The sequence below is a fragment of the Paramisgurnus dabryanus genome, chromosome 18 (genome assembly GCF_030506205.2).
Source record: "Paramisgurnus dabryanus chromosome 18, PD_genome_1.1, whole genome shotgun sequence".
Lineage (NCBI taxonomy): Eukaryota > Metazoa > Chordata > Actinopteri > Cypriniformes > Cobitidae > Paramisgurnus > Paramisgurnus dabryanus.
The window spans coordinates 559,892-704,070 of NC_133354.1; the positions used below are offsets into that span (position 1 = coordinate 559,892).

At 38.5% G+C, this 144,179-nt stretch overlaps 3 protein-coding genes across 10 annotated transcripts in view; 2 read left to right on the forward strand and 1 right to left on the reverse strand.

Moving 5' to 3' along the window:
- Window positions 1-19,172: 19,172 nt before the first annotated feature.
- LOC135721608 (probable E3 ubiquitin-protein ligase HERC1) lies at window positions 19,173-109,284 on the reverse strand. Of its 8 annotated transcripts, none has more exons than XM_065243969.1 (78): window positions 108,972-109,284; window positions 95,204-96,181; window positions 92,202-92,297; window positions 91,824-92,009; window positions 91,388-91,699; window positions 87,930-88,026; window positions 87,541-87,684; window positions 87,327-87,454; window positions 87,069-87,213; window positions 84,660-84,831; window positions 84,128-84,262; window positions 80,634-80,799; window positions 78,149-78,274; window positions 77,575-77,796; window positions 77,314-77,466; window positions 76,991-77,123; window positions 76,308-76,499; window positions 76,012-76,224; window positions 75,765-75,938; window positions 75,505-75,616; window positions 72,595-72,721; window positions 72,291-72,447; window positions 71,378-71,675; window positions 71,210-71,288; window positions 71,078-71,126; window positions 70,677-70,915; window positions 69,255-69,452; window positions 69,049-69,169; window positions 68,717-68,957; window positions 68,461-68,615; window positions 68,126-68,379; window positions 67,947-68,045; window positions 67,680-67,844; window positions 65,752-65,991; window positions 65,313-65,396; window positions 65,000-65,219; window positions 64,553-64,859; window positions 62,454-63,202; window positions 60,010-60,211; window positions 58,047-58,204; window positions 55,218-55,301; window positions 53,415-53,622; window positions 51,346-51,473; window positions 51,057-51,265; window positions 50,712-50,980; window positions 50,575-50,627; window positions 50,223-50,420; window positions 49,180-49,354; window positions 48,724-48,973; window positions 48,351-48,567; window positions 47,755-48,017; window positions 46,073-46,200; window positions 43,819-43,943; window positions 43,501-43,716; window positions 43,203-43,330; window positions 41,726-41,925; window positions 40,839-40,953; window positions 40,520-40,651; window positions 40,334-40,435; window positions 40,078-40,251; window positions 36,482-36,784; window positions 35,725-35,790; window positions 33,689-33,814; window positions 33,433-33,571; window positions 31,950-32,131; window positions 31,499-31,654; window positions 30,858-30,980; window positions 30,674-30,776; window positions 30,355-30,524; window positions 30,107-30,245; window positions 27,851-28,017; window positions 27,454-27,623; window positions 27,206-27,371; window positions 27,045-27,121; window positions 26,689-26,941; window positions 24,332-24,484; window positions 23,856-24,161; window positions 19,173-20,669 (listed from the first exon to the last, which is right to left on the reverse strand). In XM_065243969.1, exons 2-78 carry the CDS (start codon window positions 96,143-96,145, stop codon window positions 20,484-20,486), a joined length of 14,349 nt encoding a protein of 4,782 aa, XP_065100041.1. In that variant the 5' UTR covers window positions 96,146-96,181; window positions 108,972-109,284; the 3' UTR covers window positions 19,173-20,483. The 8 variants fall into 8 exon arrangements, with proteins under 8 accessions (XP_065100041.1, XP_065100042.1, XP_065100040.1 ...); XM_065243970.1 differs by having other exon boundaries at window positions 62,454-63,178; window positions 72,276-72,447; XM_065243968.1 differs by having other exon boundaries at window positions 48,724-48,970; window positions 72,276-72,447.
- Window positions 109,285-110,984: 1,700 nt separating this feature from the next.
- On the forward strand, window positions 110,985-113,845 carry esm1 (endothelial cell-specific molecule 1). Its single transcript, XM_065244273.2, has 3 exons — window positions 110,985-111,568; window positions 112,529-112,672; window positions 113,111-113,845. Exons 1-3 carry the CDS (start codon window positions 111,262-111,264, stop codon window positions 113,191-113,193), a joined length of 534 nt encoding a protein of 177 aa, XP_065100345.1. The 5' UTR covers window positions 110,985-111,261; the 3' UTR covers window positions 113,194-113,845.
- Window positions 113,846-132,201: 18,356 nt separating this feature from the next.
- arhgap24 (Rho GTPase activating protein 24) overlaps window positions 132,202-144,179 on the forward strand; it is a 128,716-nt gene continuing 116,738 nt past the window's right edge. Inside the window, exon 1 of the mRNA XM_065243963.2 lies at window positions 132,202-132,656. The gene's annotated coding sequence lies outside the window, so the exon portion shown is untranslated. The remainder of the gene's footprint in view (window positions 132,657-144,179) is intronic.

The following is a 144,179-nucleotide window of genomic DNA, read 5'->3' on the forward strand; positions in this document are numbered from 1 at the left end:
CAACCACCATTTTTGATATTTTCCCCAAATCCAACTACCGATTTTAGTATTTTCCCACCATCCAACTGCCCATTTTGATATTTCCTACCATCCAACCACCCGTTTTTGTGTTTCCCCACCATTCAACCACCAGTTTCTATATTTCCCAACATCCAACCGCCCATTTTGGCATTTCCCCACCACCCAACCACCAGTTTTGGTATTTCCTAACCACCAGTTTCGATATTTCCCAACCACACGTTGCGGTATTTCCCCACCACCCAACTACCGATTTTGCGGTTTCACCACCATCCAACTACTGATTTTTATATTTCCTCAGCATCCAACTGCCCAGTTTCAATATTTCCCCAAACGACCCCCCCCCCCCCAAACACACACACCATCCAAACTGCCCATTTCTATATCTTTTGATATTCCCTGCCATCCAACTGCCCATTTTGGTATTGTCCCACCATCCAACTGCCCATTTCGATGTCTTTTGATATTTCCTGCCATCCAAACGTCCATTTTGGTATTGTCCCACCATCCAACTGCCAATTTTGATATTTCCTGCCATCCAACCACCCATTTTGGTTATGTCCTATCCAACTGCCCATTTTGATATTTCCTGCCATCAAACCACCCATTTTGGTATCGTCCCACCATTCAACTGCCCATTTCGATATTTCCTGCCATCAAACCGCCCATTTTGGTATTATCCCACCAACCAACTGCCCTTTTCGATATTTCCTGCCATCCAACCGCCCATTTTGGTATTTCCCCACCATTCAACCACCAGTTTCGATATTTCCTGCTATCCAACCACCCCATTTTGGTATTATCCTACCATCCAACTGCACATTTTGATATTTCCTGCCATCAAACCGCCCATTTTGGTATTATCCCACCATCCAACTGCACATTTCGATATTTCCTGCCATCCAACTGCCCATTTTGGTATTTTCCCACAATCCAACCACCAGTTTCGATAGTTCCTGCCATCCAACCACCCCATTTCGGTATTGTCCCACAATCCAATTGCCCATTTCGATATTTCCTGCCATCCAACCACCCATTTTGGTTATGTCCTACCCAACTGCCCATTTTGATATTTCCTGCCATCAAACCACCCATTTTGGTATCGTCCCACCATCCAACTGCCCTTTTCGATATTTCCTGCCATCCAACCGCCCATTTTGGTATTTCCCCATCATCCAACCACCAGTTTCGATAGTTCCTGCCATCCAACCACTCCATTTCGGAATTGTCCCACCATCCAATTGCCCATTTTGATATTTCCTGCTATCCAACCACCCCATTTTGGTATTATCCCACCATCCAACTACACATTTCGATATTTCCTGCCATCAAACCGCCCATTTTGGTATTATCCCACCATCCAACTGCACATTTCGATATTTCCTGCCATCCAACTGCCCATTTTGGTATTTCCCCACCATCCAACCACCAGTTTCGATAGTTCCTGCCATCCAACCACCCCATTTCGGTATTGTCCCACAATCCTATTGCCCATTTTGATATTTCCTGCCATCAACCACCCATTTTGGTTATGTCCTACCCAACTACCCATTTTGATATTTCCTGCCATCAAACCACCCATTTTGGTATCGTCCCACCACCCAACTGCCAATTTCGATATTCCCTGCCATCCAACCACCCATTTTGTTATTTTTCCAACATCCAACTACTCATTTCAATTAGTGATATTTGGTTCTTGAATGAAGCGTTCTTTTGAGTCTCAGTTAGTAACCGGTCCAGCCGGTTGACAAATCTAATTAAATTGAACTTTAGTTCTGTGTTGATGACTTAAAACAGACAGCTGTAATAGCACGTCGGACACGTCGAAGTTTGCCAAGGATTACAGAGGATTCTGATGAAGGAGTTGATGACAATGCGTGTGTATCACCAAGGATTTGAACGAGCCTGATGGGCAAAAGTTTCTTTATAACAAACAAAACGTAGGATACGTAGGTTTTATTAAAAAAATTTTTTTTTAATTTTAGTATAATTAAAGTTTCAAAGCGACTTTATTTAAATGTTTCATTGATACAAGTAGTTAGAAAATAAATGCTTAGTGACGTTATTTCTTGATTTTTGGAGGAATTTTTTTAAATGAATCAGACTTTGCATTACTAATTTCAATATTTCCCCACCCCCTTCCCCCTTTCAATATTTTCCCACAAGCCAACCCCTAATACTGTAGCTCATACCTCAACCATGGATTTTAAATATTTCTCACATACCAACATTTTTTACACTTCTCAGACCTAAACCAAATATTTTAAACTATATATTTTCTATCCTCCAACCACAAATTTTAAATATTTCCCACATTCCCACACACAGATTGACATTTTTCAATTCCTTATCATGTCACTTTCTGAGAGTTTTTAAAGTCTCTCAGTAACCTGTAACACCTGTCATTTACTAATAAACCACACCCACATGGTTTAGCTTATTAATGTTAGTTTATTTAAAGGGCGAGAGAAAGAGAGAGACACAGAGGACTTACAATGCAAAGATGTATTTCATTAGTGATTTCTTAACATACAGGATCTAACAAATCTTTAGAGACATTGTAGGTTTTGAAAAAAAAGAAGATCAATATTAATCACTAAGATGTCTCATTTGTAACACTCAGGGCTTTATCAGACAAAGGATCAGTTTGATCAAAGGCTCTGTGAATCCAGATGTCGCAAGCACACACCAGACAAAAAGGTTTTCAGAACAAATCTGTGTTGATATTAACAGCAATCAAAGAAATTGTGATGAAGGAAAGCTGAAGCTGAAGTTGAGGAGATCTGTGTCTGGATCTTCAATCGTTTTTACTTCGATATCTCAGTTTGCATTTTCCCTCTGGAGTAGACAGGATGAGTCATTTTCTATTGTATTTATAGCTCTGCTACTTGTTCAGCAACGTGTTTTTCCTCAGTTGAGTAAGTACATATGTAAATCACATAACAAATGAAATTAGGTCCACGCTGCACAATCTGTGCTTGGGTTCTCATGCGATTACTTAAGAACATCTTCAACATTTTTATATGTTAATTGAATAACTTCATACATTGAAAAATATCCAGATGTGTTGGCAAACCCGTATACTTTCAGCATTTTAAAGAGCCATTTAGGTACCTGAATCATAGTGGAGGACTGTATGTCAAATCATAGTAACTTAATGTCCTGCATCCTCCACAACCAAGCACTTAAACCTATACAAAATTGAAAACTGCACCATGCAAAAAAAAATATTTTTAGTGTTTATTTTTTCCTAAATGATTGTAACAAAAATGACAAAATGCAAATAGAGGAAACTATACACAATCACAATATGAATTTCAATAAATGTTTAGGTTTTAGTTTTCTGTCAGTTGAAGAAGCAACTCTGTGTTTCATGATGGATGACTGCTGTCTTTGGAGAGAATATTATGCAAATGTAGGTCACAGACAAAATCTGTTATTGCTAAAGTTGCTGAAATTTACTACTTTCTTTCTTTAGACAAGTTTTACTTAACATTAGACCAGTGATACCAGTGACTGTTTTTTACTACTGTAAACTACACTGTCAGGAAACAAATGGTGCCAAGTTGTCACTGAGTACCCTTTTACAAAAGTCCTATTATGTAGCATTTATTTAGGGACAGATGTGTATACTTTTGATACTGGCTGCATTGATCTTGGACCTCAGAAAATACAGTGGACCAACACAAGCAGATGACATGGCACCCCAAACCATCTCTGACTTTGGAAACTTTACACTGGACCTCAAGTAACGTGGATTGTATGCGCCTCTCAGTTTTCCTTCCAGACTCTAAAACTCAAAATTTACTTTCATCAGAGAACATAACTTTGGAACATTCAGCAGAAGTTCAAGAGTGGTTTGACACAAGGAATGCGACCGCTGAAACCCATGTCTTGCATACATCTGTGGAAGTGGTTCTTGAAGCACTGACTCCAGCTGCAGTACTCTCTTTGTGAATCTCCCCCACATTTTTGAATGGGTTTTGTCTCACAATCCTCTCCAGGGTGTGGTTATTCCTATTGCTTGGACACTTTTTGCTACCACATCTTTGTCTTCCCTTCGCCTCTCTATTATTGTGCTTGGACATGGCAGATATTCAAAAATTGTATAGGTTCAAATGTGTACAGTGACAGATAATTCACATAAAAAATCAGTAGATTGAATCTCATTTGAAATCGTTCAAATTAGGCAGACTATTCTTTGTATTACTTGATTTTAGTTTCAGTGTCTTTCTAATACAGTTAGAGTTACTCTGTCAAGTTCTGTTACACAATAAAAGCTGAGTTTTTTTTTTCGCTCAGTCATGGTTGCAATTTATTTTATTGGTCGAGACATGTGCATGTTATTGCTCTGAGAAATAGCATTGCGGTTAATGCGTCCAAGTTTGAGAGAAAATGGACTAAAAGCTAACAACAAAGGAATACAGCAAAATATTTTCTGAATATTGAAATCAAACCAAATCCTCTCTTCTTTTATCTTTATTTGAAACGTGAAAGTAATTTCTTTGTAATACAACTGCATGGTTTTCTGTGAGAGAAATAAGAAAGTGCCACTGCCAATTTCATTCACTGCATCAGTATGGCAGCCATTCGATACCATAGTAATGCCACCTATTGCCAGCACTGTACCATGTTACTGTGGCAGTACCTTAAAAAAACTCTATAGAGTCTCAAAGTTGGACATAATTTTAACAGAAGAGCAAGCATATACTTTAAAGACAAGTGTAAGACAAGTAAAATTTGTGAATTCTTTACTAATGCTCAACATTAACCAAAAACACACATCTGTCTTTCCCTTCAGATTTTCTTTCTCTTTCACTTTGCCATTGTAATATTTGGCCTGTCTGTACGTTCTGTGGTAAATTTTGATTTGTGTTTGACTGTGGTGTGAAGTTTTAGCAGGACTGATGTAACAGATTAGACTCAAAGAGACATAAAAAAGATAACATAGCGTTTGGCAAAACGTCAGCGTTATATAATCACAGAAACGGAGGAAATAAGAAACCCGGCAGCTCTGAACTTCAGCGTTTTTTTTAACCACCTTCCAACATCAAAGGATTTGTCGTATTACGTGAGCTTTGATTAAATCTGAGTGTTCTTCAAAATTTCATAAGGAAACATGAAGCGTGTCTGCATTGACTACGTGATTACATGTGAGCTAACTACATGAGAGAGTTTGGTATTTATTTTCTCTTTTACTCTGGTCTTATCTAAGATTTACCCGTTCATGATATTCTAGTAAACAAAAAATCTTTATAATCTTTCATCAAGATAACTTCTGAAACAAGACTTCGGATGACATCATCAAACCTGTCTCTTATTGAGGGTCGTATTTACATAGATCAAAATCTACAACACGTCAAATGCAAAGGTATCTATATTCATTTCTATCTATTTACGCCTGAAAAATGCCATGCGTGAGAACATATGAGCGCACTGTAGGGTGTATCCACACAAAGCTATGTATGAAAATAAATGCAACAAGGTGTGATTTCCTGTTTTTCTGTTAATTGGCTTTTGTAGGCTGATGTATTCTTTTAATACATTTATACTTTCTGTTCTGCTGTTTCATACATTTATTATTGGTCAAATATATTATTTATCATCGTTCTGAAAGGCGCAGTGTCTACCAATTGGCCAGCTAACCGGAACGTTGTAATTTGCCTGAATACCTTTGACGTCAGCCGGAAATGTGACACTCCTTACCATGTTTGGAACAATATATCCTTCAACCCATACGATTGCTTTGGTTGTTTGTCCATTTCACCAAATACAAGCAAAAGATGCATTTACTAAATAAGCGCCTTAAGCAGGGAAACTTAATATATTATGGTATAAAATTATATTGTGGGGTATCATTTTGCTATGATGACATGTACAGGGATAAGATTTTCAATTTTTATCCGCCAGGATTAATTGCATTTTATTACACATTACATTATTCAGGCATTTAGAGCAAATAACGTACCCATTTATTTATTATATGATAAACACATCATACAAAACAGTCACAACTTTTTTTTTAAATATACTTAAAAATATTCCAAGTGTACCGAGGTCAAACGATCGATTTATTTGAAGAAAAGACGCTAAAGTGATGACAATCCGCTGTTAAAATCAGATCGGTTCTAGGCTGATTCAAAAACTGCCACCAAATTAGGCAATGATACGTCATCTATGATTGTGAAAAGACATTGGCTCTCATGTGTCTCGTGACCGATTGCATCGTTACGTCATCTAAGAATGTGAAGCGCTATTAGGTGTGTTCGACTTCATGCGGCGCTGCGCAGACCGATCGGCGGCTGACTTGAAGCAGTGCATTCCGGTTAGTATTTTTGTCCGACTTCAGCTGGCGCTGCAGGCACGTGACTGTGTCATATGGTTTTTAAGTACCGCAAGAGCGTTTCGAAAGTAGCCGGCTAGTTCAGCCGGTGCAGCTTCTCCAGAGCGGCTGCACGGAGTTGTGATGACGTAACAGCTTTACGTGATTGGTCGCCTCATTGATGACAACGATCACGTGCGTTGCAAGTTTAATCCAACCTTTAGTTCCACTTATAAACATTATAAATTCATGTTTTAAAACAGGAAAAAACACTTTAATATGCTTAAATATGTTATATTGTGTCGTGTAATAAAATAAAAATGAAAATAAAAAACTCTATTGGTATTTTAATAATATAGGCTTGTTTCCCGTTATTTTCGGGTATACAGTATAAGCAGCAATTAAAATATTCGATATAAAATGTTTCTGGTTGCAGCTTTTTATTAAAAGGTTTGTTTTTATCAAATTCAGCTTTTAATTCACTTCATTTGCGATTAAAAACAAGGAAACACGGCGCACACGGCACTACGGCAAGCAGCAGGTGTCCGGCTTGACGGCTCCGTCTTCAGTTCCTCCCTCGACTGCAAGCGGCAAACCTCGCCGATCGGTCTGCGCAGCGCCGGATGATCTCGAACACACCTACTGGCTCTTGTGACCAACTACGTCATGCTGGTTTATGTTTGAATGAGATCTGACTGTGCGTTCTTAATATAAAGTTAAATATTTATTTTATTTGATAAATTTTTGGGCTATAGTTAAATTTAATTTTCACTGACAGGCCAAATTTTTTTTAGCCTGGACATCTGGGAAACACTAACTAAGTAAAGACTAAGTTCCTTTTAAAACAAGATAATTTATAAATGTTACTTTTTGATTGTTTTTTGTCAGATTCAACTTCTGGGAATAACACAGTGTGACTAAAAGCAATGGACACAATGTGCATGAAGATCTAAAGTTAAATCTAAAGTGACGCTGAAGTATTAATGAGTTCAAAATGTTCTTTCCATCAGTATGTGTTACCGTTTCACAGCACACGCGAACCCTTAAATAAATAAGAACACACTAACACCTATAACACAAAAAACTTTTTTAGCAGGTGGATCTGATAAAACAAAAAACTATGGAGTTTTGAGAGAGAGAGACACTGGGGACGTGGAGAAAAAAATGACAACAAAGAACAACAGAGACAAAACAGTACAGCGAGTGAGTATGTGAGGAAACTAAAGAAATCAAAGCTTTCATGGCAGATATTCAAATAAAGCTCGACAGCAAAGGGAATTAGAAAGCAATCTCACCCATCGCATTAAACTGTAATGCAAGAAACATCAGCTGCTGGAGGTCGCTTCATCACAATCATCAATCGACAGTGAGAAACGATTTGGTTTGAAGCGCATCTGCTGCACAGAGCTGGAGTCTCATGAAGGTGATTTTTTTAACAGTGTGTTCTCATTCCTACTAATTTCATTACGCCGAGAGAGAAAATATTCAAAGACTGCAGGCACAACAACACAAGAGTGAACTGTGGAAAAAAATGTGATAGCAAATAAATGTTATAAAGAGAAACCTGACGAGTGTGGGTAACACAGTTTTCACATACTAAAAGTCTGGGAACCATGGCCACTTTGAATGGCCAAGAACCGCCCAACAGGCCATATGACTGACACGTAAAGCAATCAATCAGGTCGCTTTGTGACGCCTTATGTTTAAGGGCGAAGAAATGTCTTCACAACACACCGGAGTGCAACCAGGAAATCATTCATTAGTGAATGTCTCTACCACAAACAGGTTAAAATATCTCTCTTAGATTCCACTAATTGTGTCAAGTGAAACACTTGCATGTCTTTTAAAGACTTTATACCACAAACTTCGCAAGCTTGGGTTTGTGTTGTTTCCAGGCGGACCGTTAAAAAACGCGGCAAACGTCTCCTGGAAATCCTGTATAATTCAACCAATCAAAGGACGCAGGGCCGGCGTCAAGGGGGGGCATTCGCGGGCAGTGCCCCCCCGAACAGGTTGTTGTGCCCCCCTACAAAGTTTTTAATTACTTTAATATATATCAATAATAATTAAAATAAATTAAACATTGAATGTTTCATAACTTATTATGTAATCAAATGAGGAAAATATAGTTGATTCTTTAATTAAAATAGACCAGTTTCTCTGATTGGATGTATTGCCGCGTCTGACCCGTCTTACGTCTTTAGCATATTTGTGACTTGATACTAGCAACGTGTTTTTTCGCGGCATTTTATGGATTGTGTAAAATATGGATATTAGAACATTTAGAACGAACCAGCACCACCTGCTTCATCTTCATGCAAACACAGACTGGCTCAAACTCAGAGATTGAGGTGGAATTTACAAATCTACAGGACACTGTTTTAAGGAAGTTTAATGTTCTTACACGCCGTCTTCAGCTATTTCAAAGGTAAGTTAGCGTTGTTTTAAATTACGTAAGCTTAAATGTGAAGTGTAGACCGTTAACAGCATTACGACGTGATTATGGTAAAGCGGCTTTTTTAAAGCTAGGATGCGTGCTCATTTCAATGGCTTGCGCTGCGCGAGGGCGGTTTGTTGTTGCGTCGAGCGCGAGCGCAGCGGAGCTCAATTTGCGCTCACGCCGCGGTCGAAGTTCAATAGTTTTGCGCATAGTTTGTGGTCTTTTGCACTTTATACGGGAAATGAGCTGACAGTCTGTACCAGTTATTTGAGTGTGTGCTTGCACTGTATTTGTTGTTTTAATGTCTTGTTTTTGCAAGTTATTGTTGCTATTGCGTGCCCCCCGTTGGAAGCCGAGTGCCCCCCTGTTAGTTATGGTCTGGCGCCGGCTCTGAAAGGACGACTTTCGAAGCTGCTGAAGTATCCAGAAAAGTGTGCCGTATGCATCAGACATTCAGCCTATGGTTTGAGGCTGAGACTAGGTAACACGTGACCAAATCAGAAGAGTCTATGACCCTGTCCCAAATGGCACCCTAAACAGTCCACAAGTTCCTACAAGTCGGGAAGAAGTCTTCAGCCTGGGGAAAGTGCACATCAAAGTGACTTTGATTCAAGCATGACAATGTATTTAAGCTATGCATGTTTTCCATCAGCATGTATATTTCTGGAAAAACACACCCGCAACCTTTTGAGTTGCTCATGCAATTGTCCACCAACTGAGCTACTGGTACACAAAAAAAGTGAAAGTGACAAGCTTGTCAAGTATGCAACACATACTCGAAATGTGACCCTCTGCATTTAACCCATCCCAGTAAGTAGTGTACACAAGCACTGTAAGTTGTGAACACACAAACATACCCGGAGCAGTGGGCAGCTATCCCAGCGCCCGGGGAGCAATTAGGGTAAGGTGTCTTGCTCAAGGGCACCACAGTTGCAACCCGCTGGCCGTGAGACTTGAAACAGCAACTCTCGGGTTTCAATCAGTTCATAAGACCAATGAGGAAAAAATATGCCACAATTGCTATACACTGGAACTTAAAATCACACTTAGGGGCTGTTTACACCTGGTATTAAGATGTGTTTTCATCAATCGGATCACAAGTGGACGAGAGAGACACAATACGTTTACACCTGGTATTTAAATCCGTCTCTTTTGTCCACTTTCGAACGCTTCTGTCCTGAATACTGTGAGGGGGCGGTCTGTGAGACGGTGGGCGAGTCTCTCTGCTGTCATTCAAACGCGAGCGGGAGTAATTATGAGTTTATATGGACGCAAACTAATATTATGTCGAAGTCCGCTGCTTGTTTAGCAAGCAAACCTGCTGCACAGTGTTTTGTACGTTTATATGTTGGAGCTTTCTCTGAATTTTCAGCGCAATTGATGAAATAGGATTGCGCAACTTTCACGCTTTCAAAACGAAACTACGGAGAACACACGCAGTAGTTTTATCAATGAAAGGCTAAAAATAGCGCTGTTCACCGTATGTTCACGCCAGAAGTCAAAAAAAGACGTAAAACTTGTGTTTACTACCTCAGATTAGATAAATGGGCGGAGAGAAGGCGGTCGCGTGTGGCTGTTCGAACACATTCAACCACATTGCGTTCCGCAGCTCCAAAGCGATCCGATCGAAAGTGGTTTCGACTACCTCTGGATGTGGTTGAAAGTGGTCGAAAGTGGACGCGTTCAAAACGTTTTGAACACCGTTTACACCTGGCATTAACGTCGTCCACTTGTGATCCGATCGACGAAAACGCATGTTAATGCCAAGTGTAAACAGCCTCTTACTTATGGCTTCTCTAGTACAGTATATAAGTACATATACCATCAAAGCAACCTCAATACACAATGCCTTAAGCTGTATTTCAGACACATCCGAGTCAACCAGACAGGAGAGTCAAGCGTTTGACTGGGATTAATGTGTTCAATTTTCAACTGAACAGAGAGTGACCGTCATCTGCGATCTTGGATCAGACCCACAGGCTTCAAAACTTTGTCATCCGTGTACCGACAGCACCGTCACACTCCAAAACACTCTAGACAACTAAAGCTCACATACACACACTAAAACAATCTTAAAACCACTGAGTGCTAGATGAAACGTCTGAGGTTATCTGCTTTTTTGGGAGACAACAGACCACCCAACATAATCTCGAGGGCCGACTCTCTTTTCCAAAGCATTTTTCAGATATTGTGCACTCTGCCTTTAAATCTAGAACACACCAATATATATGCCAATATCAACCCCAGAAAACCTGTTCTTTCTCTCGCTCGCTCTCTCCATCACATATGTAATTGTAATTCAGTGACCTTTTCAGAATTCAGTTCAGTGCCTCTATTCCACACTTTCCAACAGAAAGTAACGCTGCAGATCAAAGAGATGCAAACTGAACCAGAGGTGGAAATAAAACCCTCTGACTCCATCTTTAACACAGTCATGTGATCTGTGGCTGACCATGAGGGTTGCTGAGGTCAGAGTCATGGGCAGGAATTCTAATGACATCACAGGAAGTGACTCAGACCCCATAGAGTGATGCAAAAGAATGAGATAGAGATGGAAAAAGTGAGAGTGATGAAGAAAACAAATGAGAGAAAAAAATGAAATAAACTTCCTGCTTTGATCCCATGGGAAATTAATGCTTTGGGAATTAATTAGACTAAAAGTATCACATCAGAGATCGAGCACACCCAAATAAAACAAATCTTTACAACCTTTCCCAAAAGGGAATTCACGGAAAACTGACACAAGCAGATGGAAAGTAAATATAGAAATGATCACGTTACAGAGAGGACATACAAACGAAATTGAAATTCTGATTACAAAAGTCATTGCAAATGCTGTCCTGTAGCACAAATTCGAATTTTGTCAAATAATTCCCTAGCAAAGCCCCCCACCCCCCGCCCCATCTTTATATGGTAGCTGTGATTTTCACAAAGAAAGATGTGATCTTGGATTTCTTGGTCCTGGATCAACGTTTTAATCAAATAAACCCCAAGTTACCCAACTCAAATTTCTTTTTGCATGAATTTTTTTCATGTAGTGTTTTCATTTTAATTGAATTTAGGGGACCCCCCTAATTTATATTTTTGTGGTTTATAGGGGGTCCCTTAATGCTTAAATAGGAGGTCCGGGTCCACCCCAGCCCCCCTCAATTTGAGCACTGCACAAAGGGATTTGACTGGCATCATGTAAACATACATTATTATTAACATACTGACATACTTTCTTATCAGTACACAAAAATCTCTAAGGAATATGTGTAACAGGACTTGTAAACTAAGAAAATGATTTACAAGCCCACACGTGGATGCCAGCAGCAGTCAAGAGATAACAGGAAGAGTCATTAGTCAACATCAAGAGAATGACAAACGGAAACACAGAGCTGTGAGAAGTCCGTAAGCACCTGTCAATCACTGCATTAATGAAAGAGGAAGTGAAGGGAGGGAGGGGCTAAAGATACTGGAGCATTTGTGTGACATCATAAACACACACAAGACACATTTGACTGAAATGTTTTTCTATTATCTTAAAAAAACTGTGTTCGGTTAACAGTCATACAGTAAACACCTATAGGTGAGTAAATTATGGGCTATTTTAGGGTGACCATACGTGCCATTCTTCCCGGACGCATCCCGTCCAGGATTTCGGTGCGTCTTCCGGAAGTCGTATTTGTTGACCGCATACGCCATTCAGTTAAAAACATAAGCTATACAATCATAGTTTCATTCTTACCTTAAAATGTAATGGTTGCTTTTCTGTAATAATGATAATAATCCTCTATGCGGTCGACAAATACGACTTCCGGAAGACGAACACAAAATCCCGGAAGGGATGCGTCCGGGAAGAATGGCACGTATGGTCACCCTATCTAATTTTCATTTCTGGATGAACTATTCCTGGCTGTATGCAAAGATGTTTTAAAAGTCAATAAATACAGTTGTTAATGCTAATCTGCTATATATTAATTCACATCAAAATATGGCAAATCGTCCAAACTCAATGGTCCTGGTTCAAAAGTGCATCAATCAAGAAGAAACATTTCAGTGATATGAAGTAAAATATGGCTGAATCCAACATAAAGCACTGACGTGTGTTGCTTTGATAACCGGAAGGATATATGACGCTGGGACTATAAACAAATAAATTGTCAAGCACTGAAATAAATATACCATAACATACAGGTACAAGGTCTATTTCCAGCCCTCTGTGCATTCTCAGCGCACCGGCTCTATAAATAAGATAAGAAGATCATTATGTATTCTGTGGGTATATAATTCTCACAGGGAAACTAGCAGAAGTTGTAAATCTGCTCTGATCTGAGACCCTGCGAGCTAGGAAAAAAAAACATGGCCAGAGAGCCACTGTGAAGGCCCATTAAAAACACATTGCCATGTAGTGGACACAGAATTTTACAGAAAAATGAGTGAATGAATCAAACGCTTTCTTGAAAAGGAAAGAGGAAATAAAGAGCCCTTTTGTTTGTATGAAAGCAGCCGTGATCTACATCTGAATTTGTTTGAAAGTGGCAGGCTGGGTTCATGGGGTTCAGGTGAACTCATGTTAAGATTCATAACTGGTAAGCAACCAAGGCGCACTTACAGGAGTGAAGCACTAATAATGATGCATAATTTTTCTCTCATACAGTCATTTCAAGCATTTATAATTGCTAAAATGGCCTTCGGTGAAAAGATTGCATTCATTTGAGACTTGCATGGAAGTAAAAACAAAGGGATATAACAAAGTATCTAGCTTCCTTCTCAACAAACTGGTGCAAAAGAAATATAATGCTGTTACATGCAAAAGCTGTCATGGTTTTTGAAAAATGCTTTGGATAAGGAAGTCAGCCTGACTACCAAAACACACTTGCAGCCAATCAGCAGTAAGGTGCATGTCTACTAACCGATATCATTGCCTGGGTTGTGTATGTGTGGGGCGGGTCTATCAAAAGAAGGTCCAGATTCTATTGGGGTAGGGGCGTGCGTGTTTAGGTGATTTCAAATGTCAACATTTTCTTTCAGAGATCATGCACCCCGCCTTTAAGCACCACCTCCATCAATGAGCGTTCTTAGGACATTTTATAAGTTTATCAAATACTTTCACTTCAAATGTCGGATTTCAAATGTTGAGCTGCAAGATTTTTTTTTACCTGGGTAAAGGATGTTTACAGAATATTTCATGATATTAACTGGATTTTTGAGCTTTATAAAAAACTTAGGGGTACCTTGTGAGTACTTGGCTCTGAAAACAACACACATGTGGCAGTCACATGGATCACAGCACCCTCTAATGTGTGCTTCAAATTCTTTATTTTTTCCATTTTCAATGTTTCTAGTTGCATCTTTAGTGAATTTGCAGCTGTTTACGATGTCTTATAGAAGTGTATTTTTTAGAAGTGGAGGTTTTTGCCAAAAAGCTTGCATGCACTTGGAGGGTTTTGCAGGTAAAGACAGGCAAATTTGTTAAATGGGTCAGTCACAAAAACGGTTTGGCAAGATTAGAAATTCAAAAATCTTAAAAAAAAAAGGTTTTAAAAGCACACATCAGGTTTATTTCAATGCACATAGTGTATTTATGTAAATTTTATGCAATACAAAATTACATTTTCACCATTTTATGAAAGTTAAGACTGAATGGACCTGAAAATGTCAAATGGTGAAACCGCCAATTGCGCAAAAGAAAGAGAAATATTAAATATTTTATCCACCTTGATGGCATGTAAGCATAATAATTATAAAAAAAAAAATTAAATAATATTTTATTAGTTATTTCTAAATGTACAATTTAAAGCGTTTTGTCCTGATATACCCTGAAAACAGCTCTGTTTTCTTAATAATCTTTGAAAAATGATGTAAAAATGTATATAAAAAATTCATATTACACTAGACGATTATATTTTATGCCACATTTTTTATGAATATATTTATATTTTCATTTAAAAAAATACTAGTTACACCAACTGACACAGACCGGTTGTACGACACTGACATTTTTGCAATTATCCCCCAAATATTCTTTCAAAATAAAATAAAACCAGAAATTTTAGACTTGGTCCTCAAAAAAGATAATGTATGCAAGTAATCTGCAATTTATTTAGAAATGTTAACCCTTTTTACAATTAATTGCACCATACGGACACAAAAAAATTAACGTCACATCATTGACCCAAATACCAAACTGAAATTTGGGAAAACAATGCATTTCAATTACCAATAACCTTTTTAGCGCCATTAAAGTGAGTCATTTACAAGAAAACATGTCAGATACACTTTGAGGGTTTTGCATCTGAACTCTTCATATTATGTTATGAATAGGAAATATCATAATGCTAAAAATGTCATTTAACAGTGAAATCCAATCGCCTATTTGCTTACAAGTTGCACAAAGAAACCATGATCTTTGCCCATTCAAGTAGATAGAAGTTACATGACTGGAAATGGAAGTGTCTGTGATACACCATTATGCTTGAAGACATTACGTGCCTTGAGGGACTTTACAAAGATGAGTCAAAAGACGGTTCAGAAGCCGTGAAAGACATGAGCAATGAAATCCAACTTTCTTTGCACCAAGTGTGAAAACAAAGAACTCCGAAATGACTTTAAGATAAACTAATGATGTGACATGAATAACAGTATATTAAACCTTATTTCCAGACTAACTTGTCTGGATGACAGTGGATTTTGTGGTGGTTGCTGACTCATACATAGCTATTCTTGTAGCTCATACAGTATCTGCTGCTGTTGTGCTTGGATCTATAAGCGGATGATTCACCGCTTCACATTCCTACAGATAATACTGACATGCACGTATATTAACCGTGCATACTCACATGTTGTGAGCATCGTCTCTGTGTGTGACAGAGACGACAATGCAGCTTGTAAACATTAGATTATGTGACCAGAGACAGTATCAAATCACCTGCGTCACAGCCAACCCTGTTGCCTTGGAAACAATGACAATGATGTCACAAGGACATCACAGTTTACAGGTCTGACCCCTCAAAGCATCGTCCACTTGTGTTCTGTTTTCTAATCAAATCTGGATTGATGGAGCTTGATTTTGAGAATGCATGCAATCCTAAATACCCACATAAACCCTTTAAAACTGCACCAATCAAATACAATACAATTCCAAACAGTTAGGGAGTGGTTTAGCATCATGTACAGGGTAAGACTTATGGGATATAAACGTCAAATGTATTTTTGCAAAACAACATCTGGTGGTATGAGTGACTTTTTATATGCTGGGGGTCATTTTTTTACTCTGTATAAATGGGAACCCACACACTTACAATTGCCCATGTGATATCAGAGTTTTGTTATTGGTGTTATTTACTGTGATTTTTGTATAACTTTACCTTTTGATGCTAACAGGTTTGCTGTTTAAGGATTAGATACAGGTATTCAAATTAAGCATTAAGCCATGTCAATACTGCATATTACTGTTCAAAAGTCAAAGGTGCAAAATCTATTGTACATTGAAAATATTTGCAATAATACCATGCATGCTTTATTTTTTATAATTTTCTTTTTTTTCAATTTTCGACGCTATCTCATGGAAATTTGTTCATTTGGTCAATTTGTATTAATTCGTACGACCACATATGTACATTTTGTATGATTTTCTTTCACCCCGTTGGGCTCAGGGCCAGGATTTCTTAATGATTTACTTCGTACAAATTCATACAAATTAGCCAACTCGTCAAATACAAATAAATTCTCGTGAGACAAGGCTGTATTTTCCTTATCTCTCTACTGCCTGTACTAACATGTAGTTACTGTAAGTTGCATTGCAATGCAAAATTGTGAAAAGCGCTTAAAAAAAAAAAAAGAAATATTTCAGGTTGCCATACATTAAGGTTGTCTTTTTCTCTTTATGTAAGCCCACCTGTGGGTTCACACCAGCCGCGTTTGAGGCCCAAAAACTTTGCGTCTACCGTGTCTAGTTTGCAGCTTGAACATTAACCTTGGGTTTACACCAGATGCAAGTTCAGCGATTTGCACAAGTAGATTACATACAAAGTCAATGCAAAGATGCAATCAGACATGTCCTCGCATGGGACAATGCGAATGAAGTGATATGGGCGGCGCGTCTACCATGAAAACATGCGCTATTCGCCTCAAACGAATCTTCGCCCAAGTTGAAAATATGAAACTCTAGCAAAAAAATTTGTATCCCGCGAGTAATCAAGAGAGAGTAATGCGATGCCCCGCGTTTGGTGTGGACGTAGCATTAGAGTTTACTAGCTTCATTCACACATGAAATTCTAGTCATCGAGTCACTCACGCGGAAATTCCCATCATGGGAGGGGCTTTTGTGACTCCGCTCGCTTCCTGTAATCATTTTTACCCCCAAAGTTCAAATTTTCCAACTCATGCGTTTCCCGCAGCAACGCTCAATTCGCACAAACTAGACGCACGAATGAGGTGGAATAGCGTCTACTGCGGCGCGCTTAACGCCTCATTTGCGCCGTGACACCTCCAGACGCACGTCAACACGTCTTCACCTTGACTTGAAATCATTTGCGCTTGACGCTTCTACCGCGGCTGGTGTGAACGCAACACTAGACTAACAAAAATATAAATGTCTGAAAATCTATGATGTGATGTTTAATACTAACACAAAAGAACGAAAATATACTAAACATAAAAAAAAACATCTAATGTGCATCTGCACAGTCCTATATATTAAACTTGTATACTATACTTCTTTGTCTTTTAATGCACTTTGAGCTCAGCAGTAATATTTTGGTTTGACATTCTCCAATGGCCTTTCTAAATCTGTGCACCATGCCCGTGATAGATGAATGACCCCAAAAAACAGCACAGAGCTGACGATTTCACCGTCCCTGTACCAGCTGCAAGGCTGCTGACTGCTGCGGGAATCTTACACAGGTACGGTGCGTGCATTAAACAGATGCCTAATAAGGTCAGCCGGCAGTATGTTTCCCCTTCACAGACAAACATGCCTGAGAAACGGGCTTCATGGATGCTGATTTAGCAAACGTCTCATACGGTACGTCACAGTCATGGTGCAATTAAGAGCGGTGTGGGAACACCAATATAACAACGGCAACTAAACTTAACTCTGTGAAGATGGCCACTTGCATTGCTGGATGTAATGCTAAATTATTTCATCTATCTCATTTAAACGTTCAGGTCTTTGCAAATACATAGCATTAATTTTGTATAAAGTATAGCTTATTCTGGACAAACCTCTCACTTTAACTGAAAGAAATTGATGAACTGACATGGAATACATCCTTGTTGCACTTAAATTTTTAAGGTAAATCAACTTAAAATTATAATTCTTTTCAACTTTCTTGACTAGTGAGGAGTTATAATGTAAATTATAAAAATAAAGAATATATAAAATAAAAAGTATGAAAAATAAAAAATAACTTAAGCTACTTCAACTTAATTTGTTAAAATCTCTGCACTCCTCAAGTTGAAATTAATTGAAATTTTAAGTTGATTAAACTTGAAAATTTAAGTGCAACAAGAATTTTTTACAGTGAATGGCTTGGGTTTGTCCCTTTTTGACCCAACGCTGTGATCCAAGGTCACATTTAAATGGATTCTGGTATTTACTCATTCCCATTTTTTTACTATTTTTTTTTTTTTTTTTTTGAAAAGTTGCCCCCCGGCTTTTTTGTGATTTTCACAAAAGTATCACAAAATGCCTTTCAGGAAAAATGTTCTTCTAAAAATATATAAACATACAAATATATCAAATGAAAGAACAGACCCTCTGCTTTTAAACAAACAGCAAAATGTTAAAAAAAAGTTTCACCCTATCTATATTTTTTCTCTGCTTATAAACTCTTAAATATGAGTATTTTTATCCAAAATAAAAATTTTTTAGCAAAAAGCTAAAATAATTGCATTTTTGTGAAGGCATTTTGTTAGAGATCAGATTTAAAACATTTATAAAAACATACATGTAGTTTAAGATGAATAATACATTTTTTGCTTCTGTTTTTTATAAACTGGGTTATTTTTATGGATAATCGCAGTATTACAGATAACCGTAAACATTCACCAGGAACACGTTTTTCATGCAAATATTTTTCTTAATTGACTTGAGATAACTCGTCAATGGCGGGGAAAGAGTTAATGCCGATTATTGTAATATTTTTCTTTTTTGTTATGCCACTTCATTTTAGTGGCATTATTGTGGCACTACTGAACGATTTCAACTTTCAAATAATTTCTAAATCTCAATTTTAAAAAACTGACCCTTATCCCACATTTGAATAGATTCAGAAATTATTCTGAAAAGGGCATGGATTTCTATTTTTGTCTGTAGAGTTTGATAACACTTGGAAAGCTGGCAAAATGATGCAATGTGTAGATCATGGCAAGATGAATGAAATGAAAAGGACCGAGCAAGTCAACAAGTCTCAACACAAAGTTTAATTTACAGTACAGTACTTCCATTTGAAGGGCCATCAAACGTCATACAGTTCATACAGTTGATGAAACTTCTTAAACCGTTCCTGTTTTTTATGGCTTAGTCTGAAATTAAAGCATTTGTAAACACTTTTATATTTAATAATCTTATTAAATAGCACTATCACAGCCTATTCATTTCAAAATTTCCTACATTTTTTCATTGTCAGACAAATTTTTGAGTATTTTGAAAATGAGCCAAGATGATTACGTCTAAAGTTCGTGTTCTGAGTTTGAGTATCTGTAAATACTGCAGCGAGTAAGAGTTTTTTCTTGCCAAAGCGCAATGCACACAGTGTCATTAACAAATGGAGTTTATCTCTCTTTCAACACAAAAAGCTCACTCGGATAAATAATCCAAAAATAACTAACAATAATTTAGCAATACTGTAAACCACTGCATACATATATCATCAAATCTTCTACAGTAAAGTAGAAGGGGCTTTCACAATTTTACCACACGAGTACAAACAATCAAAACGTGTGGCATACAAGCCCAAAAAAGACACACATACACACAAAAAATGTATCGGCATAACAAACCAGCGTTCTCCGAGTGTAAAGAACGCCCGACACAAAATCACCAAATCCATCCACACATTTCTTCACAGTTGCAAAAAGGCTAAAATTCATTAAATCCTATTTAATGTACAGCGAACCATGTTTGGCAAATAAAAGTACTTTCGAGTGCACACATGCGCACGGCATTAGCAAGTATACATTCATTTAAGATACAAGCCTCATTTATCGACACAAACGCACCACTCCCAAATATCGTGATTGCTCTACGGTGCGTTCTTTATATTACTAACAGCACTTTTGTTATTTACTCATTTGATTACGTACAGTACCATAGTTTAAAAGCCTTTGGCATGAACTGGGACGCAAGGAAGCTAGCTGCCAAGTGCTCACGGCGACAAATCAAGCCGAACTTCCCTTCACTAACTAAGCAACCTTGTGACTTTTTTAGGCACAAGTATTATTATTATTTTTTCATTTTTAGGAAGTATCCTGGAACGTTCAAGGACATGAATACAGTGTATAAAAATGAATAAATAAATTGTCCTGGTGGTAGAACTGGCTGCTGCAGTGCATTCTGGGTACTGTATGTACAGCACATGACACTTCATGATTGAGAACTGTATTGCATGTTTGAATAAAAACACCAACCAAAGGTATACAGTACAGTATAAGATATGACAGAAGGGTTATTTTGTGGTTGTTTTGTGTGCATTGAGAGTAACAACCAGCAGCGTTTCAGTATTCTGTATCAGACCCGTCGGCCGGGTCCGTGTTGCGAGACAGCATATAGTTGTCCATGTCTATAGATGGACAGTTGTGAATGGAATAGCGTAGGCGCTCGGCTAGTATTGCCTGGCTTGTGTAGGGAGGAAGGCGGAGCTGGAAGAAACAGGTCTGAGCTGTGGGGAGGCCGTTCACAGGCTGTTGAAAGAACAGAAAGAGGAGGATAAAAACAAAACATTTGCATACTGTTGAAAATACTAATATCTCATAAAATTGCTTGACACCAGAGACCTATTTGTATGTAAACATCTCTTGCATAAACAAAAAAATAACCTTTAATAGGTACCCCGACTATGAAGACTTGCACTGCAAAAAAATGATATATAAAAAAAAAATCTTAGTATTTTTGTCTTGTTTTCAGAAAAATATCTAAAAATTCTTATATTAAGATGCTTTTTCTTGATGAGGAAAACACTCCAATAAAATAAGTCTAGTTTTTACACCAAAAATATCAAATTTAAGTGATTTTGTGCAACAACAAAAAACAAGCAAAAAAAAATCTGCAAATGGGGTAAGCAAAAAAATCTTGAAAATTTTTCTTGAACACTAAATTCAAGAAAAATTTTAAGAAAATTTAGCTTACCCCTTTGGCAGATTTTTTTTGCTTGTTTTATGCACAAAGCTTTGATATTTTTGGTCTAAAATTTTGGGTCTTTCTTAAAAATAAATTTTTGCAGTGTGTATACATAATACTTTAAATTTGCCTTCAATTAGAGGTTTTCACGGGTCCACTTAGAGCCAAAAACCCGTGGTCCGACCAGAGTTTCACGTGTGCCTCGGTGACCTTGGTGTCATTGTAGGGTGGCCATTCGTGCCAGTTCCGCCGGACACGTCCCAAACATGTTTTCGAGTTCGTTCTCTGGAAGTCGCGTTGCTCGACCGCATACGTCATCGAGGTTCTCACATTTCAGTTAAAATACATTAGAAAATTAAGATTTATTTCTTTTAAGACATACAATCATTGTAGTTTCATTCTTACCTTGAAATGTAACGGTTGCTTTTCTGAAATTAAACCCGAAATATGAAACCTTGATGATGTATGCGGTCGACCAACGCAACTTCTGGAGAACGAACCCGAAAACATGTTTGGGATGTGCTCGGCGGAACTGGCACGAATGGCCACCCTATGTCATTGTCAGATAACAAGGAAAATAAATGGAGCATCGGCCAAAATTGGTTGGAAGGCCACCAGGGTTTATTTCTGTCTGACTGGTGCATGGGGGGGCTGCAGACTGCACACACTTCGGTGCAGTTGAGTTAAAAAAAAATTACATGTAAAAAATAATTTTGTCGAGTTTGTCTCAGGTAGGGTCTTTCTTTAAAAAAAAAAAATATATATATATATATATATGCACATCGGTCCAGGTAAAAAGTGATTCGGGTCATTTCGGGTCGGGTACAGTTCTTTGGACCCGAAAAGACCTCTACCAGATATTTCTCACTCACATATTCTTACCTCTCAGATTCTGATCTTCTTTCATTAGTATGTTTTCTGAATTATTCTTCATTTTTTTTCTGTATTATTCATATCTCTGTGAAGGGCTGAACAGAAGACCTGATGCTGTATTTTTAATGAAATGTGGACTAAATATCGCCACCTGCTGCCTGTGTGGGTTTATAACTCTCATCTTCTGTTTCACATCATTTTCTAATCTACTGATTGAAGACTTGTTTAGAACGAGTTTTATTGCAACTATTTAACGTCATGTATAGTGATGAAAAACCAAATGGCAGCCTCCCATTTTCTGGAAGGCATTAAACCTTTGTGAAATTCATGAAAAATGCTGGCGCTGGCTGGCAACTTAAAAAAAAAAACACTGGCGAGAAAAGCGCTGTTCCTATCCAGGATGCTACACCTGTTCTAAGAAATGGTTTTGAGTTGTGTAATGTTGAGTTTGCTTAGCTCATTTCACGCCAGCCTTTTATAAAAAAAAGTTGCCCGCCAGCATTTTTTGTGATTTTCACAAAAGTTTCACAAAATGCCTTTCAGGAAAATTTTCTTTTTATAATATATAAACATACAAATATATCAAATAAAAGAACAGACTCTGCTTACAAACAAACAAACAAAACAGAAAAAACATTTCATCCTATCTTCATTTGTTCTCTAACCTCTTAAATATGTGTAGGTTACTTTATTTTCTGAAATAATCTTTATAAAAGGAATTTTGTTAGAGATCAAATTTAAAATGATCAAGTTTAAAATGTAATTTTTTTTATTTTTGCTTCAGTTTTTTATAAATTGAGTAATAACCCCATCTAGTAGATAAGACCGTAAAACTAGTTAGAAAAAAAGCGTCATTGGCAGGGAAATTTGTTCTCTTAATTGACAAAATAACTCGTCAATGGTGGGGAAAAAGTTTAAGTTTTCATTACAGCTTGAGACTAAATTTAATTTCTACTAGGGTAGCACAATATATCAAAACAAAACCATTCATAAGCGTAAATTTTTTAAATATTTGGAGACTTTTTGAGAATCTGGAATCCAAGGGTGCAAAAATTATTGAGAAGATAGAATTTAAAATTGTTCAAATGAGCACATATTACTAATGATAAATATAATGATGAAATATCTTTATGGAAAATGATCTTTACTTAATATCTCAGGGATGCTCCGATCGATCGGCTGCAGACCGGTATCGGCCAATAGCGATATTAAATGACTCGATCGCTTAATTTGCCGACCTCATGAACCGATCTTTCTGTTTAGTTTTGTCATCACAGGGCTCCTGAATGTGGTTGCAATTAATTTTCCTTACTTTTAACAGACATAAGCTTTTTTAAGGGGAATATAAAATTTGTCTTTGCAGAAAAATATTTGTTGTGCTGATTTATTTCATTTTCTATTAAAAGAATAATATACCTAATTACTTCAAGTAATATAACAAAGCAAAATCTGTGGTATTACTTTATCTAGAAAAAAATGTTAACAGTTACAGTCACCAAAGAGCTTGCATCAGCTTGAGGAATCTGTATCGGCATTGGTATCGGCCGATCACAAAGACAACAAATCTGTATCGGTTGCAAAAATCCTGATCGGAGCTTCCCTAATCCTAATGATTTTTGGCATACAAAATATAATTTTGACCCATACAATGTATTTTTGGCTATTGCTACAAATATACTTGTGCTACTGGTTTGGTGGTCCGGGGTTAGTTTTTCTGATGTATGGAAGATCAACAATCAGAAATAATAAATGTAAACGTTGTTTGTTATATAATCTAGATTATGTCCATAAATAAAGTCCATATTAAGTAATAAAAATATAAAAAATTTCCTCAATATCATGCAGCCCCTAATTCCAACACCCAATGATTTTCTTACCCGATCAACTTTTATGATTTGGAACTTCTGCGTGATGTCTGCCGGATTGGACGGCAGCCTGGAACGTCCGGACACGAAGCGCAAGAACAAAACTCTCTCTTCATTGGTGAATTCCTCGAGGCTCTGCCACAGCCAGCCAATGAGCTGGTGGTTGTCGGTGATGTCACGATAACGAACCACCTTTTTTAGCATCTCCACAGAAACCTCGGGCAGGCCACATACCAGCTGCTCCAGCTGTCTCGCCGTGAGCAGGGAAAGCAATGGGACGGGAATGATGGACGACATGCCTTCCCGCACTGCCGCCACCTACAGGAACCCATGCAAATGTTGTACGTCAAAGCTGACAATGCTTTTAGCATATGAATTCAACATGAGAATTTTAGCAGTTGTGTTATTAATAGTAGCACAGGATGCAAAGTTTATGAGAATAGCTCCGTCACAGTCAGTTCTCCAGAGGAGAATCGTGTTATGTGTACCTGTCTGTCCATCTCATGAAGTCTGTAGTTCAGGGCTCTCTCCACATACTCGTTTCTGTTGGAGAAGGTCAGAGGAAGGTTGTGACCTCCAGGAACCACAGGAACCAACGTCCCATTGGCACTGTGGGCCACGAATGAGTACAGAGGAATCATCTATAAACAGAAAAAAAGATGCATTCAGAACCAAACAGTGAAATTTCAAATACTGGCTTTGTAGATACTGTAATGACTGCAGAGATTTCAGTGCATTTGGTAAAAGTGTCTTAATGATATGAATGGATCACCCATGATGCACTCTCACCTCAAGGGATGCACCCCTAGGATTTTAACTAACAACCATTGGTGGATTCCAATATTTGTCACATGCTTATTCGAACATTTGTCATTAACCCTTTCACTCCCATTGACGAGTTATCTCGTCAATTAAGAGAAAAAAATGCATAAAAAACCTGATGAATTTATATGGTAATCTGTAGGGCTGGGTATCGATTCAGATGTTCCAGATCAATTCGATTTCGATTCACAAGCTATCAAATCGATTCGATTCCGATTCTCGATTACATTTTCGATTCCAGTTCTCTGGTAGGTTTTTATATTCGATTCTCGATTCAACTCAATGAATATAGATTTAATACAAATACTATATTAATAAAAAAGAACAGTGACAGCAGTTTACAAGTGGGTAATTAATAAAAAGAAATTAAAAGCCACAAGTCTTGCTTGCGAAATCTAAAATGCTTCCATTCCTCCGTTTACGGAAATAAATATGAAAAAAAAAAAATCGATTCTGCTCTTTGAGAATCGATTTTTTAATCGACCACGTTTTAAAAACCGATTAATCGAAAATTAGTTTTTTTTGCCCAGCCCTAGTAATCTGTAATACGACGATTATCCACTAGATCCAATTTTTTTATCCACTTATAAAAAAACTGAAGCAAAATTTTTTTTACTAATTTTAAACTCTGTGTGTTTGATAATCGTTCTGAATCTGATCTCTAACAAAATTCCTTCACAAAAACGCAATTATTGCAGCTTTTTGAATTTTTTTTTTTAAGAAAAATACCTATATTTAAGAGTTTATAAGCAGAAAAAATAAACGTTTATATATCGCATACAAAATAAAAGTGATTTTTGGCATAATATATGAGTGTGTGCTGTGTGTAATTATTATGTACATATAAATACACACACATTCATGTATGTATTTAAGAAACATTTATATGTGTACATACATTTATTTATATTTTTATATATTCTATATAAATTTAAAAAAATATTAAAAAAATAAATAAAAAAATCTGACATGAATATATGTATGTGTGTGTGGTTAAATATACACAATAATTACACACAGTACACACACATATATTATGCAAAAAATAACTTTTATTTTGTATGCTATTAATCTTTTCGCAGCACTAATGTTTATATATTTTTAGAAGAAAATTTTCATGGAAGGCATTTTGTGACACTTTTGTGATCACAAATCACAAAAAAATGCTGGGGGGCAACTTAAAAAAAAAAAATGCTGGTGAGGAATCAGTTAAAAAAGATCACTGTTTTAAATTAGCAAAGTTCAAAAACACATTCATTAAGGCAGCGGTTTTTAAACTGGGGTCCAGGAAAGCCCAGAAGGATCTAAGGGGTCCCTTTTTTAAATCTACTATATAGCCAATAATTTGAAAACAAAGCTGAATTTCCATGACCTATGTCCGGTATAATTCAGTGTAGTGATTTCATAAAAATAAATATAGACAGCTGTTTAAATTGTAGTTTGCGGATGCTTGGACCCGGAAACGGTATTCCTTACGACACAAGTTACCAAGTGGATTACATTTTGATAAATTAAAACTAAAATTTAAAGCAATAAACAAAAATCCCTGATATTCCATGACTTGGACAAAATAATAAAATTTCCCTGACTTTCAATGTCTGGAATAGACCTTTAAAAATTTTATAATATTCAAGACAATTCCAAGACATGTGGTAACCCTGTATTTATCTAATAACGTTTAAATGTTTTTATCAAAAAAAATATATAAACGGAAATATGATTAAGGACGGGGTCCCTTGAATAAAGTTCATCATATTTGGGGGTCCTTGCAGTCATAAAGTTTAAAAACCCCTGCTTAAAGCCAGGTACATACCACAAGATAATCAGGCTGAATTTGGGCTGATTTTCCCTAAATTTTTTATGACAATCCTAAGTAAAGTCTCGATCGTCTTCGCAGTTGCACCGATTATCTTATCAGATTTTCCTGTTGTGCGCGGTGTGTTGAGCAGCTTAATCTTATCGGGGCCGCTCCGATTGCAAATATTCAACATGTTGAATATTTCGATCAGAAATCTCTACTCACCACTGTGAAGTTCTCTTCATTGATCACACTGTTGTCCAAGTGCAAGATGCCCTGAAGGGAGCGGTACGTGAGCAGATCCACCTCCTCCAGGTCGGCCGCTCCCAGAGGAATACAGCACATCTGTTTCCAAACCCATGGCGCCAGGTGCAGATCCAGGGGCTTTTTTGTTCGAATGGCCACGGCCATCAGAATACCCAAGAAACGAAACTGCACCATATGATCGTCTGAGGCAGCCGCTGGGTTCAGCAAGAATCTGGTCAAACAACAGAGGTTAGCGGAAAAAATCGATTGCATTGCTGTTTAAGGGAAAATGACATTGTGCATGCACAGTGTAAAAATTACCGTATATAACCTACCTGTCCGTGTTGCTACCAACATCTGCGCTGCTGTTTGGAGTGTGAATGAGCAGGTCCACAACACCAGACTGCAACTCCTGAATAAAAAAACAGTACACAGTTTGAAGTTTTGTTGTATGCAGACATCTGAACAAAAAGGATATCCTGTTAGTTGATCAAACCTGGCACATTTCGGTGATGGTGTCGTCGAACACACCCCCTGCATCGTCCGCACCTTCGCCCACCAACTTCACCTTCCATGCTCTGGAGGGCAAACGCAGTTCGGTGGGGTTCAGGTTCACCACTTGCTTGGCGATCTGTACAAAGATGGGCTTGCTAGAGCGCCCCCTGTGAACAGGAGGACAGACTTAGGTACTGTTCTGACGGCATTTCTGTGCTTCTGCAAAATGATTGGTCCACTTAAAAGTACCTAGTAGAGATTCTCTTGACTGTGATCTGCGGGCCGTAGGTCTTTCCTTGGGTCATGGTTCTGCCGATAGTGCGAACGAGAGGAAGGGTGTTGACTTTCGGTGACAGCAGGCCTCGTAGCTGACCCTGCACGATGGCAGCCGTACCTGAGCTATACCGGGAAACGTTCACCTGGAGAGCAGCCAGAAAGAGATGCAGTCAGACGAAGATCTCGCTTGGATATCGACCAACACAAATCAATTTGTTTAGTGATAAAAACATGCTTGCTTAGTAAAAAATAGAAAGAGTTCTTGGCAGGAACTGAGATACCGTTTCGTTTCAGCGAAACATTATGCAGTCGTGTCTACTTTTGGAAGTAGCTGTGAAGCTTAAATGCGTGTGTTATTGATTGAACAAACCTGGCTGCAGGGGTCAAGGTTAAGAAGTCTCCAAGACTTGTACATGAGGTCAGAGAAGTGGTAGAGCACCCGGAGACGGGTGTTTAGCACCTCAGGGCTGCACTCTTTCAGGGCGTTATACTGGGGTGGCACAGCCTGGGGCAGACCCAACTGTATCCCTGAACAACCTGCACAGTACATTAACATTATGCATTTGGCAAATGCTTTTATCCATTACAAGCTCTACATTTTATCAGTATGTGGGATCAAACCCGCTGCTACTGCTGAGCTACAGGAACATTAATACAGTCAGAGTCACTAGGATGACTATTTCAGAAGCACAAGTTTATATGAGCACTGCTTAATATAGGATTTTTTTAAATGGGAAGTTAAAAGGACACTCCACTCTTTTGAAAATAGGCTAATTTTCCAGCTCCACTAGAGTTAAAGGAATAGTCTACTCATTTTCAATATTAAAATATGTTATTACCTTAACTAAGAAGAGTTGATACATCCCTCTATCACCTGTGTGCGTGCACGTAAGCGCTGGAGCGCGCTGCGGCACTTCGATAGCATTTAGCTTAGCCCCATTCATTCAATGGTACCAAACAGAGATAAAGTTATAACTGACCAAACACATCAACGTTTTTCCTATTTAAGACGAGTAGTTATACGAGCAAGTTTGGTGGTACAAAATAAAACGTAGCGCTTTTCTAAGCGGATTTAAAAGAGGAACTATATTGTATGGCGGAACAGCACTTTTGGGAGTACTTCGACTCGGCGCAGTAACACCCTCCCTCTCCCATTATGAGAGGGAGAAGGGGAGCGGATTTTTCAGGCGAGTTGAAGTACTCCCAAAAGTGCTGTTCCGCCATACAATATAGTTCCTCTATTAAATCCGCTTAGAAAAGCGCTACGTTTTATTTTGTACCACCAAACTTGGTCGTATAACTACTCGTCTTAAATAGGAAAAACGTTGATGTGTTTGGTCACTTCTAACTTTATCTCTGTTTGATACCATTGAATGAATGGGGCTAAGCTAAATGCTATCGAAGTGTCGCAGCGCGCTCCAGCGCTTACGTGCACGCACACAGATGATAGAGGGATGTATCAACTCTTCTTAGTTAAGGTAATAACATATTTTAATATTGAAAATGAGTAGACTATTCCTTTAAACATTTTATTCTTACCGTTTTAGAATCCATTTACCCGATCTCTGGGTCTGGCGGTAACAGTTTTAGCATAGCTTAGCACTGGAAAAGCGCTATATAAATGTAACTAATTATTATTATTATTATTTTTATAATCCTTTGAATCTGATTAGACCATTAGCATCGCGCCTACAAAAATAACCAAAGAGTTTTTTTTTCTTATTTAAAACTTGACTCTTATGTAGTTACATCATGTACTAAGACAGACGGAAAATTTAAAGTAGCGATTTTCTAGGCAGATTTTCTAGGCTAGGAACTATACTTTCATTCTGACGTAATAATTAAGGACTTTGCTGCCGTAACATGGCTGCAGGAGGCGCAATGATATTACGTAGTGCCCAAAAATAGTCCCCTGTTATTGAAAGATACTAAGGGGACTATTTTCTGCTGCTGCGTAATATCATTGCGCCTCCTGCAGCCATGTTACGGCAGCAGAGTCCTTTATTATTACGCCAGAATGAGAGTATAGTTCTCCTAGCCATATCTGCCTAGAAAATCGCGACTTTTAATTTTCCGTCAGTCTTAGTACACAATGTAACTGCAGAAGAGTGTTTTAGTTTTAAATAGAAAAATATCAAAATTCGAAACGGTTATTTTTTTGCGCAATGCTAATGGTCTAATCAGATTCAATAGATTATTCTAAGCTACGCTAAAAGTGGTACCGCCAGACCCAGATATCAGCTGAATGAATTCCAAAACAATAAAAATCAAAAAAGTGGAGTGTCCCTTTAACCTGTTCTATTTCTGCAGCTTCAGCAGAGATTATACAAGAGATGTCAAGATGAATCTTAAAGAAAGAAAAAAAAATGCAGATGTGTGCATATTCTGGTCTGAGAGTACATCTGACTTTATTGCCTAAAATTGTTGCTTGGGTAGGCAGCTCACTTATAACATATAAAGGTAGGCAGTAATATTACACTGTTTCGGAAATATTCCAAGGTAATGCTAAATGCATAATTCATCGGCAAGAAAATCCCAGAATGCATTGCCGTGGGCAAAACAAAACTGTAAAATTAAGACTGAGACTTCAGCCTTGATTTTTACAGACAGATTTCTGTGTGTGTACCTGAAGTCCTGGTTGTCACAGCTGGTGTGGTCCAGGCAGCGGTGTGGCATCGTCCAGCAGATATCTGTCTGATGTTTTTGCCTTGTAGAGTAGTAACCAGAGTGGGCTCCTTGACAGGGTTAGAGTGACCCAGACCCAGCTACATAACATAAAAAATGAGATTACAGTACATTTCACGTATTGGTTTACAGTCCATAAATCAAATCACAGGTGAAGAAGGGTCACCATGAGGTTTTAGTTGAGTTTACCTGAGCTTCACAGTTGCAGCCCCATGCGTACACATCTCCAGTGTTGGAAAGAGCCAAGATGTGCTCACAACCAACAGCAATGTCTTCGATGAAAACGCCCTCCAAAGCAGGCATTATCTGTGGACGGTTATGATTCTTCAGCATGGAGTCGGGCAGACCTATCAGACGCTCTGTGAAGAAAAATACACACATACATCAGGGTCGTCTTTTATTTCAAAGGCCACTGGGCAACCATAAGTGATTTCCGACTAAAAACATGCGGGCAGTTTTGCGTTTTTACAAGAAATATCTATCATAAGTAAAATACACTGGGTTCTACCTTGGCCGAATGTGTACACGTGTCCATCTTTAGCCAGAACCACAGAGAAATGAGTTCCACATCCAATCTTTTTGATTCCCTTGTTACAGAGAGCCTCTACTTTCTATTAGCCATAAGAAACACAAGACCATCAGCATATGACAAAATGCTCAGCCAATGAGATTTTGAGAAGTTCGAGACGTACCTGTGGGTAACACTTGACTGTACATGGTCCAATACCGAGTTTACCATAATCACCATCTCCAAATGCCCATACGTTCAAGCCATCCGATGACAGGACCAAAGTATGGTTGATACCACAAGACACCTGAACCAGTTAGAGGAAAATCTTTGTTTAAAGGGGACATATTATGAAAATCTGACTTTTCCATGTTTAACTGCTATAATTGTGTCCCCAGTGCTATCAACCTAGAAAATGTGAAAAAGATTAGTAACTTAGTTTTGGTAAACCATTCTCTGCAAGCATGTGGAAAAATAGGTCATTGTAATTTGGCTCTTATTGTGATGTCAGAATAAGGTAATACCACCCCCTTTATCTGCACTATCCAACCACAGCACTGCCATTTAGTTCAGAGAGAAGAGAGAGAAAAGAAGGACTTGACAGCACAATTGAGTTTCAATTACAACAAACCACCATCATTGCGATCAGTGTTTGCACTTCAGCCGCTCATTTGCATTTTAAATGACACACCCAAAACGGCACACTTTTGCTCGGACCTAGATTAAGACTTAGTTTACATCTTTAAAAAAATCTCATATGTCCCCTTTAATGTATCACAAGACCATCAGTTTTTCAATAAAGTAAAGGTAAAAAAGAAATATTACTTGTCCTATGTGGAAGCCATCCAGTGCTGTAACTCTTTCTGGGACCATCTTGTTTGAAGTTGACCTCTGACCCAAGCGTCCTGAATCGCCGCTGCCAAACGTGAAAAGTTTTCCATCTGATGTCACGACAGCAGAATGTTTAAATCCACAAGCCAGCTGAAAAAGAAAAGTTAAAACTAGTACCTCATATAAACCTCAAAGGTGTGTTTCTTTAAAGGGGTGGTAACATTCGAATATGGGCAAGGAGTGCTTTGTCCATCTTTGCTTTTTAGTAGAGAGAAAGGTCACACCATGACTACCAAAAAAACTTCAGTACGTAGCAAAATACGAAACATCTTCGCACGAGCTTGTGTTTCCGGTCTGAAGCATTTGCATGCGTATGAATAAAAGTCAATGTGAAGTGTAGCATGACCACCCCTTTATATATTTTTCGTTAGCATTTTCCCTGTACCTGCACAACTTCCTCTCCCTGCAGAGCTTCAATTTGTTTGGGTCGCCTTTGCCTTTCACTGTTCCCGTGACCCAGTTTCCCATAATCTCCATCACCCCAGCTGAACACCTCTCCAGTCTCCGTGAGAGCCAGAGAGTGACCATCCGACCCGTATGATGTCACCAGCTGTGTCACGACATAACCTGTTAAACAAACAAAAAGTCCATAAAATAAATATGAAGAGCTCTGATGCAAAACCCGCTAAATGCCACCTTCGTCAAAAATTGTGATATTAAACGAAATGTTGCTTTGTTGGCAGAATCCGTTAAACGCCATGCCGATTATTTCATCCAACAGTAAGTTCACACCAGACACGGAAGAGGTGGCAAAAACGTGCTATTCGCACATGGTTGGACGGTTGAACATTTTGAGTTTACTCGCTGTATTTGCGCATGAAAGCCACACGTGAAATTCTAGTCATTCGAGACATTCATGTGGACATGCACGTCATGGAAGGGGCTTATGCAACTCCTCTCACTTCCTGTAATCACGTCACGATTTTCAGCCAAAGTTCAGATTTTAACTCGCGCATTTCCAGCGGCAACGCTCAATTCACGGGGACTGCTATGCCTATTCGCGCCTTTGCATTGATTTAACATGTAAATCACTTGTGCTTGCCGCCTCTTCTGCGGCTGGTGTGAACGCCACATAAGTGCACAAAAACAGAATGACTAGTGGTGCGTATACTTTAGAGTATTTTATTCAGTTAAAAGAGGTTTATTGAATATATTAACTCTTTCCCCGCCATTGACGAGATATCTCGTCAATCAAGAGAAAACGCTTCCCCGCCAATGACGAGTTTTTCCGTCTTTCTGCAATACCGCTATTATCCACTAGGTGGACTATAACTTTTTAAACCCGGAAGTCTTGCCCTATGGCAAGCGGCTGCATGTCAGTGTCTGTTTTAAAGATCGCTCTGAATGGGATCTCTATGAAAAGTCCGTCACAAAAATGGAATTATCTCTGCTTTTTGATCAAAATGTGGTGTTTTTGCAGAAACCTACCCATATTCAAAACCTGATAACAAAAGAACTACTGAAGGTAGGATGAAACGTTTTTTTTTTTTTTTTTTTTTTGAAAGCAGTATATTGTATTTTTATATATTTGAAGAAAAACATTTTCTGGAAGACATTAAACTTTTGTGAAAATCATGAAAAACGCTGGCGCTGGCTGGCAACTTTTTTTAAAAACGCTGGCGGTGAAAGAGTTAAGACATTGACCACATTTTTTAGCCTTTATTAAAAATAAAGTACAATTTTAGAAGTGGAGATTTAGCACTTAACAGCAATATTTTTAATGTACAAGCTCCATCAATATTACAAGAATATTTCCAAGTTAAATTTTTCCCCAATTTTTAAATTCCAGCAAGCCTCAAATCCTTGAATATCAGTATATACATCCATCTATTATTTGCATGATAACGGTTTGCTGTGATTTGCATTACCTTGTAGAGCTGAGATAATAGTGGGTGCGTAGAGGTCATCTGAATTTCCCTGTCCGAGTCGACCGTAACTGCCTTCCCCTACAGCCAGTACCGTACCATTAGCCTGAACCAAGAACGTGCAGTTCTGGCCACACACGACCTGTGCAAAATAGATGATAAAGCAAATAGATTCATCCTTCCTCTAAATAAATATACAATTGAATGATGAATCAATAATGTATAGTATTTATATGAGATGTTTGTGTCTCAGCTCTACCTGCTGAGTTTGAGAGAGCGAGGATGCAAGGGTGGGCACAGACGCGCTGGTTCCCGCATCTGCCAACTGCCCGTGACGTCCGTTACCCCACAGATATACCTCGCTTTTACCACCCTGCTGCCAGTCCTGGCACCAAAAATGGCAAAATGTGTGAATGCATCTTTATTAGGCTGACAGAAGATATCAGTGATAGTACGCTGTGCAGCTACTTGGTTGTACATGCAAACTGTAGCTCAGCCCTTAAACATTAGATACTCCGATATTGTTATGTGAAAAAAACAGACAGAAAATGGGTGATTCTCGCTAAATTAGACTTATGAGGTGTCATGAAACATTTTGATAAAAAAGTAAATGCAAAGTAAGAGTATCAAAATAAGAAGCATAGTTACAAACATCTCTTCATTTACTATTTTGCACATGATTTCAAATGACATCATACAAATACATATATATATATATATTAGGGGTGGGCCGATCCAATACTTTGGATCGGATATCGGGTCGATCCGGACCTTTTTTGCTGGATCGGATATCGGAATAACGGGGCCGATCCAAATTCGATACTGTGCGTTACTCGTTGTTGTTACTATCATGCTATAGAAAAGTCAGACTATTATAACCATAAACACCACATAAGCACCATAAACAAACACACTATATTCAAAGTCTTCCTAATATATTCAACAGCTTTATGTGAAAAACAATTGCATATATGAAGATATTTAAGGTCACAAAAACTCTGGTTGGTCTGGTGCTCGCAGAGTTAATAAACTGGAGTAGCGGTGAATTAAACGCATCATACGCACACAAGACACATACAAACACAATGACCGTATATATATTTATGTGTGTACACACACACACACACACACACAATTCTAAATGGATCAAGAAAAATACTAGAATTGGATCGGTATCGGTATCGATCGATACTCAGAATTTAGGAATCGAAATCGGATCGGTAATGAAAAAAGTGGATCGGCCCACCCCTAATATATATATATATATATATATATATATATATATATATATTTTTTTTTTTTTAAGGGGAACATTTTCATTACCGCAACGTGTCCATGACTGAATTTGGGTTCTTTGACATGAAAAATTTATAATTAAAAAATCTAAAAAATAAAAAGCTTCAGTGCATGTTATACTATAAACATTTACAGTAAAGAAACATGTCGTATTTGGTGATCATTTGTAAATGTAGAGACAATAATAAGGAATATAAATGTGTCCAAGACCAATTTTCTCATCCTCCGCAACAATTTTCAATCATTGTTTAAGCCCTCAAGGAACTAACATTTAAAAAAAAAATTGTTGGAAGGGACATAATTGACTGTGACACTCAAGATGGCTACCAGGTAAGCAGTTCTTATTTTTTCTCTCCAGATAAAAGTTGAAATTTTGTTTTTCATAATACCTAGACAACTTTTTAGTTCTCATTACTGAAACATGAGTTTGTACATGCATATATTTAATGTAATATCATGTTGCGGTAATGATAATTTTTGAGAATCTAAAAAATTTAAATAATTCTATAATAAATATTTTTTAAATTCTCTAAAAATAATGGTTATAGTAAGTTTAGACCTTAGTCTTATATGTGCAAAAAAATTGGCTTCAAGGGCTTTTAAAAAAATTCTGATGCTGGACAACTTCTAAATCTAGATTTCATGAGAATCACCCAAATGTGTTGATGACACACTCCCCCTTTAACACACAGTAGATATAAAACTTCATTCTGGAAATACTATTGAACAAGGACAATTTCAATTTATACTTCATTCAGGTTTAAAAAAAGTTTGTTTTCAGGGACAGGATTTGTGTGAGTCAGGGTGCAGCTTAAATGCAAAGCAGAGTAAGGATTTGTGTGTTTGTGTGAGGTCATTTATAAACTTTTTAGAATTTTATAACAGATGAATATGAAAAACACATGAAGAGTGATAATAATCTAAACTGCACAAAAATTGCTAAATTTTACACACATTTAAGCATACGTATAGACAATATAGAGACACACAAAGGCTTACTTCAGGCCTGCTGGTAGCCCAGGACATGAGCTGTTCATCCATCATAAAGGTCCATTTACTGTTGTCCTAGACATATCATAAAGCAAAGGTATCACTTTAAATGATCTTTACTTTAAAGAAAATAACATGCTATAAAGTAAGGAACATAACTAAACTTGTAGTGGTATAGTCACAGAATATTTTGCTCATTTATCCGTGTCATTGTCACGGATCTCTGCATTTTTTCGAGTCCACTCCGTACCACAGACTTTTATTTTTCTGTGTCTGTTTCATGTATTGGTTACTCAATTGTTTTTCCTATTTTTAAACCATTGTCGCATGGGTTTGGGGTTAGATTTGGGGTTTTGGTTAATATGTCACTTTAACTATTGGTTTATACTATTATTCCTGGATTTTTAAACAATTGTCGCCTGACGTTAGGGTTAGAGTTGGGTGTCATTTTATGTAGCAGAAAGTCGTTCTAACCTCAAACCCACGTGACAATGGTAAGAAAATAGGAAAAAAAATTGAGTAACCAATATGTGAAACTGACAAGGAAAAGAAAGTCCGTGGTACGGACATGGAACAATGCAGAGATCCGTGACAATGACACGGATAAATTAGCAAAATATTCTGTGACTATAACACAGAAATTCGTGAGATCAGATTCTTTAAATGAATACATACAAAGTTTCCTGGGTACTGAACCTTCAATGCAACAACGCTCTACCAATTAAGCAACAGGATTGCATTGTCGTCTTGCGTTTTAAGATCTCACCAGTGGTTTGGTGAACTCTGTGGTGCTAGCCTGAAGGAACTCGGGTGCAGTGAAGGATTCTGGGAAGGGAGTGCCACGTGCAAAGGCCTCTGCGCTCTTCACTGTGGTGGAGTAGGTAGCGAGCCAGTTCCACTCTGAGGGGCATGAGGTTCCAGGAGGATCTTGATCTGGCCCCGTCACGATATGGTGAGGCGGTTTGGGCTGACGACACAGCAACTGATCCAGGAACAGACCTACGGCCAGTGCAGCCAAACTCTGAAGGAAGGCACTGTGGGTCAGCTGATCTCCCGCCATCACGTGACTCTGAAGAGCAATACAAACACTATTAGAAAAACAGCACTACTATATATAGACATTTAAAATTGTTTACCATATTTTATTATGTTGCAGTTTCAAATTAAAATGATATTATAAAATTTTACACCATTTGAAATGTAAATTACGCCTGGCTAAATCACTGTAATGCACATCCTCTTGTTCCTTTGTTGGAACACTGGCATAAACAGGAAGTTTTAATATACTTTGGCTGTTTTCAAAAGCTCTGATGAAATAAAAAAAACAACGTCTCTTGTTGATCCAGAGAGCAGCATTTCATGTATCAGAGCAGATGCTGAGAACATTTCAAACCGAAAACACTGCAGTGCGAGAGTTTGCCGGGTCTCTGGACAGCAGGAGCTCTTTGCTGTTTATCAGAGTACAGTAATGAGCTGATAATGGAGCAAAACTCTGCAGCAGAACCGGGAGAAGAGCCAATGAACAGAGAGAACAAGCTCAGCACAGTTTCTATGTAGACTGGGTCAGAACTGAGCCAATTATATGCGTGCATGAGTGTGTGTCAGGTTTTCAAATGGATTAAATCAAGAGGCATTGTGCTATTTCTAGTCTTCTAAAGTACTTCGACAGTACACCAAGCAAATTTTTTGCCGTATGGACATTTTAGCCGCACGCAGATTTTAGTAAAAGCTAATTTTTTTGGCATATATATTTATGCATTTGGCAAAAGATAAAACTGGTTTAATCACTGTGGGGCAGTTTCCCGGACAGGGATTAGACTAGTCCTAGACTAAAATAAATGTGAGAGCTCTCCAAACTGAAAACAACTTGCACGGACATATCTTAAAATACATCAGTGCCCTTTGTTTTGCCTCAAAATGCACACAAGTAATGTTTTTAGTAAGGCATGTTTGTTAAAACTTATTATTTCCTAATTAAACTAAGGCTTAGTCCTGGCTTAAGCTAATCCCTGTCCAGGAAAGCACCCCTGTGTGTTCCATGTGATTTAAAACTTAAACCTTAGTGGTGGTTACACAACCCCCTACCAAATGAGCTTCATGAACATATCATGAATATAAAAGCGTAACTAAACCCCTGGTCAGAGCCTGACCCCACCCACTGGCAATATTTGAAAAATGCAAGAAATTGGGCAGATATCAATGGAGATAGAGGGGACGAACTAAGCTCGTACCAAGTGTGTGGTTAGATTGTAACAAGGGCATGGTGAACCTGCTTACGTCACGAGACATTTTTTGGACCCAACATCCAACAGGAAAATTCAACTGCAGTAGCCACCGTTCAACCTGAAGAGGGCATCACTCAGACGTTTTACACCATATATTGTAGTATTGAAACACTTTATATCCAAATGTCAAATAACGTACTAAAATCAATGAACAGCACTAATAAAGCCCCATTCTTACAGATCATTAACTAAAAAAAGTTGGTTTAGTTACTCTTTAAACAGCTAATGAGGAATAAAGAAATAAATAGTCATGAATTATTCTCCATTTCCTGTGGAATATTGTTAACACTTTCTCCACCTGTCATTTTTTGAAAAGTTGCCCGTCAGCATTTTTTGTGATTTTCACAAAAGTTTCACAAAATGCCTTCCAGGAAAATTTTCTTCTAAAAATATATAAACAAACAAATATATCAAATGAAAGATCAGACCCTCTACTTTCAAACAAAAAAATAAACAAACAAAACGGGGGAAAAAAACGTTTAATCCTATCTATATAATTTTTTCTCTGCTTATAAACTCTTAATTATGGGAATATTTCTTTAAAAATAATTTTTTTAGCAAAAAGCTGAAATAATGGCATTTTTGTGAAGGAATGTTGTCAGAGATCAGATTCAGAACTATTATCAAAACATACACAAGAGTAAATAATGTTAGTAAATAATGTTTTGGCTTCAGTTTTTTCATAAATTGGGTAAGTCTAGTGGATAATCTTGGTATTGCAGTTTAACATAAAAGTTAATCAGGAACATGTTTTTTTTATGCAAATGTTTTCTCTTAATTGACAAAATAACTCGTCAATGGTGGGGAAAGAGTTAAGAAATGTGCTATTTATTTATTTAAAGTGATTACATTTACAATGGGGATGGGCTGATTAATGCGAAATCACCCTTTAATGGGAATGGTTGGGGATGGGCAGGGCCAGACAGAATCTGCAGACTTTTTTGCTTTTTCTGTGGAAAATTTTGAAAAAATCTGCGGAATGATTTTAAATAATAAAAAATACAGAACTTAAGCTGTAAATATTACAAAATTGCATCTAAAAATAATTACTTTTAAAGGCTTAAAATGAATACACCAAACCAATGAGCCCTCTGAATTAAGCTGGACCAACATCAGGGTTTCCTGCAGCACATTTCAGTTCGGGTGGCCCACCTAAGCTTGGAAACCCTACCGCCTTAACTAGGTCACCCCCCACCCAAAAAAAAATTGCTGCACAAAAAGCCGTCAAGTGTATTAATAATCTAGTATGTGTTCATTTTCTGTTATAGTTTCTTCAAAATTAAGTTTTATGTGAATGTTTAAAAAAATATTTTAATTTTCATCATGACGCATACGCCCTGCCCCTTTGATTGCCACGCCCCTCGGCCCAGACCAGCAGCCCAACCCTACCACCTTAACTAACAAATTTTCTGCGGGAAACCCTCAAACATGAACCAGATAATATGCATGTCAAGATAGAATTATAGTTTGTATATAAAATTACATATATTATTGTTTATAGTGATATTATAGCAGAATAAAAAAGCTTGTGTTAATACGTTCTCATTATGAATTTAGCACGTATGAAGATAATTAAAAAATTTTTGCAATGCAATGTAAACTTTATATTAAACATAACAACAGCATTTGTCTTGAAAACGGATTTGAAATGATCATGTGCTGACTGTCGCGCGTCACATAGACGACAGAGTCAAGTGAGATCTGCTTAACTCCGTGGTAAGTTTTATTTCATCTCAAATATTAAATGGTTTGTGCTCTTTTTTATTAAAAACGGTCAAAGCAAACAGCACGCGCAGAGTTAATGTACTTGTCAATGACGGTTCACAAAGGTGTGGGATAAGCTATGTATGTGTGCTTGTTGTCAATGACGGTTACTGGTCACAAACACGCTCAAGCGCGGGGTATGTGTGCTTGTCAATAACCTGACTCTTTAGTAAACAAATTTATGAGCCAAAATTGTAAACAATGTGTGCATAATAAGCCTATAAACATAAAACCTGTGGTAAAGTGTCAAACTGTTTTTGAAGCTTTTAGCTTTATGTTTAGGCTTTATTTCAAATTCAAATCACTTGACTACCTTCTCATAGCTGTACTGCTCCTGCAGCAGCGTGGGAAGTCGCTCAAGAAAGACGGCCATGCAGGGAGCACGGTTCAATCCCAGAATGCCATGACTGCGGAAGACAGATCGACAGGATGCCAGAACATGATTCTGAGAGATCCAGTCAGGAGTACAGCGAATTAACAAAACATCCTGAAAGACACAGAAAGAGTTAAGCATAAATAAAACATACAACTTTATGTTGCACATCAGAATTAATATTTTAGTTTGGTACCTTTGATCTACCAGAGCAGGCAGCCACCCCTATGTGTGGTATCCAGGTGGTACAAAGCACTGAGCCCATTCCAGTGACTACAGTCTGCAGGACTGAACCATCCTAAGAAAGAGGGTGTGTTTATTGCCAAAAAGAAGAGATTTGTAAAACTAATAAAACAAACATTTGTAATAACTTGCAACTTACCCGCAAAGACCAGATGTTCAGCACACCTCCAATTCCCCCAGACACAAGAGCAAGTCCACTGGGACAAAATGACAGCGTTTTTACCGCGGTAATGTGCCCACTCAGTCGGAATACACATTTAGCATTACCCCGCTGAAACACACAAACATGTACTGAATTGGCGTAAACAAATTTGAGAGACCATCTTTGTCACAATCTATCTCTTATAAGATAAAGTTAATTAAAAGATAAGAGGATAATCATGTAATAAATAAGAATTTACTATGATTAAATTATTCTCTCAAATTAATAAATAAATAAACAGATAATGAAATCTGACCTTGCTGGCACTGCTCTTGTCTTGGCTGGTAGAAGGGGTGAGGAAATTGGGCACTGATACACTAGTGCCCCCTTGAGGAAGAGTCCACACATACAGGAGGCCATTTTGACATCCACTAAGGAAATCAGCAAAAATGAAAATCTTGATAAAATTACAGATTTTATATTTGTGCACATTCATATGGTATATGAATATCTACATAATAGTATGTCTACAAAGCACATAAAAAAATCCCTTTAACTCTTTCACCGCCAGCATTTTTCATGATTTTCACAAAAGTTTAATGCCTTGCAGAAAATGCTCCTTTTTAAATATATAAACATACAATAAATGAAATAAAAGAACAGACCCTCTGCTTTCAAACAAAAAAATCCGTTTCATCCTACCTTCATGTGTTCTGTTTTTATCACCTTTCAAATATGTGTAGGTTTCATCAAAAACACCAAATTTTGAGCAAAAAGCTGAGATAATTAAATTTTTGTGAAGGACTTTTGATAGAGATCAGATGCAGAGCGATCTTTAAAACATACACGGACATACAGCTGTTTGCCCTAGGGCCCCCTTCTTCAAATCTTACCCTGGAGGTCCGCCGCACTTCATAGTTTAGCTCCAACCCTGATCAAACACACCTGAGCAAGCTAATCAAGGTCTTCATGATCACTAGGAAATCACAGGTGGGTAAGTTTGATTAGGGTTGGAGCTAAACTCTGTAGTGCTCTGGACCTCCAGGGTAAGATTTGAGGAACCCTGCCCTAGGGCAATACTTCCGGTTTTTATAAGTCGCGGAAGAGCGCCACCTAGTGGATAATAGCGGTATTGCAGATTGACGATATATCTCGTCAATGGCGGGGAAAGAGTTAAATATCATTAAAACTTTCCACACTCACACAGCCATCATAAGACGAGGCTCTGCCCCTCGCCCAGGCAGTGGGCACCACTCAGCTGTGTTGACGGTGCCCGCGTGGAAAAGAGAATGAAGGGTCACCCAGGCACCGTTGGCCCGACCCCAAATCTTCACCACGTCGGAACGGCCAACAGAGAGCAGAAGATGACCTGTGGGATCCCACCTGAGCCCACTAACACTCTCCTGTAAAGATAAAGAGAGTCTTTATGCAGGTTCAGATTTTAACTTAAACATTTTGTTAATGTGGGGCTGTGCAGAATTGGAGGTCTGAGTCTTTCAGTTGGTTTATTCAATGAACTGGTTAAAGGTGCAGTGTTTACATTTTAGGAAGATCTCTTGACAGAAATGCAATATAATATACATTACTATATTTTCTAGTGCTGTGTATTGGCAAGAATCGGATGATTCGTATCCCAACACAAGAGTCGCAATACGATGCGATAAACTGTGATATTTCTTATTTTGGGAATAGAATAGGATATATTTTTAGGAAAGCTGTCATCAAGAACACACCATTATATGCAAACCTTATCCAAAAAATATTTAAAATTGTTGTGTGAAACTGTAAGTGAGTTAAAACTGACCCGGACCCATGCAGAACCATTAATGTAATACCGCATGCCATAAATCTAATACCCAAATGCCTATATTTTGATAGCTGGACCAGGTCAGCACATATTACACAGCACATTGCTTTAAATTGTCTTATTTTACACACACTGAAGTAATTAAACTGACCAATTAAAACATGTCCTCTACCTGGGTCCTCCGTAAAAACCTTTACTTCCTGCCACTCTGTAAGTTTAAAAACTGCCATCTAGTGGTTGAGATGTAAACTGAAAACGAAACAATTGCCATGAATCTTATATGGAAAAAAATCTATACTGCGTTTTTGAGAATCGATGCAATATCGGCAAACAAAATATCCCGATACATACCCTAATATTTTCATTGGTGTATACATTATTGATTATTTTAGAATGAGTCATTTTTATCTACATACACCGCAGGTCCCCTTTCATGGAAGTTGCCATTTTGCGCTGCCATGTTTGTACAGTAGCCCTAAATGGACAAACTACTCTTCATAGGGCTTCATAATTATGTTATTTCCGACAATGACATGTTTGTTCTGTGGCGGCTACCGTAGCTACTCTATGTGCTTGGAAAAGCAGAGATAGCCGTTGGACTGAACCATTGGTTACAATTTACAATCTCACCCCTAGATGGTGCTAAAAATCTACACACTGCACCTTTAAACTTTTTTTTATTTTTCACTAAAACGTTTTCTAAAAGCCTCCACATTACATTTTGTTTTATAATGAAATAAATTTTTTACCATTTGTATCACCTTTATTGTTAAACTATATAGAATTGTTTTTTTCTTTATTAGTAATAAGTATTTGCTTTCCAGCAAAGTCTTTTTTGTAACGTAAACACAACATTTTGAGGTCCACACTCACCGGAAATGCAGTCAAAAGAATGGACGACTCAGTTTCGTAGCTTTCTGCCGCTGCTAGGAGAATTTTGCCATCCGGATATCCCACAGCAAAGGGCTTATCTACGCTGTACCAAGCCACACATTGAGGCGCTAATTAAACAGAGAAACAATACAAATATAAAGCTTCCAGTTCAATCACACAACAACTACTATTTAAGGCCCAATCCCATTTCTTTGTCTTAAAATTAAGGGGTAGGGGGTAAGACAGAGAAATGGGATTGGGCCTAAGTATACCATGTGTTGTATTCATCTGCACGCACCCTCTTTTCTGTGGCAGTGCGCGAGTTCAGTGCTCTCCACTTTTAAGTCCTCTGTGACCTCCAACCAGCAGAGGGAGCCATCGAGCCGACCCACCAGCAAACTCTCCGGAGCGTTCGCCTGGCTGCAGGCTTCCTGGCTGAGGAACGGTGTGGACGTCTGGACCCACGATAGCGCCGTGACCCAGGAGGACTGAGCTTCGAGGTGTGCCCGAGAACCTGCGGGAAACATCAACACTAATCATTTCTGAAGTACACTTGCTCAGTTAAACAGATGATTTGTTAGCAGTGTGGTGTGACTGTGTATGTTGATGGTCTGACCATTAATGGTCCAGATGTTGACGAATTTGTTCTGGAAGGCAGCCAGCAGTGTCCCCCTTGCACTCCATGACACAGGGGACAGCAGATGAGACCCCATGGAGCCATCTGAGCACGGAGTATCCTCACTGCAAAGACACACACAGGTTTACATAGCTTCTATAATGAGGACATATGATGAATATCAATTGTTTTATAATGATAAAGCATTTTTATTAGAATTTGCAAAAAAAGAAAGTTATTCATAAATCATTTTCCAAGGGTATGTTCTGTCACATTAACATGTAGCTCACTTCTGGGTACAATGTTGTCCCTAAGGTTTAGCTAAATATATATACAAAAGCATGTGCAATTTTGTCAGTGCACTATGTAGCAGGATACATTTCAATCATATTCTACAGAAAATAAAGTTTCAAAATGACATTACTTGTCATTTCCTACCCATGAAACATTCGGAGTCCCTCATTTCTTATCAAATGTAAAAAAAAAACTGTAAAAAAAAAGATGAATGCCGCGACGCCGCTTTCTTCCATTTGTAATGAAATGAACATAAAATATACAAAGATGGGCACTGACATGTCACGTAAAAACGTCAGTTTGGAGCCAGGGAATGCGCAGAAGGAATCGTCCGAGGAGCCCAGAGGCGGAGCCACGATATAAAACTTCTTGTGCGCCCATTTCAACCACGCCCCTTAAACGCCCCTTGACTGACTTACTAAAATAAGGTAAGTTAAATACAACTAATTTTGTTGGTGTGAAATAACACAAAAAACTAAAATTAATAGTTAATATCTTTAATCTTCCCTTGAAGCTCCGAGAGTCCGCTCAGAGAAGCTGTCAATCACAAATGTCAATCATAACGACCAAAAAAATATTTTGAAACTTTAATTGGAAGTGTAATTAATTTTTCTTATTTTGACCCGAGTCCCATTTTTTGCATGGAGAGGAGGGGTTATGACTTCTACTGCAGCCAGCCACCAGGGGGCGATCAAAGAGCCAGCAGCTTCCCTTTTCATAATGTATGAGGACACCCCCAATCTTCAGTCCAAAATCAGTATATGCATATTGAACAGTACTGTTGAAACTTTGGTATTCAATAACATTATGCAAGAAATACCAGGGTGGTCTACAGCTTATATTGAGAATCCTTATCGTTCATCAGTTGAAAACGTTTCTATCCCATGATACCACTAAAGCTGAGCTGGCAAAACGTCACTAAGCTAGCTGAGTATCTCTTTTAAAGTGTAACTCGACGTTCACACCAGATGCGTAGAGGCGGCAAGCGCAAGTGATTTACATGTTAAGTCAATGCAAAGACGCGAATAGGCATCCTGTGGAGCGGAACACGTGGTGAAGCCCGAGTTGAAAAATCTGAACTTTCGCAGATTTCCGCGCCACGTTAACCAATCAGGACCTTGCTGTAGTAGTGACGTGATTACAGGAAGTGAGTGGAGTCAAAGCGGAGTCGCAGAAGCCCCTGCCATGATGCAAATTTGCACCTGAATGTCTCGAATGACTAGGATTTCACGTGTGAATGAAGCAAATAAACTCAAATTGTTCAAGCGTCCAACTATGTGCGAATATCGCGTTTTTGCCACCTCTAACGCGGCTGGTGTACGCACCATAACGCCGCATTCACACGGGGCGTAAGCGTTGACGCTTCCCATTCACTTTTAATGGGTGACGTCAAGTGTTGGCGAACTGAATTGTGGATCCGTCCGCGCCGCGTCAGTGCCGTTGCTCGCGGCAGAAGTTGAACATTTCTCAACTTTTCAAGCGGCAACGCTTTTCATATCGCCTTGTGCAAATAACCTAGGCAGAGCCAGCCAATTACGTTTATGGAAGACCGGAGCTTGTGTTGCGGCCACAGTGATTGGCTGTTGGCCACGCTTCAGACAAGCCTTCCGTTAAGCGTTAACGCTTACGCCCCGTGTGAATGCGCCGTAAATGATGTAGGTACAAAGAAATGTATTTCTCATGGTTAAACTGTACTTGTTTAACAACACCCAAGTATATTATTGTTGTGATTGTTATTAGTGCATCATAGGTGAACAAAACATACGGGTCACATGACAATGAAAACATGGTGGATATAGTATGAAAAAAGTATGCACTATACAAAACTTACTGTATTATCATGAAAAAGTAAGTACTTAATCCAGTCTAGGCTACTAGTATGCACTGTCACAGTACGTGATTTCGGATACAGGGTGAATGCTTGTAAACAGACTGTTGGCTCAGTGTCTGTTTGTCTCACCTGACGCTGCAGGTTAGTGTGTGCTGCAGTTCTGCTGTGTTTGGTGAGATGTTCCACAGTCGAGCTGTTGCATCCTGTGAGCTGGTGGCCAACAAACCCTGCTCTGCGTTCCAGACACAGCTGCTCACCTACAAACACAACAGCCAATCAGAAACGAGTCCAACTCATACTCACTGACTACCATTTCACATTCTGTGATGCCTGGCTGGGATGAATGAGAACATTCACATACAGAACCAGAGGTAAAGATGGTTTCATCATACGCAAGTGCGATGACGCGAATACGCGTCTGGTCGGAACTTTACTTCCGGATTTTGTTTGTTTAATGGTCTGACTAGTTGCTAAACTGAACTCTGAACTCAAATACCTCATCGAAAATAACAAATGTTTTGGTTTCCTAGGTAATCTACATTCTGTTTAATTTGCTTGTTATATTAATTAACTACTTTTAAAAAGTTGTTATTTATTCTTAGCAGAGTTTACCGAAAGTTACGTGTTTTCCACGAAAGCCGCTTGTTTATATTGTTACTGCTGAAACCGTCTATATCTGTGATAATGATTACATTGGCCATATATAAAGTATGTTCATTTAGCTCAGAGCATTGCTTTAGCAGTGGGTTTGAACCACAGGTTTTGAACATACTGATGTATACATAGACAAAATGTAAGAATGCAAAAAACGCTCAACAAATCACAGCGCACCATTCAACGCATGTAAACCATAATGGCGGCGCTTTGAATACACACAGAATCCTAGTTTCCCTCATCTACTTTGTACTTCGTGATCAACAAACAAACAAAAACAAAATAATACTTTTGATGGCATTGATAAACATGTGGTGGTTTTCTGTGATGGGGAAGAAACGTAAACCATCAAAATCGAATAATTTACAGGAGAGGCACTCGGAAGATAGAAAAATGCCGGTTGTTGCTTGTTCTCACACGACAGCATCAAGCTTCTGTCATGCTAACACATTGACCCCGGGGATCTTATGAAAAACTTTCCGTCATTTTACTCAAAGCTAACGAAAATCGAGCAGGACCAAAACATTTTACAAGTTGTTTGCTGTCAAAAAGTTCAGCGACGACGTCCCAAGGATGACAGCAGCAATGACAGTGTTCTTAATATGACAAAGTAAGTGTTTTGATTAATGCCATTAATGTTTTTTTTTATCGGGGTAAACCACTAGTCAACTAAATTAATATAACATGGCAAAGATTAATGCACATTTATTATTGATTCAATAGATTTATAGCATTTTGAAAAAAACTTGTCATTGCATTTTGTGGAAAAAAATTATCAGTTTTTAAAAATAAATTTTTGAAAATCAAATTATGGATTTGAATTTTTTATTTTATTATAACCTAAAGATGCTATGTGAAAGTTTGTAAAAGAAAATAATAGTTTTCATCTTGTCACTTTCTTGGTATAGAAAATACATTTTTACCCAAATTAGTCAAAATGGATTTATTGCGTTTTGGAACCAAACTCCTCATATTTAAACTTTAATGCACTGTAAATCTTCGTGGATAAAAGTACGCATAAAATGAAAATGTACTGTAAATGTTTTCTTGATAAAAATGCACAACTTGGATTAAGCATCAAAATTATTATACAGTTTTGCATCTAACCAGTCTTTTTGTATGTTTCTCTGTATGTTAGTTAGTATCATCCTCTTTACCCTGTTCTGATGTCCTTCAAGTTTTCTGATGGAGCACTTGCGCAGATCTCCGGCCATGTCACTGTATGTTTGGGGTCTGACGCTGTTGTCTTTCTCAGAGACCGCCAGGGCTTGAACCAGCTGCTGTGCTGCCCATTGGCGGTGTCTGCTGGTCAACCTGGCAGACAGGGCGCAGGCGGCCAATGCATTAGCCAGTTCCAGTGGACCGACCCGCACACCCGCATGAGAGATGGAAGGGCCGGAGGCTGGGGGGCTTCCTCCTTCTGTCCAAAATAACAGAGTTGAGATCATTTTTAGATTTAAGACTTGATTTATGAATGTTTACTCTAAACAACCGAATAATAAGATCTTAGATGTACATCTTATGAACAATTTTATATGCATACTAAACTATGAAATTGACGTTTGGTCTGTACTGCCTGTACTAATATTTATACTGTTGAGATACTTTGCAACCATGCAAATTGTGAAAAGCGCTATAGAAATAAATTTGGACTGAATTTGGAGTAAGATTTTGACCAATGTGACTAAATATAAAAGCATGTGAGTAACAAAATATTTTGTTAGGACAACTAACAGGTTAGTTTGATTTTTACCCTTTAATTCAGTAGATTCGCTTCTTTCTGCGCTGTAACGGTAACGGATACCCTTCTCCGTCAGCAGAGACACCAGACTCTGTGTGACGAGAAAAGTGGGCGGGGTCAGCTCCCTAGGCTCCTGTGCCGCCCCTTTAAGGGCGGAGTTTTTCTTCCTCCTCTGCTGTGGATCAGTAATGGCGCTGACGTTTATTCCTGTAGCTGCGGCCATGAGATCCTAAGAAGAACATGCAGGTGAGGACGAGAAGACAGGATGATTAAACGAGGAGAGAATGAGAAAATGATGAGGACTGTTGCGAACATAATGAGATGAGAAAGATCAGTGAGGCAAAAAGTAGGATGACAGCTCGAGAGAAAAAAAGAGAAAATGTACCTGAGTGCAGATGTCTACCAATTCTCTGTAAGCTGCAGGACTGTGGGATACTAAACTGCCAATGGCTGAGCTGAGGAAGGATAGGAAGGCGGAGCCTGTGTGATCGCTCACACAGCCACGCCCCATCCCCTGCTGGTCCACACCCATGTGAACACGCCCCCCTGCTGCTAGACACATCAGTCGCACTAAGATACGAATGTCTGCCAAACCCAGTGCCTCCAGACCATTGGACTGATTACATCCTGAACTACTGAAAGACACAATAACAGAGACTTAAAAAAATTGTATTAAAAGCCCCAATTTCCAACAACTGTCCTACTGTACCTATACCTATAAGTAAGGTTAATGTGTGACAAATTGCATGTCCAAATGATGCTTAACTTGATGCTAGCCTGTCACTGTGATAGTTATCGTCTGCTAAAGGAGGTCAGGTGTGTGTGTGTGTGTGTGTGTTACCTTGATGAGGTTTGGGAGAGTGCCCTCATCACCATGCTATAGGCCAGCAGGATCTGAGCAGTGGAGGTGACTCTCCTCAAAGCCAGCAGTCTCTCCTGGGGCTCCCGCAGAGACGCTGCCTGCTCTCCAAGACTCAGAGGAACAGAAGAGCTCTTCAGCTCTGTGCTCACCACACCTGCACAAACATCAACAACCATGTGCTGTATAGTATACCAAGAGTCAGAGAGAAGGAATAAAGACAATGGGTCTCATTCACTAAGCATGCGTAAGCCCAGAATTGTCCATACGGATGTTTTCACGAACAAATTGTGATTCAGCAAAAACTTTCGCATCAAAATGTCTTCTAAATGTATGCAAAAATTCAAGAAAACCTAAAACCACTCATACGCAATAATCATGTACGCTACAATCAGTACTAGGCTATAATAATAATAATAATGTGTATAATAATGTTGATATATAAAATTTACATGATTATATTTTATATTATAATATTGTCTGTATTATATATTATTATACATGATCTATATTGTTATTATACATTATTATAGCCTACCTTTTTTTACACATATAACAAAGTTGCACGTATTGACAAATCTTCACGCTTTCCTTCCTCACTTTAAATCTTTATATGAAAGTGTCTGCTTAATGCCTAATGTAAGCGTCATGTAAATGTAAAATCCAAACGTCAATCACTCATAGGTGTCATTTAGACTGGGGACGCTGGGAACATGTCCCCACCACTTTTTGAAATGGCTGATTTTGTCCCTACCACTTTTTGGAAGCATTTGGTTAAAATGTTCTGAAAAATCAAACAATACTTGTGCGACTTACACTGCAAAAATGTCTTTCTTACTTAGTATTTTTGTCTTGTTTTCAGTAGAAATATCTAAAATTTTTAAATAAAGATGATTTTCTTGATGAGCAAAATTACCTAAGAAAATAAGTCTAGTTTTTAGACAAAAAAATATAAACTTTAAGTGAATTTGTGATTAAAACAGGCAAAAATATCTGCCAATGGGGTGTTTTTCCATGTTTAATACCTTTGTAAAGCAGACTGCTGTCCCCTCTTACAGAGCCGCTGGCCAGAGCTCCGAGCGGGTCGTGTTCTGAGAAGGGAATGGGGTCAGGAACTGGCTTCTTCTCACTCAGACCCAGAGGTCGCAAAAGAGTCCCAAAATCCTCCAAACCCGTCAGCCTGTCCGAGTCCAAATCCTCCTGGTTACCTGGATCCCACTCATCTAACATACAAACAGACTGAAATCATTACACATTTGTACTCATAATTCTCATTTTTTATTTAATTACTAAGAACAGCACACATAGGGAACATCTGCATTCACTTTAATACAAAGAATTTGTTTAGGTAAATTTAACAGCTAAAGACAAACATACCATCTGATGTACTGTCCAGCTGACCAATCAGATCAGACACCAAACCCCTTCCCCTGAAAAAACACCACATGCGTTGTCATAAGTGATGTAGCCATTACACACATTCTCATCTATACCATATTCGATCACATCCTCACCTGTCCTGTTTAGAGCTCATCCCGCCCAGGTTGGCGGACAGATACTTTTCCCTGCATATGCTGCACAAGAGATAGTACGGGCTGCCCGATCCGCATTCACCACCAAACCATCCGTCCACGTAAGCCCCATTGCTGCGGTAACCTCGGCGACCAGCGCTTTGACCGCATCCGGGGTGATGTCTCTTCATGTGGTTGTTGAACTGCAGGGTGAGTGTGTTGCAGAGTTCACACTCCACCATCTCATGAGCTTCTGGGTGTTCCTCTCGTCCCTAAGAGCATAAGAAAGACTTCATACAAAACTGACAGAGTATACCGAAGGTGAAATTACAATAGCAATTAAGGTACCTCTGCCATCCAAAGTGTGTCCCTCTCAGAGGTGATGAACTCCGGGGTGAGAAGCTCCTCGTAGGGTTCTTCATGATAAGGGTCATCCATGTAGCCCAGCTCGGATTCCTCTTCGGCCGCAAACGGGTGCGTTTCAGCCCGTTCGGGCCACTCTGACACACCTGCGTCTTGTCTGTACAGTGTTGGCACAGGACTGGGAGAAGGGGAATCTGAAACCAGCACAACATATGAGTGTTTGATTTTAAACTGTATTCTCATTGGATCACCAATCACGGTGGTTGAGTCTAACCTGCTCTCCTAAACGAAGTCCTCTGGCTCACTCCAGATCTCTGTCTGCGTGCGGGTGGAGGTCTGTTTCTGGTCAAGTGAACATCTAAAAAGTTCTCTCTCTCCACTAGGTCCAAACCAGCTAACAGACTGGTAAAATAAAACCATAGATCAGAATACAAGCAAACAATAAGTGCTGATACTGCTGCAACAAACACAAATGTTTATACTTCTACACACCAAAATTATAGTTATTGCTAAATGATGACATATTTGCAGATTGTTCATGTATTTTCTGGTTTGTTATATAATGTTTCTGTGTTAAAGTTTCAGTTTAACTCTTTCCACGCCATTGACAAGTTATCTCGTCAGTTAAGAAAAAAAACATTTGCATAAAAAAATGTGTTATAAAAACGCAATTATCCACTAGATAAGACCCAATTTATATAAAAACTGAAGCAAAAAAAAAAAAAAAAATGATTTACTAATTTTAAACTCTGTGTATGTTTTGATAATCGTTCTGAATCTGATCTCTATCAAAATTACTTCACAAAAATGCAATTATTTCAGCTTTAATTTTTTAAGAAAAATACCCATATTTAGGAGTTTATTGGCAGAGAAAAAATTATAGATAGGATGAAATTTTTTTTCCCGTTTTGTTTGTTTGAAAGCAGAGGGTCTGTTCTTTCATTTTATATATTTGTATGTTTATTTATTTTTAAAAGAAAAGTTTCTTGAAAGGAATTTTGTGAAACTTTTATGAAAATCACAAAAAATGCTGGCGGGCAACTTTTCAAAAAATGGCTGGGGGGAATGAATTAAATGGCTAACAAAAATTGCATGCAAGTATCCAGCAAACATAGAAACACATGAAATGGTTGTATTACTTATTGCCTGCATAGCAAAATAAATAAATAAATAAATAAATAAAAAAAAATTAAAAATTCTATTATAATAATTTTATTTTGAATATTAATGCAGTCAACACACTTATTTATTAAAAGTTAAATTAACAAATAATCTAAATGCATTTTTTTTATTCTTTTATTAATTTAGTTTTATTGTCACTTGTACCTTTGTACAAAGAAATTTTATTTGGCTGAATATAATTTTGAATAACATTATAACACACTTAACACCTAACATTCAAAAGACTTCATGCAGTGCTCCAACAAAAGCAAAATAAATAAATAAATAAATAAATCTTATTTTTTATCTTATTTATTAAAAGTTAAATCAACAAAAATCTAAATGTATTTTTTTAATCTTTTATTTATTTATTTTTGTTGTCATATGTACCTTGGTACAAAGAAATTTTATTTTGCTAAAAGTGTGGTATACAAAACTTAGTATACTCTTGGCTTTATTTAGCTGAAAATTACCAAAAATGCTGGCGTGCAACTTTTCAAAAAAAAAAATCGCATTTTTGAGATAACATGATTTCTCTAAAACTACATTGGTATATTGTTATAATGCTAACATATACAACTTTAAAAACAAATAAGTAAATGCTGAAATTTACCAAAAAATAACTTAATAAGCTAAAAAGAAAAAATGCAATAGAAGTATTAATATTCATTGTTATCAAATGTTTTATTCAGGTTAGCTTTATTTAGCTGAAAATTACAAAAAATGCTGGTGTGCAACTTTTCAAAAAAATCGCATTTTAGGGATAACATGATTTCTGTAAAACTACATTGGTAAAAGCAGTATTTAAATTGGTGACACGTTACAACTATGTTGTATATGTTAGCTTTTGAAAATGCATTAGCTAACATGAACTAGCAATATATATATATATATGAGTAAAGTGTTAAAAAAGAAAAAAATACTTCATCCTAATTATGTGAAAAATGTGAAAAGAATGTGAAAAGTTTTTAGAAACAGGTTTAACAAATTTAACACTATGTAAACTGACAATTTCACAGATTTATTGCTAACTGATAAAATCTTGTGCAGTGCAAGTATTTTAAGTACAAATGTGCAAATTCATGTTTAATTTAGTGAGAGGCATCCAAAAAACATCAGATATAGAAACAGACATTTCTTTTTTTTTTTTACGTTTTTAAGAGACCATATGTTAGTATTCACCTCTCGTTGGGCTCCTGGCTTTCATGCAGGGTCAGTGGGGCAGGTGACTCAGGGCACTGCACGGTCTCAGGACCGTCAGATGTGGGTGTATCAGTGGCGCCCCCTGCTGATGAACCCTCTCCCACCTGCTGTTCTTCAGTCAAAGGGTGCTCCAGCATCCAGCTCGCCAGCACCTCAATCATACGAGAGTCCACCTCACCCGTCACCCCTGAGAGAAAGGTAACAAAAACATCAATACACTAACACACTAACAATACTAACATTTAAAATACTGCACTCCCCTAACTAAACTTTCTAAACTTTTCAGGAAGTTTAAAACGTACAAAGCAATGTAAACTTGGCAGGGACCCCCACATATGATACCTTTGGCAAGGAACCCTTTTCCTAAAACATTTATATAAAGAAACATACTGTATTAGTGAGCTATTCCTTTAATGGGATAGTTCGGCCAAAAATGATATTAAACCCATGATTTACTCACCCTCAAGCTGTCCGAGTTGCATATGTCCATCGTTTTTCAGACAAACACATTTTCGGAAATTTTATAAAATGTTTTAAATACCTTCCGGTAGCGCCGCCATCTTAGACTCCTCTGTATTCAGGAGAGAGTATTAGCGTAGTGTACGCATTTTTCTTAGTGACGTATGACAAATTCGGAGGGTGGGGGCACAGAGCAGCAGCAGAGTAGCCTCCGTAGGCTGCTTAAGCTCTCATCCTGAATGCGGACGCGACTAAGATGGTGGCGCTACCGGAAGGTAGTTATTTTCGTTAATAAAGTTTTAAATATGGATATTTCTACAACAACACCGCGCGGATTACCCTCAGAAGACCTTTGTTTATCATCCTGGAGCCGTTTGGATTTAATTTGTGAAGGATGGACGCCCTTTTTTTTACTTGAAGGTCGTGGACTATGGGTTGACCCCATAACATTACATTTAATCAACTGAAAGATCTAAAACATTTTCTAAAATATCCGAAAATGTGTTTGTCTGAAAAACGATGGGCATATGCAACTCGAACAGCTTGGGGGTGAGTAAATCATGGGTTTAATATCATTTTTGGCCGAACTATCTCTTTAAGACTTTGTCGTGTAGTTTCTTTTAAATGGCCAATAAAAACTGCATGCAAGTATCAAGCAAACATAGGAACACCTGAAATGGTTTTATTACGGCTTGCATAGCAAATAAATAAATAAATATAATAAATTTCTATTTTGAATATTACTTAGTGGATTTAACACTTATTAAAAGTTAAATCAACAAATAATCTAAATGTATTTTTTTATTATTTTATTTATTTATTTTTATTGTCACTTGTACCTTGGTACAAAGAAATAGTATTTAATAAAAGTGTGGTATACGAACCTTAGTATACTTTTGGCTTTATTTAGCTGAATATAATTTTGAATAACATTCATAACACATTTAACACATAACATTCAAAAGACATCATGCAGTGCTCCAATAATATTTTTCATAATTCATCCAGTATAGAAGAGCATAAATTAAATCAGTGTCTTAGAGGGAAAATGTAATAAATGAATTTGGTGCAATAACAGCATTCAATGAATCAGCAATTGACACTAAACAATTAAATCACAAAGTGAGACAAGACCCAACATAAAGACCTATTAATGATATTTATATCGGTGAATAACTGAATTGGCATCGTTTCACAGCAGCTTTCCGTTTCCTAATTGTTTCCTAATTTAATCTGACATTTAGAGCAGTTGAACAGCAAATGCACATAATGGTCTTCTTGACTCGATAAGTCTGGTTTAATGTTGGAAGCACTGGCAAGTACCTGCTGCCTCCATGGCTCTGTAGATGTGTCTCATTGAAAAGCCCATTTCAAGCAAACGAACAGGGACAAACATTTGGGGCTGTTCTGAAGGACAGAAATAATAAAGTTAAATGTTCACTCAGTTCGTGTCAGGGATGCGTGTACTGCTCTAGACTAAAAAGAAAAAAATGAGGAGCTCAGATCCAAAAGCCTCTAAACGTCACCTTCGTTAAAAATGAGATAATAATATTAACCAAATCTCGGCACATATACATTCATCAAATACTTTCATTTCAAAAACGCTTAATCCCACCCTCAAATCATTCAGAAATACCAGTTTGTTGGTAGGATGCATTAAGAGTCTGATTAAAAATAGGGATGCGATACACATCTAAACAGACAACTATTGGTCAATACCAACAATACAGGCCAAAAGTTTGGACACACTTGACTTAAATGTTAATTAAAAATCTTTTAATCTAAAGGTGTATGGTTAAATGCATGAAATTACGTTTGTAGAAAAAACATATGCCTGAGGAAGATCTTGTGATCAAAACGTCGCAATAAATATTTTGTATATTTTGCATTTAATAGTGTGCGGGATATCCTTTATTTTTATATATGTTTGGTGGACTTCATTGTCTCTTCATCCAACGCACCTATCCGGAACTAACAGGTGTGCGACATTGTTCCTCTATTGTTAAATTTTTATTTTAAAATATTATTTTTAAAATAGATGAATTGCACTGAATATTACAGAAAAAGCTGTCAATATGAGCCCAGATTAAATGTGAACTCCTTCAATATTCTTTAAAATTCAGTCTAAAGTAAAACTTCAAGAAGCTTCTTGATAAAATGACACAAGTATTTGCAATTTCTAGGCAAAGGGTGACTGCACTTCAGATGATAAAATATAACAGTTTTGATCTATTTTGTATGCTTTCAGTCACCAACATAATTCCCACAGTTGCATTTGTGTTATGCCATAGTTTGGACAAGTTTATTATTATTCTGTTATGTGGAAACATATAAATAAAGAATGAGTGAGTGTGTCCAAACTTTTGGCCTGTACTGTATACCAATATTAAACACTTGTATACACTACTGAACAGTTGGCCTATAGCTAGTTTATTTCTGCATCAAATTATTTTATTGAACATGGTTCGGATCTATTTAACTTTCAATTGACAAACACAAAAAGAGAGGCACAAAGTCAGATGAAATTTTGTCGATTTTTTTTCAAAATCTCGGAAAAAGACCAAAAATCGACAAAATTTTATCAGACTTTGTGCCTCTCTTTTTGTGTAGACCACAGACATTTTTCCGAAATACTCTTAACTCTGATTTCCTATTTTCCCCCCATCGCATGTCTGACAAACTATAATTTATAAAAATTTTATTTTGTTTAGGAAAGTATTTAACTATTTTGATAAAAAAAAAATGCTGGATTATGCAACAGACATGCCACTTATTGGCTTCACGCAGTAATGTAAACAACAATCGGTATCAGTTTCTCTCATGCTATTGACAATATGCCAATGGTTTCAAATTAATAAAAAATCGTAAGATTCATCGGTAAATCACTAATAAAAAGGCTTATTTACAAGAAAACATGTCAGATGCACGTAGAGGGTTTTGCATCTGAACTCTTCAATTATTCAAATTTGATGATTTATTATTTAAAAAATTACAACACAATGTTGTAAACATTTGTGACCCTGGACGACAAAACCGGTCATAAAGGTATTTTTATTGACTTTAACATCATCTGATTTGTTAGAATAGGACAACATGTGGCCAAGGTACAAATATTTAAAATGTGGAATCAGAGTCCTTAGCAAAATAAAGTTTTAATATATTTACAGTAGAATATTTACAAAAAAATGATCTTTACTTTATATCTTAATAATTTTTGGTACCGATAATTTTGACCCACACAATGTATTGTTGGGTATTGCTACAAATATACCCATGCGACCCATGACTGGTTTTATGGTCCAGGGTCACATTTATGCATTCGGCTGATGCTTTTATGCAAAGTGACTAACAATGCATTGCAATGTACACATTTTTTTAGCACATAAGCAAACATATGTAATTGTAAATCCTCGAAAAGAAAAGCAATTATTAGAATAGACGGTGATTATTATTGTACATTAACTGAAGAAATATTTAAGATTTTACATTTTTAGACATAAACTCATTTGTACAAAAGGTCAGATTTGCTCAAATACAGACTATATAATTTTAATAAAATTTTTCATTAGTGGTCTCAGACTTTTTAGACAGTATAAATATATGAAGAGTTTGGTTCCAAAACGAGATAACTTGTAAACTCATATAATTTTTTTGTCAAAACATGCTTATGCTTATGTTATTTTTATGTTATTATTGTAGCTGTATTATTTTTTTTTATTATGAAAGCAAACCAACTGCATTGATTGATATTAATTGGAATGCACACACACACAAAAAAAAAGATTTTTCGAGTTATCTAGTTTTGAAACCAAACTCTTCATATATTCTCATATAAGCAACTTTAAAAATAAGTTGATGCCATTCAGTTGAGTGTAATAATGCAAGAAAATCAAACAAATTTCTTGCTACAAGTGAGTATGTGACACACCAACACATTCACAAGTGCAAAACATGCACAGATTGTCTATTAGAAGAAACAAAACCACACATGTTGTCTCACCTGATGCTACATAAACTGCTATTAGTTTATTAGGACGAATCAAAAACAGATGCCATGTGCTTGACATCATTCACATATTCACAAGTAAATGGTCATTTTTGTGACTTGAAAAGCTTGTTTTGACATTATTGAAGCCCTATTCTCAGTCTTACCCACGGGTGTCCTGGTCTGGCCGCAGGGCTCGAGGAAGCTGGTTTGCTGCTCAGTAAACCCCTCACAGGATGCTGAGCTAGTCAGACTGAGCCCGGGGGGCAGAACCGGACTGTGGACAAGACCTGCCAATGTGGGAAAACGTGCCAGAACCATCCGCCTAGAGGAGCCAAGCCACACACATCCACACAGAAACAAGAAAACTGATAGCACCAGAGACATTTCATGACACTTAATGCACATGCGTTATGTTGACCATGTTAATGACTCTCTCGTCATGCTTTGTTTTAGAAAGTTACACACGCACGCAGCCATAGGTGTACACAAACACACACTCACCTGTGTTATCACTCGTGCTCTGAGTGACCTGTGTGTGAGTGTTTGTCTCATTTGACAGCGATCTGAATCAACAATATTTATGTAAGAAGCATAACTTCACTATGTGTTAATGACTTCTTAAAAATAGTAATAATATTAAAGTGGTTTAATATTTTGTTACATAATGCAAAGAAATTTTTTTTGCTCATCCTCACACCCTCCCAGATATATCAAAACTTTCTTCCTTCAGCTAAACACAAATAATTTTTATTAAAAAGCCACCATGTTATCTACTTATATGGCGGTCAATATGGCGATGCGCCAACCATATACATCTTAATGTTATAGTCAAATGACTTGAGTAGGTTAATATATGCCTTCAAAAGCGATACACTGTGAGAGAAAATTATTAATATTTTAAGCTTATTTATTTAGTGATCGACAAGTCATATAGCCAGATCAGCACGAGAAGTTAAAATATAGTGGCAAGGTCAGATCTCATTGCTTAGGGATGCATACCGATTAATCGCGATTAATCTATAGCAGAATAAAAGTTTTTGTTTACATCATATGTGTATGAACTGTGTATAATAATTATTTATATATAAATATGCACACATGCATGTAGAATTTGAAGAAAATATATATATTTATATATTACGTTTTTACCGAGCCCCTAAAGTGACATTGGAGTAAAAAAATCGAAAGTTTAGTTTCATGTGCTCACGTGAAACTTTCATGTGCTCACGTGAAACTTTCATGTGCTCACGTGAAACTTTCATGTGCTCACGTGAAACTTTCATGTGCTCACGTGAAACTTTCATGTGCTCACGCAAAACCTTCATGTGCAGAATTTTTTTTAAGTTTAGTTTTGCGTGCTCGCGTGAAACTATCGCGTGCTCACCTGAAACTATCGCGCGAAAGCGAAAGTTTCAAGTGCTCGCGCGATAGTTTCACGCGAGCACGCGATAGTTTCACGCGAGCACGCGATAGTTTCACACGAGCACGCGATAGTTTCAAGCGAGCACGCGAAACTAAACTTAAAAAAAAAATTCTGCACATGAAAGTTTCACGTGAGCACATGAAACTAAACTATATATTTTTTTTACTCCAATGTCACCTTAGGGGCTCGGTACATTTTTTTTATTTATATATAATATAAATTATACCTAAATATACAAATGTATATACATTTGTAAACATTTATTAAATATATACATGCGTGTGTGTGCATTTATCTATACAAAGTTATTATACACAGTTCTCACATATATATCGTAAACAAAAACTTTTATTTTGCTATAATGCTATAATAATTTTGAATCGTGATGAATCGGTATGCATTCCTACTTCTGACGTATCTTGTAACAAAACACGTGACAACTATTAACATGACACAAATTATGAGAGAATTTTCATATTTGGGTGAACTGTTGGGTGTCCAAATACTTTTAAGACCACTATACCTTTAAGAAGGATAACACAATGTTTAAGTGCATTAACCTCAACTCAAAATTTAATAATGCCATTGCACTTTAATCAAATTCAGACTTTATCTATCAATCAAACATTATCCATCAAACTTATTTCATTTGTGTATGTTCTTGATGCATTGAAATCATATAATGAATCTGATATTAAACTCACTGCAGTAGGTTGATGGGCAGAAAAGGATTAAAGTTTTCCAGGCCGTCAACGTGCAGGGCGGTGAGAAGGGAAGCTGTGAGGTCATTGGTGGAGGGAGAACCTGATTGGCCGAAGATGGCCGTCCCCTCAGAGCCGTTGCTGTACAGCGAGACAGAGCTTGAAGATTTGGACACGGGTTGAGATGAAGAGTTCCCTGCAGAATCTAAACACACACATGAACAAATCTGGTTACATTTCAAATCAGCATATCAATAGCAAACATGGGCATTAACTTACTATAATAACAACTATTGATAGAGATATTGTGAATGTTTAACTCTTTCCCCGCCATTGACGGGTTATATTGTCAATAGTGTTGGGCGATATGCCTCATTTTGAGATTGTCCTATCATCAGCCTGTGAGATCGCCAATACACGAAAGTATGGAAGGGCGAAGCAGTAGTTAACTCATTTATTTATTTGTAAATTTTTTACTCATTTATGACAAGCCACTTGATTATTGGACAAAAAAGAATCAAGGGCGACACTGTCATGACAGCAACCTTCTTAAAACTGATGCCATTAATCTGAGTGCGTTATTACGCTCTAAAATGTTGTGCGTGCAAGGGAGCGCGAACCACACACTCGCTGGTTTTAAAAACCCTATGCTCCTAACAACCACTCTAGTGCAAGAAAATGTCTGACCCATGCGTATTACAAGCTCATGTGCAAGGAAGAGTCCTAATCATGCGCATTACAAGTTTAGGTACTAGAAGGAGTCCATGCCGCGTGCATTCAGGTCCGAGCAAGAGTCCAAGATGTGTGTATTAAGTTCAGGTGCTTGCGAGAAGGAATCTGCACACGTTAAAAGATCTCTCATGCAATGTGAAGCCCACAAACACTCTCAGGTGAGGAAAAGCACGCAATGCGCATGTTAACTTGAAACTATGATGATGATGATAATAACAACAATCGCCAACTATCGTCATGAAAGCCTGCTATTGGCGATATGTCCGACGATTGTCAATACACAATACAATTGTCCGTTGGCACAACCCTACTCATCAATTAAGAGAAAATGCTTCCCTGCCAATAACAAGTTTTTACAGCAATACATATTTCCGCTATTATCCACTAGAGGGTGCTTTTACCCAACTTATACAGTCGTGGCCAAAAATATTGGCCCCATTGGTAAATATGATCAAATAAGGCTGAGAAAAATTAATCTGCATTGTTAATCCTTTTGATTTTTGATTTTTAAAAAAATCACAAAATTGTATCCTTCATTGGATAATAAGAATTAAAAACTGAGGGGAAATATCATTATGAAATTAATGTTTTTCTCAAATACTTGTTGGACACAATTATTAGCACCCCTAGAAATTCTTATTGGTAAAATATCTCTGAAGTATATTCCCATTCATATTCACAATTTTGAGCACTCCAGCATGATTATAAACACAAAATCATTCAGCTCTGGCTTCTGTTTCAAGGTTTTAAAAAGTATTGAATAAAAGGGTGCCAATAATTCTGGACAATGTGTATTAGAGAAAAACATTTAAGTTTTAAAAACGTTTAAATTCTTATTATCCAATTAAAGAATGCATTTTTGTGATTTTTTTAAATAAAAAATTAAAAGGATTAACAATGCAGACGAATTTTCACAGCCTTATTTGATCATATTTACCAAGGGTGCCAATATTTTTGGCCACGACTGTAAAACACTAAAGCATAAAACCCATATTTGAGAGGTTATAAAAAGAACAAATAAAGATAGGATGAAACTTTTTTTGTTTGGTCTGTTCTTTCATTTGATATATTGCATGTTTGTATTTTATTTAGTTTATATAGTTTATTTTCTGGAAGGCAATAAACTTTTGTGAAAATCATTAAAAATGCTGGCGCTGGCTGGCAACTTTTTTTATAAACAGTGGCGGGGAAAGAGATTATTCGTAAGAATGTTGTATTTTATCAAAAAAAAAAATTTAGTTAGAGTATGTCTATACATATTACATCAAACTCTAATAGAGATAGTTTACCCAAACATGAAAATTCTGTCATTTGCTTACCTTTATGTTGTTACAAACATGTATACATTTCTTTGTTCTGCTGAACACAAAGGAAGATATTTGTAATCAAGCAGGAAACACAAGTACCACTGACTTCCATAGTAGGAAAATATCCTACTATGGAAGTCAATAATGTCCAAAAGCGGTTTGTTACAAACATTGTTCAAAATATCTTTCTTTGTGTTCAGCAGAAAAAAAATATTACAGATAAATGATGACAGAGTTCTCATATTGGGTAAACTATCCCTTTAATTCAACACACCAAAGACAATGTTATGGAATATACACAACTTAGCATTCAAAATCTCTGTATAAATGCATTGCATACAACACTAAAAGTAACAATAAATCAAATACACTCTGGATTCTAGCATGGTAGAAAAACAAAGTACAAACCCTTGTGTTCCTGGTTTCCATCGCCGTGCAGCCTGCTCAGCGCACCTTTAAAGACGATGATCTGAGCCCTTTCGAGATCTGACAAAGCCACGGCCTGTTTGATCGGACAGGGTCTGACAGCCCACTTCACCATGCTCCGTACCACAAACTGCAGCACTGAGCGCAGCTCGCCGTTTTCCTCCTCGCCAGCAGAGGTCCTCGCCGGCTCAGGTCTAGTTACGCTGCCCCCTGCCTCCGATTTGGGAATCGGACGAAGATCCGAGAACTTCCCACAGTTCAGAATGACAGCCAAAGACTTTAGGGCACCCAGCAAAAGGTAGGAAATGCGTATTGCGCGAAGTTCCAGTGCAAAGAAGTCCGCACGAGGTTGTAGTGCAAGTATCGGTGGACAGGGGGCGCCACCGCAGTTTTCATTTGATTGCTTGAGGGATCCAAACGCTTCATCCTGGTTCTCCTCTTTCTTCTCCCCGTCCACCGGACAAGCCATTCCGTCTTCATCCATCATAATGCGGGCGATATCCTCATCCAATCGTCTCTCCAGCTCGCTGCGTGGGCCGCCCTCTGAGCTGATCCTATTCCGGGGCAATCCGGATGGTGGCTCTTGCTCTTCTAAGATGCCGGTCATCAGGATGAGGTCGAAGAGCACGGACGGCGTAAGGCCGCAGCAGCGAGACATGTCCAACTGGGGGACATCGCACGGCTCCAGCGAGGAGAGAGGGGTGTCACTAGGTGACCAAGAATTCAGGAAGCTTTGGGTTAGTGGGACCACAGCAGGTCACAAGCAGTATGAAGATGAGAAGAGGTGAAACGGAGGGGATAAGACAGAAAAAAGGGTGGAAAGGAAAGGATACAATGATTAGAAAAAAACAAAGAGAAAGGACAGAAGACACACATGAGACAAGGGAAGTGAAGAAATACTGAAACGGAAACAGACACAGACATGCAACTGGCAAAAAGAACAGGATAGATACAACACACATACAACAATTACGATGGCATCTGTACACGGATATTAATGACAATGCTGGAAAAAGTCGTCAGTTACCAGGACCTTACCCATCTACCTTCACTTCAAACTAAGCTTAATACACATTTTTTTTTATATTTAAGCAAAAAAATTTAATATTTCCTTTTAATTCTTTCATTATTAACTCTTTCCCAGCCATTGAGAGTTATCTCAAAAACATTTGCATAAAAAACGTGTTGCTGATGATTTTTTTATGTTCATCTGCAATACCGCGATTATCCACTAGATACCCAATTTATGAAAAAAAAAAAAACATGAAGCCAAAACTAGGGATGCACCGATACTTGTATCGGGTATCGGCCTCGATACCTCATTTTCTAAAGTACTCATACTCGTTAAAAGTCCCCCGATTCCTGGAATCGATACCACGGTCTGAGAAATGTCTATGTTTGAGTGGCGTGTAAGGGGTTAATGCCTCGTGTTGTCCAAAGAGGCAGAGTTTACAACAAACTGGAAAACTAGTCCTTTGTTTTTTTTGTTAAATTATATGACTAAAGCTGTTACCTGTAAATTTAAATCATGTTTTTTTATTAAGTACTCGGTATCGGTATCGGCAAGTACTGAAATGCAAGTACTCGTACTCGTATTCGTATTCTAAAAAAGTGGTATCGGTACATCCCTAGCCAAAACGTTATTTACAAATTTTTAAATTCCTTAACAAAAATGCATTTACTTATATATATATATTTTTTTTAAGAAAAATACCCATATTTAAGAGTTTATAAGCAGAGAAAAATATAGATAGGATGAAATGTTTTTTAATTGTTTGAAAGCAGACGGTCTGTTCTTTCATTTGATATATTTGTATGTTTGTTTATATATTTTAAGAAGAAAATTTTCCTGGAAGGCATTTTGTGAAACTTTTGCAAAAAATGCTGACGGGCAACCTTTCAAAAAATGGCTGGCGGGGAATGAGTTAAAAAATCTGCAATATATTATTTCTGAATATTTATAAACCAAATGAGTTTCTATTCAACTACTATACACTATTATATACTACTATGTAATTAATAAACAAAAACATTCATATTTTAAACTTGTGAATGAATTTATAAAGAGCTTATGTGCTTACCTCACAGTAAAATCCGTTTCCTCCCACTGTAGCTTGGCCAGCGGGCTTCCCTCTTTCAACACCCCGAGAAGAGTCGCCCTTCGCCCACTGGGTTTGTGCCGGCAAGTTCCTCCAGCACGCAGGCCGCTGTCCACCCCTCCGATGAGTGCCATGACCGGCCAGACCTCCGTGCACAAGACGCTTAGCTGGGTGTCAGAGAGACCCGCCGGACCGGAGAGGTGGTCTGTAGATGTCCACACATCTGCCCAAGCAAACCCCCTCTCTCTGTTCACCCCACATTTATCACCTGACTCCTTACTGGTAGAGCCTAATACCAGATAACAGAATACATTCATCTTTAACTTAGACAATAATTATATGTTAAAGTCCCAAACATTTCAAAGTGACATTTCCAAAGTAGTATGCGACTCTATCAAGCAAACAAACAGACCATCAAAGTCCACTTACCGACTTTGCCGTGCGCTCCCTCCCTCATGAGTGGATGGATAAGCTGTAGTTTGTTCGAAATGTGCTGGTTGATATGTTGAACCCAGTCGTCATTAACATACAGTCGTCTCAGTAGCTGAATGGTGGACTCCAGCAGGACCGTTGCCCGCGGGCTGCACAGAGGTTCACCCGCCAGAAGATCACTCGGCATCCCACGCATTTGCAGGTCGCACAGTGCCACCTAAAGTCCAAAGAGGGGAAATATTTGTATATACGGTTCAAAAGTATGAATATTTTTGATAAAGCTATTGGTTTGTTGAATTCAAAGGTCAACCTTTTCTCCTGGATTGCTGCTGTAGAATAAAACACAGGGGTAGAGCTCCGTCGCATCCACACCTTCAAAAGCCAACTTTGGTTCCTAGTAATACATCCAAACAGAAGCATGAATGGTTAGATTGTCAGATCATAGATTTCAGATTAAATTACACTGCAGAAGCTATATATATATATATACTTATATATAATGTTAGTTTTAGTTTTGCAAAAAAATAAGAGATTTTACAAGTAAAGTAGATTATGGACCCTTAAAAACATAAATGACTGTCAATGAAAATACAGAGCCCAGCCCAGGATAAAAAAATTCGGGTCCACCTTTCACCAGATACACCATTGATAATATTTACTCCTGCTGCCCTTATCACAGGGTCCTATGGAGGCATGTTGTCATAAGGAAATTTCGGGCTAGTGTGCTCTTCAATTCTGCAAATACATACCCTGTTGTTTTTGGCAAAAGAGACCGTTCTAGCCTCCATGTCTAGTATGCAGGTGATGGTATCCCCCTGGGTAAAGGAAGGCAGGGCTCGGCCCAGTTCACCACCGTGATACAGGCTTCCACTGTAGGCCCGGTATAACCACATGTCCGTGGTGGTCCGATGGTTGTAGTCGCGAATGGGCCAGCGGGAGACTCCGATGCACGTCCCTTCATTCCCCCTGTTCTCTTTGGTAATGTAGAACTATTGGAGATCATGGATGACAAAAGCAATTACACACAGATTTTTCGTCAGCCGAACCCCACTTGACCCAAATGATTGACTTTAAATTATTTTAAATAAATATGTTAAAGGCGGAGTCCACGATGTTTGAAAAACGGTTTGGATAAGGAGACGGGCCGACTACCAAAACACACTTATAGCCAATCAAATCAAATCAAATCAAATGCCGGGTTGCGTATGTGTGGGGCGGGTCTATCAACAGGACTCCGCCTTTAATAGTTTAATAACACATTTCCATGTTTAACTTCAGAAACATTTATTTTTCATTCGTTTAAAGTATGTATTAGTAGTATTTTACATGGTTATTCATATTATTATTACCCCTTATTTGACCTTTATCTGGTAATCTTTTATTTGTACATAAAACCTATCTGAGTTCTCAGTTTTCTGATATATTTTAGTGTTTTGTAATGGTTACATGGCATTCAGATTAAACAAATAAAATATTTCTACTTTATTATGTGTTTTTTTCAGATATTGGGAAACCCTGTCTTACTGCGTGTTCACACCAGACGCGGCAGAGGTGACAAACGCGCTAATCGCACGTAGTTGGATGCTTGAACATTTTGAGTTTACACGCTTCATTCACGCGTAAAAGCCGCATGTGAAAGCCGCACGTGAAATTCTAGTCATTCGAGACATTCACACGGAAATTCGCGTCATGGGAGGGGCTTCTGCGACTCCGCTCGCTTCCTGTAATCATGTCACTACTAGAGCAAGCTCCTGATTGGTTAACGCGGCGCGATTATCTGCCAAAGTTCCGATTTTTCAACTCATGCGTTTCCCACGGCAACTCTTAATTTGCGTCATTCTTGTGAACTAGATGTGCGAATGAGGCAGATTCGCGTCTACCGCGCTAAACGCCTCATTTGCGCCGCGAGAACTCCAGACACGCGTTAACGTGTCTTTACAATGACTTAACATTGAAATCATTCGCGCTAGACGCTCTATTCGCATTTGGTGTGAACGCAGCATTAAAGAGCACCTATTTCATTGCTAAAAACAACTTTTTTTGTGTATTTGGTATAATACAATGTGTTTGCGTGGTTCATGGTCATCATTTTTGTAGCTCCAGATTTCACTCTCTCCCTGAAACGCACAGATGTAAAAAGCTCCGTGTCCCTGATTGGCCAGCTAATCTGTACGTTGTGATTGGCCTGAATACCTCTGACATCAGCCGGAAACGTGACGCTCCTTACCATGTTTGAAAGATTCGGTGACAATGCAATGTTAACACAATGCAATGCATTACCTTTGGGTATGTAGCTTGTGCATATCGTTAACATGTACTAATACACACTTACACACCAAAGGAAATTTAAAAACATGAATCAGACAATAGGTGCTCTTTAAAGATAGTTTTAAAGCTCAGAAAGAGATTGGAAAAGTCATGTAAAATGTTTTTATTAAATTTTTTACTGACCTTGCCTAACATTATATATAAAAAGTATAGCTAATGGTCCCTATAAAAACATACTTGACTGGCAGGGCTGTCATTGAAATATACAGAGCCCAGGATACAATTTTTATGGGTGAATTCACCTTTTACCAAATCCCAATTGGTAAGATATACCTTCTGGAGGTCAGCCCTGTTTATTGTCATAACAAAAGTTAAAGCTAGTGCCAATGACTGTATTTCAATTTAGTACCTTCCAAATAAAGCATCCAGATGTAATTGCAGTGGTGGCCAGTCCGTACCCCTTCCCACCTGACCCATGAGACAGCACATTCCCACTTTCCAGGGAACAACAAATTAGCTTATGAGGATCAAAAGAGAAATCACCAATCGGAATACACTCATCTTCACTTTCACCCTGTGGGAATACACACAAACACATGCAATCTACAGTATACTGTATGGTGACTGTTACTGTGTATAATTAAAGTTATACATCGATCGAGATGAGTTTAAATACCTTGTTTGAAATCTCTGAAGCTTTTTCTTGATGTTTTCTCAAGGCTACTGGTTCATCCCACATGTATGTGGATAAAAGGCTAAACAACTGATCCACAATCTGAAAGAAAACAACAAATGACATATAAACTACTTCGGATCGACATTCAATAGTTGCCAGTGAAACACTTCCTGTCGTACCTGTTTCATCACGGCAGGGTCTGAACACGCCGGCAACAGAGCTTCTAAAATATGAAAAGCCAGCAGTTTTGTCCGCAGATTGTGAAAACGAGGATTTCCTGACATGCACTTATATGAGATGATGGTCATCAGTGGATCGATCCACTTGACGAACGCTGAGACTCTTTTAGCAACCCTTAGCGACAAAATGCGACGTAGGAAGACCAGAAAGTCAGCGAGCTGGGATTCCACAACTCTGCTGCTACGAACTACACCTGTGTTCATAAAAACAATACATATATCAATAAACAACCACACAATACCTAACTTAAAACCACAATTGGCTTTAATCTTACTCTCTTGTTTGGTCGTCTCCTCTTGCATGTCATCTGTGGAGTCTTTCTCTAGCACCTCCTGCTGGTAAACTGCATGTAACAAACCTTGTAACTGCTCGCTCATCACATCCATAAGAGCCTGGGACACATCCAATGGCAAAGCATCCTCACAGGAACTGAATGTGTACACACACACACACAAACCATTTTATTTGAGTGTAAATGTCTAAATGTCTAATCGGCCAACTCAGACAACGAGTCCGTACTGTAATCTCACCTGGCGGCTATGGCAAATATCTGCAGGTGTCTGGCCGCGGCCAGCTTCACCGCTCCGCCCAGCTGCATGTGACCGGACATGGATGCGGCCAGCCAGCGCTGGTTCACCAGCACGCACGTGTTATCGGTCAACGTGGACAAGATCTCCAAAACGCCGGATTTAATAATCACCACCAGATCCACAGGCTGATAGTGGAAATTTAAAGCAAAGACCGTAGCTAACACCAGGTGCTGACATGAGCCTGGAAAGACACAGACAAATACCTAGATATAATTTGGATGTTTTGTTTAATTTTTTAAGAACTGCAGCCATCAGTGACGAGCATCACCAACCTGTTTGTTCTCTCTCTAGCGCCGCCTTCTGTCTAAGCACACGCACCAGCTGCTGGTACAACGTATGAGCCGCAGACTGCAACTCTCTCTGAACACTTATAGGAGCCGACTGACTCCCAGCCTGTGCGCACAAAAACTCAAAGTTTTAGCCTGGATTTCACAGACAGTGTCACATATTTTATGTTTACATCATATATCTATCTTACCGTGTAATGTTGATTCTTGTTGTTAGGTGCAGCCAGACTCCCAGTGATTGGTGCTCCCAGACCAAAGCATCCGGAGAGGAACTGCAGCTGCACTGACTGCAGAAGACCAGGGAACCGTGGGGGCGCTAGAGAGCTGGTGCTCTTCTCCTCCATCTCCGACAGGAATGAAGAAATCTGACGCAACGCCTCCAAACGCACCTAAAAGAGGAATATATAACTGACTGCAGTGAGTCTAAACCAATAGTGGGGGTGTGCGGGACTAAAACTAACCTGCGGCTAGTTGTAACACGGACTGTTTACATTGCTGCACAAGGTTGAGCGTTTCACGCTGCCAAAAGATGATCTCCCGCAAATAATTGGAAATGTATAATATTTTTTATTAATTTAATTTAATTTAATTAATGAGAGTTATTAATGAAGTGTTTTGGTGGCATGCAAGTAAATTTTTTCATCATATGTTATTTTCGATTTCTAGGTTGGGTATGTAAGATACCAAATCCAATGCTATGTCATATTAATCAGTGTCTTGTTGACTAAAACATAGCATCGTTTTGAAATATGTCTGCAGCTCTTAGCAACTTTTTGGTGGGCTTGAAAATATTTTGACCCAGCGCGTTTAATTGTATCGCTGTGTTACAACTAACCCCGCAGCATTTACGATATGAAAACTGCTATCGTTAGCGTAATTCTTGTTGTTGTTTTAAATAGGCTACACACAAATGATTGCTGGCTGCCAACAAAATAAATGTGCCTGTCTTATCAAAAATCTAACAAATTTATTTTTGTTCATATCTTTAATATTAATTAAATAAGGTCACGTCAAAGATTAAAATCATAATGAAATAAATGGTTAAAATCAGACTTTGATGCTCATTATCTAAAAAAAATTATTTTGAAACTGTAGTATGGTTATTACAGACTGGGTCACATATAAATTTTTTTTTTTTTGTCATAATTGTGCTGCTTTTTCTCACATATTTAGACATTTGTATCCATTTATAATTGAACTATTGTTAGAAAAGGGTTGGATGAATGAATGCAGTGTGGATACCTGTCTTATTATAGACCAATATATAAACAATATCCACTTCAAGTATATAGACAAAATAGTATTGAAATATTTGCCTGCAAACTTAATTTTTAGCAAATGTTACAACTAACCCCCTGCCTGTTACAAATAACCCCACCCTATGGGGTAAGTTGTAACGTTTGCACTTCTGTCATGTTTGGTGTAATTGTCCAAGAATGGTAAGTACTGAAAACAAACTTCAAATGTTCATTTGTAGCAGAGATGTGTGTGTTGCTTGTGTTAAAATATAATTAATCAAACTCAAAAAAAAATTATGATTGAGCCAAAACCAAAAAGTGTTAGGTTGTGCCCGCTCTCCCCCACATTTGTTACACCAGCTATGCTTTTCTTACCTGGGCTCTTTGGTGTTGCTGAGCCATGGCAACAGTAATGGCTTTTGGGTCGGCCTGCGCCCCTACGTCTTTGTCTCCCAGAGCGGATGTTCGGAGGAGACCCCCACACAAAAAATGGAAGACTTGTCCCAGGATTGGGGTGCCACTTCCACCCGGGCACAGCACAGTGGTGGGGCTGATGCACTGCCGCAGTCGCTCCCAGGCATCTTTCATAATCCCTAGAGAACACAGAGGCAAGCCTGCGGTGAGAGAGAGAGAGAGAGAGAGAGAAGAGAGAGAGAGAGAGAGAGAGAGAGAGAGAGAGAGAGAGAGAGAGAGAGAGAAGGTCAAGAAGGATATGCGAGATCCGACATATGGGATCAGATATGCAAGACAAGAAGTGTAATAATAAGGCGACCCACCAATTTTATTCTTGAACGAACCTGAAGAACTTATAGAGTGATCGGTAAGCTTGATAAAAAAAAAAACAATGAGAAGTCAAAATAACAACAATTAAAAGAACGATTCGTAGGAGATAAATCCTTAGTAAATACCTCTCTCTCACTAAATCTTCGCTCAGATGGCGACTGTAACTCCATCTTTGTGCCAAGTCCCTCATAGTAGGGTGGAGACCTGTAGAGAAAGAGATAAAGTTTACATTAACAACTTTTTATATTGCACAATGTGTAAACACACACAGATGTATATACACATATACAGACCTGGCTGTACCGCACTCAGTATGTGCCTGTGACGTGACGTTCTCCTCCTGCCAGGCAGCTCTGACTCCCAACAGTAGGAACAGACAGCGTGACACCAGCAGGTGGCAGGCAGCTGGGAAGGACAGACCCTGACTGGTAGAGCTGTGGTGGTCCCAGGGCCGCTGTGGGGGCTCTCTGTCAGGGGTTCCGGGGCTCTCAGTGCTGCTGGGTAACGTGCTGGTCCCAGACGATTCATAAACGGTCTCATTCTGCTGGAGCTGCATGGCCTCCCGTGTGGCCAGAAAACACTGCAGCACCTCTGTAGGTGAAAACACACATGCACTGTTTGCAATACACCACAAGGGGGAGGTTTGTTATTGGAAATAACACCACATAACTGATATGTTGGCTTTCCCGAAAGTAGTCCCCTTGGTTACTTCCAATAGCAGGGGACTATTTTCAGGCGCTGTGTAATATCATTGCGCCTGCTGCAGCCATGTTACAACACCAAAGTCCTTGATTATTACACAAGAATGAGAGTATGGTTCCTTTCCATATTGGCCTAGAAAATCGCAACTTTTTAATTTTCTGTCGGTCTTAGTACACGATGTAACTACAGAAGAGTCAAGTTTTAAATAGGAAAAATATCAAAACTCTTTGGTCATTTTTCAGCACGATGCTAATGGTCTAATCAGATTCAATGGATTGTGCTAAGCTATGCTAAAACTGGTACCCCCAGACCCGGAGATCAGCTGAATGGATTCCAAAACGGTAAATATCAAATGTTTAACCCTAGGGAAGCTGAAAAATGAGCATATTTTCAAAAAAGTGGAGTGTCCCTGTAACAAATTCTTCATTTTTATTTTGGCTGTTTAGCCCACACTCGCTGTGTAAGAAACACAGAAAGCAGTGTGTTTACCCGGCAGGTACATACTGCTGATGCTGGGTGTCTCCCCTTCTAATGGATCGTCCTGGTTATGTTCTGCCGTGTGGGGCGTCTGGATGCTGGGATCTGCATCTCTTCCTGACGATTCTCCTGAGCTCCCCGCCTCCTGCCTCTCCTCACTAGGGCTCTGAGATCCCAGTGACGCCTAAAAGTAGAACCGAGAGGAACAAGAAGTTTAACAATATTAAGAGTAACACGCAGGTATATCTTGTGCTCAACCCTGTTATTAAATGATTTTTTCCCATTACAACAATCTATATTGATTTGTTCACTTGTTTATTGATGTGTTTACCTGTTTGGGGGCGGTTGTAGGCTGCGCACTGCTTGCATTTCCTACACTCTCTTTATAGGACAGGAGGGTGGTCCGGATTTTATACACCACCTGATATATCTCGATCAGAACTTCACAGGGTTCATATCTACACACACACACATGCACAGGTTTAATAGCAGATTTACGCCAATGCTTCAGACCTGAACTGTAAAAACCATGATGTTTTACAGCTGTCAGTTCATATTCACTATACTCTCACAAATGAGCCATCACAGCTGAGCTATTTATCATGAAAGATATAAAACAAAAGAGACACTACAGATCAATACTTGAGAGTAAGAGAGACAGAAGGAGAGAAAGAGAGTGAGCGAGCGATAGAGCAAGCGAGAGAGAGCAAGTGAATAGCAAGAGAGTGAGTAAGCAAGAGAGTAAGTAAGCAAGAGGGTGAGTGAGCGAGCGAGCAAGAGTGAGACTGAATGAGAAAGAGAGTGAGTGAGTGAGTGAGCAAGAGTGAGACTGAATGAGCAAGAGACTGAGTAAGCAAGAGAGTGAGTGAGTGAGTGAGTGAGTGAGTGAGTGAGTGAGTGAGTGAGTGAGTGAGTGAGTGAGTGAGACTTAATAAGCAAGAGAGTCAGTGAGTTAGTGAGTGAGACTGAACGAACAAGAGAGTGAGTAAGCAAGAGAGTGAGACAGAGAGAGCTAAAAAAAGAGTAAGTGAGTGAGTGAGTGAGCAAGAGAGTGAGTGAGTGAGCAAGAGAGTGAGATTGAATGAGCAAGAGAGTGAGTGAGGGAGCGAGCAAGCAAGAGTGAGACTGAATGAGCAAGAGACTGAGTAAGCAAGAGAGTGAGTGAGTGAGTGAGTGAGTGAGTGAGTGAGTGAGTGAGTGAGTGAGTGAGTGAGACTGAACGAACAAGAGAGTGAGTAAGCAAGAGAGTGAGAGAGAGCTAAAAAAAGAGTAAGTGAGTGAGTGAGTGAGCAAGAGAGTGAGACTGAATGAGCAAGAGAGTGAGTGAGGGAGGGAGCGAGCAAGCAAGAGTGAGACTGAATGAGCAAGAGAGTGAGTGAGCGAGCAAGAGTAAGACTGAATGAGCAAGAGAGTGAGTAAGCAAGAGAGTGAGCGAGTTAGTGAGTGAGACTGAACGAACAAGAGAGTGAGTAAGCAAGAGAGTGAGAGAGAGAGCTAAAAAAGAGTAAGTGAGTGAGTGAGCAAGAGAGTGAGTGAGTGAGCAAGAGAGTGAGACTGAATGAGCAAAAGAGTGAGTGAGGGAGCGAGCAAGCAAGAGTGAGACTGAATGAGCAAGAGACTGAGTAAGCAAGAGAGTGAGTGAGTGAGTGAATGAGACTGAACGAACAAGAGAGTGAGTAAGCAAGAGAGTGAGAGAGAGAGCTAAAAAAGAGTAAGTGAGTGAGTGAGTGAGCAAGAGAGTGAGTGAGTGAGCAAGAGAGTGAGACTGAATGAGCAAGATAGTGAGTGAGGGAGCGAGCAAGCAAGAGTGAGACTGAATGAGCAAGAGAGTGAGTGAGCGAGCAAGAGTAAGAATGAATGAGCAAGAGAGTGAGTAAGCAAGAGAGTGAGCGAGTTAGTGAGTGAGACTGAACGAACAAGAGAGTGAGTAAGCAAGAGAGTGAGAGAGAGAGCTAAAAAAAGAGTAAGTGGGTGAGTGAGTGAGTGAGTGAGTGAGTAAGAGAGTGAGTTAGTGAGCAAGAGAGTGAGACTGAATGAGCAAGAGAGTGAGTGAGGGAGCACGCAAGCAAGAGTGAGACTGAATGAGCAAGAGAGTGAGCGAGCGAGCGAGCAAGAGTAAGACTGAATGAGCAAGAGAGTGAGTAAGCAAGAGAGTGAGTGAGCAAGAGAGTGAGTGAGCGAGCAAGAGTAAGAATGAACGAACAAGAGAGTGAGTAAGCAAGAGAGTAAGCGAGTTAGTGAGTGAGACTGAACGAACAAGAGAGTGAGTAAGCAAGAGAGTGAGAGAGAGAGCTAAAAAAAAGAGTAAGTGGGTGAGTGAGTGAGTGAGTGAGTGAGTAAGAGAGTGAGTGAGTGAGACTGAATGAGCAAGAGAGTGAGTGAGGGAGCACGCAAGCAAGAGTGAGACTGAATGAGCAAGAGAGTGAGTGAGGGAGCACGCAAGCAAGAGTGAGACTGAATGAGCAAGAGAGTGAGCGAGCGAGCGAGCAAGAGTAAGACTGAATGAGCAAGAGAGTGAGTAAGCAAGAGAGTGAGCGAGCGAGCGAGCGAGCGAGCAAGAGTGAGACTGAATGAGCAAGAGAGTGAGTGAGAGAGCTAGCAAAAGAGTGAGTGAGTGAGCGAGCGAGCAAGAGTGAGACTGAATGAGCAAGAGAGAGAGTGAGTGAGTCTGAACGAGCAAAGAGAGTGAGTGAGAGAGCTAGCAAAAGAGTAAGTGAGTGAGCAAGAGAGTGAGTGAGCGAGTAAGCAAGAGGGAGACTTAATGAGCAAGAGAGTTAGTGAGAGAGCTAGCAAAAGAGTGAGTGAGTCAGTCAGTCAGTGAGTGAGTGAGCGAGCAAGAGTGAGATTTAACAAGCAAGTGAGTGAGCAAGTGAGTAAGACTGAACGAGCAAGAAAGTGAGTGAGTGAGTGAGTGAGTGAGAGAGCAATAGAGAGTGAGTGAGCAAAAGAGTGAGTGAACAAGAAAGTGAGCGAGCAAGAGAGCTAGCAAAAGAGTAAGTGAGCGAGCAAGAGAGTGAGCGAGTAAGAAAGTGAGCGTAAGAGAGAAACTTCTTGAAAGAGTGTGTGTACGACAGAGAAAGAGAGAGAAAGGAACTGACATTATTGCTCACATAAGGAATGATTCTTTAAATAGAGAATATATATTTTAATCTGGGTCAACTAATTAAAGAAAGAAGACATGGGGTGAGAGAGGTGTAAAGGAAAGAGAAGAGAGAGAGGGTGTGATGTGGGTGTCACTTACTTATCTTGCCAATAAGCTTCATGAAGACCAGCATGTTTGAGCAAAGCTGCCAAACTGCAACGGCACACTGTTTCTAATAAACAATCTCCTGTTGATCCGCCATTGTCCCAGTCTGCACAAATACAGGTCAATACTGTATGTAAATATGTACACTCTAACTGCTTTCTTTTATTGCTTAAATTCACAATATATAGTTTTATTTTTTTGTTTTCAGAAAACGTGGAAAATAATGCACTCATGTTTTGTCCCTCCCTCCTCACCTCTACTTGCTGCATAATCTTTCATCTTCCTCCAGAGGGCGCTGGCAGGTTCTCGTGGGGATCCGAGAGCGAGTTCCACCAGCATGGTGTTTTCTTCAGACAGACGCAGATCGGCTAACCTGACGTCACTACAGCTCATGAACACAGCCTCGGTCAGCCAACCCATCGACCAATCTGAAAGGAAACAATTAATTTCATTTATTTGTTTGTGATCATACACTGCTACCCCATGACGTCAGGTCATTACCAAGCTGTTCAAAGTCCATCTCCAGCCCGTTTCTCAAGAGTGGGTTACACAACCAGAACTCTGCCATCCTCTCCTGGATGGAAGAGGGCGGCCCCTGCAGCATACCTCCGAGACATCTGCCAATAGCAAGAGCTACAGACCTCTCCAGGTCCAGAAGCCATGCCCAGTCCTCAGATTCGGGCACCAGGACTGGTTCAGTGGTTTCAGACACTTCTGTTATGAGATGAGTATACAAGTTAAACTCACAGAGGATATCTGATTATGTTCAATGGTGATTGAGAGTGTGTTATGTTCACCTTGTGGGATTCCTTCCATTTCCATGTCCTCCAGATGTGAAGTGTTGGGCAGGTAACAGTTGAGCTCATTCAGGTGTTCCAGGAGTGTAAACAGGTGAGGAAGGAGGGGCCTAACGACAGCCAATGGCAGCAGAAGCAGAGAGTAGATCACCTGACACAGCAGACTGCCCGCAACTGAGCCAAAGAGCACAGCTACAAACAAATACACACATTTATACAACATAAACCAAAAAACTAATACACAAGGTTGGTTGAAAGAATGGGTGAACGGATGAATGGGTAGTGGATAAATTGATGCACAAGACTGATGGTTGGATAAATGGATGGATGAATGGTGGTTGATAAATGAATGCCGCAGTGGATGGGTGGATGTATGGTGATTGATAAATCGATGCAAAAGTTGATGAGTAGATGGAGGGATGCATGGGTGGGTGGATGTATGGCGGTTGCAAGTGAATATATGGATTCACAAGCGAGTGGAAAGATGGACGAGTAGTGGATAAACAGATTCAATAGTGAATGGATGAAAATGGATGTGCATGCAAATGGATGGATGGGTAGATGATAAATGGATGAACTGATGCATAAATGTACAGGATGAGGGTTAGATAAAAGCAAACAAATGCACAGGGATGAACTGTAAGAATGAACATGCAACTGTGACTAACTGTGTGTGCTCTTACTGTGCAGTTTCTTGATGACATGTTTGTCCAGTGTGCTCTCCTCCAGCAGTATGGTGGACCTCCTGAAGGTCTCAGCTGCGTACGGCAATAGCAGGCACAGGTGCTTGTGAAGCAGGACAACGCTGCTGTCATCCTAAACAAACCCATACACACACACATTCATTAAACAACTTTTTCCTCCAACTCCAGCATTAGGACACTAGCAAATGCTGAGAATTTCAATACATAACTGCTACAAGCGGCTTTCGTATAAATAAATAAAATTCTGCTACATGATCTTCCTGATGATTTTAAATAGGTGTAATGGGAAAGGCTGGTTGTACCTCAGCACCCGTGTGGATGTAGCAGTGAGCCAGCAGGTGTCTGTGGAGAGCAGACAGCAGGTGGTGGAAGTGTGAAGGAGCTTCGGTCTGCTTCTGCGACTGACTAAACCTCTGTTTATCACTGTTCTTCTCCAGCTCACCAAACGCACGCTCCTAGACAAACAAACACGCAAAACAGAATAAATGAGAATTGTTACATATATATTAAACCCCTGATGTTCCCATCAACTGTTAACCTCAATGGACATTTGTTGGACTAACCGTATAGAAACCGATGCTGAGCAGCAGGGTCTTCAGGAGAACCTCCGCCAGGTGAAGATGATCTGGAGCTTCTGAGTTGGAGCTGACACTTCCTGTGGGACGATCAGGGGTGGGCGGCAGGGCCAAACCTGTACTCAGTTCTCCGGGTGAGCTGTACCCAAGTAGAGACGCCACGTGACTCTGTTCCTGTAGGCTGTTTAGCACCATGTCCAGCTGTAAACGCTGTGGAGGTGGGCAAATGAGTTTATGAGGAAAGACCATTCATATCTAGAGCATTTGCCTTTAAAAACCCTGCTGAAGTCATTCATTTACTGTTTTATACATAATGTAAAGAACATTTTGTGAAAATATTACCTTGATATCTTGAATATTGACTTAGTAAGGCATGACAGAAATCAGGTGCGTGATAGAAATCTTTTTATTTTTGACAGTACATATACAGGTTCTTATATTACACTTTGTGACGTTATCTGCATATGAGTCAAAACACTCTTGGTCTAGGCCTGCATATACTGTAGATAAAAAATGAAATCCAGGCCCATACATCAAACTGTGTGTTTGAATTTGTGTGTACCTGTCCTTTAGAAAGACTGTCCCAGCTCTCTGGGCCCTGAGGTAACAGAGAGTGGAGTAGCTCTGTTCTCTCCCTGAGAGGAGGCAGCAACAGAGACGCTCCAATGGACAGCGTGCTCATCACCGCCTAAACACACAAACACAGTTTCATAGGCACGACATGACTCACTTTCTGGCATTCTGACAGATTACTCGCTTACACTGAGCTCCTAAATGTATTAAAGTTATTAAAAGTGTCCTCTACAAACACCCTCAAAATAGAATGTGTATTAAAGGTGCAGTGTGTAAATTTTTGTGGCATCTAGTGGTGAGTTTGCGCATTGCAACCAACAGCTTAGTCCACTGCTCACCCCTCAGTTTTAAAACGCACAGAGAAGCTACATTAGCCGCCACGGGACAAACATGTCATAGTCGGAGACAACTTAGTAAAAAAGTTTGTCCTTTAAGGGCTTCTGTAGAAACATGGTTGCACAAAATGGCGACTTCCATGTAAGGGGACTCTGTGTATGTAGATAAAAACATCTCATTCTAAGGTAATAAAAACATAATGGTTAATTAAGTAAGGTCTTTATACACCCTTGATCATATAGTTTTGTAAAATATTTTGCATTTCTGTCAAGAGATCCTTCTAAAAATTACACACTGCACCTTTAAAGCTATACTCCAGCGAAAAACAAAAATTACCCCATGCTTTACTCACCCTCACGCCACGCGAGATAAATAAGACCACCTTCTTTCAGAAGAACACGATCAAAGTTGCTCTTCCAAGCTTAATAATGATAATAAACAGGAATAAGGGAACAACATCTGACTTTAAAGCCCAAAAAAGTGCATACATCGCTCACAGAAGTAATCCACACGGCTCCAGGGGGTTATTAAAGGTCTTCTAAGGGTAATCAATATGAATATTCTCTATGAAAAATGTTATAAACTATAATAATTAGCTTCCGTAAGTAAGCAATTCTCATTTACCGTAGTTTCAACATAGGACAATGCGTAATGACGAACACACAGACACAGAGGAGAGTGAAAAGCAACACCAGTTACGAATAAGAAGAAGTCTAAACCAATGATTTTAAAAGAAAATGGTGGAGGATTCCGATAGAAGACCAAAAGATAATGGTATTTCGGATATTGGGAGTCAGCTGACATTAGCTTAACTTAGAACTTTCTTCTAGATGTTAAATTATTACTCCGCTCACTAGTACGATTTACTCTTATGTGGGGTTCACACCAGACGCAGTAGAGGCGGCAAGCGCGAGTGATTTACATGTTAAGTCAATGCAAAGACGCGATTAGGCATCCTGCAGCACAGAACACACGAAGACGCTGTGCGGATGGGGCGTTCTGCGCGAATTGAGCGTTGCCGCGGGAAACGCGCAAGTTGAAAAATCTGGACTTCGGCAGATTTCCACACCGCGTTAACCAATCAGGACCTTGCTGTGAGCGGAGTCTCAGCGGAGTCGCAGAATTCCCTCCCATGATGCAGATTTTCGCGTGAATGTCTCAAATGACTAGAATTTCATTCGCAAATGAAGCGAGTACACTCAAATGTTCAAGCGTCCAACTACGCGCAAATAGCGCGTTTTTGCCGTCTCTAACGCGTGTTTGGTGTGAACGCAGCATTGGTCGCTGTACTTTAATATTGAGTTATCCCTATCTGTAGTTAAAATAAGTCGCAACACATGGTTCTCGTGCAAATGTTTTCTCACCAGATCTTACGCATTATATTCTACTGTACGCTATCTGGTGAATGCATTTTGCATTTTGGATGTTACCGGAAAGCTAGTTATTATAGTTTATATATTTTTAAATATGAATATTTTATTTACAAAATCAAATCGATTACCCTCATAAGGCCTTTATTAACATTACATATGTGAAGGATGAATGCCGTTTTTTTAGGGTTCAGAAGTTGTTCCCTGGTCCCTGTTTACTACCATTTTAAAGCCTGGAAGAGGCAGGACATCTTTATATAACTTTGACTATGTTCGTCTGAAAGATGGTCATATGTATCTCAAATGGCTTGAGGGTGAGTATCGCTTTTAATAACACACTGTCCCTGACTCCATAATTTTAAAGGGGACATATCATGAAAATCCGACTTTTTCCATGTTTAAGTGCTTCTTTCAACCTAGAACATGTGAAAAAGATCAACCCAGTAACTTAAGTTTTGGTAAACCGCAAAGCATGCAAGCATGTGAAAAAATAGGTCAGTGAAATTTGGCTCCCCCTGTGATGTCAGAAGGGGATAATACCAGCCCTTAATCTGTACTATCCAACCACAGCACTCACGCCTACAAAGTGGCCATTTTTTAACATGCTATAATAAATTATCTATATAATAATTTGAGCTAGAATTTCCCATATGTATTTCACATCTTAAAAAAGCCTTGTGAAATGTCCCCTTTAAACTTGGATAATGCACAAATGTGGACGTTTGATTCCCAGCAAATAAACATACTGAAAAAAATGTGCAACCACACCTGTTGTATGGATTCTGGTACGTTGGAATCTATGAGTCTGAAAAGGAGGTTCCTGAGGGGCCGACCTTGAGCTCCCAAAACTGTGGCCCCTGTTCCACCTGCATGGGCCAGCGACAGGTGAATGGACAGCAGCTTCATACACAACAACACAAACTGATGATGTTCCCTAGAGGAGAGAGAGATAGAGAAATGTTTGAAGTATGAAGTGACCTTCAAAGTGTGCCAGGCCATATGCTTTTCTGACCCCACCCCTGTGGATATGTTGATGGTCGTGGGTTTGTGCCAGTTACCCCGTGGATGGGTGTCACACCCCTGCCATTAGAGAGAGATTTAATTAGAGAGGGAGCCATGCTAACACTAAAATATCAAAATATCAAGTGCAACTGAAATCACTTTTATTCACACGTTTATGGTTTTATGTGTGAATGTGGACCAGCTGTCCAGTTGTGGTTCTTTCTGTAGCCTACCAGATAAAGTGACTGTTAAGACACTCGGTTTTCTGTCTGTCTCTTTGGAGATAAAGCCACAAAGATTTTAAATGTTTTGACCTTGAGGTTAACTATGCATCATTTACCAGCTTGTAGCATCAGCAGAAATATTATATAATCTATATAACAGCTTTTATATAATCTTACAGCTTGCAGTCAACAATCAAACTGTACATGTTACTCTGGTCTGAAGCAGTGACATTTTACAAGATACAGTTTAATCTTTATGGTTTACCAAAGTAATAATAAGAAGTAAAAATATAGACTATAAAACATTACATTACAAAATAATAAAAACAAAAAATAACATATAAAACCACATAAACTTTTACATATAAGACATAAAATCTATTTAAATTAGAGCTGTCAAAAGATTAATCGTTATTAATCGCATACAAAATAAATGTTGTTGTTTTTTTTGCATAATATATGTTTGTGCACTGTGTGTTATTATGTGTTGTATATAAAAATACACACATACACACACACACACGTATGCATGCGTGTATGTGTATATATATATTAGGGGTGTAAATCGGATAGTTCATTACAATCGATACAAAATCAATTTTTTACGCCAGTGATTTTTGCCGATACACCGAACAATTCTTCGATGCGATTACGGTTCGATCCAATACTGTTACTTTAACAATATTTTTATATTGTGTGCCAAGTTAGTCAGTTACATTTTTACTTACAAATGCAAACAAAATATATAACATGAACATTTAATTAAACTCTTTGAAAATGGCACATTCTTTGTCCCAGTTGGAACATTTATAACATCAAACTAACAAAAATAAAGTCTTTCAGTCAATCACTGATGTAGTTTTAGAAAAAAATTATTTAATTGAAAAATAAATTAATATAAAAAATAAAGCTATTAACCTTAAGCAGTGTCAAAATGTGTCTCCCTGTTTAACAATATTTATATTTATTTATATATTTAGATTTTGATATTTAAATGTGACATAGAATGATTGAACAGGGTATTTATCCTTGTTCTGTGATGTGACATGTAGACAATTTTTTTTTGTTTTGGTCTGTAATGCCTTAGAAGCTTCCTAAAAACCTCTCTCAGATAGCTCTATTAGGGTGGGGGATTTTAAACAAGTGGTTTTGCACCTATTTGGCTCCCCCTACTGGCTTAACTTGCAATCTCATTACTGATTGGCTGACTTTGCTGCCACTCAAAAAATGTAGCCAATTGAAAAAGAATTGGAAAAACAAATTCCAAGTCCAGGCACTCAGTAGGATGCAAAAGTTAAAAAGCCTTTATTGATATTCAAGGGCTAAAACATTAAAACACCAACGCGTATCGGCCCACTGGCCTTCATCAGGGTCAAAGGGGAACTGGAGCGCTGCTGGTATCCCTTGTATCCTCTGGTGCTCTTGGAAGGGTAAATATTATTGAAAAAGAATTGGAAAAACAAATTCCAAGTCCAGGCACTCAGTAGGATGCAAAAGTTAAAAAGCCTTTATTGATATTCAAGGGCTAAAACATTAAAACACCAACGCGTATCGGCCCACTGGCCTTCATCAGGGTCAAAGGGGAACTGGAGCGCTGCTGGTATCCCTTGTATCCTCTGGTGCTCTTGGAAGGGTAAATATTATTGAAAAAGAATTGGAAAAACAAATTCCAAGTCCAGGCACTCAGTAGGATGCAAAAGTTAAAAAGCCTTTATTGATATTCAAGGGCTAAAACATTAAAACACCAACGCGTATCGGCCCACTGGCCTTCATCAGGGTCAAAGGGGAACTGGAGCGCTGCTGGTATCCCTTGTATCCTCTGGTGCTCTTGGAAGGGTAAATATTATTGAAAAAGAATTGGAAAAACAAATTCCAAGTCCAGGCACTCAGTAGGATGCAAAAGTTAAAAAGCCTTTATTGATATTCAAGGGCTAAAACATTAAAACACCAACGCGTATCGGCCCACTGGCCTTCATCAGGGTCAAAGGGGAACTGGAGCGCTGCTGGTATCCCTTGTATCCTCTGGTGCTCTTGGAAGGGTAAATATTATTGAAAAAGAATTGGAAAAACAAATTCCAAGTCCAGGCACTCAGTAGGATGCAAAAGTTAAAAAGCCTTTATTGATATTCAAGGGCTAAAACATTAAAACACCAACGCGTATCGGCCCACTGGCCTTCATCAGGGTGAAAGGTATTTAAAAGTGTAGGGGCAGTGAGATGCCTGTGATGTCATAAGCATCAGTTTTTCAGATTGGGCCCTTTTCTGGCTGACATTTCTAAAACAGAAATTTCTATGAGACTGATATGTTTAGCATGTCTAGCACTTTTTGTATGTTCGTGAATGTGGTAAAAATGGTTTTTCATTCTCTGTCCCCTTTAATATTATATACAAATTTAAGAAAATATATACTAATTATACACAATACACACAAATATATTATGCAAACACAAACTTTTATTTTGTATGCATTTAATCACGATTTAATCTTTTGACAGCACTAAATATATAATTATTTTAAATCTTTAATTTATAACATTTTAAAATGGCCAATAAAATCACATGCTATAACCCCAATACTGTGGTGTTATATAATCTTTACAAAATGCTTCAAACCACTTTCACACGATTGAAATGAAGTGAGAAGACTGCTCACACTTGTTCGTCATTTATAAAAACTTATCAGACTGCATGCAATGCAATAGCTCATGTCCAACAAACAAGCACTTGCACAATGACAGCTTTTCTTTTGTTCTTTTAAAAAAATATATAATTAAAGTACACTTATATATAAGTGTGTATTTCACCCCACCCCCCACAGTATCTGGCACACAAATTAATTATATCCAAATAATCCACCAATGTGCAAAACATTATATTTGAGTGGTGGTGGTGATATTTTCCACACTTCCAAATCTACCCACCTGTTGCCAAATCCAAGATCCTGTAAGATTTCCTATAATCTACATTATCTATCATTGGTAAAATCTTAAACAGTAGGGCAGAATTTGTGCATTAGACAATAGGTTGTATTTTTACCTCTTAGAGGGGAAAGGAGCGGGTGGTATGTCTCCACTGATGCTGTCAGAATAACGCTCCAAAAAACTGCGGAGGTAGGTAAAAGTGCTCTCCTCGAGATCGACACAAAACGGCCGGTGCCAAGCCACCAACTGTCTGTCAATCACACACACACACAGAACCACCAATTATTTACAGGGAAAAATGCCAAGACAAACTGTCCAAACTAAACAGAAAATGTAAATGCTATTATGTTAATGCACACAAGGTCTGAATGATAAACTGCGGGTCCTGATTTGCATAATAAAAATTGTTGGCACATCTTTTACTTCAGGCTAAATGGCTCTGGTGTGGTTTTGGATTTATTTAGAAGCAGAAAGCTTTTTCATATCATATCAATTGTAGCAAAGGCTTTGTTTCTTTAAAGATTTCTTGCTTCTTACATAGAGAAGATCTGTCAAGTGTTTGTGACCCTCGGTTTATCACCACATAAAATAGCTTAATCTTATAAAAACAAACATATTTGAAGTCATTCACTTCTTTCTCTTCTCACCTGTCTGTAGGGACAGCTGTCCAGGCTAGGCTGTGGGATGTGCCTGCGGTAATCTGCTGTATTGACACCCCTTCTAGACCAATCACCTTCTTGGGCTTGGTGACTGGCGTCGAGGTGTGGCCCTGACCACACTGTCCCATGGCATTGTTACCCCAAGCAAACACTTCATTTTCTATAATATAAACAGTTTGAAGTACTGTAATTAGCCATATTAGGGATTAGATTTCAGGTTTATATGATACAATATAAAAAGTTTTGCAACTCTTGTACATCACTTTTAACACTTTTGAATCCATCTCCATCAGATCTCCATCAAAAGGAAGTTGATCTCCATCAACTTCATGAAGTTGATTGAGAAAATGGCCACAGTTTGCAGAGTAATCTTCACAATGTTTAAAGGTGCTCTAAGCGAATTGATGCCTTTAAGACCATGAAACATTTTTTGTTACATACAGCAAACATCTCCTCACTATCTGCTTGCTGCCTGTCCGCTGATCAAACTGTAAAAAAAAACGCGATCTCTGTAGACAGCCCAGGCTTCACAAACGGCAATAACAACACAGTGGCCAAACCTACAAACAGAAACCATAACAAAGTGTTCCAGCCAATAAACGACAAGAAGGATTTGGGGGTGGGGGTTGGGCGCGTTCATGAAAGCACGGAAGGGAGGGGGAGGAGTTAGCTACGCTCCGTCTGTTTGAAAACAATTCAAACGTCAACAAAAACTAACTTCTTGCAGATTCGCTTAGAACGCCTTTAAGCGGGCAAATATGTTACTTTATGATGGCATACACTTGAAGATTTGAATCCCAATTTTGGGAATGTTTTGCACCTCCCACTGATCTAAAACTTGCGCAAGCGATATTTTCTCCGTGTGGTGTCACCGCTTCCAATCTCTTTTTTGAAAATGATCTTGTTTGAGCTCCATAGAGTTAAACATTTCATTTTTACTGTTTTGGAATCCATTTAGCCGATCTTTTATGCTAAAAGTGGCGGTACCACTTTTAGCATAGCTTAGCATTATCTATTGAATCTGATTAGACCATAAAGAGTTTAAAAAAAATTAAACTCGACTCCTCTGTAGTTACATCGTGTACTAAGACCGACGGAAAATTAAAAGTTGTGATTTTTTAGGCCAATATGACTAGGAACTATACTCTCATTCTGGCGCAATAATCAAGCACCCATACCTGCAGGAGGCGGAATGATATAATGCAGTGCCCAAAAATCCCCTGCTATTGAAAGTTACCAAGGGGACTACTTTTAGGCGCTGCGTAATATCATTGCGCCTCTCGCAGCCACTGTACGGCAGCAAAGTCGTTGATTTTTACGCCAGAATGAGAGTATAATTCCTAGCCATATCTGCGTATTATGGCGCATTCACATGGGGCGTAAGCGTTGACGCTTCCCATTCACTTTTAATGGGTGACGTCAAGCGTTGGCGAACTGAATTGTGGATCCGTCTGCGCTGCGTCACTGCCGTTGCTTGCGGCAGAAGTTGAACGTTTCTCAACTTTTCAAGCGGCAATGCGAGCGTCCCCCAATCAGATTGCCTTATGCAAATAACCTAGGCAGAGCCAGCCAATTACATTTTGGAAGACCGGAGCATGTGCTGCGGCCACTGTGATTGGCTGTTGACCACGCTTCAGACAAGCCTTCCGTCAAGGGTTAACGCTGTCGCCCCGTGTGAATACGCCATTAGCATGATGCTAATGGTCTAATCAGATTCAATGGATTATGCTAAGCTATGCTTAAAGTGGTACCTCCAGACCTGAAGATCAGCTGAATGGATTCCAAAACGGTAAAAATCAAATGTAAACTCAAGGGGAGGTGGAAAATGAGCATATTTTCAAAAAAAGTGGTGTGTCCTTTTACGCACTAACATGGCGAAGCCTTCCCAAAAGATAGCCCACAACTGATTGACTATGGCAACAGTATAAGTTCCTTAATAAAGTGTTACCCAAGAACAATTACAACACGTTTCTTCGTACAAGTTTCTGTAACACTGCGTACACACCAAACGCGAAGCATCGCATTCCTTGCTCTAGATTATTCGTGGGATTTAACTTTGTGTCAAGCAAATTTTCCACTTGATTTGAATATAAGAGACGAATACCGCGTGTTTGTGGCAATCGGGCTACCCTGTTTGCGCCATTAGCATCACCACGTGCAAATTTGCATCTATTCGTGTCTTTGTATGCAATCTACTAGCGCAAATATTAAAATTCGCTTCTGGTGTGTATGCATTATTAGATCTCGTGTGAAATCATTACTATAGCCTACGTTGTGTGGTCTCGCAGTCTGGTGGAATAATCTAGTAAGCGCGTTCATTATAGTGTTAAAAATCTAATGAAACTGTCCCATGTGTAATAATAGGACAAATAAAATCTCATTCTCCATCTCTCTCACCGTGAGACAGGGCGAGACAGTGACTGTCTCCGCAAGAAATGTCAATGATCTTGGTGATGCTCAGCTCCTCTATCAGTCGAGGTCGGAGTGAGGTGCTTTCAGATGATCCACAGCCAAGACACGAGCCACAGCCCCATGCAAACACCTAAAACACACACACATACACACCGTTTAGAGTCATGGGAATTTTTATGGGCACAGACGAGTACATATTTACAGTCTCGATTAATATTAACAACCAAGTGTGTGTGTTTATACCTGGCCAGCAGATGTCAAAGCCAGTGACGACTGGCTTCCTGCACAGACTTTCCTGATAATGAAACCATGCAGGGCTTCAACTACTTTAGGTCTGTACACACGATTCGTGTCCCCATGTCCTAGTTTACCTGTGATGAAAACGCATATTATCAATTTTTTTGTTCATTTCCTAACCTTACATTTCCAAGTATGTTCCCTCTGTAGATCTGCATACCATTATCACCTCCTCCAAAAGACCAAACAATTCGACCGTCCTGTGCCACAGCGATGGTGTGAGAGCTTCCGCAGGCCACCTGACCCACCCCACTGATGTCCTTCACCAAAGTGGGCATGTTACGACTGTGACTGTCACTGTGTCCTATATAACAGGCAGAAAGATAAAAACTTAGACAGAAAAAAAACTCTTCAGGGATCAGGCGACTGTCTGAGAAGTTATTTCTTTCTGGATGGAAAATATAAACACTCACACAGCTGTGATATAAGAAATAAAAACCACCCCAAAAAATCAATACAAGATCGTATTTCACTGACAACTCTATATGTGCGAACAGACACTGCGTGTTTATTGATGTAGAGGGTCAAGAAAGGAAGAAAGTGATGTACCGAGCCGACCAAAGTCTCCTTCTCCCCAAGTGTAGAGCTCTCCATCATTAGTGACCGCAGCGCTGTGTCTGTATCCAGCAGACACACAAACCACCACCTGCCAAATACAACCAGAAAACACACACAAACAAACAAACAGCTTTACAAATCCAATGAAAACACAAACAGCTGTACATTTAAGAAATGCATTTTGAGCCCTGTTTGGACATATAACAGCATGGCATTGTGAAAAGTATCATTTACCAGTGATGCGCATGTTGATCCAGAATGAGCGGGTGCCTGCGGTCACCCGTGGTTACGAGTCATCCAAAAATATTTTTTATGATATTTTTATCAGAAAATGTAAATGATATTATGGTCGGTCGGGTCGTTTGAAATAAAGATGCCACTTAAACCTTTGAAATTTATATACACACCCTGCACCCCTAGTTCCTAGGTGTATGGCCCAATGACGCTACAATGAGCATTTACTACAAAAAAAAAAAAAATGTGGGCCAGGAAGCAGGTCGGGTAATTTTTTTTTTGCAGTCTGAGTTGCGGGCGGGTAATTATAAATGTTGGTCGGGTTGTTTATACATTGACCCATGCATCACTGTAATTATAATTTGTTACATTTATATAGTGCTTTTCTGCAGACCTAAAAGCACTTTACATATGAACGGGGGAATCTCCTCAACCACCACCAATGTGCAGCATCCACCTGGATGATGCAACGGCAGCCATATTGCACCAGAACGCCCGCCACACACCAGCTTATTAGTGGAGAGGAGACCGAGTGATATAGCCAAGTAGTATATATGGGAATGATTAGTAGGCCAATGGGCAAGTTTGGCCAGGATGCCGGGACACACTGGCATTTACTATAAAAAAATGTGGGCCAGGAAGCGGGACAGGTACAATATATATATATTTTTTTTTTTTTTTGCGGCACGAGTTGCAGGCGGGTTAGTTGAAAATGTCGGTCGGGTTGTTTATACATTGATCCACGCATCACTGGCATTTACTACTTTAAAAAAAATGTGGGCCAGGAAGCGGGTCGGGTACAAAATTATTTTTATGCCATCCGAGTGTCGGGCGGGTAAGTTATAAAACGTCGGTCGGGTGCGGGTTGTTTATACGTTGACCGGCGCATCACTGGCATTTACTACTTTAAAAAAAATGCTGGCCAGGAAGCGGGTCGGTACAACATTATTTTTTTGCGATCCGAGTTGCGGGCGGGTTAGTTATAAACATTGGTTGGGTGCGGGTTGTTTATACATTGAACTATGCATCACTGGGAATCACTACTTTAAAAAATGCGGGCCAGGAGGCGGTTTGGGTAAAAAAAAAATTTTTGGCGGTCCAAGCTGCGGGCAGGTTAGTTATACAATGTCGGTCAGGTTCAGGTTGTTTATACATTGACCTGTGCATCACTAGCATTTACTACTTTTAAAAAATTCTGGCCAGGAAGCAGGTTAGGTAAAATATTATTGCAATCCGAGTGGCGGGCGGGTTATATATAAAACGTCGGTCGGGTGCGGGTTGTTTAATACATTGACCGGCCCATCACTGGCATTTACTACTTTAAAAAAAATGCTGGCCAGGAAGCGGGTCGGGTACAACATTATTTTTTTGCGATCCGAGTTGCGGGCGGGTTAGTTATAAACATTGGTTGGGTGCGGGTTGTTTATACATTGACCTATGCATCACTGGGAATCACTACTTTAAAAAATGCGGGCCAGGAGGCGGTTTGGGTAAAAAAAAAATTTTGGCGGTCCAAGCTGCGGGCAGGTTAGTTATACAATGTCGGTCAGGTTCAGGTTGTTTATACATTGACCTGTGCATCACTAGCATTTACTACTTTTAAAAAATTCTGGCCAGGAAGCGGGTTAGGTAAAATATTATTGCAATCCGAGTGGCGGGCGGGTTATATATAAAACGTCGGTCGGGTGCGGGTTGTTTAATACATTGACCGGCCCATCACTGGCATTTACTACTTTTAAAAAAATGCTGGCCAGGAAGCGGGTCGGGTACAACATTATTTTTTTTGCGATCCGAGTTGCGGGCGGGTTAGTTATAAACATTGGTTGGGTGCGGGTTGTTTATACATTGACCAATGCATCACTGGGAATTACTACTTTAAAAAATGCGGGCCATGAGGCAGTTTGGGTAAAAAAAAATTTTTGGCGGTCCAAGCTGCGGGCGGGTTAGTTATACAATGTCGGTCAGGTTCAGGTTGTTTATACATTGACCCATGCATCACTAGCATTTACTATAAAAAAATACGGGCCAGGAAGCGGGACAGGTACAATATATATATATATATATATATATATATATATATATATATATATATATATATATATATATATATATATATATATATATATATATATATATATATATATATATATATATATATATATATATATATATATATTTGCGGCACGAGTTGCAGGCGGGTTAGTTGAAAATGTCGGTCGGGTTTTTTATACATTGATCCACGCATCACTGGCATTTACTACTTTAAAAAAATGTGGGTCAGGAAGCGGGTCGGATACAATATTATTTTTATGCCATCCGAGTGGCGGGCTGGTAAGTTATAAAACGTCAGTCGGGTGCGGGTTGTTTATAAGTTGACCGGCGCATCACTGGCAATTACTACTTTTAAAAAATGCAGGCCAGGAGGCTGTTTGGGTAAAAAAAAATTAGGCGGTCCAAGCTGCGGGCGAGTTAGTTATAAAATGTCGGTCGGATGCGGGTTGTTTATACATTGCCCCGTGCATCACTGGCATTTACAAAAAAAAAAATGCGGGCCAGGAAGCGGGACAGGTAAAAGAAAAATTTTGCGGCCCGAGTTGCGGGCGGGTTAGTTGAAAATGTTGTTCAGGTTGTTTATACATTAACCTGCATATCACTGGCATTTACTACTTTTAAAAAATGCAGGCCAGGAAGCGGGTCGGGTACAATATAATTTTTTTGCGATCCGAGTGGCTGGCTGGTTATTTATAAAATGTTGGTATGGTGCGGGTTGTTTATACATTGACTGGCGCATTTACTACTTTAAAAAAATGCGGGCCAGGAAGCGGGTTGGGTACATTTTTTTTTGCGATCTGAGTTGCGGGCGGGTTAGTTATAAACGTTGGTTTAGTGCGGGTTGTTTATTCATTGACCCGCGCATCACTGCCATGTACACACTGTGGAAAATGAATATGGTAATTGTTCAGTAACATATTTATCAACGAACGACAATATTACTTTTACTTATCTGATATTATCACTGTACCAGTACAAAACACACAACAATACAAAGCATTCCTGTAGCTCACTTGGTAGAGGTTAGCATTAGCAGCACAAAGATCATGGGTGAACTATCCCTTTAACTCCCAGGGAACGCATATAAATGTATACAGTGAATGCACTGTAAGTCACTTTAGATAAAAGCACACCAAACGCATATGAAAATGTTTTTCTCTCACCTTCCCCAACAAAGGGCCCTGTATAATCTTGGGATATTTTTGAGTGGCGCTGTTCCCGTGGCCCAGTTTGCCATAGTCTCCATCTCCCCAGCTGAACACCTCACCCTCAGCGGTGACGGCCAGCGTGTGTCCGTCAGAGCCCTTGGAAGACGACACTTTCCTCATGGTGCGGGGCGGTTCAAGCACCAGCTTCTTGGGCATGGACTGATTATTCGAGTCCCCAAGACCCAGACGCCCATAACTTCCCTTTCCGCAAGCCTTTACAGCTCCATCAGCAGATACAGAAAATGTGCAGTACTGTCCTGCCTCAATCTACAGGATAAAGACAAGTAAAAGCTGACTATACTATAACCCTATACAGTAAGCTACATAATAACCCTACTGTGTCATTTCACTAATTTTTCAACGGACTCAAACACCACACGAAAACACATACCATCTGTGCATCGCTGAAGCCCTGAGCTAGTTTAGGCTGTAAGATCTTCTCCAGTGTTCCTTCGGCAAGCTGATGGCTGCTGTTGCTGCCCCACACGTACACCATAACAACGTCATTCTCTGAGCCGGTGGATGGAGATGAACCCGCGCTACATGAGCACAGGCAGTTCGAGGCCAGGGTACAGATCTACAAACACACACAGATGAAAGATTTACCTGTGAAAACAGACACCTAAATATAGCCAAAAATTTCCAAAAATTGGAAAACACAATTTGCACTAACCCCGCCCACCAAAGTCTGGTTGGACTACAAGTTTAAAACAGGCTGAGAATAAAAAAAAAAACGTCATGACAATTTGTGGGCAAGGAATACACGCACCTCTTCAAAGAGGCAGAGAGCAGCATGTGAGAGGCTACAAAGTCCATCTGCATCTTTCTTCAACACCTGAGTATTGGCCGATTCACCCCGGACAGCCTGTAACAGCAAACAATTAATAAACCAGATAAAATACACCACTCAGTACAATAGCTTGTGTTATTTGACATCAAATTAGATGTTCTATTGTAGTAACCTCCTTTCATTATCCAGAAATAAATTACAGCATTTACAACAGGAAAGTTGTAGACTGTGTTAGGGGCAGTTCACATTTCTCGTCTAAAACCGCGCAGAAAATGCAACCGTTGGTTGGTTCTTGTCACATGACCTGCGGTGCACTTGCGGCATTCTGAAAAGTTGGGATATTTAAACTCGATGTGGAGCGGACGCGCCTGGAAAAAACGGCCGCCTCGCTTCCATTATGAGCGTGCATACCGCGCGCCTACATTTGAAATAACGAACGAATAACGAAGACGCGAAATGTGAATCGCCCCTTACCAGACATCCCTCCCTGTAAAAATTTATTTTAAGGAGGTAGCTCACTGACCCCCCCAAGACTTATCATAAATTACATATCAATATAATTTATACATGACACATAAAAACTCCTTTTTACCTCTTGTTAAAGGAACACACCTACTTTATGGGATTTTAGCTTCTTCACTGTATCCCCCAGAGTTAGATAAGTGCATACATACCCGTTTCATCTCAGTGCATCCCGTAACTCTGTCTGACACACCCACCGCTAGCCTAGCTTAGCACAAATACTTGAAGTAAATGGTTCCAGCTAGCATACTGCTCCCAATAACTGACAAAATAATGACAACATTTTCCTATTTATATATTGTGATTTGTATAGTCACAGTGTGTACAAATAACAAGGTCATAAGAGACACAGCCATCTTTTAACCGTATACATACTCGGAAGTATATTCTAAGAAGGCGAAGCACTGCTATTCACTCAATCCAATGTTGGCTTTATTTGTCACTTATTGGGAGCAGTATGCTAGCTGGAGCTATTTACTTCCAGTCTTTGTGCTAAGCTAGGCTAAAGGTGGGTGTGAGTTACAGTACGCACAGTGATGAAAAAGGTATGTATGGATTTTGAACTCTGAGGGATACGGGTGAATAAAGCTAAAATGGCAAAACGTGTGCGCGTTCCTTTAAGCTGGGGTACATGTTAATGTATTTAAAATGTTACACTACATTGAACTGAAAAAAGAAAGTAAGATGTCGATTGAAAGCCCACCACTATCATAAATTGATTGGTCTAGTTATAAAAAAAGAGACCAATCAGGATCAGCGTCTTGTCGCTCTCTATGTCACTCACTTTAGACTGAAACCATGTCAAAATTATTTCAACCTGACCTCTTAAAGGGACATTTCACTTTTTTTTAAATATCGTCATTTTCCAGCTCCGCTAGAGTTAAACATTTGATTTTTACCGTTTTGGAATCCATTCAGCTGATCTACGGGTCTGGCGCTAGCACTTTTAGCATAGCTTAGCATAATCCATTGAATCTGATTAGACCATTAGCATCACGCAAAAAAATAACCAAAGAGTTTCAACATTTTTCCTATTTAAAACTTGACTCTTCTGTAGTTACATCGTGTACTAAGACCGACAGAAAATTAAAAGTTGCGATTTCCTAAGCAGATATGGCTAGGAACTATACTCTCATTCTGGCGTAATAATCAAGGACTTTGCTGATGTAACATGGCGGCAGCAGGCGTACTGATATTACGCAGTGCCCGAAAATAGTCCTCTGCTATTGAAAGTAACCAAGGGGACTATTTTCAGGCAGTGCGTAATATCACTACACCTGCTGCCGCCATGTTACATCAGCAAAGTCCTTGATTATTACGCCAGAATGAGAGTATAGTTCCTAGCCTGCCTAGAAACTTTTCATTTTTAGCCGGTCTAAGTAAACGATGTAACTACAGAAGAGTCAAGTTTTAAATGGGAAAAATATTAAAACTCTTTGTTTATTTTTTAGCGTGATGCTAATGGTCTAATCAGATTCAATGGATTGTGCTAAGCTATGCTAAAAGTGCTAGCGCCAGACCCAGAGATCAGCTGAATGAATGAACTGATAAATAAATAATGCACGATCAATCAGATGTTGAACATGTACTAATAAAGAAACAGTCAATTTGAAATTGATTTTAAAAACTTAGAGGACAAATTATCGATGTAGAGGAATGAACACATTAATAGTAGATTTAGTGTGTTGCTGAACTTCAAGCACAAACACCTTGAAGCAGAGACACATTTGGCAATCATGAGACATGAATAAATGAGAGTGCGGCACATGGTGGGTCTGTCCTGTCTGGAAAACAGCCTAAAGCTTGCGGTCAAATGAAAGCACAGCCTGATTTAGGACTGGATGAAATATATATGATGTTCCTGCTCTTCATGCGAGGAATACAGATTCAAAGCTGGCAAAATTCAAATACTGACAGTGATTTTGCTAACAAAATAAATAGCAATTTCATGAATATTGCAATTATTTGGCCATCAAGAATAATTTTGCAATATTTTCTTATTTCATGCATCTAACCGTTAAAAAAAAATGTAAATTAATCAATTTAATGAATCACTTTGACTGTGCATCATGCATCAAGCAACTTTATGGTTAAACTAATGGTTTCTCTGACTCAAAGCAAAAACACTTTCAAGTCATTTCATTAGAAAAAGCATCCAAAGATATCCATCACCCAGCCCAGCCCTACAGAATAACACAAGATTCTGTTAAACTACCATCCTGGCGACAGTAGTACTGTATTATCACTAACAATTAGCAATAGCACTTTCCTTTAAGTGCTTGAAACACTGATGTAAGATGAACAAATAGAGAAGACAGCTTGTGCTGTAACTCAATCCTCAGTGTGAAAGAGGCACAGCTTTCTATATTAGTGCCCATTACCCAATACCATTACTGTATATTACTTCACTCATGCTATTAACATGACTGCTGGGTCAACCGCATAGCGTAGGAACACACCGTGTGCTGGCGCATCTGTTGCAACGTCTGATGGATCAGCTCGTAGCCCACCCCAATGGTCTCAGAGCATAATGGGGATGCAGAGGAAGCAGAGGCGGCCAACGCCACCTCCACCCACTCCAGAAGGAAGCGCAGGGATCCTCTTTGCAGTGCGAGAGAGAGCAGGAGCTCCAGAGCCAGCCTCCGACCCGCCCTATCTGCCCCGGACCCGCTAACCGCGGTCTTCTTCAAGAAGTCTCCGACCTGGGCGAGGCAGTCAAGTCCTACTGTCGGGATTTTGTTCTCGTTGGCCAATGAGAGAGGAGGCAGCGCCGCCAGGACCGAGGAAGCGGTGGCCAGTACTTCATTGCACAGAGCAACGTCTGGAGGGTTCTCAAGACTCCCACGTTGCCAACTCTGCCTTAATAGGGCAAAAAGCAGACTCAACCCAGTCCGGACGCCCATCTCTATGAGAACATCCGTGCCCGATTTGGTACGGGAGCTACCTGTTGACCAAGGTTCTGAGATGGACTCAGAAGCGCCTCCTTCTGCGCTGGAGGATGAAGGTTGGGGAGGCAGAGGAGCACGGAAACGGTCGTGATACTTGCTGTGGAGGGCGTAGAAGACCCTCTGGAGAACTATCAGCCTGTGGTGAACAGATAGGGCAAAGGGGGTCCGCGCCAGCATGCGGTGGGCCAGGCAGCGCTGACTATGAAGCAGGGCAGAAAGGTATTCCTCTTTCTCCTCTTCAGCGCTGGATTCATACTGGAAGTCGGGCAGACGCGGACCCATCAGGTCTTGCACGGGCTGGGCCAAGCCTACAACCTCCTTGTTGTATAGAAGTTTTGCATAGAGAGCGGCAGCTCCATGACGCGTGGCCGTCTGAACGCTGTCCTCGGTGGCCCATGAACCGTTCAGGTGCTCTTGCCACTTGAGCATCACGTGTGTCTGAGAAGGCACCATTACTGAACATCATTCACACACACATGAGGCTGAAAGCTGGAGAGAGAGAGAAAGCAAGAATTTTATTCAGAATGAAGTCTTTATGAAATAAGCTTCAAGTACACTGACATGTAGCATAAACAAAAAAGACATTTTATTATCATTATAAATTAATTCAGTGCCATGTAATCAACAGGGCTATTTTTAATGGTAAACAGAAAATAATAGAGTTAACAATACTCATAAAAAATGTATACCTTGAATGCACTGTAAGTGGCTTTGGATTCAAGTGTTTGCCAAGTGCATTTAAATAAATGAAGACATTTTTAATACACTTGATACAAACAGATGCTGACGGGTTTCCATACAAGGAGAAAAATATCTGCTAAACATGTCTGAATAAAAACATTGAATATTTGTATTATAAACAGTGCATGTTTATAAAACAAATATTCATGTGTCAATCTTGTATGCAAAAATAAAAATTTGTGAAACTGCCTGTGAAAACTAATTTTGGTGATCTACTGTTTTCGAGATAAAATCATCCTACATAATGTAAAGAACATTCGTATATAACCTTGATATCTATAATATTGACTTAGTAAGTGTCAAAAATTGAAAAATTGCCTTAATTTTGGTAAACCAAACAAGCATGTGAAAAAATAGGTCCTTGAAATTTGGCTCCCCTTATGATGTCAAAAAGGGATAATACCGCCCCTTAATCTGCACTATCCAACCACTGCACTGCTATTTATTAAAGAGATCAGCTCGTTTGCATTTTAAAGGACACACCCAAAAATGTGCCATTTTTGCTCAAACCTAACAAGTGGCAATTTTAACATGCTATAATAAATGATCTATATGGTATTTTCAGCAAGAACTTCACATACATACTCTGGGCGGGAACACCAAAGAAACTTAAAAAAATCTTTAAAAAAACTTGTGAAATGTCTGCTTTAATTTCATAAACGGGGTTACATTCAGTTGTTTTTGTTTTTTTAAATAAACTAAAAAGAATAATGAGGCAGACAGAATAATGTGACATGAAAACCTATCATACAGTATGAATGACATTGGTATAAATCTGAATTTTCAATTGATTACTTTTGGTAATGGAGACCTTACAAACAGATGTCATTAGTTATGCCTGGCTTAATCTTTAATTGTTCTCTGCAGTCGACCATGAGCCCTGTAAGCTGTAACACAAACACTCTTGAGCTAAAAGTTGTACAGCAGAATGACTCATGAGACCTCAGTTTTTACTCCTGTGTCCAAATTTGACAGTGATTGCAGACCTTCACACTCACACAGGGAAGCTTGACTTATGAAACAATGAAAAGCCAAGCACAGTATAATGCCATTGGGTTTAAAGGGGTCCTATTATGTCCTTCGACAATATCTTGACTTATGCCGCTTTCCATTGCATAGTACCCCACGGGTCAGGTCATGTCAGCTCACCTTATTTTGGCTTGGTTAGCTTTTCCATTAAGTTTAGTAGCACTTCAGAGTGGGAGGGATTATAGGCATGTCGTTATATTTGCGCTGCCTACTGCTGTGGCATCATACAAAAAGTAGGAACGAGTATCGTTGGGATGCAGTGTTTCCCATACATTCATTTATTTGTCTGCCACAAAATTAAAATTTACCACCACAAATAGATATTTATTTGCAAATCACGTTTGTCATTATACCTCTGTCCCACGTGACAGTAAAAACACCTGTTGCGTCAGTCAACGGAGTGCTCCGCTAAGTTGCAAAAATGCCATGCAGACGTGCGCGTCTAAGATGTGCCGCCACAAACTGCAAGATAAACACTGGTATGATTTTCCTGATTCTCAGCCTGTGTATGTTTTCACTGCTTAAAGGGAGTTTGGGAACGTACAGCAAAGCACAGATGACAACAGGTTTGCTCGAGACAGCGCAAGCACGAAGGTAAAGCTAATCTAGCATTAGCAATGACCCTGGTAGTGACGATTTTCTCAGACCAATCAGTGATCTTCAGTGTTTTCACATTACATTTTAGTATTAGCTCAGCTCGCTTGGAACCTAAACCGAGGTGGTACTAAAATCAGCATACTTTTGGGGGCTTTCCACTGGGTACAGGACATAGTACCCACTATGTCCTGTACCCAGTGGAAAGCCCCCAAAAGTATGCTGACCCAACCCACGGGGTACTATGCAATGGAAAAGCGCCATTTTTATGCTTGAATGTTTACATTATTTGTACACATTTTGCGTTATTGCAGCACCTCTCTTGCCAGTCTGTCTCACTCTCAAATGTTGTGATGTAGCTCCTGTTTTTATGTTATGTTTATTTTTTTTAAACTTTTCAGGGCCTTGAATTGTTTCCCCAGATTCACAAACTTTCAAGGATGCGTGGCCTGTTTAAATGAGTGAAATTGTGATTTTTGATTTTAGGGAAAATCATGGGTTCCCTTTCAATACGGTTCACTTCGCATTGCGTCAGTTAGCTGACGCTATGGGGGAAACTCCTGTTTACTCCGTGACTGAAGCCTATTGGTTAACGTCTGTACAAAGTACAGACCAATGACGTTTGAACCCGCGCGCGGGAGGAACGCGTCCCTATATAAGCGCGGTTCAATCGTCAGGAGCTCATTATTTTCTCCTTCAGCGCGAACCTCTCGCTGCTCCGAAGGAAAGAAGAAGCCTTACCTCGCCGTTGACAAAAGCCCTGCAGCGGAGTCCAGGCCTAGCGTCTTCCCCTGCCGTTTTCCGGCTGAGAACCGAAGATAGCAGAGTCCAGGTCTAGCGTCTTCCCCTGCCGCTTTCCGGCCGAGAACCGAAGATAGCCTTCGCTTGCCGTGGTACGAGCCCTGTGCAGCGGACACGCCTGACGAGGTCTCCCCTGCGGCCGCCCGGTAAGATCAATATTTTTAATATAAAGCTATAAGCTAAAAGAGCAGGCGCTGTTGTAATAGCGTCCAGCACAGCGGCTCGGTGAGCCTCTCTGCTATGAATTTCCTCCGAGCGCGTTACCGGTCTGGCACCTCCCACGCCGGGACCGCGCTTATGCTTTGGTTGTCTTATCCATGTTTCGTGCTCCCCCTGCTGTTCCTCTCTCGCCGGGATGAACACACGGCGAGCCATGAGACTGGATGGATGCATAGACAAGCACACACGGACTAACCCCCCCTGTGTTCTGTCACACCGCAACCGTTCATGCTTACAGAGTCCCTTCGCTCCTCTCACATTCAGTGGCGAGATCTCTGGCACATATATTAATCCCCCGAGTGCATCGGGTGATACCGTCACGACGCATGGCTGTTCTGTCTGTGTTGCTGCTCCCCTCTGCCGTTCCTCTCTTGTTGAGATGAACAAGCGGGGAACCGTAGACCTGGATAGATGCATACGACAAGCAAACACGGGCGGTCTGCCCCTGTCTCTGTCATAGCACAGCCACTCGTGCTCCACGCTCGCGGAGTCCCTCGCTCCTTTCCCCACAGTGGTGAGGTCTCTTAACGGCTTAGCTAGCACGCGGTATTACGGCTCGCTGCCTCTAAATGCAGCTGTCCAGTGTTCAACGATTACAGAGCTTCATGCCCCTCCCCTCTGGAGCGGCGCGATCTCATTCGTCTGCTCGATAGGGCCGATTCGCCGCTATTGGAGCACCAAGAACACTCATTATAAGAGAGCTTCATGCCCCTCCCCTCCTGGAGCGGCACGATCTCATTCGTCTGCTCGATAAGGCGGACACGCCTCTATTGGAGCGCTAAAACACTTATTATAGAGCTTTACTGGCCTGAGCCGATCTCACTTCAGATAGCTCATTTTTCGTCTGCCTGGTAATTTCTCTCTGGTTTAGACGGAATCAGAGGCAGAACGAATTTGTTTATAATATACTGAGGCCCGAATACCTCCCTTTATTCAGTCCCGTCCTATATCAGTGCGCTGAATATTGGTACATTCTTATATATATATACCCGGTTATTCTGCCCTTTTAATAAACGGCAAAACCGCGGGCCTCACGGCAGACTTCCTCTCTGCGATGGGTTCAGTCTGACATTAAACCACCTAGACATACTGCTCTGCTCCGTGAGCCGTTCGGTCACCGTCACTACTGAGGCTTGTGCACCTGAACGGCTGAGCTCTGGTCTCCGCAGCACAGCTGCATCAACAGAGAACGAAACTGTCTGGGAGAAAAGGGGTTATGTCGCGCCTCGGCTGGACTGCCCTGTAATGTTTTCTGTGTGCTGTTTATCCAAACATACTGTGTAATACTGTCGGCTATGCGACCTCACTATAGTGGCGAACGGTATTTAATTCCTCTAAAAAGAGTAATTTCCGTGCTTACTATACTGTGTATTGACACCCACGGTTGTACGGTGTCTCTAAACACTTTATCGCCTTACTGACAAGCAATCAGTAATACGCACACACGGTCCGCTGTCCATAATTCTATCGACGCTAGCCGAAAAGACCCCGGTTTGGCCATATACTGTGTATTGACACCCCACGACTGTACGGTGTCTCTAACACCTTTCTGCCAAATTCGCTCGCAGCCCACCTCAGTTTCTCCGCTACGATGCTGATGGCGCAAACGAGCACGGTCTTACGGCTGTTATTCTCTCTTCCTAGAGGAAGGACAGCCTCAGACTTTTGCATGGCTCCAAGCGTTTGAATCGCGCCCTCTCCGGACGGCCACTCAAAGGCTTACAGCCAAGCGGTTTATGACGTTTTTCGGCCATATAGCTGATTTATATTAGCGGATCCGAAGACGCTCACACCTCCGCTCCAATACTCGGAGATATTAAGGGTAATATCAACCTCAAGTGAGCTTGCTACCCGCCACAATAAGTTTCAAAGCTTAAAGCGCGCGCACAGTCAGACGCGCGCGGCATCTCGTTTAAGACGGGCACACGTACCCCTCTAACGAGCCTCAGAAAGCTGAATATCGTGGCATTCTGTTCATAAGTCCACTTCAGTTTGACTAAGCAAAGGTCCCGCCCCGAGCTGACGGCCGGGAAGCTTGCTTAAGTTACACACGGCTGCATGAAGTGCTGTCATTACGAGCTAGCCCAGCATTTGCTGTGGGTTGAACACGCTTTACGACGGCAATCAGCCTTCGGCGCGTGGAACGCCGTTTGTCTCATATAAATCACCTTGTACTGTGAATACGGTACATTATGAGGATGATTTAGCACTGCAGCACTCTCGACCGTGTTATTGTGATAATGCGGTCGGGCAATCTACGGTGGTTTCATATTTACCGAACCAGACTGAGATCTCGCCCCCTGAACAAGCTGACGAGTCATCTCCTTTTTAAACTCATTGCATCGCTTTATAAGCTATGTTCAATCAGAGTGATACGCATCTCATGCTTAAACTACCAATATTAACCCATTACGATGGGCGTGCGGAGATGGCATCCGTGGGACACGACCTACATTACGTGCCTTATGACACATTGACACAAGCTGCTAGGACCCCTTTCACGAGGCGTCCTTATGCAAAGTCTGATCCATTCTGTCTAGTGACATTTGAAAGTCAAAACCCCCCGCGAATCGCCGGTGGAACACTTTTCTCCTCACTACAGAGGCACGGCGGCTCTCTCCCCTACCTATATCTATGTGGCCGTGATAACAGCGAACCACGCTTTTACGACCGACCATTCATTTAATTCACAAGCCTGTCATCTCTCAGATGCGGACGGCGGCGGTAACAGCGAACCATGCTTTTACGGCTGGCCATTCACTTTATTCATAAGCCTGTCATTTCTCAGATGCGGACGGTGCCCGAGGCACAGCGCTCTGGAACTGTCCAAGGTCCTGTATGACACATACGTCTGACGTACATCAGACGATCAGCTGTTTATCTGCGTCACAGATCACTCACTAGAGCACCTGTCAATACAGGCTATTTATGGATCGTTGACGTTATCACCTCCCGTGACAATTATGCTCACTTGTCTTAGAGCATGGGCATGGTCTTAGATGTTTCTCATTTGACAATTGTGACACGGCCGGCTGGTCCCCGCCGTCCACGTTGTCAGTTTACAGCTTCGACATCCCTGCTTCGCGCACTACTGAGGTTTGTTGCATTAAAGGTGCGCCCATTAGCTCACCTGTATGCACGATATGGGTTTTAATTATATGCGTCCACCGTGCGCTTAGAGAAGCTCACATGTACACGCTATAACATTTTGGTATACAATAAGATGCGCTTGGGAAAGCTCACCTGTATACACAGCTGTGTTATGCTTTGTGACACATACATTGTTGTTCATCTGTGTACGTTCACGGTGCGTTGGGTGCCCACCGTTACGTTCATCAATCATATCTGTACACATTCACGGCGCGTTGTGTGCACTGATTTATCTATACGCATTCACGGTGCACTGAAGAGTTCACCCGTGTGCGCACAATTTATTATCAGAACACATGACGGCGCGCTCGAGAATCTTGCCGGCCTGTGCATTATAACACTCTGATTCATCTATATGCATTCACAATGTATTCAAGTGTTCACCTGTGCCCGTGCAATTTATAGTCAATACACATTTACGGCGCGCTTGGAAAGCTCACCGATCTGTGCACTATAATACTACCTATATGCATCCCGATGCGCTCGAGGGTGCACCTGGGTTCACACTATTGTGGTATCTGTATAATCCCACGCTACGAACCGTTCTGCCGCATATTATAGTCAGATCGGCCGTTCGTGAGCTTCGCAGATCACTCACTACGTATGTCTGTTGCTAACAGTGGTTATTTAGATGGATCGTTGAAACCATCGCACTGGCTCACGCCCCTCTATGAGCTATGTCCTATATAGAGCCCACTCTGTGCGAGTTTGGCTTCTTCATGAACTTGGTCTACAGGGGTATCTATATCTATATTTAATATCTGCTACGCGGCCGGCTGGTCTTCGCCGTCTACGTTGTCAGATTGTACAGCTTAGACGTCCCTGCCCTACGAGCGCAGGTTCTCTCGGCTCAATCATGCACGCTCATGCGTTTTATGTGTACACCACGGTGCGCTCAGCGAGCTCACCAACGTGACTCTGAATTTACTTATCTCGCACAGCCGCGGCGCGTACCTCGCCGTCTTGTGCTATGTTATGTGCCCCCGGTGCGTTTAAAACCCCACCGTGTGCGCGTCAACAATTTATATGGTGCTTACACATTTGCTTTTAAAGCTGTGAATATGCCGGGTATAGGGCCACACGCAGTGTCTCTCCGGTAAGGCACTTCAGTACGTTGTGTATGCACGGCGTGATGGGATTACGTTCCCCCATAGCGTCAGCTAACTGACGCAATGCGAAGTGAACCGTATTGAAAGGGAACGCTTAGGTTACTCACGTAACCCCGGTTCCCTGAAATAACGGGAACGAAGCATTGCGTCTCTTGCCGTGCTACAAACGTCTACGCAGCGAGTGTTATTCGGCTGCGCGCTTCAGTCGAATAATAATGAGCTCCTGACGATTGAACCGCGCTTATATAGGGACGCGTTCCTCCCGCGCGCGGGTTCAAACGTCATTGGTCTGTACTTTGTACAGACGTTAACCAATAGGCTTCAGTCACGGAGTAAACAGGAGTTTCCCCCATAGCGTCAGCTAACTGACGCAATGCTTCGTTCCCGTTATTTCAGGGAACCGGGGTTACGTGAGTAACCTAAGCGTTGTTTTCCCATCAAGCCAGTTGTTTTTGGGGTGTTTTTTTTTACAGAAAATATTGTTTGGAGTGCATTTTGAGCTTTGTACCTTTTTTATGTTGAAACAGCAACGCTGCAGAAGAGATAAAGTAAAAAATTAGAAAAAACATAATCTGTACCACAGGCGCCACCAAATAGAATAACAAAACTATTCACAAAAATCTGTTTTGCACTTAGTTGGGGATTTATCCTACAAATGGCTTACTTTCCTAAATTAGAAATGATGCTGTTTACTTATGCAGGTCTTGTTGTGCTGAATGTTCTGTGCATGGAAAAACACATTCAGTTTTATAATCCTTCATAATCCATAACAATCTTAAAGCCTTGGCATCTCTATTTGAAATTAAAAAATTGGAATTTACCTGCAGTTATTTACTTTTCATGGATTGATGTGAAACTGACCTATCATACCCATCAGCTTTTATAAATCATTATTAGAAGCTTACCATTTGAATTAGGTTAAGGTAAGGAGACAGATTTGAACACAGATGTGTTATGCACTTAAACTAAACTAAATTAAACAAAAAATAAAAAACAGAATGTAGCTTTAATTTTATAATGTACTATAACACATCTAGTTAATTAGATGTACATTGGGTCAATGTAAAATGACATTTCAAGGCTAAAAACTTCAGACCACAAACCAGACATGAGCAGCCTGGGAATTGAGCAACCTGGACCCATGCCTGGTCTTGGCTTGAAAAGTCTTGAGTCAGTTAAACCCAGTGGCCTTCGAACCTTTAAGCTACCACCCCCCCCCCAACTGGTCAACATCCACATGCAAAATGACCCAGCACTTCTTTGGCTGGCCAAAGATTAGACATACACCCCAGAATTTATTACGCCCAGGCCCAGCTACCTATACGGTTTCATGGTGTATAAAAATAAAAACGATGCATCTAAAGGCTATCACAGTTATGTGACAGGCAATGTGGGACCAAGTGTCAAATTTCCCAAGAAGACCCTAACTAATTCTTCAAAACCACAACAAGGACTTCATAAAATGATGACCATGGCCTGTGAAGAGAGAGTTTACATGCTGAAGTGTTTACAACATTTTGTCTTCCTTATATTGTGTAGGGTGTAAATCCAGACAACTTAAGGTTGCATGTTGCAATTAATAATAAGAAAGAGGTAAATACATCCAAATAGTCATTACATTTTTTTTAAATAGCGCAACAGAATATACGATTATTATTAGAGATTAGGGGTGGGCGATAAACCGGTAGACAAAATTAACCGGTAGAAATTTGTCAACCGGTAGAGATTTTGGACTATCGTTTCTATCGAGGTTACGTGCCCACGTCACGCTCCTGTGCGTGTGGTCGCGAAAACGTAACGTTTGTACACGTATTTAAGCACTGCAGTTTTAAAACAAGTTATTTTAAGCCATTGAAACACAGACAACAGATCTGTATGCGTGCGTTCTTTCTGTGTGTCAGGAGCGGACAAGTCGCGCAACCGCTGCTCTTTCTGTCTGTGAGGAGCGCGCAAGTCGCGCGACCTCTGCTTATTAAGCTCGTGAGCATTTTTCCCGCTTTATTGGCCTTAAATACACATATGCGTCAAAATTCCCGTCTTTGCAAGCATCATCATAAACACGACCAGTAAGGTCTTAAGAGAAAGTAAACAGCTAAAAGAGAAAGCGCATGTGTAACAGTGTATTGGATCCGGACTTTGGTCTTAAAGGGGAAGTTACCTAATTTTGCTCCTGTCTGTCACTCGTGTTAATCAAACAGCATTGAGAAAAAAATCTCTCACTGCTCCTGATTAAATCACTTTTCTACCTTAAATAAAAATATATATAGGCCTATACATACATGCAAAATTATTTATTATCATTCTTATTGACTGTGTATCTTCAGAGAGCTTGAGTTTTGTTTGTTTTTATCTTCTTTCTATGCTTGTATATGTTTTTTGTGAGAATTATGAACATTTCTATGGTATTAAAGATTTAAACCTTATTAAAACATAAAAAACTCTACCGTGATACATATCGTTATCATGATATAAAATTAATCCTATCGTGATAGAAGATTTTGGTCATATCGCCCACCCCTATTAGAGATGCAACGATCGACCAGCCAGAGACTGCCCTTAATGACCTGTACTGCGTGGTCAGTCTCACAACATTTCAATTCCGAGCCAGTAATTTTTACCTTGTTCACACTGTCAGTCCAAATCCGATTTTGATGCATATCCGATTTGACAGACTCACTGTCCATATTTTGTATCACAACTGTTCAGATCAGATCTGTGCGTCCTGTAGCGTTCTGCCTTGTTCCGGATTATCTGCACTTTCCATGGCAATGACGTTGCGCTTGGGATGGGCGATAATTTGCATGTGATTGTCATTGCGCAGCTCATCAGTAAAGCCGGTTCCTTGATTAGAAGTGAATCGCCATCACCTGCTTTCAGATGGAGCGGCATTTACTACACAAAGCTGTAGTTCACTGACAATTGGGGCAATTCTGCATGAATTATCACGGACATATTGCCTGTGATATGTATGCGATATGGCCCAGCTTGTCAGTAAACTACGGCTTTGTGTAGTAAATGCTGCTCCATCTGAAAAGAAGGTGATGGGGATTTACTTCTAATCAAGGAACCAGCTTTACTGATGAGATGCGGATGATATCGCATGCAAATTATCGCCAATCCATACAGTGGCACAACAATCTGCCTCGACGTCTGACGTTGTAGAAACTATATTCCCCAATACATGGACTTTCCCAAACACCCCTATCAATTCATCAGAAATGGAATGTTCCAAAGTCTGCGCTAGGGTTGCGTTTACGTAACGTGACAGCATAACGTAACCAAAAAGCTACACAAATGCGATCAGACTTAAATAGATTTTCGGATTCCAAACCACCTCCGGATGTAGTCTGAAACGGATTCGGAAAAATCTAATCTCATTGGCCGCTCACACGTTCTAATGTGATTGGATTCCAATCGGATGTGCACCAAAATCGGATTTGGACTGACAGTGTGAACAAGGTCTTTGTTGCCAGTGACACAAGGAATAACGTCACAGCCACAGGCACACCCCTAGCTCGGCGTTAGTGACAGCAGTGGCAGTTCACCTGTCACTCAAGTGACCACACCCTTAATTATGCAGAACTTTAAGGCTTAATATAATTTAAATTTATATGTTACTTACAAACCCCCCACCCCACAGTTGTCATGAAGGGAAAAATACAGACCAAAATCACTTTTTGTCCCAGGCTGTAAAGTGTAAACATATTTTTTACAGATTAAGTTGGGCATTTTAACATGGGGATCTATGGGAATTGACTCCCTTTTGGAGTCAATCCCCTTCTAGCGGCCCGTTGATGAAGTGCAGTTTAAGTCACTTTTGTATTGGCTTCATCTGAGAGAATGGAAGGTTGCCCCTAGGTTTAAAAGCAGGTTACCTTTACTGCTTTACCACAAGATGCAAACAGCTGCTGGAGGCAAAGGGGCTGAAAGGGTGCTTTTGGTAAGGTAGGTATACGCAATATAATAGTATTTAAATTCATTTAGATATTCTACTTTGATGAAACATTGTGTTACTTATGAAGTTTGTGTTTTCTTAATGAATTAGCGTAACAATATACTACTAACAGTTACATCTACAATACCGAAAATGTGTTTTTAGCTAATGCCGTTGTTTATGTTTGTTATTTTGGTTATGTTTACTCATTGGAAAATGAGACATGAGATGTGGACGTCTGGTCTGTGCGTGTTTATGTGTTTTGGAGGAGGCAGGGCTTTGGATGACGATTTGAATGGCGGGTGGGATCATGATTTCAGTGCTAGTAGGCTACCGTTAGCATTTTTCAAAATCAGATACTCTGCCTTTAACTTGCAAAATAAAAAAAACGAATATGTTGAGGACAAAACAAAAGAAGGGTAATTCTTACAAAATGGTACATTTTCATGTCCCATCATATAGGATCTTTCTGAATTTAGTAATATATTAATAACTAGTTAATAACTAGTTAATTAACACAATTAAGCAAGTAAACAAAGGAATTTAAAATGATTTACTAAAAAAATTGTTAAACCAAAAAAAAAAACTTCAGCAGGGAACAAACATGGAATCGCAGGGTCATTCCCAATGAAGAATGACGCTTGAATCAAGTCAGACACGCGTACAGCCAGACAGCCAAGTTTTTTCCACCGCCAGCTGCCTATCACTTTTGACCTTGTGTTGAAGTTCACCCCAAAAAGACAAGAGACTTTAATACAAACCAACCAGTCAGAATAGCCCGAGCGGCTGACTAATCTGAAGCAACTGTGACAACTAAAGCTTTCGGACAGCGTGAGCTGCTCGCGTTTCAGACACCAGACTTTAAAATATCAAACACATGTCAGTGGTTTCTGTGCCAAGGAAAGGCAATATATGTGAAACCAATGTGCTTGTCTATGGAGCTCATCTTATGTGGGTTTGTGAGGAACATATCAGAGAGCCAAATGTTTTCTTATCCTTAACCTTGCAATACTGTACATGCTTGTTGTTAGCAATGAGTTGTATACAGTCTAAACATTGCCATTACAAAAGCAGGGCAAGTGTTGAAGCACAATATTTGAATGCATGCAAATGTGACACATGAAAGTCATCATTTCTATAACCTATTTTTAGCTAAACAGCCACATAAAGTATCATAAACAAAATTCTGCTTAAAAAATGATGTTTGTGTTGCATAAACAAAATATTTCATAAAATGACATAAGGGTGAGGAAAAATAACAAACTAGCCCTTTAAATGTCGCTCTCAAAAACCCAGTGGTGATAATTCATGATTTCGATACCATAACCAATTGGTTTACCAGCCCACCTTAACCACTAGCTTACCCAAACTGCCATCTTTCTACTGTAAGCATGGTGGACCGAGGAGACCAGAATGTATCAGATCTGATCCTACAGACAACAAATGCATCTGATCTCACCCTGCACAAGCATGCGTTCAGACACGTTGTAACAATCCGCAACACGGCGTTAACCACTGTCAGATCTGTTACCACAGCAACATACATGTACTGTAGTGTTACTTGGGCAAGAGTTACATTGTTGCATCAGCTGATACTCGTGAAGATACAAAAATAGCTGACATCTATGAGGACAACTGTTTAATGATCCAGAATTGGATAATGTTCAAATAAATACAAAGGATTCAGTGTATGTAAGCTTACCAAATGATCCGTTCCTCTCTCTCTCTTCCTTATGTCATTCACGCCCAGTGTCAACTGCCCCCCGCGAGGCGCTTCAAACCTACCGGTATGGACGAAAATCCTCTGCTTTATTATAAAACATATCCCTTATCTACATCTAAAAATATACACTAAAATGAAACCATAAACTATTGTCGATAACTAAACAGCACCAGGAGTAAAGAAGTTGCGCAATGCGAGAACGAAACGCCGGTTAATCTCGAGCTGGAGGCTGTTTATAGTAGGTTACCGCTCCGCAAGCTGTGTGCTGTTGTTGCCATGAAAAACACAAGCGTAGGGATTCGTGAATAGACGTCCAGCGGAGGAATCTACGCATTCAGCGTAATATCGTGACGTCACTACGTTTTAAAGGGTCCGTTGTATGTTGCAAGCGCTGAAATGATTACTCATGTTGTTTTTGTCAAGGTGAAACAACATTTATTTTTCTATTGCATACATACACAGATGTTTTCGGTTGAATTGAAACGATTTATTTTGGAGAAACTGAACATTATTTAACAGCTAATACATATTAATATACTTGGATGATCAAACACTTGATCAAGAAAAGGAATATCTTTTTCAAATGTTGATTTTACTGGGGAAATGTAATATTCATGAAGTAAAATGGTCTGACTACAAACCATATTTCTCTAATTAAAAAAAAAAAGTTTATAAGAATTTCTGTACTTTGAAAAAGAACTGTAACAGTAAAAAAACAGATCGAGTTTACAAGTAAACAAGCAAATATGATATTGCTAATTAAATAAGAACCTTTTTTCCTTTTAGTTTTTAAAATGTATTTAATATTTACTCTGGCTTGTTGATTGTGCAATAATTGTATACTTTTGTTTAATTGTAATGTTTTTTATTGTACTGTTGTATTATGGCAAATACAAATAAAAAAACTGTTGCAAGCACTAAGTGCAAGTTAACAAGTATTTTTGAAAGTTTTTATTATTAGAAAACTGGGGTGTATGATAGAAATTGTTGTGTTTGATGTACTTTTTATTTTCAAAATGAAAAATTGTCAGGTAAAGTACAGTTTATTTATTTTTATTTAGTAGTACATAAAAAGAATGTGGTCTCTATGCAAAACATTTTGTTTAACTTTTTATTCGGATAACAAAACACACAAAAAAAAAACCGTAATGTTTGAAAAACACAAACATTTATGCAAAACTGATTTTTTATTTATTTTTATTTAATTTTTTGGCACAAAATGTTAGACCTAATGTGACTATGCAGTAGGTCTCTTGTGTCACTGAATAATAATAAAAAGTACTGCAAATTAGTTGTACAATTAGTGTTTATTTTAAATGTATCTATATAATTGTTAAATAATTTATAATTTATAATTTAAAATTAAATTGTAAAATTAACAATAAATAAAATAAGAACAAAATAAACATGTTTATATGTATGTATAACAGATGTTTCATCGTTTTATATGTTTTGATGCTTCTTTGTGTTAAAAATATAGGTGAAGATTTCTGCATAAATATTTGCGTATTTTCAATTCTGGTCAGACTGTATACCTGGTTGTCCAGGTTAGCAATTTAATCGAAAACTAATCTTTATTGCAACGAGAGGACTTTTGTGCTGTTTTCTTAGCGTCAACCCCACCTAGTGGTGAATAAACCCTTTGCAGTTTTTCATTAAGTAACACGTTTTGTGGCATGGTGCCATTGTGATGTCATGCATTCTTCAAAGTAGCAAATGTTAAATATTTAAGCCTATATGCTTTAAGATCAAGAAGATTGTCGTGAATTTTGACAGGTCGTGTTATTGTAGCAACATTGTATTATACAATCAAGCATCACTTAGGACTGTAGGGGAGACGAGAAATTTGGGGAAAAAAATTGTATATTAATAAGAGTTAATTGCTTCATTTGTGAAATCGTGTTATACACGGGTCAGAACAGGAGCCAGGAACCGCCGGGGTCACGGAGGGCATCTTCAAACAAACAACTCCAGGATTGAAATGACATCATTATGCACGAATTTCAATTCCTGGATGGCAGCAAAGCTCTAATTCCACTTCCACGCCGGATCTCTAAAACAAGAAAGAGGGGGAGACTGGCAAATAGACAACAACACCGGATTGAGGAAATTGACGATGGCATTCAATGTGCAAAACAAACTTGTTTAAAGCTGACAGCAATGCAGCCCGGCCTGCCTAATTCCCAATCACATCTAAGAAGAGCGCAGCTCCTCCCCGGTGCGCAACAGCTCAGGATCGCACACAGTGTGTTGAGTATCGAATTAAGTCATGCATTTATACGCAATTACAGTGTTTATCTTCTTGATGCTCAGAGATGCTGACGCTTGGGGTCTGGCTGGTAAATACGCAGTGAACTGTCCGGAGAAATGTAACGCGGCAATGTGCGGCTCGACGCAGCGCTGCAGGCGCACGGTGTTGGATGACTGCGGATGCTGCCAGGTCTGCGCCGCGGGACGGGGAGAACACTGTTACCGAACCGTGTCCGGGATGCACGGAGTCAAGTGCGGACCGGGGCTCTTCTGTGACTTCTACAAAGATGAGGATGATTATGGAGATGAATATGGCATCTGTAAAGGTAGCGTGGGAAAATCTAATGCACCTGCTGTTAGAATAGATTTTGACCTTATTGTATTTAATAAATAACATTAAAATCATATTATATTCAGCTAAACCTTTCACACATATTATATAAAAAAAAATTATACATGCAACATATTTACGATTTTGTCGTGGTATAACAAAACATTTGGTAGTGAGAGCAAGAAAGCTTAGATGATTTGATTACATATGAGTTAAAATTAACTGAATGATAGCAATAATATAAATTCATATATTTGTAAAAGAGGGTTTTTTAACAATGGAAACATTTTAAATAAATAAATGTAATTATATATAAATATAGAATTTGCAGGTGAACCATTTTTGGGGGGATCTTCAAGAAACCAAAACAACCATTTCTTACGTTCAATACAAAGAGCATTTGGTGCTGAAAGAAATGAAAAGTTATGTGGAAAGTTCTTTATGGAATCATAGAGACCAATAAAAACCTTTTTAAGAACCTTTCTTTTAAAGGTTAAAAAAGGTTTGGTTTTGGCACAATATTGACTAATGAAGACGCAACCCCTGAGTGCCTTTTCTGCAGGGCCCCTTAAATTATTGCCTAATGTATTATGTAAGATCAACGTGAGATGGTAAATGAACAGTCATTGCTTTGTATTAGGGAAACACTCTGTTTACACACCAATTATACACAGTCTAGCATTTAATTGTGAGTTTACGGCAAGATCTAAGTGCATTTGATACTTTTCAGATATGGTTACTTTAATGGGATGCACATTTAAAAACACAGGATAAGGAATGAAGGATATTTTTAAGTACGGCGAGTGGTAAAGTAGCCTAATGACGTTAAAGTGTTCAACTTGAAACCTGAATGCAAGTCACAGTGATTATCTGCAACAAATTAGCCAAATCCTGTAACTTAGTTGTTAAATAAAGCATGAAATCCTGGTTGATGTGTTTGGGTTTCTCTCAACAGACTGCATGTATGGAACGTACGGTATCGAATGCAGGAAAACATGCAACTGTAAAGCAGGTGGACTCTGTGACAGAGAAACTGGAGCTTGTTTGTCTTTTAAATTTTTGGCTAAAATGGCCAAAGTTAAATCCCAGGAAAGCGAAGGTAAGCTTTTTATTATACAAGTTTTTGTGTATAAACAAGTGTAAAAATTAGGGCTGTCAAAAGATTAATCCCGATTAATCGCATACAAAAGAAATGTTTGTGTTTGCATAATATATTTGTTGTATTTATTGTGTGTAATTATTATGTATATATAAATACACACATGCATGTATAAATGTAAGAATTTTTTTAAAATAATTTTTAAAGTGTTTATTTAATATAAAATATCAAATGTATATACATGTAAATGTTTCTTAAGTACATACATGAATGTGTTTGCATTTATATATGCAAAATAATTACACACAGTGCACATATATTATGTATTAAAACATATATTAAAAACAAACTTTTATTTTGTATGCGATTAATCGTGATTAATTTTTTTGACACCCATAAAAAATTTCAATAAGTTGTTGATTTTGTTTTATATGACAGGTAATGAGCTGGGCTCAGGTGACTCCAGATCAGATACCAACAGCGACAGATCATCCGCTCGTAATTTCCTCACCCCTCGCTGACAGCAATTGACTAATCTTCATTTAAACAGTGTACATGTAGCAAAATAAATTAAAGGACCAAACTGATATATTTTAATATGTTTTGAAGATGATGATGATTATATTGTTTTATGTGGTATATCTTACAGATATATTTTACAGACATGTTATGTCTTCAATCCAAAGCGTTTCCAACTGCATGCATATCTGCCACTGTCATATGCCTACATGAATTACACACACTGCATAAGTCTTACAGGATAGTCATCTAATACTTTTCTTCAAAGTCATAAGGTAAATTGGTCTAATTTGAATCTGAAAAATAACAGATTATAGTTATAGGACACTATAGGACACAGATATTTTTATGCAACCAATCAATGATCATATGAATATCACAGTTTATACACATTACATCATGACTATATTACAGTATGTAGCAGTATTTATATAATGACAAAAACATTTATGTATGAGGCTCAAAGCACTGATATGACATCACACATTTGACCACATGGCTCTGTATTGTTTGTATTAAGGCAGAGGAGATGATTTTAAGTTATGTACTGTATATTTTAATCTGTGTTGTATTATGAGGTGATGTTTTGATGGACATAATATTAATTCTTATTTCTGTTTATATGATATTTAAATTAAAGAGATATCATTCTATGAAAAACACACAATCTATTGGTTTCTTTCTTGCACAGTTGTAATGGATGGATGACTCTTTTTGTAAAGAAAAGTTTTACAAAAGTATAATTTAAGCTCTAACAACGTTTTTCATTATGACAGTAACTCATTTTAACCCCTTAATAAACTTCCAAGTGTCTGCTTTCAAATGAGACCAAACTTATGCTTTTAGTGCAAAGACTTCATAAACTATATCTATTTTAGTTTGGTTATGATATTGTTTGTGGGGAGTTCAGAAACGGGACTCAGGTTAACAGGTTAAAAAAGCAAGCCTTCATTTTTTTGCCACATTCGGGTGTGTAGCTGTCCAAACGGCTGCTGATTTGGGAAGTTTATTACAATATAAAGTGAAAAAAAGGCAATTGCAAAAGAAATGCAAAAGGTCATCGGTTTGAACCCAGGGAATACACATACAGTATACTGATAAAAAATAATTATACATTCAATAATTATAAATTATAATTTTGGATAAAAGTGTCTGCGAAATGTCTAAATTGAAATGACTAAACAGTATAACAAAATGTGACAAAACTGCCAAGACCTTTCATTTATGAGAAATATCTGTCCTATAGGTACACAGTTGAATGTTTCAGTCAAATCTGCTTTATTTACGTTGTCGCCTATTGCCTGAATGTATGTTTATGCTGTCCTTCTTTATGGCTATTACAAAATGACTCTACTAAAGAAAAATATTGTAGTATAAAAAATACAACAATAGTTACAGACACAATTTTACAACAACTATAAAGTGATGGGAAAACAAGGCTTTATTCAATGACAAGAAAAGCTTTGCTGAAATATAGAGTTTGTGACAACAAGCCCCAAGCAAAATAGCCAATGGCTTACATTAACCCTTGTGTGGTGTTCATATTTTTTATAATATAGACGATGTTTGTGGGTCTGGTGGACCCAGAGCATTATTAGTATCTTAAACCAATGCATTCATACAAATTTATGTAATATTGTTTACAGATGTTAACTTTAGCCTTATTGCAAGTAATATAGACAGAATTTATGGTTAATATTGGTCATTTACCACTGGTAGAGGACTATTTATAAACTAAAGTGCCATTCGTTTTTGTGGTAATATGAAATAAAAGAAGAAAATTCTATTCTGATCCAGATATTGGGGGAAAAATCATATTTATCTTAAATAAGTATAAATGAAACAAAGTTTTTCATCACTGTTGATGTTTAATTATTTGAACTTTTTGAAATTGTACACATTTGTGTCAGTCTACACAACACAGGCCCCAAACTGAACAGATGCCGTATCATAAGACATCATCCACACTAAACACATAACCTGTTCATGCCAGCCAACACAACACATAAGAAGCAAATTTTTAATGTGTAGCTGTGTTGTGTATGCATTTCTTGCATTTTATACACATATACTGTGTCCATCTGGTCCACACACATTGAAGTACAATGTGTTGCTATTGGCCACAACTTAGAATGATGAAAATACATGGATAATATTTTACTTTCTCTATTATTCACTCTATCTCTCTCTCTCACACACACATCTTTGTGGGACATTTGGTCCCCACAACATGATAAATAGCAGGTACACACACCATAGGATTTGTGGTAAACCCATGGTTTTACAAATGGTAATCAATATACCAAATAACCATGATTACTACTCTTTTACTACAATAAAACTATGGATTTTTTATAATGGTAAAATGTAGAATGGTTCCTGTTAGACAGAAGGTAAAGTGTTTGGGACAGTAGATACAGACAAATGTTCATGCACGGCATATAACATGTTGTATCCTTGCGGCATTACAGCAAAAGCAGAAGGAGAAAACTCTGACATGCATCCATCAAATATGTACAGACATGTATACAAACACACTCATGCACTCACAGGAGTCCCAGGTAGGAGAAAAACAGAGTGAAGTTTCATAGCACATTCAATTTTTACACTTTTATTAACCCCGGGTCCAGTGGACCCGAACACCACAAATGTAATATAAATGTGTAGGGGGGGTGTACAGTGTACATTAATTATAAAGTTGTTTATTTTTATGTTCTTCATAGAAAATGAGCCAAGGCCAATGAATCTGAGGTTGAAACAACAATTAATTGCATAATTTTTCTTTCAGTAAACATTCAAAACGGGTCCCACAGACCCGAACACCACACAAGGGTTAAACACCTAAAGCACATCATGTGAAAACATATTTTATGTTCAAAGTTGCTTCAGTTAAATCTGTATCTAAACATCTCATCTTCATCCTGAGCAAATGCCCTTAAACACAAGCGCTCTGAAAATATCCATAGCATACTATTAATAACCATCAGATCCTCACCTCAGAGTTCTCATATGAGGCTGTTTCCCAGCATCCCATGTGTTTATTTCCTGTGTTTCCTGACACCTGTGAAAATTGCCTTTCTTCCTGTTGTTGTTGTGTCTGCCCCTGGGACAGGATTCAAAAACGGCTGGAATTTGTCAACTGATACACGTCACAGGCTTTAGGAAAACTACTCGCCTCCGTCACCACCATATCATGGTTCACTAAACTTCTGCCTTGGTGCAAAAATATATATAAAAGATAAAACATGACATTTATGACAATATGTTTTTTTTTATGTTAACATTTTCTGAATCAACTTACTTGATGGTATATAAGTTTCTTTCTCTAATAGATTATTACAAAAATGTAAAGTGCTATATTAAATAATTAAAGGTGATCTGACTTTCATGTGGGTCATTAAAGGAAATAAAACAGCATAAATGTAGTCATTTCCACTTAGTATTTGTATGGACAGAAGTCTTCCTGTCAGTGTGCTTATTTTTGGAGACCCATTCATGTTTTTCTTAAGGATTTTCCTTCTTTTTTTATGCATTGTTTCCTCAACAGGCAAAGAGATTCTTTCCTCCGTAGGCCATGAATGAGCTCTTGTATGAGACACCTTTGACTTCATGGCTTGGCCTTTGACTCTCATTAAAAACTCAATAAGCGTTTTATGATTTATTATTTTATGTGACCCTGTCTGTGTAATCCAGGCTAAAGTATCATAATTTATTAAGAAATAATGAATACATTTCACTCCTTGATTCAATCTTTGACCTTACTTGGTCAATATTAAAGACATCAGTGTTATGTTTTCACATAATGTTCCCTACATTATAGGAGGATGTAGAAAACAGTAAATAACAAAAAAAAATGACTTTAGCTTGGTTTTTACAGCCTTAATTCTCAAAATCTGGTAAGAATTGTACACAATACAGTTTATAAAACATCAAAATAATAATTATTAAAGTAATATATATATATATATATATATATATATATATATATATATATATATATATATATATATATATATATATATATATATATATATATATATATATATATATATATATATATATATATATATATATATATATATATATATATATATATATATATATATATATATATATATATATATATATATATATATTTATTTATTTATTTATTTATTTATATATCTCAATTAATATATCAATGTGTATATATATAGCTCATATTAATATTAATGAATATTAAGATATTTTGTAAGTTTCCTACCATAAATATGTCAAAAATGTATTTAACATTAGGGTTGCTAAGGACTTCATTAGAAGAACTTTAAAGGCTTTTTTTTGCATCCTCAGAGTTTTTGCCAAATATTGTCCTATCCTAACAAACCTTACATAAAGCTTATTTATTCAGATGACATATAAATCTTAATAAAAAAAAATTGACCCTGGTGGCTGGTAACTGCTCATCCGAGGGGCGCAAATTCAAAATAAGTTGTTCGGAGTGTCGTGTGTGTTGTTTGTGTTTTTAAAATATGTGTTTGTTGCGTCATGTGAACCATTTGCATCACATTTATGCATTTGACAAATGCCAAAGTGACTTACAATGCATTTAATATATAGATATTATCACTATGTGTGTTCCCTATAATAAAAAAAAAATGGTGCTAAAAGAACCAAAAGCTTGTAATCATAGTGGAACCATTTTAAGCGCTACATAGCACCTCTGTAGAACCATAAGTGGTACTTAAACAATACTATAGCAACACTTATGGTTCAATATAGATAAACTACATAAGTGATGTTTAAAATGTCTAAAAATCGTTCCCCTATGATTATGAATGAGTGAACATTTAGTGCACCATTTTTAGGATTTAATCTCACACCCTTCTACAATGCTAACGCAATGTTCTACCAATTACGGGAACACTAGAAACTAATTACATTGCAATTAGTTATTTTTGGAACTAAAGTTGAAAATTTCTCACACTTCTATAATACGATACATTTTTGCTATTGTTCTCTTCTTCACATGGGTGACCATGACCTTAGCAGTACACAAAGCATGGCGAGATAGAGGGAGAGAGAGACCTAGAATAAGTGAAAGAGAGAGAGAGGTTTCTGATAACACGGATCTGCTCCGTGCTTCTCTCAGGCACGAATCCTCATCACTCCCTTGAGAACCGTGGAGCTGGGAGTCCTGCGACCAAACAAAGACCTCGTTTGGAAAAACAGGAAGGAGCTGGTGAGAATCTGACTCCCTGAACACGTCAACAACGCTCTTCAGAAACAAAGGTGCTTAAAGCACCTTGTAAATAGGCCTGATTTACGACAAATGATCGTGTTGATATTACTGCAACAGGTTGTTTACTACAGGTTGTTGAACGGAGTGCATAACGCCAACCTGAACAAGTGTCAGGTCAAGACCTTCAGGGAAATTAAGCGACGTCTGGGTCCTGCGCTTCGACAACAATGAATCGGATGTCTAAATTTAGGAATAAACACGCAGGCGACAAATTGATTAGATGTTTGGAATTCCAAAGGCCTACAGAGTCCTAAAACGCCCTCCAATAATATCTTGACATTGCTTTGAAGCTGACATATGCGCACACACTTTACAGGTTGATTCAGTCCCAGCTGAGCACTTTGTACGTCTGGTGCATGTGATTGCTCTCCTTTATAAAGAATTAAAAAGGTGTTAAGGTGTATGTGAAGTGAGTTCAGGTGTTTTGAATTATACTCAGTTCACACAAAATGTTCCTCTGGTGGCTCTCGGTATTTTTAATAAAACTATATCTGACATAACAAATGTGACCTTCCCAACACTGTTCAGCATACATTAAAAGAATACAAAGCTTTATCTAGCATAAATAAGGTTGATGCAATAGATATCCTCTGATGGTCTTTCCTTACCCTTTGGTTTTAGACATTGTTAGGGAGGTCAAATGATTAATCGCATATATGATATTTCGCATATATGAGTTTTTGTTTGCATAATGTATGTGTGTGTACTGTGTATAACGATATATATATATATATATATATATATATATATATATATATCGTTATACACAGTACACACACATACATTATGCAAACAAAAACTCATATATGCGAAATATCATATATGCGACAATTTATAATATATATACATTTATATAATATATATATTATAAATTGTTTTCTTAAATTTATATGTACATATATGCATACACATTACAAAAGTCTTAGGCCACCACCACCAGACTTATTGTCTTAGAAGTTTTAAGTTTTCTATCTATTTTATTAATGTACAAACAGAAAAATATGTAAAAAAATAAAATAAATCTGGACTAAATGTCTTCTTTAGGCATCGTCAGTGTTTAGTGTGACCTCTCATGGCACTAAACACATTTTGAGCGTTTTTGAGCAGAATGAAATAAAAAGACAAATTTCTTTAAAATTAGGATTTAATTTTATTTAGGTTTAAGATATCTTGCAGTTTCCTGCTATTGCTCAAGTGGAAGGGGAGTTTATCCTAAAAACTTGACATATCAGTTTACATTTTTATACAGTTTTTAATACTACAGTATACACATTTCCTGGATGTATTCTCTTAAAGAGACTGAGAAACAATTATATATGATCACTATAACATTGCAAAACAACAAATCTTGTGGCATGGCGGCCTAAGACTTTTGCACAGCACTATATGTACATACATGTATAGACACATACATGTAAAAATTTGATTAAAAAAAAAAAAAAAAAAAATATATATATATATATATATATATATATATATATATATATATATACAGTATATATATAAATTTGTTTTATTTATACATTATATAAAATATATACAAATATAAATACATACACAAATTTATATACATAATAATTACACAGTACAAACACAAATATATTATGCATACACAAACTTTTACTTTGTATGCGATAGATCGCAAGTAATCGCCTGACAGCTCTAACACTATCACATTGCAATTTATATGTATTTTTGTAGAAAATCGCATGACCAAATTTACTGTACACTGTAAAATGCAGCATGTTAAGTAAGTAAAAATAACTTGGTTCTGCAAGTCAATTCAACCTACTATTTTTACTATTTGACCTGTTATAAGTTGACATAACATAAAACAAATTGAAATTGTTTAAGTTAAAGTAACATAAAAATGTTGATTTGAGAAAAATGCAGCATTTTTTACATGGTACTATTTCCTTTTGCTGCTTTGACGTTGGGTTTATGGGTGGGTTTAGAGATGGGGTACCATTATTGTTTTTTTTTCTAATAGTTGTAATAATTTTGTAAAAACAACTTTGTACAAATTCATACAAATTAGTCAACTCGTAAAATATTGTAAGCACGAATTCCTGTGAGATCATGATGGACAATTTTATCACAATATAAATACTTTTTTTGTTTTGTTAAGTTAGTTATTTAGCTTTTTTTTTAAACAATACCTTTTATGTTGTGGTATTACAATTTTGTTTTTCCATTTTGTTCGTTCATAACATTATGTTACTGGGTTATTTAAACCCAACACCATATTTCACACAGAACTCAGCTAATATTAACACTTTGGTAGCATACAGCAATTGAAAACTGTGTGGTACAGGTTCACTGTGAATAAAAGCAGCTCTCTATTAGGCTTGTTCATGTTTTTGTTTATATTATAGAAATATTTCTTATCACTGCTTGGTCAGATTGATATATTGTTGCGTGTGCGTCATCATCGCCACATTCAAATTGCTCATTATATTTCAGTGTTGATCTTTTTTGAGTGAGAGACAATGAAGGTACCTGTTGTTGTTCACATCAGCGGCTGTTATCTCAGGAAAGAAAACAGAATCATCTCACACAAATAACTCATGTGTGAGGGGAAAAAAACGTTGAAACAAATCTGAGCAAAACAGGATTAGATACAATTATAGTTGACATCCCCTGCCGTGTGACCTGCAATCTAAAACAAAAATTAATTTAACACTGCACTCTGTTAAATGAACAAAAGAATGGAAAAATTTATTTTAGAGTGGGAAAAAAAACTGGGGACGAGTTAAAGGACCTAAGATCTAGGCTACCCTGTGCCAACCACTGCACACAATGCATTCTGCATACCCAACTACATAAAATAAATGTACTTGCATGTATCAATTTATGTCATTTAAAGATTTTGTGCATTTGCCAGTAGCATGCTGAATGATACAGTAAAACATAGAAAAAACAGTAAAATAACACTTTTATGCTCCATGAAAAAATACCAGATGAACTTCAAGTACCTTAAATGGGATCCCTTAGATCTTATAGGAACCTTATAGGGAACACTGTTTCAAATACTGGGTGCTTTTACAGCAGAAGGTTAGGATTCATAAAGAGAAGTCGACACACATGTTGTTGCTGTGCAAATCTAAACAGGCTGTAAAAGTCAAATTATTTTATCTACGTTTCCTGTTCTGACCTCTAGGGGGCACTAATGTCTAAAAAATTACTATTCCTTCATTTTCATTTTGTGGGTCGGACTTATAGGCCTCAATGGCCTGCAACATAAAGTTTACTTATTTATATAAAAATGTGCGTGTTCCTTTTCATATTCATAAGAAATAGCTTGACATTATTTTGTCTTAGGGTCTACTTTTTATGAGCGCACCTCACTCTATAGCCTAATACATACAAACTGATTTCTTAGTTTTAGCCTGGTGTGATCACTGTGAGTTTTATAATACATATCATGTTTTTTGACCTGTGACAGCACCAGTGGTGTAGTGCAGGGTATACGCAGGTATACGGAGTATACCCACCTCTTTATTTAATGGCAGGGGGTATACCCACTTCTACTGGGCGCATACATTAAGAGTATACCCACTTCTACTGGGGCATAAATTAAGAGTATACCCACTTCTCCAGACACCACTACACCACTGGACAGCACCAACATGATCTCACAAAAAGTTGTGTTATAGTCACGAAAAATTTGATTAATTTAGTTGTGTCCATGGCATGAAATTCAGCACATATGTATTATTTTTCATGTCACTCGCACAAATTTCTATAAATAGTGTTATGTGGCTGTGGCACAACCTTCTTTTCCATGTCATTTTTATTGTTTTCTCATTTTTTTGCTTCTAAATTCATCCCTGTTTGGATCCTAAGGAATGAGGGCTAGGCTAAATGCTAACACATTCACGATTCGCTGTACAAAGATTAAAGCAACACCAAAGACTTATTGCTCTTTGCTCCCCCTACAGGTTAGAAGCGTAATTGTTCATTACCACTGTCGTAAATACTGCTGCATAGCTGGCTCTGATTGGATTGAAGGTCTGCCGTAAAGCAAGTTTTTGTAGTTTTCACTCGAACTACAGGACCACTACCCGACGGCTGGAAACTTCTTTAGTGCGGTTTTGGCCGATAGAGGGCTGCAAAGCGAATGTGAAAGTGCCATTCACCCTGTTTTGAGTGGATGAACCACTGAAACTTTTTTGGAAACGTTACTTTAAGGTAAAAAAAAAACTCTTTGGTGTTGCTTTAAGTGCACGCATTGAAAAATATAGGTATGCATCAATTTGTCTACGTTGAGGTGAGAACATACTGTAGTAAAATATAAAAAAAACAGTGGTGTTTTCCTTTAAGGCTAAAATCTGACTTGTTGCCACACTGCCTCATGAGGCAATGACTTCGGAGACATGAAGGCAGCTTCGGATGGAAAGAACCTATATAACTATCTTTATACAAGAAATAATTAACCTTGTAAATGTTTCAGGAAGACGTGTAAACATCATAGCTTTTCATTTCCTCTAATGGCCATAGTTAAATTCCAGAACATGTCAATTACATGTAATACCAATTTCACGTGTTCGCACAAAAGTTCTTGCATATTTTTTGTTAGTTCTTACTTATTGCCTTAATAGAAAATATGAGTTAGGCATCATGTATGACAGTTGCCAAAGTGAGATGCATTATGAGATACAAAATGACCAGATCCTGACATGAGCTATATAGGAGACATATCTTGTATGTATAGGGCTTATATGTGGATATAATAAAGCAATACAGGAGAACTGCCTGTATATGCACTTATATGCACCTCAATCTTTCCTATATGTGGCATATATGCATCATATATATCCAGCATATATGGGCATATATGCTGCAGCATATATGTGTTTATAAGCTGCATACAGGTTTCATATATACATATATCCTCATATAGGTTCTTTCCATTTTAGGCAGCATAATGGAATTCTGTTTGAATTATAAACAGAGTACCTTTGTGATAACCAATCCCTACAATAATAATTTCTCGCTAGAAATGCAATTTAAAGTAAAAAAAAAAAAATGTTTTACACTAAATTTGTGCTCCAGCTGCTTTCTTGGGTGCCATTTTTTTTTTTTTAAATCACGCATAGTATCAGCAGTTTTTGTTTATTGCCTTCGGCCCAAACCCATGACCTAACATTTTGCATCCTCTACCAACTGAGCTACAAGGACATATTATTAATTAAGCAATATCGCTCGAGTAGGAGTGTGATATAGCTCTATATCATCACGGCTGTGATTAGGCCAGAGGCACGAGGCCGTAGGCCGAGTGCCGGAGGCAATCACAGCCGTGATGATATAGAGCTATATCACACGACTCCGAGAGCGATATTGCTTTTATACAACAGTTCGACGGCACACGTTTGAAAAACGAAAACTAAAAAACAACAACGGAGTTATTTTAAAAGCCTCTTTGTTTGAGAACTACTTCTTCCGCCACGGATTTGAGGGCGGCCAGAATGACAGGTAAAACTTTCGGCTGCTTTGAAGCTCATAACAACTCAATGGACGGTAAAGCCGTTTCTTTATATTACCGTTTCTTGGTCACAAAGTGTAGTTTTAAGATTAGTTCAGTCGAGAATGTATATGTATTATATTTAAATCTGCAGTCGATTAGTAAAGATAGCGCCTGTTTGAACGAGTGCTTACTGAGATTCGGTACGAATGAGAACCAAAGCATGAGCGGACGTGAGTGTTCACTCGCCCCGCTGACCACCGCCCTCTCTGGGCTACATCTCTGACAGATACCCTGGCTCTCATGTTGGCCTTGTTTGTTTATGATCGTCAAAATGAGATCAAATCAGCAGTATATGGTGTCATTATCAAACGATTACTTGTTTTTTTATTCATATTTAGTGTCTTTTGTGTTGTTATTGTTTTGGCGCGAGGTAAAAGTTAATAAAACTATACTTGTATAACGTTACTATTGCTTTCTCATTTATTGTTAACGCGATACGAGCACTCGATTATTATTATTAAACTTTGTTCTTGTCAGTACTATACAAAACGTTTTTTTATAAGTGTCAGAGAGATGTTTTTGCATGCTGCTTATAAATATACCAGTGGCGATATCTCATAACATGTTTTAGTAGTCACATCACGATAAAGTAAATGATCAATGTCCACATTTAAAAGCTGCGGTGCTTACCTGCAGTTCCACGGTGTTTTCGCGTTCTGATAAAAGATATAGCTCCAGAAAAAAACGAGTGTTTATATTCCTCTTTCCAAGTGTTAATCGTCCACACGATGTGACAAGACATTTCTCCCATTAACTTTAACGTAACATCCAAGAGCGCTGATCTTTGACAGAATAATTACTTCCGATTGGGGATTCACAGACTGATTTATGAGCTAGTAAACTAATGAGACACACGGAGAGTGATTCAAAACAGCGCGTCTGTGTTTTTCCATTCAGAGATGAGCCTGCTTAGGACCTCCATTCACTAGGTGGCGGAATGATACGAAAGGTGATGCGGTTCTTCTTCTTCTTCTTTCGGGTTTAATGGCGGTTGGCAACTCGACTGAAAGGTGCATTACCGCCACCTACTAGACTGGAGTGTGGGCATTAGAATGACATAAACGGAAGAGAGAGAAAAAAAAAAATAATAAAAATAATAATAATAATACTAATAATTACATAAATAAACCCTATCAAATTCTTTCACTTAACCCAGTATTTTTCAAAAATAAAATAAGTAAATTGTGTATTTTTCCAGATGTTTCCCCTAATAACAGCTCAAGTGTCATACTTTGTTCGTCTATATGTGTCTTTAATTCTACCCTATCTTCTTCATATTTTGTGCAGTCTAAAAGTATGTGTTTAACTGTCTCTTGTACATTACAATCAGTGCATAAACCAGTGGGATGTTTTCCTATTCTATACAATGTTGTGTTCAAACCAGTGTGACCTATTCTAAGACGTGAGACTAGCATCTCTTCCCTTGGGCTCCTGCCCTTCCTCATTCTTGTGGCTACTTGATTTTGTAAACTGTATAAATGACGTCCTGTATCAGCTGTGTTCCAATATTCCTGCCATATTTTAAGGGAATGTTGCTTTATGAAGGTGATGCGGTTACAGTGCCGTTATCAGCACAATATCGCATAGCTCTTAGCCAATCAGATTCGAGAACCAGAAAGAACTGTTGTATAATATATAATATCAGTGTTGATTTTCCACACAACACAGTCTGTCATCTGATTTGCCTGTCAAGGCAAAATCAGTCTCAGGAACATTGGAATGTGTCAACAGAGAAACTATCACCAAACAAGCAGATTCCTCTTTACTCCCAGCTTGGGTAAACATGGAGTCTTGGAAGTTCATCTTGTAGGGACAAACATCTCTCAGGGACTTGAATCTCAACCGTCTTTCCTCCTATACTGTTCTCTTAAACAATTTATATGGGCTAGTGACCCCTAACCTGACCTGACCCCATCTCTGCGACCCACCCACGAGGTTACTGCTCTAAAACTTGTGAGAAACATCTACATGCAGACGTGTACATACAGGAAAACATTTGCACATGGGAATAGTGACAGTATTAGTAATGTTTACAGATGGAACAGATGTTTATGGTTTTACGTCAAAGCCTCGGGTTTGTCAGTATATGGAAAGACTGTCGTCCAAAAATCACACACTTACTGGTTTGATGGACATCATGTGACATGTTTTTCCAGAAAAAATCTCTTTATTAACACCAGGGCTGGACAAAAATCATAATGTAATCATTGGATTGTATTTCAAATAGGATTGGCCCACAGGATATTAAATTGTATTTAGTAGCCAAAACACGAAAGTTTAATTTTGAATGTGCACAACCCTGCTAGAGACACTAGTCCAGCTGCCGTGCTTGACTGATCGGGTTGCACGGATGCATATTATTTCAGCATTCAATTACAAAGAGACATGCCCTGAATAAACATGCCATGGGTTTGCCTGCCCACCCGCCATCCTGTCACAAAAACAGGGAGGTTATTAAACCTGACCAACTGTTCTGGACACCTCATCCTCCTCGATTAAATCAGTCTTTCTCTTGGCTGTACATGCATTTCAGTTTATATGGCTGGTGGGCTGTATAAATTTACTGCTCTCTTACTGTAGTGAACAGAAGAGGCCTTTGGGGCATCATTATGAGTTTGAAGGGAGAACAAACTTGTTAAGCTTGATAGATGAGTTTAAAGAACATCTAAGCTTATTGGTCCACTTACTCATCATCAAGATCAACATGTGCCATACATTTAGTTAATGTTCTAGATTGTCTTTGGTAGTTGCTAGGGTGTTGCCAGGGTGAATGTTACCTGGGATTGGTTAAAAGAGGATATTCTAGTCTATAAATATGCAATTTCTGGGTATTTTTTTTTTGTTTAAAGTGACTTTCTCTGCAAGTGAGCTATATAACAAAACATTTTACAGCAGGTGGAAATTATATTTTAACCCTTTAATGCATACAGTACAGTACCTCAGGTCTTTAGAGACCCAGGATGTCAGTAGTGTATAATTAACATTGTATATTTTTGGAATCTATTTGAAATAAAATGTCAAAATGTATTGACATATGATTTATTTTTTCATTCTGTAATTGTTAATGGACTACATTTTATACTAATACAATGCAAAAAAATATTTTTAAGAAAAAAAAAATTGTCTTGTTTTCAGTAAAAATATCTAAAAATTCTTAAATTAAGACACTTTTTCTTGATGAGCAAAACGACCCAAGAAATAAGTCAAATTTTTAGACCAAAACATTTTTGAAAATTTTTCTTAAACACTAAATTCAAGAAAAATTCAAGATTTTTTTGCTTGTTTTATGCACAAAATCACTTAAATTTGATATTTTGCTCTAATAACTAGACTTATTTTCTTGGGTCGTTTCGCTCATCAAGGAAAAGCATCTTCATTTAAGAATTTTTAGATATTTTTACTGAAAACAAGACAAAAATACTAAGAAAATGTTTTCTTAAAAATCATTTTTTTGCAGTGTACACTGCAAAAAATGACTTTCTTACTTAGTATTTTTGTCTTATTTTAGTAGAAATATCAAAAAATTCTTAAATCAAGATGTATTTTCTTGATACACAAAATTACCTAAGATAATTTTTAGAAAAAAAATATACAATTTAAGTCAATTTGTGCTGAATACAAGCAAAATTATCTGCCAATGGGGAGAATTTTTTTGCTTGAATTAAGTCTTTTTTTTTTTAAAGAAATCTTATTTCACGATTTTTTTTCCTCTCCCTATTGGCAGATATTTGAGCTTGTTTTAAGCACAATATTTCACTTAAATTGTATATTTTTTGTCTAAAAACAAGACTTATTTTCTAAGGTCATTTTGCTCATCTAGAAAAAAAACTTTTTTAATATTTCTACTGAAAACAAGACAAAAATACTCAGTAAGAAAGTCATTATTTGCAGTGTCGAAATTGGCATAGTTTCCGGGATGATAAACACCCAAATATGTAATGATTGATGAAACATTCATGCATTTAAGGGTTAAAAGTGATGTTTACAATATCCAGAATCTTAAAATATTGCCAAAGTCTCAAATAGTCAAGAATTGTTGTTTACACATGATGCATTTTCTTCCCAACACTAGATGGCACCATAGAATCTCAATTTTACCCCAATTCAAAGTCAGTGGATGAGCGTATTTATAGATGCATACAAATTGGGTTGAATATACAATGAATCTTTGTAGCGCAAAAATCTTAAACCTCCATCACAAGTCAAACTTTCCAGTTGCCGGATTAAAAGGGAGGGTCACCACGGCAACAGTTTGATGTTCCCGGTATGTTTTGTGACCTCTGTCTCTCCTTGTGCATTGTGGGAAATAAAGTATCGGCAGCTGTTGCACAGTGTGTGACCCGTGCACCACATCCAGCATGACTGGCCGACGTAACCATAGTGATTCATTATGACACAGGGTTCTGGATCCTTTCGGATAATGGAGTATATTTCCATTTCGGTACAGAGAGAAACGTTCCTATTCCTAACAGCAACCATCATGATAAGATTGTTTATTCTTTTTATTACACACACAGTTAAAGTCAATAAAGCTTAATTGAAACGAATTGGAATCCTCTGTCCCGAGAGCTGTAAAATAAATTTTAATTCTGGGGTGTCGGTGTTTGATGCTCATGTTGATAACATTTAGGTCTATAACCAATGGGCCATAAAAACAGTTGATAATTGTAACCAGACGTTTGGTTGGATAGAGTAGACTGCTTTGCCTGTTAATTACAAACGCTGAATATATATGAAACATATTTGCATGCTGTAAATAAAACATGCTAGACACAGAAACCTTACATTTTGTATATATTTTGTATATAGTCTTATACCGTTATGTTTAAGACTGACCATTAAAGAGTGGGAAATGTGCAAGTCGACGCCTTGTAGAGACAGGGTAGATGTCTTATTTATCAATGTTTTAACAGACGTCTCCATAAAGTGCAGTCTGGGTAAATATTTATATAAATGTAAATCCCATGTTTTAGTCAGATTTGCATTAAGGGCGTGTTTCGTTCGGTTCTTTTTATTCTTTTGGTCCGGATTAAAAATAAAAAAATATACCGGTTCGCTTAGTGTTGACACTGGCCTTTTTACAGCAAACTGAACCTAAAGGCATAAGAACAAGGTCACAACCTAATTGGTCAGCTTTTATGACATGTATTTAGCAATTTTTGCAGACCATCCAAAATCAATGCTGTCCCTACTGAAAAAACCAGCATCAATGCACCAGCATGGGAATAAAACACAACATATGCTGGTCTTGCTGGTATGCGGGGGGGGGGGGGACTATGAAGGTATTTCAAAAATGGAAATAAAATCAAAAACAAAACACAATTGTGTTTTTATGCATAAAAAAACTGAGCAAAAAAATCCTCTGTTATATGCGCAAACTAAGATCAAATGCTCTTCTAAACGCAAAATTGTGTGATTTTTAGGGTCACATCTTATCACTTCCTGTTTCCTGTTGGTTTAGATTTGGTTTTGTGATATGTTTATTTTTCACTCAAACCGCACAAGACATCCGGAAGCGGACCGAGACCCACGTACCTTTTTAGCGGTCTATCGGCTACTTTGGAGCGTATGAAGGTTCGGGTGACAGCGTTCACACTTACTCAAATGAACTACATCCACTGAACAACCACATCATCAAATTTTTATCGAATCAAGTGTATAAGATTAGGATCAAAATATGATTAAGCTGATACATTACAACTCTTGCTTTGGCCATAACTGTAGTTCATGATGCAGTTGCTCTGAAACGATAGTAAGCATTAGATATTCAAAACCGTAAACATGGCACATTTATAAAACTTTTGTGTTTTGGCTACCTGTGGGCCAATTCTATTAAAAATACAATCCAATGATTACATTATGATTTTCAGGTACACATAACTTCTGTAATGAAGATGGGTCAAAACTGTCTGAAACATTGAGTTCAGCACCAGCCATCAGTCTGAAAGCTGTGGAAGATCTGCTGCATGACTCCATCAACTTAACACTGAATCCTGTTGAAAGTGCCGCAGACGCTACAATAATATTTATAAAAACCATCACAGTCAACAGAAAAGTAGCCTATCCTGATATAAAGAAGCTCATTCACAGGTAGGTGTTTTTGGAACAGTAAACTGTGATGTATGTAATACAGGAAACAGAATGGGACAAACACATTAAAGGAATATTCCACTTTCATAAATAAAATGTTTTCATCAAAAAACGTAATTTCTTTTCGACTGAGGAAAGAAAGACATAAACATCTTTAATGATGGGGGCGAGTTAATTATCCGGATTTTTTAATGAAAAGATGAGGAGTAATCCTTTAACCCTTGAATTTTCCAACTTTGGACACCTTGGATTATGGTGAACATGATTTCACCAAGTAGGATGTGATCCTGGATCAACACCATTGCTGGTCCTGGATCAAAATTTTTTTATTAACCAATAATATTGCAGGATTAGGGTGTATGTCAGATTTAGGTGATTGGGTTAGGGGCTTTTAAAAAATACCCCTCAAACTATTATTTCACACTAATTTGAGGGTTTAAAAATGGTTAGGGTTTGAGTTACAGGTAAATTGGGGTATCCTTGATTAAAACGTTGATCCAGGATCACATCTTACTTGGCGACCTTGGATTATAGTGCCTTTTCCATAAATGTTCTTATTCCAGGAATATTGTTTTGAAGGATTTCAGAGAATCCAGTAAGGTGTCTGATGTTAGGCCTCTGTTTGAAGATTTTTATGCTTAATGCAACCAGAAATTTGTACATTAGGTGGTAAACCATTGTTGTTGTTTTTTCCAATGTTTGTATCCTATTTTCCTATAGATTTCAAAATCAATCCCCAATTCAGACAGAATACTAAAGAGTCTCATTTAGTCAAAATACTGTAGAGAGTTTTCGTTTATTACAGAGTTTATTGACATATAAAATAGTTTCTAAAATATGATAAAATACATTTAACTGATTCAGCCAAAATAGAGATTTATTCAAATACATGATTTGGCAACCTGTAAACGTTTTAAAGGGGACACAAGATGTCAAATAAATCTTTGGTGTCCCCACAGTACGCATGTGAAGTTCTAGCTCAAAATATCATATAGATAATTTATAATAGCACATTACACTTGCCACATCGTAGGTGTGAGCAAAATGTGCTGTTTTTGGGTGTGTTAAAATGCAAATAAGCTCTGTACTGGCAGTTCCCTGGTTGCATAGTACAGATTAAGAGGTTGTATAATCCCCTTCTGACATCACAAGGAAAGCCAAATTTCAATTACCTATGCTTGCAGAGAATGGTTTACCAAAACTAAGTTACTGGATTTAACTTTTTCAAATTTTTTAGGTTGATGGCGGACCCAATTACAGCACTTAAACATGGAAAAAGTCAGATTTTTATGACATGTCCACTCGTTTATGATATGTCCCACTTGGTAATCTAATGGAATCAAACTGTTGACATGAATCATAAAGATTTTAAAATGTGCCCGTTTTACTTTTCATCCTGCTGTATGTGTCAGTTTTAACTGATCGGTAAAGATGTCTTTGGCTTTCGTCGTGTTGTTTTCGTCATGTTCTCTGCTGATATTGATAGATAAGTATGTTGCTGGCGGTTAGAATTTGCTCTTCTTGCTGTTTGTGATAATATTTGTCCCATTTTGATGAAATCTACGAAGCATGCTTGCGTTTTATCTACACACTGCTTGACTATTTCTTCATCTGTTTTTCAGTGCCCGACTAACAGCATAGGTTTGCACAATTGTGTTAGGTGTTTGTTGATGTTTGTTGCGACGAGTTTTATCACATCACACATTGACATTTGTCTGTGTTTAAAACTATTTAATATTATTGTGAATTATTTATATACAACATCTATTGTGCCTTATAGACATTGACAGCCCCTGGTCACCACTTACTTAACATTGTTGTGTAGAATCAACATTGGACAGTTCTAAGAGTTTGGATATGATAGTATTGAACATGTTATGTGTGGTTTTTGCGTCATATAAGTTGTGATACTTTATTTTGCATGTGAGTGTTTATCTATATCTGCATGTGAGGAAGCACACTGTGTTTTTGTGGTTTTTAGATAGAGCATGTGTGTACTGTATATAGACAGAGAGAGAGAGCATGTGTATGCGTGTGGAATCTGAAACTAAGCTCCTCTCACACTTCTTGAACCAATCTCTCTCTCTCACCCAACCTCTCTCTCTTTTTCTCTCTCTCTCAGAGGTCGCTACTCTGCGGTGTGAGAGAGAGAGAGACAGCATTATCGGCAGGGCTCATGTAGTATGTGTATGTAAAGACTCTGTTGAGCGTCTGTTAGCATTTACCAGTCGTGTGTGTTTTTTGTGTATGTTTAGGGGTTGAGCTCAGAGCCCCCGTGGATGTCCTGAGAACGAAGGGAGGCTGTGGTTTCCCCAGAGACCCCTGCATGCAGATGGTGTGAACAGTCAGGGGAAAAGTTTATGACAGTTCTGTATTCTGTTCACGACTGCCCCATGGATCTCAGTGATTTTATGGATACAGCAGCAGACTTTTTACCGGGCTGTTTCTCTTTGCCTCAGTAATGCACTGATGTTGGACAGAGTCACGTTCTGGATTGAATCTTGGAGTCGTAGTGTGAATCTTGGATTTTCTTCCTTTTGCCGGATTTGTCTTGGATCTCATTTTTAAGGGTAAGACTAAGGTCATGTTTATGTTTATATGAAGTTGGCTGTTTGTATGCAAGTGTTTGCCATAATGAGTGTGTCTGTCTCTCTGTGTGTGTGCTTTGTAAGGCTGTCATCATGTAAAGATTAGGTTGCTTTCAAGAACATGTTTCTCATCGTTTGTAACTGATGTGGATCCAGAGATCTTGCGTATGTATGTGTTCATGTCTGCCATAGCCACTAAACACATAATTAACTATAATCATTGTGTGTGTGTGGTGTGGTTAAGTCTTATTTTGTTTTATCAGTCACTCCGTAATTTTTCTATTTCTGTTGTAAACACGGTGGTTGCCATTTTAGACACCCAATATAAACCATGAATTATCATTTATATACAGAAAATATCAATCAATTTGACAATATGCAACATTCTTGCATATCATCTTGTATATTGTAAATGTGGCTTTTACAGTATGATCTTATGTGATTACAAAGCAAGGAAAAATAAGGAACATTTTCTTTACTACTTATTTATTATTCCCTTATTTATTTTACTTATAAATTAGGTAATGTTATTCGTCAGCTACTGTATTTGTGTACCTCCAAACGCTTTCCCAAGTGCCATAGACTTCACTGCCCAACAAAACAAGTGTCAAATTTCTACAGCTGTTCTTAATAGAATGAAGAAATTTGCAGAAGTGTTGCTGGTTTCTCGCAGAACTGTTAAAATAGCACAGATGTTCCTCTTTTGCATTCATGCGCAGAGCGTCTGTTTGGTAAAACACTTGTGGGCATCCGGAGGAAAATGTTTATCAGATGTTACTTGCTTGCTTATCTTAGGTGATTTAATGGAGTTCTCAGTTACGTTTTCAGTGCCAAATTTGTCTGTAGTTCCTCTTTAGGAGAAATAAAAAGGCACCAAGGTAAACATTTAATTGGGTGTCTTGGCAAATCTGAGCACAAGTTAATTTCTTGAGCTCCCTTTAACAATTTTCAAAAAGGCACATGAGATTACAAGTATATTTAGTTTCTGCATAGTCATCAGACTATTTACTCACCATTATGTCGTTTGAAACCTCTTTCTTTTTCTCAGAAACCAAATGCAGTATTTTTAAAAAGTCTCTTTTTTCACAACAAGAAAGCAGAAGAGTAAATTTCCTCAGGACAATCAAAATATATGACACAAGTCGAGTGGAGTTATTTATTTAATACATTTGGGTCATTTTAAAGCTTGGGTCACCATTATAGGTCACCAGAAACTCCCAACGCTAAAAATTAGCACTTGGGTTTTGAAGAACATAGAAATGCATTGGCGGTTCATTTCTCTTCAAGAAAAGGTTCTTCACTGTCATAGAAAAAACTTTTTTTGGTTCCTCAAAGAACCATTCAGTCAAAGGTCATAGAAGAACAGTTTTTTTCTTACCTTTGAATAATTTAAGGAACTTTTTTAAGTATATTTAGTTTCTGCATTGTCATCACACTATTTACTCACCATTATGGGTCACCACTCCCATAATAACCAGAAAACCCCAACACTGAAAATGTGCATTTGGGTTATGAAGAACAAAGAAATGCATTGGGGGTTCAAACAACATGAGAGTGAGTTTTAATATTTCAGTGAACTATACCTTTAAATAAAGTTTATTCGTGAAAGTTCTTGTCTGTGTATAAATATATCCTTCTTATACTGATTCAGCTCATTGCTTTTGAATCTAATGTGTTGAGAGAGAGAGAGAGAGAGAGAGAGAGAGAGAGAGAGATGATGAGATGATAGACTCAAGAAGAGATGCATATATACAGTACAGGGGTGTGAAAAAGTGTTGGCCCCCTTCCTTATTTCATTTAGTTATTTTTTGCATGTTTGTCACATTTTAAAGTTTCAGATCATCAAACAAATTAAAATATTAATCAAAGATAACACAAATAAACACAACATGCAGTTTTTAAATCAAGGTTTTTATTATGAAGGTAAAACAAAATCCAAACCCACATGGCCCTGTGTGAAAAAGTGTTTGCCCCCTAAACCTAGTAACTGGTTGGGTCACCCTTAGCAGCAACAACTGCAATCAAACATTTGCGATAACTTGCAATGAGTCTGTGTCATTGTTGTAATTGAGCCACATTGGAGGGTTTTCGAGCATAAACCACCATTTAAAGGTCATGCCACAGCATCTCAATATGATTGAGGTCAGGACCACACAGTTCAGAAAGCCATTGGATGATGATGTATCCTAAGTTCTGTATGCCTGTGACTGTGTATCTGTTTTAGTTCTGGGGACTTTATTATAGACCCCCTTTTAATAATGCTGTCAAACTTAGAATTAACCCCAGATGTTTCTCCTATAATATATTAAAGGTAAAGTTTTGTAATACATTTTCCGATTTATATGGGTACTAAGTTGGGTTTCAATTTGCATACACTCTTAAAAATAAAGGTGCTTAAAAGGTTTTTCACAGAGATGTCATATAGAAAAAACGATTTTTTTGTTCCTCAAAAACCATTCAGTCAAAGGTTATCGAAGAGCCATTTCTTTCTTACCTTTGAATAATTTGAGGAACTTTTTTGAAACAGAAAGGTTTTTCAGATGTTCTTAAAATGTTCTTTAAGGAACTATGCAGCCACAAATGGTTCTTATTTGGCATGAAGAACCTTTATTTTACATATATGTGTTAATGCTGTGATACGAATTTCTATGAATAGTTGTTTGTGTTCGTGGCACGACTTTCTTTTTTGTGTCATTTTATCTATTGTTTTCCTCTTTGTTTTCCCTATTTTTAAATCATTGTCGCTTGGGGTTAGATTTGGGGTTTGGGTTAGGATGTAATTTTATGTATTGATTTCTACACGTTTTTCTACACTATTTTCACTTAGGGTTGGGGTTAGAGTTTGGGTTAGGATGTCTGAAATGTAACAAAAAGTCATTCTAACCCCAACCCCAAGTGACAATTAAAAAAAAAAAATAAGGAAAAACAATGAGAAAACAATACATAAAAAGAAAGTTGTGCCACAAACATGAAAACTATTTATAGAAATTTGCGTTGACTGAGACGAAAAATACATTTGTGCTTAATGGCATGAAAAAAATGTCCATGAACACAAATAAATGAATCAAATATTTTGTGACCAAAACACGACTTGCTGTGAGATTGTGTTGTGTCATACAGTATCTCACTGTCTAATAACTATTGGAGACTTTCTGATTTTACTTTTAAGTGCTTTTTATAGTCAAGGTCAAACCCAGCAGTGATAATATAAACCCAATCAGAAGTGCTACTCATTTACAGGTTGCCACTATTTATATCGACTGTTGTCTGCCCATGAGATGCCCCTGTGGATTAACAGTACCAGGCACTTCTGCTGAAATGTCCCTGAATGAGTCAGAAAATCATATGCCCACATGTGGTTTTGCACAGATGTTGGATCATATGAGGGGATTTTATATATATATATATATATTGTTGTCGACAGGTCTGCAAAGAAAACAACTCTCATTCATTTCTATACATAGTTCATCCAAAATAATACTGTTGTTATTTTTTTTAGATCTTCCCAACAAAAACGCAAACAACACATTCTAAAAATGCTGGTTTGGTTCAACCCATGGTTGGGTCAAATATAAACATTTTATAGGCCAAGAGTTGGGTTTGTCCTCATCCATACTGTATTTTACCCAGCCATGGGTTGAAACAGCCACAGCCCAGCATTATTTTTTAAGATTGCGGGTAGTACATGATGAAACACCATCTAAATATACATCTCTCTAAATAGCTGCTGTAGTAAAACAAAATGAATGTGAAGACTTTGGAATTGTTTTGTTTTGAAACATGTCATCATGAGCTGATTGGACAGTGTGTGTTGTTATGACATCATAATCACATGACATTGCAGTGTGTTTCACACTCAGTTTGGCTGACTGCTGCCCTCAGCATTACAGACGGCGATAGCAGTCAGGAGTCGCAGACCAACAGCTGTCAGACAGACAGACAGACAGATGGCAGGAGTAATGCCTCAGACGTGCTTGTTTTAGATCGCACATATGGACACACACACACATAAAACCTATTGAAAACTGCTGATTAATGATGCACTGATCTTAACACTTGTTTTATAAATAAAGGAGAGTCAGAAAAATGCTCCCTAGCTGTCATTGGGCCGGTACCCTTTTGCACCAAAAGACTTATAGTACTTTAAAAGCGTATATTGATGCCGTATGCATATCTATACCTTAAAAGGTCCATGGGTCAATGATGTGACGTTCATTATTTTGTGTCCGTATTGTTCAATTAAATGTACAAGGGTTAAAATTTCAAAATAAATTTGCAATACTTGGATACATTCTCTTTTAGGAGGACCAAATCTAAAATTTCTGGTTTTATTTCATTTTGAAAGAATATTTGGGGGATGACTGCAAAAATGTCAATTTGGTGTTACCGGTCTGTGTCAATTGGTTTAACTAGTATTTTATTAAATGAAAATATAAATATTTATAAAAAATGTGGAATAAAATATAATCATCTAGTTTAGTGTAATATTTTTTTACCTACATTTTTACATCATTTGTCAAATATTATTTAAAAATCAGAGCTGTTTTCAGAACATGTCAGGACAAATATAAAAACGCATTCAAATTCACATTTAGAAACAACTAATAAATGATATATAAAAATAATATAATGTTTTTTTTATGATTATGCTTACATGCCATCAAGGATAAAATATTTAATATTTATAATTTTTTGGCGCAATTGCCGGTTACACCATTTAACATTTTCAGGTCCATTCAATCTTATCTTTCATAAAAATGGTGCAAATGTAATTTGTATTGCATAAAAAATTAACATAAATGCAATATGCGCATTGAAATAAACCTGATGTGTGCTTTTAAAACTGACCCACATAATAGGACATTTGTAAAGAGTATAAGGGTTGCTTCACATTTCACATCTAAAAAGCAATCACGCCGCTTTGCTCCTTCTTTCCAAACGCTTGGGGGCTCCCGTAGCGTCTGCCGTTGCTAAGCAACCTAACAATTGTGCGACAAATCGGCATAACATAGCCTACCATCATGTTTGGAACAATCTTTGTATTAGGAACAGTGACACACCCATAATGCCTAAAACATTGCTTAGGTGGGCAGCTCGCTGCTTTATGTATGGACGAATTGGAGAAAGCGGTGGGAACACAAACCCTTCAAAGCTGTAAAAGGGGTAAACAAAGCCATGTCAAACACAGAGGCCTGATCTGTGTGCACAGCCCCATCACATTCCCATGTAGAGAGTAAACACACAAGGCAAGCAAAAAGACCTGGAGCTGACCAGATGCTACATTAAGCTAACAGGTAAAGGAACGCTCACAAAAGAGGGTTTAAGGTGGATTTTGGTTAAGCATTTTTGTCCTGAAATACGAGTGACTCTTTTTGTGAACAAAAGCTCATCACTCATGTCAGCACAAAATGCAACTTTAAAGAAAGTTAAGGCTTCTTATTTAAACAGTGGAAGTGAATAAAAGTAGCCATGCATTGCCTTCTTTTTCATCCTATGGAAGAATAAAAGTCATGTAGGCAAGTAAATGATGGCAAAATCATTCATTTTGGGGTGGACTGCTCCTTTTTTTGCTCCTTTTATGGCTTTATTGTCTAACTAAACTAAATTAATGTGATTGAAGTGCCTGTTACAGAAAACTACATGTGATGTATTCCTCAGTTTAGTGCCAGCAAGCACTGCCAGCCAAACATTGTCATAAACATCCCAATTTCAATTAGACATGAAAGCAGACCTGAGCAGAATGTTCAAATCGTGTTAGTCCTTTCAGTGCATGATCGATACTGGCATACATCAATGTTTAAGCAAGAACATTTCTGTCCATTTTAATGAAAGCCAGTGACTAGAAGCATCTGCCAAGTCGATCTTTACAGTACATCGACCAACAGAATAAATGCCATTGTTTACTTGTTCTCATCTAGAAAGGTTTATTTCGTCTCCGAGATTGATCGAGAATGATTAATGAAGTGTGTGTCATTGGCTGAAGTCTGCGGTGGTGACTGGATCTGCATTTTAATGTCAGAGTTAGAGAAACTTTATTGCTTTCTTAGTCCTGCTGCAGTTTCTGTAGGGAACGCAGAGGAACAGACGGCTTAACACATATAGCAGCAAAGACAACACAGGTGTCCAGGTCATAAATTTCAGATGATGTGTGAATATAAATATCATTTTATAGGTGATTTATCAAATGCTGGTTCTCTGCTTGAAAATGGACATAGTTCATAGAAATAATGAAAATTATTTACTCAACCCCAGGCTACCCGAGATGTACTGTATGTGACATTTTCTTTTTAGTATATATAGTAAAAATGATTTTTAGCTGAAACCCATGATCCCCGATGATTCATAACATTCATAAAAACTCAAAAAATGCAAATACAAGCAGCACAAAATTAATCCCTGTGGCTCCAGGTTATAATGATGTTGCAAATAATGTTTAGTTTCTTGCACAGGCTGATCATTTTACTTTATAAAATAGGAGGTCAGGAGCCGTAGGGATTAGTTTTGTGTTGCCTGTATCTGCTTTTTATGACTCAAAGAACTCATACCTCTGGACTTGAATATTATGAAATATATATATATATATATTGGACGGCCTGCACAGTCAGGTATACAGTTTTGTAGCTTTATTTCTAAGAGTGTGAATAAGAAAATTATAAACAAATTTTCATTTTGTATAAACCATCCCATAAGGAATAAACATTATCTCTAGATTTGACTATCAAATGAACTGTAAGTCTGTAATTTCTTCACTTGTTTATCTGACTGCTTAAAAAAGTAAGAAGGAACTTTAATGTTTTTCTAATAAAAACAGGAACCACGGTCCTGGATGACTTGCAGGCTTTCAAACTGTTTGCTACCGTTTTGGAGAATGTACACAGTAATCTTGGAACACCCAAATTTTATTTATTTACCATAAATACCATGGTATTACCATTCAGGAATGTGTCAGGCAATGTACACTCACCTAAAGGATTATTAGGAACAGCTGTTCAATTTCTCATGAATGCAATTATCTAATCAACCAATCACATGGCAGTTGCTTTAATGTATTTAGGGGTGTGGTCCTGATCAAGACAATCCCCTGAACTCTAAACTGAATGTCAGAATGGGAAAGAAAGGTGATTTAAGCAATTTTGAAATGCCTTGTTGATGCTAGAGGTCAGAGGAGAATGGGCCGAATGATTCAAGCTGATAGAAGAGCAACTTTGACTGAAATAATCACTCGTTACAACCGAGGTATGCAGCAAAGCATTTGTGAAGCCACAACACGCATAACCTAGAGGTGGATGGGCTACAACAGCAGAAGACCCCACCAGATACCACTCATCTCCACTACAAATAGAAAAAAGGGGCTACAATTTGCCCGAGCTCACCAAAATTGGACAGTTGAAGACTGGAACTGATGAGTCTCGATTTCTGTTGAGACATTCAGATGGTAGAGTCAGAATTTGGCGTGAACAGAATGAGAACATGGATCTATCATGCCTTGTTACCACTTTGCAGGCTGCTGGTGGTGGTGTAATGGTGTGGGGAATGTTTTCTTGGCACACTTTAGGCCCCTTAGTGCCAATTGGGCATCGTTTAAATGCTACGGCCTACTTGAGCATTGTTTCTGACCATGTCCATCCCTTTACGACCACCATGTACCCATCCTCTGATGGCTACTTCCAGCAGGATAATGCACCATGTCACAAAGCTCGATTCATTTCAAATTGGTTTCTTGAACATGACAATGAGTTCACCGTACTAAAATGGCCCCCACAGTCACCAGATCTCAACCCAATAGAGCATCTTTGGGATGTGGTGGAACCGGAGCTTCGTGCCCTGGATGTGCATCCCACAAATCTCCATCAACTGCAAGATGCTATCCTATCAATATGGGCCAACATTTCTAAAGAATGCTTTCAGCACCTTGCTGAATCAATGCCATCAAACACAGTATAAGTGTGGTGTTCCTAATAATCCTTTAGGTGAGTGTGTATATATATATATATGGAACATATACATGGAAAAAGTCAGATTTTCATGATATTCCCCTTTAGCATCCGATGAAGATTATTTAGATTATTAAAAGGAAAGAAAGACATTTATTTAAAAAAGTGCAAAGTTGAATTGTGGACTAAGAAGTCATTCGTGGTATTTATCTGGTCTTTACTACAAATAAAGCTCTGTGAAATACTTCTTCACATGTTAGAGTAGAGAAAAGAATATTGTTTTCCAGTCAGAGCTCATGCAACCCTGCTCTGCTCCCAGCAAATACATTTTATATCCCCCCCAGATTCTCTATCTTATGCATGTTTCTGTTATCAGACATTGTTCTCATATTCCCACAACACACACACACAAACAGATGCTCCCAAGGTCAAAGAGTGTGAGACATTCAGCATTGGAATTCAGTAAATAAGCAAATAAACAGATTCATTTAAAGCATATTACTGTACTAACATACCAAACACCCTACAAACAAGAAACCATGTAAAATATTACAGACACATCCCAATCATTAGTTTCATATTTATAAATAATTTTTGTGTAATATTTTGCGACAAAGAATTAATTATACATTTCAATTCAGCTGACTGCAGTGCATAATTCATAAACCTCATCAATAAACTCCTTCATGCCAGACAGAGTGACTGTTGAGGACGCATGTGTCTCATCATCAGAGGACTTAAAAGCCCCTTTTTGTCTGGGGATCTCTTTTGGAGCCATGGGCTGCAATATCTAATTTAAACAACAGGGAGTTATACGCACATCTAAACTGATTCAGTCACACTCTAAAAAAAATGCTGGGTTACTTTCAACCCAGCGTTGGATCAAAAAGAGTTGATTCCAACACGTTGGCTTAAATCAACCTGGACAATGTTTACAGTATATTTGTCCCAACAATGGGTTAAAACAATCCAGCATAGGTTAAATTACAACCCAACGGGTTGGGATTGTCCCTTTTTGATGAAAATAGATTGTACTAAAAAAGCAGTTTCTGGAACAGTTCCATTCCAATGAATCTCGCCACCACAATGTGTGGCGGGTGGTTACCAGGGTGTATATTTGTGGTTGCAGGGGTGTTACTCTGGGTGGAGCCGCCCACCCAAAACTCTACGCTATTTTGCACTGTAGATTGAATCCAATCTTCCTTTGTTTATTTAATTGCTTAAAAAAGTAAATGAACTCAATATGCCAATAAGATTTAATGTCTATAGCATTTACATTTGCATGTAAGATGCATTAATTCCAAATGCAAACACATATTACAAGTTTAACACTTGAGGATAGGATAGGGGTGTGTATAAATCCCTAACACTAATTTGAGCAACAGTATTTCTGTGATTCTTTGATGGAGATTGTTGTGGTGAAGGTCTGTCTTTAATGTTTTGGGCATCAGTGTCTCCTTCACAGCTGTTCTTGAGGTTATAGATGGAAACTTGTGCGACGCCTCACATTGCGGCACCCGCAGACAGCATTAATATATCACACGGCTATAAACTTGGCACAGGGTCCTTTCACAAGACACAAAAATACACTCTTCTGGTGAAAGACACACGCAAGGGTCTCATGTAGCCTATCTGAGTTTGTTCTAACACAAAAAATATCGAATCTTATTTGTACTTTCCCCAAAAATGAATATTCTGTCGCCATTTAGTCATGTTTTAAACCTTTATTCTGTTAAAGGAACACGCCCACATTTTGGGAATTTAGCTTATTCACAGTATCTCCCAGAGTTAGATAAGTCCATACATACCTTTCTCATCTCCGTGCGTGCTGTAACTGTCTGATGCAGCCCCCGCTAGCTTAGCTTAGCACAAGGACTGGAAGTGAATGGCTCCAGCTAGCATACTGCTCCCAATAAGTGACAAAATAACGCAAACATTTTCCTATTTATGTGTTGTGATTTGTATAGTCACACCGTGTACAAAAAACAAGGTCATATGAGACACAGTTATCTTTTAACAGTATACATACTGGGAACTATATTCTCAAAAGGCGTAGCACTGCTACTTGGGCGGAGTGATTTGCTCGCAGCACCTGAGAATCCCCCTTGTGAGGACAGAGTGTTTGGTCAGAGTTGTGCAAATCACTCCGCCCAAGTAGCAGTGCTTCGCCTTGTGAGAATATAGTTCCCAGTATGTATCCTGTTAAAAGATAGCTGTGTCTCATATGACCTTGTTGTGAGAAGTTTGCTAGCCGGAGCCATTCATTTCCAGTCTTTGTGCTAAGCTAAGCTAGTGGGGTCTGCGTCAGACAAATTACAGCACGCACGGAGATGAGAAAGGTATGTATGGACTTATCTAACTCTGGGGGATACTGTGAATGAGCTAATTCTCAAAATGTGGGCGTGTTCCTTTAAATACAAAAGAAGATATTTTGATAAATGATGGTAAGCACACAGCTGACGGCACCCACTGACTTCTATAGTATTTGTTAATGTTTCTCCTACTATGGTACCGTCAACTGTGTGCTTACCATCAATTTATCATTTATACATTACTGTGTGTTCCCTAGGATCGAACCCATGACCTAGTTTGCTCTTCTAATTCAATGCACCACCAACTGAGCCAGAGAAACATTAGTAGTATTGCATGTACTGTATCAATGACTAAATGCTGTCATGTTAGATGTAGTAAGTGCTGGCATCTGATCAGACAATGAGTAAAAAATAAAATCACTTATCGCTGATATTCTGGGCCATTCATCACACTGGAAATGAGCGTGTATTGCATTGTGGGAGTTTCCATGCAGTAATGCGTAGGCTGTGTGCTGCATACTTTGGCAACTGGATTAGGTCATCCAGTTTTCATTCAAGATTCGCATACTGTGCACAGTGTACAGTAAGTGTTGAGTAGTATGGTGCTATGTTATATGGTAGTATGCAGATGTGCTCTGGTATTGGTTAAGGCTGTAACTATTGGTAGATGTGTGTGCAATGGCAGTACATCAGACTATGGCAGGATCTCTCCGCTTCGCAGTCATGCACTTGCTAAGCAGATGACAACTGTTGGACAGAACGCTAAAGCAACACATCTGGAGTTTATTGGAGCCCATGCACACACATACTGTCATCTCAATGCCTATGACAGCGTGGCAGTGCTGCTTTCTCGCTGTGAAATTACTTTTCACTATAAGATACTGAAGTACAGTTGGTCACAAAACAAGAACTGCTTTTAAATTGTTAAATTTTAAATTGAGGTTTCTTCAAAGATGACTGATAATCACTGCACATCACCTGCACAAGTTGTGTTGTGTTATTGTATAAAGCATGAATCAAAAATGTTTCACATTTGTATTATTAATGCTGCATAATACTGGTTTATGGTGCACGAGTCAAAGGAAAAAAAAAACGTTCAAAAAAAGTCAACCAGAAGAGGAAATTTTCTGCGTGTCCCTGTTTGAACCGTTTTCAGGTCTCCGGTGCTGGCAGCCATTGTAAAAAAACATCATCTGTGTTCTTTTTCCTAAGCCTGGGGATGAAATGAAATGCAGAGGCGGTATTTTTGTAGCCCGTCT

What these genes read in the sequence shown, in the direction of transcription:
- LOC135721608 (XM_065243965.1), bottom strand. Translation starts at nt 96,145, where the DNA reads ATGGTGCCTTCTCAGACACACGTGATGCTCAAGTGGCAAGAGCACCTG. An exon ending in CTCTCCCAAACCTCATCAAG is followed by an intron (nt 48,974 to 49,179) that starts GTAACACACACA and finishes TGTGTCTTTCAG; the next exon opens with TAGTTCAGGATGTAATCAGT. An exon ending in ATGGCTTCCACATAGGACAA is followed by an intron (nt 30,981 to 31,498) that starts GTAATATTTCTT and finishes TAACTGGTTCAG; the next exon opens with GTGTCTTGTGGTATCAACCA.
- esm1 (XM_065244273.2), top strand. Translation starts at nt 111,262, where the DNA reads ATGCATTTATACGCAATTACAGTGTTTATCTTCTTGATGCTCAGAGAT. An exon ending in TGAATATGGCATCTGTAAAG is followed by an intron (nt 111,569 to 112,528) that starts GTAGCGTGGGAA and finishes TTCTCTCAACAG; the next exon opens with ACTGCATGTATGGAACGTAC. An exon ending in TAAATCCCAGGAAAGCGAAG is followed by an intron (nt 112,673 to 113,110) that starts GTAAGCTTTTTA and finishes TTTATATGACAG; the next exon opens with GTAATGAGCTGGGCTCAGGT.